This window comes from Theobroma cacao, chromosome 9 (assembly GCF_053813885.1).
Source record: "Theobroma cacao isolate CCN51 chromosome 9, ASM5381388v1, whole genome shotgun sequence".
Classification (NCBI taxonomy): Eukaryota; Viridiplantae; Streptophyta; class Magnoliopsida; order Malvales; family Malvaceae; genus Theobroma; species Theobroma cacao.
Window position 1 is genome coordinate 46,800,004 of NC_142647.1, and position 133,254 is coordinate 46,933,257.

Sequence of the window (133,254 nt, forward strand, 5' to 3'; positions counted from 1 at the left end):
AATGATTACTTAAAATATGTCCATATTTTCATTTCTAATATAAAGGTTCTGGTTGATTAATATTTTCACGTTTTTTTATTCATTATCTGTAAAAGAAAAAATAAAAAGAAAATAATAATAATATCTACCAAATAGAGCCATAATTGTTAAGATTTTGTGGTCATTATCCATTATCCAAATGCTCAGGTGCTCCCAACCTATAGTTTGTTTATGCTCCATATCTTTAATTCTTCGTGTATTGCAGTATATCAGAATATGCAATGAAAGGGTGTTTTCAACATTCTAATCAATATGATAATAACAACACAAATCTTTATACATCAATCCATTAAACTTTCACAATATTTGTCTTAATTATTCGCTTTCAATCCCCTTTCATGGAGAATTTTCTCTATTTTGTCTCAATCATTCATCCCCTTGTGAAGTTATATCTAAATATGAACACTAGAACAGAACGTCTACATCAATTCATCGTTTTCCTATGGTTTATATTAAAAGGGTATGAAGCCATCATAATTAAAACTCGATAATACTCGTCATCATTTATAAGACTTGGGCAAAAAGTAAGAAAATAACGTTAATTGTTGCCCCGAAGTTATTGTAATGCAGTGATTTTCAAGATTGTCATTGTCAATATGTGTTGTCACATTCATGCATTAATTTTATTCATTAAACTGACAACAACTCTTATTGGCCAAAAAAAAAAACTAACAATAACTCTTAAGAGGCTAATAAAATTCAAAATTTAAAGATAAGATTTGATGATAAAAAATCTGAATTACATACCTGCCATCTCCACCCTTGATCTGTTTCGGAATCACTGGTTGGTTGATTAAGATAGCAAGTTTGATTCCCATAATAAGCCACAACTCCATCAAAGATCTTGCTAAGAATATCTTGTTTTTTACTTCCATCAATGCCTCTACATACCTCGTTAACAGGATAGCTTGGTGGTCGATCATATTGAGCTGCCCCTGTGTACATCGTGTCCAAGTAGTTTTTGAACTCTGAAGAGCTGGTCAAAGGTCTAATAACCAATAAAGAGAATTAATTAGAGATAAGCCTAATTATTTGTTAAATTCAATGAATCACAATTATCTTAATCATTTAGAGCAAAAAACAAGTCTGCCGTCCTCCTCGATAACTTTTTTGTACTATCATTTTTCTTTCTTTCTTTACTTGGGAATAAAGATTCGTTGAACTTTGATCTACTCTTTTAAATTCAATTATTGAATCAATATATCTTTAATTATTATTTATAATCACGAATTCACAATTCATTCTAGGCTCATACTCGCAAGTTTTGAACTTCTTGCTAAGGGTTGAAAGACCATGGTGTTTGGAGGCAATTTTGTCAATTTCAGACCATGATTTTCGTATAGTTTGATAGCAGGTCTCGCTCGCTTCCTGTACATGAAATCCAATCATATATCATAAAGGTATAAATGGAGAGCAAATTAAATAAATGAAAGGGGAAGGGAAGAAAATTAAGATGAAAGTTCTTTTGATGGATTGATTGAATGTAATAAGTACCCTGAAATCCTTTGAGACGATTGAATAGTATGCACCGCTTGGTGTAATATTATTGAAGTAAAGGATTGGAGCCGATGAGGCCAAAGCTCCCAAAGCAACGTGAGGATATTTCAGCCGAAACCATGAAGCAAGCACTGATCTCATATTGGGGGGAAAAAGGCATCAATGAAAAGTTAAATATACATAGCAACAAGTAAAGATAAATTAAGGTGCAAAATTTTGATGATTGTAATCACTTACTTCCTCCATATGATCCTCCGACAACAATCACTGGAGAAGACATTGCATGAAGTTTCTTCTTTATATGCATGATGATATCTGCATAGTCTGCTATGGCTTGCGCAGAGTTAAAATACCCCAGAGTGCTTGCATTTTTGAAGGCTTCTTTCCTTGATCGAAATGGTATTGATTTTCCATAGTAACGATGCTGATAATGGAAACAGAATAGCACTCTCGTAAAAATTCAATTCTGCTTAGAATATATTCTTGATTAATTATCTGAATGTATTCAATTCAATATATACATACCTCTATGTATACAGAGAGTGCTTTGAACGGGGCGGCATTATCATGGAGAAAACCGATGCCAGAAAGATCACCGCCCAAAGGCGATTCAGCTCCAAGATAGACTAAGATTGGTGCAGTGGCATTTGCTCCGCCCCAATGCTTGAAATTCAGCACGTACCTTTGCTGGAAAGTGGCATAGCTTTCAGGCTTATAGTTGAAGTGATCAAGCGTTTGAGTGTAGTAAAAAGTTTGGAAACCCTTTGAAACTGGTGCAGACGACGGAGTCTTAGGGTCTTCCAAGATTGTTCCTCTAATTGGACTAAGCCTTGGAATGTCAAACCGGGCAGCACTACCCACAGAAACTGAGAGAACTATAACGATGAATTGAAACCATTGGGATGAAAATATAGGAGAACCCATGGCAGTCGATTTAGCTATGAAACAGTATATGGTTGGTTGCCTTTGCCAGTAACTATTGCTTACATTTATAGTAACACGGAATTTACTTAAGAAGAATTTTTTTCTCTTTAATTTGTTCTAAGGAGAAAATGAGTTACATATGAACTCAATTGCTTTGAAAGGATAACTATATCCTATACATATCGTATGAAACTAGATTGAGGATTAATTAATTCGCCCACATTTATCACCCTTATCATTAATTAAAGAAAGAAAATTACTCTAATTAGATGGAATGACATGTCGATCATATCAATATTTTACTCAGATTTGACTTAGCCCTTAATATATAATCTAAAGAAAATTGTTGATGACAGCTTGAAATTTTAAGGTATAAATCTTGATGAGTAAATTTTTTTTTACCTAGTAACCATTTCTTCTTCGATTTTCCTTAATTTGGATACCCTTTATATATGGTATATATATTGCCAATATATATATCAAGTATTTATTCCCAACTCTTTACAGCCATTTTCCCAGTTTTGTTTGCCTCTCCAATTTCCAAAATGGGGATTGATTCTCATTGTTTTGCTTTAAATATTAACAATTAAAATCTGATTTGACACTCATTGATGTGGTAACCGAAGTAATTATTATCAAATTGAACATCACGATGCTATCATTTTTGGTTGAAATTTGATCATGTTTTCTCATGCTTTTTGTTATTTCCTTGATATGGCAATATAAATTAACTTTATATATGTATCAAATCATTATGAAAGTTGAATGATCAAATTGTATAATTCTCTTGTGGACTATCACATATATGTTGGAAAGGAAATTTTTCAGCCTATGGCACCGAAAAGGAAAAAAAAATGCATTCACATGACACGAGATAAGAATGTTTTATGTGTGATCAAAATTCAAAATCACAAAATTTATTAATTTTATTATAAAAAATATAAATTAATATTGACCAAGAAGTTCTTTACATAAAAATAAATATTTAATCAGTCTCTCTTATTCAAACTACTATAAAACAACATTTTTCAGATTCTTTAATATTTTATAAAGAAATTCATTAGATTCATAATTAATTAAGCCGATATATACAAAATATATAGCTCATATATAGCTTATCTATGTACATTTCTTTTAACATAATTATATATTTAAAAACTCTTTCTCATGGTTTCAACAGTTTATAGATTGTGACCATGTTCATGCTTCCATTTAACTTTTACAAAAAGTTCGGAACACTATCGAGTTATGATTCGATATAGTTTAGTTATGGAAGACTTGTGATTCCTTTCAGATAACGTTAGCTACCGCAATAAGTGATTCCATTCATGCCCACGAAGCCATCAACTCCATCCGCATGCGCTTGTATCTATATGACTTATATTATTAATTTAATTTCAGTTTTTCTTTTTTCTTTTTCTTTGGAAACAAACAGAAAAGTTGAGTACATACTTGTAATGTTGAGTTTTAGGTTGATTAGAATTTTGAATCTTATTTGATTAGGATTCTTATTTGTGTACAACATTGAGTAGTTGTATGGTTTTAAATTTTTTATTTCACATCGAGTCCTAATCACATTCTACTTTGGACTTTTATATTATAAAAGTGAATTTTTAAGTTTTAGAATTATAAGTAGTGTTTTGAGAGCTCTAGAAAGGGGATACCTTGTAACTCTATCTTTTGCTTTATGTGGAGTTAGAGTGATTTGAATGAGTGTTTTTGAGAGGTTATTGAGAAAGAGTGTACAAGACCGAACCACGTAAATTTTTATATTTTTCTTTTTGTTTGATTTCTCTGAATTTTATCTTTGTTGTTTCTTGGCTAATTTTTATAACATGTAAGCTCTCATGAGAAAAGTTGAAAAGAATTTTGTGAAAGCACCTTTATTTTCGTGTCCACGATCTTTTAGTGAATGCATTCAAAAAGTGGGTTGTTTCCACATTTTATCTCGAGCAAGATAATGAAATGATGCCGGGTCTAAGTGAAAGTTGCTATTTCTCTATATTCCTCCATTATAATTTGAAAAATTATTCTATATATAATAATACCCTAAAATGTTCACCAAAAAATACCAAAAATATATATAATAGCAACACAAATAATTAATAGTCAATAGCTTAATCCATAAACCAAAAATCTAAATGACACTTTCATGGTTCATTAAAGGGGACAAATCAAAAATAAAAATAAAGATTAACTTCCGTCCAAAACCCCCAATATTTTTAGTTATTATTGGAGAATTTTCAAAAGAAAGAAAGAAAAAAAAATCTATAACACATAAGCTTTTTTGCTTTCCATTATGGTCCAATATTCTCCCACGAATTTTCCACACAGAATAATGTGGAAGACATCCCAACAAACGTAGTGTAACATTACGTGGTCTGGAGTAAAGATAATAAAATCAGCGAATGAAGTAGCCAAGTAGGGACTAGAGTCTACATTTGGGAGTAACCCTTCAGATAACTTTCAGTATGATTTTCTTGTTGGCTTTATTGATTTTGATAGAGAAACAATTCAGGTGGTCGTAAAATTCCTTTACTTTTGGCACAATTTTGATCCCTCAGAAGTGAATCTTCTTGCCAGCCTTGCTACCAAGTTTGACCTTGTAGTCTTCACTCCAGCTTCCAATGATGTTGATCTCCTTGTCTCGCTGTGCAACCAACCAGTCAGGGTCACTGCTACTTGGATTGCTTAAATCCAAGCAATGGGCACCTTGATACCATAACAGATCTCAATCAAAATTAAGTGACTAATTATTAAGTATAATCTCCTATGACACACAGAAAATACCTTCTTTTGTATATACTGCAACAACGCTGTCTGATATGTTCTGCAAAACCCTGTAGTAGAAAACTCAAGGATGAATTAGTAAAATGTAATGGAAAGTTTGTATTACATTTCTTTTCTATTGGAAACAAAAAGGAAAAGGGGTTCAAGAGTGTTAATTTCCTCACCCTCCAGCACTCCATGGGTTACGTAGTCCATTGGAGAAAATGATGTTGCTTGCAAAATTTCCCAGTACATATTTTATGTCCTGAAAATTTTTTATTGAAACATTGCTTTGGGTTTATTGTCAGAAAAGGAAGAAATTGTGATGGGCCAGTAAGTGCCTCTGAAGAAATGAAGTGGACCTTACATGGCCTCCAAATTCTGTTATGATCCAATGAGGCCTTGGAGACACTCCAAAAATCTCCAGGCAGGTTCTGGTGTAGTTTTCTAAATCAAAAGGTAATGCTTGGAACATTGTAACATTCTCACCATGTCCAATTGGCATTACAATCTCAGTGCAAGTCTGAAAGATGCAGAAAATGTTCCAATTATGAAAGTTTGAGTCTTGTTCCGAAATTATTCGCAGAAAATTTTATGCCTGAATTTGAGATAAGTTACCTTCACAAAAGCTAAGCCTTCTACTCCCATTAAATGCTCATAATGATAATGAGTACTATGAATAGCTAAATTACCTGCCAAAACCATCCACTGCCATTGTTTGGTTTGATTTCAATCACATTATTGCATGAGCCTCCTGATCCGAAGAAGCTAGCATTAAACCCTCTAACAACTTTGCCAAGAATATCGGTTCCTGCTGGTGCTCCATCAATCGCGTTACATGCATCACTGACTGAGTTATATGGAGGATTGTCGCTTTGAGCTGAAAATACGTACACAAATCCTAAATAGCTCTTGAGTTCTTCAGAGGAGTACAAAGGCCTTCAAATTTGAGCAGACATGGAGAAGGAGAAAATAACAGTAAGTTGTCAGTGTCAATTATATAACTTCAGATTCAAAAGCTCTCCTCAATTTACATGCAAGAATTGAAGATATTTCTGAGGTTCATTAGGCCATTTGGTTGCGCTGCAACTTTGTCAATTTCAAACCAAGACAGTCTTATAGTGTTGTAACAATTCTCACTTGTTTCCTGTACAACACAACAAGTGTATAGCATGAGTAGATAAAGCAAGTAATAAACCATTTAAACTTCTTGTTACAATTTCTTACTCTAAAATCCCTTGTAACAACCACATGATAGCCATTTTGAGGAGGAACTTCGTCAAAGTAGAGAATTGGAGCAGATGATGCCAAGGCACCAATGGCAAATGGGGATATTTAAGGCGAAACCACGATGCAAGCACTGAGTGATATGAAAATATAATTAGTTTTTTGAAATGTGTAAATATTTTTGAATGGGAACCATTTTTGAAATGCAACATACTTCCACCGTAAGATCCTCCAATGGCTATTACTGGGCATTTTTCTTCTGATAAATTTCTCTTGAGTTCTATTATCAACTCCGCATAGTCTGCTAAAGCTTGTGATGCGCTGAAGAACCCCAGTGTTGAGGCATTTTGGCGTGCTATCTGTTTATATCCAAATGCCATTGAATCTCCATAATACCGATGCTGTAATATTGAATCATTAACGTATCAGTAGCAGTGCAAATTGAACTCGGTCATCACTGTTTTCTTACTGTTATAACTGAAAGATGCTAACCCTTTGTTTTTTTTTTTTTGGTCTGACTCCAACCATAAAGAAACCAGAAATATCACATGATTCGTCCATTAAAGAAGTAATGACGTACCTCTATATATAGAAGCAGACCTCTAAAGCGAGAAGCAAGATCAATGATGAATCCAGCACTGATAGCAACTCCATCTATCCAGGCCTTATCACCAGTGTAGACAAAGATGGGCGAACTCGTATTTGCCCCACCCCGGGAATTGGAGTTCACGATGTATTTCTGTTGGCAGGTAAGATAGCTCGCATATTTGTAGTTGAAATGATCTAATTTTTGTTCATAGTAATATGTCACGAATTCTGGTGGGAGGACTGAGTCTGTCTGTCATCATGGATCTGTCCACTGCGCCATACCTGGATACGCAGCTGCCAAGCAAACTGTTGGGAGTAAAAGAAGCACTTGCGAAGACTGAAGTAACAGTCTTTGTACCTCCATCATCTATGGAACTCTAGCTACTTCGAGTTTTGAGAAATAGGGGGCTCTTAAACATTGTTATTGTGCCTTTATTGCTTTAAATTTTTTTTGTTATATGCTACGTAATTCACTAAGTCGGCATCAGCAGTTTCAGACAAATGCAGATTGGTATTTGGATGGAAGATTCTTCTGCGGCACTTTTCGATGGCCTTTCTTTGTCGCCGGCTGGCTTAGCAATTATCTATAAACTAAAATCTGAAACTTCTCCTTGTTTGAAAACAAAATTCTTTAGCAGACGATGTACAAATTATGCCTGATTTAATTTGTTTCCCGGCCAGAAATAAAAAAAGAAGATTCATTTTGACAGCAAACAGAATACAACTAACAGAACTCAACTCATAAAAAAAAAAAAAATACAAAGACCAACTCAATTTATTGAAAACCAATTCCTGATACCTCTGTAAATTGGCACAATTCCCTAGTTGCTCTCTTTAGCATTTACCAGCTTAAATTTATGAACAAAATACTCCTTTCCTAGAGTTGTAGAATTATAGTTTTCATATAATATTTTTCTGCTAAATTACTAGCTTCTTTGATTGCTTCTTCTTGTTTCGAATCCATTGAAAGAGCAGCCAAGTCCCAATTACTTTTATGAACCATCCTCTACATCTTGCTCAAACTACCACAATGTATGAAAACAGATTGTGATTCCGCTTCAGCTCTCGCTGCAAATCATAGCACTCATTTCATTGGAAACTTTTTTCTCTTTTTGAGTTCAAGATATTATACCACATAAACCAACCGCCAAAAAAAGGGTTAATTACACTTTCCAATAATTACATGGGACTATAATACAGAAGTTACCACTAACTGAAGCACGACACCATTCAAGAGAGAATGAGAACAAGGGGGGTAAAGGAAAGAAAGAATCATGAATTTCACCTGCACGAGCGAGCACAAAATATGCACCTAAAGGACAACCCCAAAAATTGTGCAAGCAAAAGCACGCACACCCACACACCACACATGCACACTTATAGGCATGCATCACAAACTTAACTTGCAGCTGTAGTACATAAGATACAGCGCATTCGAGGACCACCAGCCTGGCTATCGTCATCTTCATCATCATCATCCTCACCATCATTATCATACTCGTATAGACCCTGAGAGGTGGCTCCAGTCCCTTTTTTGCTGCTATTAGTGTAGGTGGAGTCCATCAAGCAAGTCGTGTGATAAGCATGACAGCAAAAGAACACGACAACTGATACATTTTGTATTGAGAAAGGATCAAAACACATGCAACATCTTCCGCCACCCCTAGTTTTAGACTTAACCTCCATGTTTCTCACACTCAGTGTTTTCTCTATTGCTTGAGAAGTTCTACTTGCATCCCTCTTGGCTCGAGCATCGTCTTCTTCAATGCTCAAGCAAACTGCACGTTTCGCTTCTTTGTAGTATTTAACCAACAGGTTAACACAGTCAGCCTGCATATTTCACATTTACACCAATGTCAAAGTCGATCAAATTGGAATTTCAAGTTTTACAACCCATGTTAAGAGTAAGAGTACCTTGAGAATATCATTGCACCCATGTCTAAGAGAAGTTTCAGTTCTGTAATCAGTTATAATTTTGACTAGACGATCCCTAAGCCTGAAAACAGCATTGAAGATTAAGTCAAATTAGATAAAGCGATTCAGCTTAGATCCCTGCAATTTAAAATTCTAGGTTTTATGCATCAATTGGATGCCCTTTGAGAAATACTTGACCACATGATTTAAGGCCCAACCCAAGCCTAGAAAGATAAGGGTAGACTTCGGTTTCTGTAATTCATTATCCCAATTTGCATAAAGAAATACTTTAGCAATACAAATTTGATGACAGACTAGTGTAAGCATGGTTCATAAAGAACAATCTTGGCACGTCAGTCATCTAATGGCATTAAAGGCCATTTTAATGAAATATTACTACATGACAGATAGTTGGCCTTGCATGCATAGAATATGGACAGATCAATACGGTCAGATGAATACTGAGGACCAACTCAAATAAAACCAGCCCACTTCAAGATCTGGCAAATGATTATAATTGCTGTATAGCAACACGAATAAGTTAACAGGAAGTAATGATATATAAAGACAGTAAACTAATCCAAAGGCTTTTCTTCTGAGAGAAGGCACGTAATGCTCAAATCAATAATAAAGTCGGTTTTTTAAATCAACAGCACCAACTTAATTTGAGATTGTTCCTAGTATGAGTTACAGCCTAGAGAGTTAACCATCAGATAGATGCTAGTTCATGATGGTGAACTTCCATTGACTGCAAACCCTCTAAAGTTTTCCTTTTTCCTTTTTCTTTTTAAAAAACCTTCATAATATTCATTGGCTTTAAATTATGCAGAAACAGAAGTTCAGAGAACCCCTCTAAAGTTTTCCTTTTTCCTAAGAAACCTCCATGATATTCAGTGGCTTTGAATTACTTGGAAATAGAAAATCCTGCTCAACTGCAATTTATAAATTTCCCTTGAGAAAGAGAGAATACTAACCGAGGTATCTCTAGGCCATTGGGCACCATATTTACAATATAGAGAGGGTCAAGATTGCCAACAGTGTGTTCCAATAAGACACCCACCTGCCAATTAGAGAGAAAATACCAAGGAAAAATTTGAAAACAAGAAAAAGACATATGTGACCTTCCAGTCTGCATTTTATAACTTACCATTTCAGGTTTGTGGAGGCATTGCTTAATCAATTCTTCCCAAAGATCATCATCATGCTGCATGGTCACAAATTCTACAGCCTGTGGACAATACCAACACCTTTTCTTGTTAGTGCCAATACCTAAAATTACCAGAAACACAAATAGAAATCCAGGAGAAACAGCTAAAACCAGAAAGGTCTCCAACTGAAAATGGCATAAAGTACCTCTTCTATATCTCCTAATTTATTTATGATTACAGCAAGAGCTTGTTTTGAATTTCCCATTCTTCCAAGGATGAATACTTGCTCCCTTAAAAGAGCTTCTTTGACACAGATCTCATATGCCTGAGGTTGAATTTTAGCAGTGTCATTTATGGAAAATTATGATGTCATCATTATAAACTAACATTTATAGACTGTGCAAACCTTCTCCAGTGTGTAATGTTGACTACTGCGAAGAAAAGGAAGTAGCATCTTTGGATCATATTCAGCATAAAGCTCTACCTATCACAGCAAGACAAAGGCCAATGCATTATTAGATAATGCACTCAACATACAAGCAAGCACCTTACATTCATGAACGTACACATTCAGTAAAGAGCCATGAGTATTGAATGCTAGACAAGAGAATCTTCACAGGCAATAATTAACATCTTAACAAGATATCAAAATGCAGGACAAAATGAACATGAAACATCAACTGATAGGATTTTTTTCTCTTCTCTTTTCTTTTTTCTAAATTTGCATTGTTTTCTAGTACATAGAAGCTATATTACATGGACAGACTAGAGATAGGGTGTCAGACACAGGTATATGTCTGAGACGGGGTACGTCATGTTTTGGACAACTTTTCACATTAATTTTGAGGATGCAAGTGCCATACCCATATCAATTGAAGCGTCCAAAAAAGTACCAGACACAGGTACATTAGGGTAAGGTGAAGAGTCCATGTAACATAGCACAGAAGAGGTTCCCCTGATGATCAGACCACCAAAACTATAACGTGCTTTGATTTGTGGTCCAGGTTACAGCCTTGAATTGAGCTCTTTTGATGACTGTTTATACCACTTTGGGTAGCAGCCAACTGAAACCCGGTTCAGTTGACCTGGCTGGTGTTATGTTGTCAAAACTATTAAAAACCTACTGCCATGTTGTTTCTTCACCTTTGACCACACATAGACAAGGTGAAATGCATTCGACCTCCCCAAAAACTAATGTACGGAATCTAGAAAGTTACAATAAATATCAGAAAGATTGAGAACTTTCAAAGTAAACGACACATACAGTATTCACAGAAAAGCTATTAAAACACCAATGTAAATGTCTAATCCATACCTGCATATCATGAAAATCTTTGCCAGCATGTGGGTTTACTTCGAATAATGAATGCAGATATAAATGCAAAAAATATCTCGAATCGCACTTGTTTCCAGCACTCAGAAGTTGTGAAACAACTTCAGATGGTGTAATTAAGTCCCTATTTAGGATCAACAAGGAAACTGCATGCTTACAATCTAGAATCATCAACTGGACAACCTGCAGTGCACAGGTAACAGAAAGGAGTCAAGAAATTACATTATAGGATAAGAAGAAAGTAACAACAACGTTTAGGATGTCAACTAAAAAGAAAATGGAAAACACACATCCTTATCATTAATGCAACACGGTGCAAAGAGCATATAATATTCAGTATGGACTTTAAAGATCTGGAATACATAGTCTAGTTAACTTTGGTTGATTAGCCAAATCTATTCATCGTAAAAAAAAAGGTGTCAACTAAAGTAGTAAAATATTGTAAAGCACCCATTCAGAATTTGAAAGGCCGGCCTCAAATACAACAGTTAATCCTTTATTCTATACAAAAATAATTATTCATGAGAAAGCCAAGTAGCTCAAATATTTCACCTGCTCTTCCATAACCATACCTTTTCACGAAGAGAATCATGTAAGTGGTGCTTTTCAATGAAGTCAAATATATCTGGCTTCATGAGCTGAAAAATTCAGACAAGTAAATTCATTAAGAAGCAAGCAAAGTAACATCCAACTAAAGAATGGATGAAAAACCTAGCTCCAGAAGCAATTTACATTTGACATAATTTTAAAAAACAAACACATTTGTTCGAGCACAAATTTACATAAAAACACTTACATCAGCATACAGTGAAAAAGCTTTCTCGTACTGCCCATCAATAACATACAACTCTGCAAGTGCCTATCAGGAAAAAGGATAAGACCATTCAACGTATGTAGCATCAACAGATTCAAATCACATAAGACATTTAGAAACTGCCTTACGAACCTCTTTAAGGGCATCAGTCATTGATGAAGTATTTAACTGGGGCTCTATGGCAGAAATAACAGGCAATGCAGAATAAATGACAGGTGGCCAAGATTTTACAGTGGACAAGAGATCTTTATAATAGGATGGATTTGTTGCCAGTGCCACAAGTGCAACCTGCAGCAGAGCAACCAGGTGGTTTTCATTCGGAGTTGACACATATGAAAAACTATAAAAGCAAACTACGTGAATATTTGCACACAGTTGCTTTCCTGACAAACCTCATAAGCAGTATCACGCATCCTTGGGTTCTCTGTTGGCATATATGGAACCAATACAGGAAGCTGACGAAGATGAGCAAAATGGAATACCCATCTGTCAAAAGCAACCAAATGTGAGTGATTAATAAGAAATGTATAAAAAGTGTTACACATAATGATTTTCAGTACCTCTCCCAAGCTGTAGCAGATCCTCGCAACAATTTGGGACACAAGGATGCAGCCTCAGCATATTTCCTTTCCACAATCAAGTGATCAAGGTATCTAGATCCAACCTACAAATAAAGCAAATCAAAGATGAAGAAATCAACAAACTAACTTTAGTAATTACATGGACAACAGAATGGAAATTTTTTAGGGCAACAATTCAATCAGCAAAAAAACATATTATATAACCACATATCAAAAATAAGATATAATCACATGCAGCCAGAATCTTTCATAATAATGCAAATATTAGATATTAATTAAGAATGCCTACAGCCAGAAGCTTCACACAGTAACTCCAATCAAGTCATTACCAATACTATATGCCAGAGTAAAAATAAACAAGCTTACCTCATCAAGGAGCTCACTCCGTCCCTGACCAGCCTCAACTGCTGCTAAAGCTTTTTCATGCCATCCATGTTGAAGAAGCCATGCAATGTGATCCTCAGCATCCCTACGAGTCAAAAATGTACAGGTTTAAAATCAAGTAGAATTTGCAAAAATCATTTCAAAAATACTATAGAAAATATTGGACATAATACAGTATGTACAAATCCAAACTATTATCATAAGAGGTCAAAGTCCATATTAGGGGAATCATGACAGCCAAATTTAAACAAAACTCATCATGTCCTGCAAGAATGCACCACATAATTGTCCATCTGAACATAAGTTACAGTAGGGACTATTATTAAACCTTTTGCATGTCCTACAAGAATTCACCACATAATTGTTCATCCAAAGATAAATTAAAGTAATTATTTGACTATTATAACCCTATTGTCAAGTTGGCAATCTATAATAGAACTAGAGATACTGTCACTGCCCAATGGAGGCTTATAAACTTTACCATCAGCTTAAAGGGTAAGAATAGATCAATAGATGTATTTACACACCCCAGACAGATTATTTAAGTAAATTTGAAATTGTATAAGTTAGAATGCAAAACAAATAAGCAACTCCGCGAGAGCAGATTATTCACAAAATCAGAATTCTTTTAGGACCTTTCTCAAAAATTGCTTTAGGATAATAAGCTACCAGGACCAAATTTGACACACTGCTATATTTCATGAAAAATGTAATTAGATATTAACGCATAATACCACAGCAACCATGATCCTTCTTTTTTTTTTCTTTCTAATGAAAGGCAATCATTATCTTTCAAAAGCAACAAAATGAGAAAAAATTGATAGTAACCTCGGTTTTGCTATGACAACATCCTTTGGTGATACAATATAGTATATAGGTTCATCACCAGCAGCCCACTGTCCACCAGCATAACTGCTGCCTACATTCATATGAGAAAAGCACCATAACTAATGGATTGTAAATTCTGTCAAATAACCCATAAGCTTCAAAAACAGAGATATTAACCTGAGAAGGGCGCATGAGCCAAGGAATAGTCCTTTGCTTTGTAGTGCTCAAATCCATATACAGGTAGGGCATCTGTCGCCAATTCATCATTGTTCCAAGTCACTATACGTACCTCTGGTCTCTGTGCATTCCCCTGCTTCAGTAGATTTATGCAAGGCAATGAGAATCATATCAATCACAGAAAGGAATTACCAGCACAGTATCCCACATTACTGAGAAACAATACTAGCTAATTCATTTGATACAACATTTCCCCTCACAATTATTAAACTCAGGGGCAGTGAAAAATAAGGAGAAGAAAGGCCCACATATTGGAAAAGATTTCTACAGTAATCCCTTCATACAAACACAGTCTTAAAGTTCAAATGAGGGCAGCAACTTAAAGTAGTTACAGCAACCACTGCCATAGCTGCTGTCGAACATAATATCACACCATCCAGAAACATTGGCATATTTGTAAAATTAGAAACAGGTAATGCATTAAAGGTAGTGCAATATAACCTCAAAATAGAAGGGTGTAGCCAATGATGAGGAACTTATTTTACTTCAAAGATGTGAAGGACACATACCTGCCGTGATGGTATTGCGCTACTAAATTCCTTCTCCCCATCTTCTTCACCAGGAATATAAGCTAGAACAACCAAAGCATCACCAAATGGAGCAATTCCTGATATATAATAGCTAGTCTGAAAAGATGCCACAATATCTACTAGATTCACATTAGACATTGTAACCTCCCTATACGTTCCATTGGCTCCCTTGTTCAGATTTGTTCTTATTGCTGCAATCTTCACAGAGGTTCCCCAGCCAATCACCAATAAAGTATCATCCTGAATGTGAAGTTGAGACAATAAGCAATGACAAAAATAATACTTAAGAAACAACACCATGCTTCATGATGACTTAGGGAAGTAAAAACTTTAAAAGAAAGAATAATAAAAGAAGCATTGCAGTTGTTTAGACAACATAAGATAGAATGAAACAACTCCCAACATTTCCAAGTATAATCTTTGACTAACCTGCCAAACTAAATGCGGGAGTAAAATTTCAGGACGAGGGCTCCCTCGTGGTCTTTCTATAAATGTAATCCGCTGATCATTTGCAGCATCATAAACTTTTACACCCGCATCATTAGCCCAAGCAATGAGACTCGTTCTCCATTTCACTGCATGGATTGGACCTTCACCCGAGTGCAAAACCTACAAACAGATTAAGTAATAAAAAACAATCAGAATTCAGAAAAACCTCCATTTTCAAATACATTAAGGTCGGTCAAGCAGCACAAACCTGATCCCTATAGCCAAGCCACCTTTTGGTATTAAAATATAAGTGACCAGCTAAGCCACCAGCTACAAATCTCCTGGACTTTTTTCTTGTATAATCAGGATCAAGGGCAATGGCTTTCATAGGACGATGATACTCGAATTTCAATTTCTCATCAGTAAAAAGACTATTTATAACAACAGAACCATCATCGGAGCAGCTGCCAATATATTCACCTTCTAAATCAAAACTAAGGTCATTCACTGCAGCTGAATGTGCAGCAAATTCCTTAACCTACAAACAACCAAACACAAATTTTAAACCATAAAAAGAATTAATTTCACCTTTTAGAAAACTAACCAATAACTGAATGCAACTAAAAACTTTAACTTAACTAACTAAAACTACTAACAGGCAACCGAGCATTTGGCTCATTGGCTGGTGCATGATTCAGTCTAAATAACAACAAGGTTCAAATACCCCTTCCCCAATTAAAAAAAAAAACTGAAACTACTAACATTTATTAAAATTTCGAATTCCAAGCAAATTTATTGAAAAATTTAAAATAACAAAATAAAAATGCGAAATTAAGATTTGAAAAGAAATAAAAGACCTAACGAGCTGAAAGAGATGAAAATTCACCTGATTTCCCAAAAAATCGAGGATATGAACGGTTCCATCGTGCGTTCCAAGTGCGATCATGCGTTCGGCGACAGCGATACACGATGCCGCATCGCTGGAAAGCAAGGAAGGGATGCTTCCTCCCATTCTTTGATACTTAAGCCTCGGCTCTTCTTCTTCTTCTTCCTCCTCTTCTTCTTCATCTTCTACTTCTTCTTCGTCTTCTTCTTCTTCTTCTTCTTCTCTCTCGTCGTCTCCATCGACGCCGTTTTCTGATGGAAACGGAGACATTTGCAGGATTCCTGGAATTGAGACAGACAGAGGAAAGGAAAGGGAATGGAAGGTCTGAGTCGGTTTTTGGTTTCGGGTTTTGGTATAATTTGGTTTGGTTTAGTTAATAAACGGTCGCTGTCGAATTATTTATTTGCTAGGCAACAAAGGGGCGGTGACCAATGATGGGTGCCACCTATACTCATGTTATTGCACTACTGTGTTTTTTTCTTTTTTTCACTTTTCTTTTTTCTGGCTTTTTTTTCTCATTCTCTTCCGTTTGGGATTTTCTTATTTAGAAGGAGCATGTCACGTCGATGTTGATGTTGATGTTGATTTAAAGGCATATATAGGGAGAAAATGATCAAAAATTTTATCAAGATGTAAAATCACTTATTTTTTATATAAACAATAATAATTTATATAATCTTGCAATGGGTGCAAATAGAAGCATCATAATAACAAAATATCTAACTTTTACATATGCTTTCTTACAGCATTATATTAACTTTTTAATTTAAAAAAAAAACCTAAATCATAGAGTTATGACACTAACTTGCCTTGACGTAATGTAACTACTAGACACTATTTAAACTGATCAAAAGGACGATCAGTCAAAGTTGAATGATGTCATGACCCATAATATGCCTTAGTAAACCATTATGTTATATAGTATGATCTTCAAATTGTTTATAAACATGATATAAGGTTTGTTTTTTAGATACTATTAATTTATAATACTCATATCTTATTATTTAATTATTAAATGTGACTTCATAGTTGTATAAACGTAAGTAAATATGCAAAAATCTTTCATAGTAAATATTTTTAAATTTATGAGTATTTATTTTTTATAATTTATAATTTTTCAATTTATTTATTAATAAAATAAAAATATTTTGTTAAAAAATAGCATATAGATGTTAGGAATGGCATATATCCATATCATAGGCAGCGGGATAGAAATAAAATTGAATAATCTAAACAACAATATACATGTCACTACCCATTGATCACTTTGGTAAGTTTTAATACAAATATAGCAATAAAAGGATAATCAAAAATATTACATAGCCAAGGCTCAACACACTTTGAGGAGGTGAAGAACCCGAGCCACCCAGTCGTATGGCTTCCAATGATTTTACACAAAATTGCACTTGAACATATATTAAGGTTGTAACTTTCAACTATTCTTTGTTCTCCGAAAGTGGATGGGGGGGGAGGGTGGGGGAGGCTAGAAAGTTTCTTGAGAATTTTCTATCTAGGTTTTTTTTCTCTTTTGTTTTTTTGACAATTAGGGTTATGTGAGGAGTAGTTAAAGGTGATATTTATACTTAAGTTAAATGGCTCTTTTAATTACAACTAAAGTCCTAATATTATAATTCTTTATAATATTGATCTACCATTTAATTAAATATTTTTAATTAAGTCATTATAAATTAAAATTAAATTATTTTACTTTATTTGATTGCAATTAAGGCTTTAATATTATAATTATTTATAATATTTGTCTAAAACTTAATTTAAACTATTTTAATTAAATCTTTTAGAAGTTAAAAGACTTAGTGTATAATTTAAGTCCAACTTAAATCATCACACTCCTAATTTAATTCATAATGTAACTTATCGTATATGATTCTTAACATATTTATAATGAAATTGAATTGAAATTATAATTAATTAATTTAAATAAATCATATTTGTTATAAATTAGTTAATTCAATTCTATAAATCAAGATTAGCATCTAACAATGCATCATGGTTATCCAATTGTTAAGAGAGTTATAGGGTTGTTTGATAATTTTTCAATATCAATCTATCAGTGTAAATCATTCATTTATTGTATATCGTAAAGATGATAAGGGTATGGTGTAGTGTTTACTTTTATTAAAATTCATATTAATTTTTAGTGTCGGATCAAGGGTAAAGCTACAAAAGCGGTGGCTTTATATCCTAAATTTTTATAAGCTTCTAATTTTATAATAATAATATAATTAATTATATTAAAAATATATAAAAAATAAAATAATTAATAAAATATGTATCTATTATCTTAGATTTAATAAATGTCTTACTTTTCAATTTATAAAATTGGTTGCTTACTTATCAAGTAAAGAATATAAAATATACTAATTTTAGGCATCATTAATGTCAAGTCCCAATAATATATCGAACATTTAAAAATTATACTTTGATGTATAGGAATCTCATAATTGTAACTCATTACAATTATCTTGCAAGGCATATTAATTTCATAAACTTCACTTAATAAACTTATAACTTTTATAATTGATGTATTTATTGATGAATGAAAACTTTTAATAATTCAATATGAATGAAATAATTGCATATCTGAAACTAAACTTTGATCAATCTCAATTGATTGCAGGACTCATTCCAACAATAAATACTAACAAACATCAAATACAAACCCATGTGATAAAACAAAAGCTTTACAAGTTAATATTGAAACTGTCAAGTTTAGCTAATATAACCATCAAATCAAGAAAAGTACATTAACTAAGTTTGGATCATTAAACGTAGCGATTTCAATTTTTCCATTACATTTTAAGAAGAAAGAAGAACCAATGCCCGACGTCCACAGCTTTTGCATTAGTGGTTGGATCATAAAAACTTTAGTTTGACAAAGAAAGGCCCCTTTATGCACCTTGTAATGAATTGGTCTTATCATCGTAGGTGTTGCTGCCCCTGACCCTTTATGAAAGCTTTGCTATTATTTAACTTTATTGTTGGCCCGTCACGTTTCAAACATTGTATAACTTGTAAGACTTTGAGGTATGAACAGCACCATTGTTTTGTTTTTTAACTTTTGATATTAATGAGAACTAACGTTCTCATAACATAATTTGACAGTTCATCCTTATATTTATCATTTAAATTTTTTACCATATGGTTTTTTTAATAAGATTTGATTCATTTTGTATTGTATTTGTTTTCACAATCATTTATCACATAAGTTTCCTTCTAGGATTCGCACATTGACATGATGGTTTCAGAGCATGTATAGGTTCTTAAGCATTTATAGGTTCTTAAGCATTTTGAAGTTAAGCTATTATTATAAGATTAGTAACTCGCAAAGGTTATTTACTAGACCAATTAAGCAAAGGAGAGTTATGTATAAATTTAAATAATGAAAAAAATTCAGAAATTTAAGAGATTAAAAAATACTATAATAATTTAACAGTGATAAAATATTTAATTTTAAAAATTTTATAAGATCAATCCTGAATTTTTAAATTAAGTGTGGTACTATGCAAATCTATTTTACTATATCGAGGTAACACTAATCACCAAGTTTGGTGATGTGGTGATTCTTAATTAGAATGTAATGGAAAATGGTTTTCATTTCCGAAAATATTATCATGATTTAAATTTGACATAAATATTTTAAAAAATCATTAAATTATTTAGAAAAATTAAAATAAATTTTTATTTTTTATTGTGTTCAATTAAATTTGTATATTTTTATTTTAAATCAAATAAATTATTATAATTAACTTTTATCAATTAAAAAGATATTATAATTTTATGTGATGTAATGTTAATATATTATAATGAATGATAACGTGATATGTCGATTTTGTATGATGATATAATTATATGATATATTTACTTTTTAAATTAATATTATATGATATAACAAAAAGATAATTGTCATTTTAATTAATGATAATTAATTTACCATTAATTATAAATATATATTTGATATAAAATAAAAATATAATGATTTGATTAAATGTAATAGAAACATAAGAGTTAAAATTTTCAAATAATTTAAAGATTTTTTAAAAACATTATACCTTTAAAATTCAATTAGATTTAACATGCACATCTCAATTGATTAATATTGTAATACAATCAATCTTAAAAATAAAAATCATTCATAGCTTACCTAAGGATTGAAAATTTTAGTCAAAGTAGTTTAATATAGTCTGTATATATATAATAGTATATTGAACTTGGTCATTGCTTTTGAATACGGATTAAGGACATGAAAGCTTGGAATGCAGACATGTAAAAGAGTTAGCAAACGAAATAATTTCATATAAAAATCAAAGTGACTCTCATTAATAATGTACTTTAATAACAGATCAGGCTTAATAGAAATTTGTAATTTCCCTTTCAAAATAAAAATTCGAGATTCGTAAAATCAAACATGCCTCAAGGCAAATGCGCATGCTGGCTTCTGGAAGTCATGCCTCTCCAACGCGTAATTGGCCCATTGCCTAAACTCCAATATCTCACTGTCCCGTCTTCTTAGTCGCCGAAGGGCTCCAAAAGTCTACGAAGAGGCCAAAAATCAACAGCTCACGAAAGAAATTTCAACCAAACAGTCCCTAACTTTAAAAAAAAAAAAAAAGGAGAAAAAGAATCAAATCTAATCGAACTTCACTCCCTGAAGACTCCTTCACTTCCTATCGTATCGCAGAAAAGGAAAAAATAGATCTCTAAAAGAAAGAAAGAGAAAAAGAAGAAATGCGTTTTTAAGGCGGGGATGTTTGTTTTTGATCTAAAGTTGAAATGAAATGCAGCAGCCGAATCTGTTCCCGTTCGGCAGCGTTTTCGGGAATCCGTTTCTGTTGAATGGCGACGCTGGCGGTGACGGTGGTGATTTAAACGACGGTGGATTTGAGAGCTCTAGGGTTTTCTTCTTGCTTCCGTTTTTGTTATTTCAAGGAGGTGGAATGGATTTGTCCAAGGTTGGGGAAAAAATCCTCAGCTCCGTACGGTCCGCCAGGTCGCTTGGTCTCTTGCCTTCTGTTTCTTCTTCTGATCGCCCCGAGGTAAATAATGTAGCTCGAGGTTAACTTAATCTTTGATCATTTTGATTATCGAGTCTTTATTGAGGTTTAATCCATTGCATTTGATCAGTTTTCAGAATTTTGATAGCAATAACTTAGTGTTACTTTAATGAAGTTTCATTAGATTTGATTAGAAGTAAAATTAGTTCAGTTACTAGAACTGCTGCCTTCTAAACGACTATGGCTTTGTTTGGTTGTTACTTTTGCTGCTTGTTTTTACTTCCTCAAACATATGCAATAAAGTAAAAGCAAACGCTAGAAAGAAAAACCAATTACTGATGAAAATGGAACATATGACTAAAATCCAACACCGAATTCTAATAAAAGTAAAATCATGCATGTTGTTCTTGAAGAAGACACTTTTTTAATTTTTAATTCTTCAAAAATATAGTTTGCTTTTTATATCTCACTGTGCGATTTGCTCTTTGTTTCGGGAGGCAAAGAGTAAGTAGCAAAGGTAATTACCAAATGGTCTCCAAGGAAAACAAAGCAGTGGATGGAACTGAGCAAAGATTTTTATGTTTATTGAGCTAAAAGTTTGCTGGTTATGTGGTTTATGCAGTAGTCATGGTCATAGGATGTTAGTGGATACTTCTTGTCTGGTACTACAGCTCAGTTCTTCTGTATACTATGCTCTGAATGGTTTCCTTTGAATACGTTAAACTCAAATGAGTCATGAATCTTGAAATTTGGATTCATATGTTCTTAATTATCTTATACAGGTTCCAGCTCGAGCTGCAGCAGCAGCTGCTGTTGCTCGTGCTCTTGCAGGATTGCCACCTCATCAGAGATATAGTCTTCCATCAAGTTCTGAAGAACTGAGGTCAATCTATGGAAGTAGACCTCAGAGTCAAGTAGTGGAGGAGCTAGAGGAAGCTTTCTATGAAGAGGTGCTTTGTGGATATTAGTGCATTAGTCGAATACACATATCAATTTTAATTTGGGAACTGTTGTTCGTAGTACAATGCAAAATCAGTGAAGTTATATTTATAATTGCAACTTCTTTAGTTATCTAAATGATAAAACTGAACATAAAGGAGTTATTATGATTGTATTTTTGTTGTTTTAATCTTTTTTCTTTTTGATATATCTTTATTGCTCTTTTTCTTCTTCATCACCCCCTTTCTTCAATCCATAGTAATCATATGCTAAAGTATATTTGGCGAATATATAAGCTGCAAGGACATGAGAAGGATGTTATGGCCTGCATGCTGTTTCTTGTTTGGTATAAGATTTTTAATGACAGAAGGAAAGAAAGAGGGGGGGGGGGGGGGGGGGGGGGGGGGAGAGAGAAGGAGCAGTGCAACTATAGTTCATTGGAATTTGGAAGGATACAAGAGTAGTGCCAAAAGAAAAAAAGTGAATGACTAGTTTCTATTTTGTATTATAATGAAGTATGATAATTTTGTATATGTTTCTTCAATCTGTTTCCCTTGATTTATTTGTTGATGCTAAATATGGTGTTATTGTATTAAAGAAGTCCACCTATGGCAGGATTTTGATCCAATAAAACACATTCTGGAGCATATTCCTTCTGAAGAAAATGAACTAGAATATTTTGAGAAACAGGTATTGTTTTGATTTAGTTTTTTTCTTTTTGAAGTAGACTATTTCTTACTCTACCAATGTTGTCTGGATTCACTGATTAGACTGTTAAAAAAGATGAAAAGAATGAGTCAGTTCTGTTGCATATCTTCTTCCATTTGAGCACCTCAATATTTATGTTGTGTGAGTTTTAGAATTTTAATCTTTATATTACCTTTCTTGGTGATTTTGATCCCATCAATATTGGCCAACTACTGTACACTACAATGTTTAGATCACCCATTTTTTTTGTTTTAATTCTGAGAAAAGGTTTCATCATTTTTTCTATTGATTCGTATTTGTTAAGTGTATATTATAAGTAGTGCATATGCTATTGGTTTGCTGACTCTATTCATGAATGGTTTAACTTGTTTGTTGTCCATGAACTGTTGTTTGCTCGTTATTATGGGTGACACACTAATAACTGATTTGTATTTGGGAATATGATCATGACGTGTTATAATAACATAAGGTGTTGCCTGAGTTATCACTGGGCTGATTTTTGGGGTTCTGTGAATTGCCCGATGTCAAGTAAGCAATTGTGGAGCTAAGATCCTAGGGTGTACGTTGTACCGGTGAGCTAAACATGTTCAAGGTTTCATCCTTGTCATGTGTGCATAACCGTTTCTTTCCTATCTTTGGTTTCGCTTTTCAAGCATTTAGAATCAAATATGTTGATTCTCTATAGGTTATAACAATGAGGAGGTATATTGTTGTTTATGGCTTTGATGACATTTATGCTTCTATTGGTTACTTTTATGCATGTCAGCCTTTTAATTGATGCGTTTTGATCAGAACATTTATAAAATCCTATGTCATATGTTAAATGTGGGTGATTAATTTTACCTTTTTTGGGTATGACCTAATTAGTTGTTAAATTGGGATTTGGCAGAAATGTTAGAGAGGGAGGTTATGTGTTGTGTTCCATTGTTTGTGAGGTGGTGCCTGTTTTCTGGGAATTCTTAATGAATTGGCATCAGACAGTTTTGTTCTTTTCTGGAATTTTCAGTTAGATGATATGTTTAGCAATGCATCTTCATCTCTTTTGTAGGCCACTCTTAGATTAGCGCAACTGGATAGAGTAGCAGAACGTTTATCCTGTCATGTCATGGAGCATCATGAAGTAATGGGTAAGTTTTCTAGTGAGATCTCTCATGTTTACTTTGCAATTCCAAGGATGTAACTTCTGTTTGCACATCATTTTATTATATTGTATTGATATACAAATTGTTGCTCATCTCTAAATGGTTGAAATGAAAAGTATTTTTTTTGCATCTCTGAAGGAGGTGTTGGTGTATGATATCTTGACTATCAATCATCAGAGTCTAGGGAATTCTTTACTCCTTAAGCTTTATGTTCCAGGATATATATATAATATGTAAGTATATGTTTGTGTGTGTATGTATGTTAAATTGGTCCCATGATATTAATTATTCATTGAAGATGGAAATATTAGCTCGATTATTACTAAGGCGATTAACTTCACATGGTGTGTTTAGTTTTGGTTTCATTGATGCCTGTATCATTTCTGTGGGGTTATGCAGAACGTGTTAAGATTTGGTTGTCTGTTGCTTTCTTTCTTTAATTAAGGTGACAACTTTTAATTTAATTATTTCCTTGGAGGATGGGCTGGCAGTGCTTAAGCTTTTTTATTCCAACTTTAATTTAGCTGTTGTGTGTACTATGGTCAATAAAAGTTCAGAATTCATTTTGTCTTCCTTTAAGTGAGGTTTTGATACTTGCTTTTGGCCAGTGAAGGGGATGAATTTGGTCAGAGAATTGGAGATAGACTTGAAGGTTGCAAATGTCATCTGCATGGTAAGCATTTACATTGTGACAAAGTTTTATGTGTAATTGTTAAGGAACCTCATCTGGAGAAAATGTCAGCTCATCGTTACTGTTCTTTGTTTTCCCAGTTCCTGGTGATTCTGTTAACTACAGTAGATAGTACCTGTACAGCTTTTGTGCTGCTACTGACTCTGTATCTCATTAGAGTTTGTTTATGGTGTTTGCAGAATGGAAGAAGGCATCTAACCTCATCAATAAACGAGGTTTCAAGGGACCTTGTTGTGAATACCGATTCTAAGAAGAAGCAAGCTCTTATGGTAAATCCTCTCTTATAGACACCTTAGCAATGCCTTTCTTTGACTTTGACTATATTTTTCTTCCTTTTGGCTTTTTGGGAGAAAAGTAGAATATTTTCATATTCTTCATGTTTCTCATATAGGACTTGCTTCCAGTACTGGCTGAGCTTCTTCATGCACAGGACATGCAAGCAGCACTTGAATCTCTTGTTGAGGAAGGTAATTACTGCAAGGTGAGTTTACAACTTTGTGCCAGTAACATATGATATATATTATGTATGATTTTTTGTTTCTTTCCTCCCCTCAATTTACTTTATGAGTATTATTTTCTAGCTCTCTGGAAGAGTTGACTTAATGTAAGTTATTGCGCAGGCATTTCAAGTACTATCTGAGTATTTACAACTACTTGATAGTGTCTCAGAGCTCTCAGCAATACAAGAGATGAGCCGTGGTGTGGAGGTAAGCATTAAGTTTCTATTATTTAATTCTTATATAATTTGTAAACAAAGGTGTTCTCTCTCTCTCTTGCTCTCTTAATTTCTTCTTCTTCTTTTTTTTTTTTTTCAATTCTATTAAGAGCTTATGAAAGCTATGTGTTAAATCATGGTGCTGCATCTTTTTGCTCTTGAACCAAATTTTTGTTCATTCTTACTACTTGCTCATAGTCAATTATTTTGGATTACAAACACTTGTGAAAGCTTTCTTTTCACTATTTTAAATATTAATGCAGGTTTGGCTAGGCAGAACTCTTCAAAAGCTGGATTCGCTCTTGTTAGGAGTGTGCCAAGAGTTTAAAGAAGAAGGCTATTTAACTGTCAGTGTTTTTATTCTCTTCCTTAATTGCGATCATATCCTCGTTGTTAAATGGTGCATGAATGAATTTGTTGATTTCAACTTTTGAGATGCTTTCTGCATCACTTTTGTTATAAAGTTAGTTTTTTCAAAAGATTTTATTTGTCTGAAGTGTATCAAAACATGTGGTGGGTGCCTCATGACGATTGACGAGTTCAATTTGTGGTTGATATGTTTGAGCAAATTGATGATGTATTATTGGTTGCACCTTTCATTGTACAACTATGTTTCAGTTGTATGCACAGAGTGCTAGGGAGGCAGATCAAGAGATCTGGTAGATTCATGCTTGATTACTTTGAGTATGAGTGCTCTTACGGCTTTCTTTGTTTGGATATTGTTGTGGACTAGAGTAGATACTGCTTCCTCCTGCTCCCCTTTTAGTTTTCAACTGGTCTGGTACTTTCTTGTTTTCTCTTTCTAGCAGCTTGCTTAGAATGGAGGCTAATCCAAGTTTTTGCCAGTTTGTAGGTGCATTAAAACTCCTTTGCTTGATAGTTATTGATGGAACTTGGATAAATTTTTGTCCATAAGGGAGGTCAACATTATTTAGTTTACATTGCTTGAGAATCACATTATTTGATTGAAAATTAATGTTGTATAATTCTCATTGTAGTTGCTGAGCTAGTAATTCCCTATGGCCCATGTTTAACTTTACTCCAATTTAGAAAAGTTAAATTCTTATCTAGTATTTTATTTTTTCTTTGCCATATTTTCCAACTCTCTCTCTCTTGTTTGGGTTGGCTTTATGGGCTGTCTAGCAATTAGCACAATTCTTCTCATTCCTGTGCACTTCATGATAGGGCTTATCAAGTTCTTTGACACTTTTCTCCTTTTATTAAGGGAAAATTGCAAGTTAGAAATTTATGAATATAATTGTTTATTATTTTAAGGTTAGTACATTTGCAATGCTTCAGGTGGTTGATGCTTATGCTTTAATAGGAGATGTCTCTGGTCTTGCTGAAAAGATACAAAGTTTCTTCATGCAAGAAGTTATCTCAGAAACTCACTCTGTATTGAAGAGTATTGTGCATGAGGTACGCTGTAATACTAATATTCTGTAATACAGACTGTAGATTCTGGGGAAAATACAGATTGCACCTCATAATTTTAATTTACAACTTAATTATAAGTAATATACTACTTACATGCTCTTAACAAATTATTGTAATGTACATGCTGATTGGTAGGTAGTGCCAATTCTAAATTTGAGGCCTTTTCCTATATAACATGAACTTATGCAGATGCATTGGCTGGGAAAGGCTAGTGAGTCAAAAGGGTGCCTCTTCTAGTTAATTATGTTGATACAAATCCAAATTCAGTGAATTGGATGATAACATTTAGGACTGTGGCTGATAAAAGAGTACATACGTATATTAGCAGTCTATCAAAGGGAGAGGGAAACTTGAATACACATGGTTGACTGTTATGGACAGAAAACTGTAGACAAGAAAGAGAACTAATTATAAGTTTCTTGTTTGAGTCCTACTCTGCTAGCTTCTGTTGAGGTTGTTTTCTTGTGATCTTGTCCTTGGCCTTCTTTTTGTCCTTTTTTACCTTTTGCAGCTCATGATGCTTATGTTTTTCACTGTTATATGATTGGACAACTTACTTAGATGATTGATTAACTTTTGCAGGATCAAGATGTACATATGCAAAGCAGTAGGTGTGCCTTTTAAACTTAATTGGTCTTTCTATCAACTATGAACCAGCACTTGATATTTTGCTATCATTTCTAACTTATGTTTTAATTTGACTCCAGACTTACCTACAGTGATCTATGCCTTCAGATACCTGAATCTAAGTTTAGGCAGTGTTTGTTAAGAACACTAGCTGTTCTGTTCAAATTGATGTGTTCATATCATGAAATCATGGGCTTTCAGCTGGAGAATAAGGTGGACTTGATTCCTTATTGTTTCTTATTTGTCTTGTGTACAATATATTACTTGTTTATGTAAAATATTTGTTGTTGTGTGCTAGTGATTATTGCTACTTAAAAATTCCAGTTGTCTCCAAGTTTTCTTTCCTGTGAAATATATGTGGAATTTTTTTCACTTCTCAAGCTTTGGGAAATGTGGAAAAGAATTTTAGTCAACCTTATCTGCTTAGAGTATCCAAGACCAAGAAATATATCTGCATATTATTAACCATATATGGGAGGGCTTAGTTAGTATCGGAGTTAGGCAAGTCCCTGCTTTAATGCACACGGCTCTTCCCTTTTTATATAAGTTTTCTTTTGAGGCATCAGTTTGAATCTATTGTGTGGTATATAAGTGTGTCAATGTATGTGCATTCATATGAAATCTTTGTGGGTTCTGTGTTAATGCTATGGCTTTTTGTTTGTTCCTGTTTTTTCCTGCTTATAGGGCTCTAGTTCATTTGTCTTGTATACAATATATAACTTGTTTATGTAAAATATTTATTGTTGTGTGCTAGTGATTATCACTACTTAAAAATTCCAGTTGTCTCCAAGTTTTCTTTCCTGTGAAATTTATGTGGAATTTTTTCACTTCTCAAGCTTTGGGAAATGTGGAAAAGAATTTTAGTCAACCTTATCTGCCTAGAGTATCCAAGACCAAGACCAAGAAATATATGTGCATTTTATTAACTTATATTATGGGAGGGCTTAGTTAGTATCGGAGTTAGGCAAGTTTTCTTTTGAGGCATCAGTTTGAATCTATTGTGTGGAATATAAGTGTGTCAATGTATGTGCATTCATATGAAATCTTTGTGGGTTCTGTGTTAATGCTATGGCTTTTTGTTTGTTCCTGTTTATGGGGGTTCTAGTTCCTTTGATTTCTTCCATTTTGAAACGTTTTTATCATTTTGCAGGTTTTAGAGTGTCCAACAACAAATGCCAAATCGATGGAAGGTAACATCTTTTGTAAATGCTGTAAAGGTTCAGGACATTGATTCAGTTTCTAAAGTTCCTTGCGATTCCTGATGGGTTAACTGCTCTTTCTCTCTCTGAATCTGTAGATGGAACACAAGATTCTTCTTCTGTAGAGGAGTCTAGAACAGCCACTTACTCAGCTGATGCATCTGAAAGGACAGAATCTGGAAATGTAGAATCTCATGATCCAGTTTCTGAGGGTAGAAATGACGGTGGTGCAACATCAAGCAGTGGATCTCCGTGGTATCAATTGAGGAAAGAAGCCATAGCTTTTGTTTCACAAACCCTTCAGAGGGGACGTAAGAATCTTTGGCAACTTACGACTAGCCGAGTATCAGTGTTGCTTTCTTCCTCTGCTGCTTCTTCTACGAGCATTCATCAATTTTTGAAAAATTATGAAGATCTTAACACATTTATCCTGGCTGGGGAAGCCTTCTGTGGAGTTGAGGCAGTTGAATTCAGGCAGAAATTAAAGGGTGTTTGTGAAAATTATTTTACAGTGTTTCATCGGCAAAACATATCTGTAAGTTGGATTTCACCCTTGTTCTTCTTCATGGTAATTCTTGTTGTTGTTATGGGTATTGGAGGAGTAGGGTTTTAAAGTTCAGACTTTCTTTGGAGGCTGGGGGTGGATACCAATAAGTTATAGCTAGTCATGGGCTTCATAGGTTGTTGTCTGCATGGTTTTAAGTGTTACACAGATTGCGTTCAATTCTTTCATAGATTGATTCCCTTAACAATCCTTTTATATCAGAAATTTCAAATTCATTTAATCTGTAAATTACTAATAATTCTTGCATTGTTATCCTGTGATTCAAAATTTCATGGTGGGTAATTTTTGAATGATCTGTAATCGGTATTATGGGCTCAACAGTTATGTGAATGTGATATATCTATATTGCCAGATTTTGGGCATCTCTTATATGCATTAATGTTTGTAGTTAACTGTTGATTTTGAATTCGTTTGTGCCAATTTCCATGAATCTTTGAATAAAAAGAGAAACATGGAGCACTGTTTTTGGGGGACAGATATCAATGCTTGCATGATTATCTTCTTGCATATTATAACACTGGATTTGTTTGTTGGCTTAAATTTTTTGTCGCAAATACTTTTCATGTTACGGCGCCAACAAATTTTGGCATTGTTACCATTTTAATTTCTGCGCTTTTATCATATTACCTTCTGTCCCATAATCCTAATGCAGTTGAAACAGAGCTGGGGCTTACTTTTTGTTTCATTTCCAGGCACTTAAAATGGTTTTGGAGAAGGAAACCTGGCTTAGATTGCCACCAGAGACGGTACAAATAATTAGTTTTGCTGGGCTGGTAGGTGATGGAGCACCGTTAATTGCTGCATCTGATGGTAAATCTTCTAATGCTAGGGTGCTTCACACTAGCAAATCAGCAAACGCAGTTGACACGGGTGCCACGAAGAGTGGATTTTCTCCTTGGCTTAGAAATGGAAACCCATTTTTGCTAAAAGTAAGCGGCAGTCCAAAAGAAGCTCATAATTCCTCCCCACTTAATGGAGCAACCTCTGGTGAATATGAGGGAAATGTTGATAATCTTCACGGTGATATTGGTTCTCCACATAATGGTGATGTAAATCATATAAATGGCTCCAATTCTATGGCAGAAGAAGAAAATGAGGATTTACTTGCTGATTTTATTGATGAGGATAGTCAACTCCCAAGTCGAATTTCAAAATCCAGCCTTTCAAAAACTTACTCCTCTCATTGCAGTAATGATGAGTTTACAGCACAAACTGGATCATCTCTTTGTCTTCTAAGGTTAGAAGCTCTTTAGATGCTATATAGTTTAAAAAAGAAAATTGATCTTTCTATTAAGCGATGTGGATGCATTGAGCTGTTTTTTTATTTTTACACATTAGGTCAATGGATAAGTATGCGAGGTTGATGCAGAAACTTGAAATAGTAAATGTTGAGTTTTTTAAGGTGTGTTTCTGGTTAAACCTTTCTTTTCCTAAGCTTTACATCTTTAGCTGCGTAATACAATCTGAACACTGTTTTTTCTTTTTCCCTCTAAATTATTTTTCCTGATTCAGTACATTGTTGCAGGGCATATGCCAGTTATTTGAGATGTTTTTCTATTATATATTTGAAGCATTTGGTCAGCAAAACATGAGTTCAAGTGGAAAAGGTTCTACTGACTCTCTTACTTGTAAGTTAATTTGCTGTGAATACATGATGGAAATTCATTTTTCTATTAATATCTCTTTCCTTTATGTCTTCACTTTTCAATTATATATTTTCATTTTATTTGTTTGTTATTTCTAGATCGGTTAAAGACAGCTTTATCAAGAATAACACAAGATTGTGATCAGTGGATAAAAACTTCATCAGGATCCCCTTTATCTCCACTCGCACACACAGATGTGACACCTACTGTTCCTCAAAGTCCAAATTTTGGTCCTCCAGTGGGCACCTCCTTTGGTCTAAAGGTATAAAGTAAATTTCTTTTTGAGTCATTTATTGAGTGAGGAAGATCATAATCTGTTTTTTCTCCATGTTATTTTTCTTCTCCTGGATTGGATGGGGAAAGTTGAACATTATAAGCAGATTCTCTTGTTCTCCTATCACACTCTCCAATTTTTTGGTAGTTGTATTTTTCAATGTGATCATACCTAAAAGAACAAAAAAGAATTTAGATTGTTTCTGTTGATGCAACAGTATTGATAAAAATGCTGTGCACCAACTCAACAACGGGAATCTACATTAAATGCATATTGGTTTCTTGATAACTTCAAAATAAGGTTGCTTTCTCTGGATTTTGTTTTCAAGACTGGAACGAAGCATTTGGTAACTTCTGTGCCAATCAATAACTGGATGCTTATGTTGCAGGAAAGATGTGCAGGTGCTGATACTGTAGCCCTTGTTGCTCGGATATTGCATAGATCTAGAACTCATCTCCAATCATTGCTGCTGAAGAGTAATACAGCTGTAGTGGAAGATTTCTTTGTGCACCTGGTATGTTTCTCATGTTCAATCATGTGGGTTTAGATAATGCAAAAACTGAAACTTAAGTGATTAATTTTGACTTAAATTTTGAGTGATATGTCTGAATAAGACCAGAAAAGTTATTAATTAACACTATAGGACAACTGCTAATCCATATTTACTGGAACTGAAAAATACTAGTAATAATAATGCTTAATCTCTTTTCTCCCACAAAGGATGTCTTGATTTCTGTTTCAAGATATTTCAAATATATGTGTATTATTAAATAAATGGTCAAAGCAGTAAGTTTTCAAGATTTTAGCTCCACCTTTCATTTTAAAAGCATGTTTATTAATACTTTGTGGATCTATACAAGGATAGGGGTAATTCCACTGAATCTTCTAAGTGAGTTTGTGAGGTCAGTATTAGAGTATTTGTAAGCTGGAAGGGTTATGAGCTGTTGTCAACAAATTTAAAATTTTTAATCATTTTTCCTTATTCTTGCACTATGTTCAGTCCAAACAAGTCAAAATGCTGGTCATGGTCAGTGAACCAGCCACAAAATGGAAATAAATATCATTTGATTATTAAAGAGCAAAGGCCTAATAAAAAAATTAAAATTGTCATACAAACAGGTATATGCTTACCAACATAACTGATCCAAATAGCAAACAGAAAAACTAAATGCCAATTAAGAGCTAAAGGATGCAAAGCTTGATAAATTGGGAAATTTGATTCCCATTTTATTGATTTATTAATTTGGTACATTGAACTTTTTTGTACATCTTGAACATATCATAATACATTCAAGTGTATAGTTTATACTTTATACTAAATTTGATTAACTCATTTTTTGGAACATATATGATGAAAATCCAGGAATAATAAATCTAACCGACTGAGCTTGGTTGCTTGAACAATTAGTTGTGGAATCAGTTATTTGTTAATATAAAGATTCTTTAAGTCCATTGACACTATATTGTGCTAGATTAGTATGATGGCTGTATTGAATTACTCTTTATGTAGTTTATGATTTAGTTTAAGATTTTTATTTTTTGATCTGTGTAACATGTGGACAACAGGCACCAAGGGGGGGCCAACCTATGTACAAAGCTAGGTTTTTTCTAACTTGCAGATCACACAAAATTTATAGCATCAGTTACTTTCATTAATTGTTGCCTATTAACCCTTACTTATGTGTATTAAATCAATTGTCCAAGAGCTTTGATGAGGGTAGCTCTTCCCCCTAAAAGGCCCTACTATTGCTTTCCCTACACCGAAGCCAAAATGTAGATGGACCGAATCTATCACCTTTCTACTATCTGTACAAGCATGTATACCTCTTTAAGTCATCACTCCTCCAAATCAACCCTGCCTACAGCTCAAGAGATTCCCAGCATAGCATAAGTTAAGCTGCTCTTGCATAAGGAAAACCACATGTTTAAGCTGTCTCTCTCTGGCACACAGATTTTGCTTTTACCTGCTTAATATAGAGCATATTTTTCCCCATTAAGTTTATCTTTGTCTGTTTAATATATAATTAATAAAATTCATTATTGGTTTCTCAAGTTAGTATGCTACTGTCTTATCCGTATATCTTATTATATGTAGTTAAATTTTACAATTTTTGATAAAACAATACGAAGTTTACTTGGTTATTGCCAGGTGGATTCTGTGCCAGATCTTACAGAGCACATACATAGGACAACCGCAAGAATTCTGCTCCACATTAATGGGTAAGATCATTAAAAATAATTGGATTTCTACTTAGTTATTATTGTTGCTTATGCTAATTGCTTTTTGCTCTTAGACACAAAAAACAAAGAGTGCATATGGATGCAAAAGCAAACAAAACTGTTTTTGAAGGATTACAAATTGAAAATTTGACTTTCATGAATGACAAAAACCATAATTTCACTTGTATATAAAATTATTATGATTGAATTAGCAATAATATTTTTGACATTTGTGTATTTTTATCTATGATTTTGCTTTTGCTTTATGGCAAAAATAAATGAAACAAAATGCAAGCGAAAGCAAGGTGCAAAAGAAATAATCCTTTGTTCCTTATGTTTCTAAAAGTTGATATTAATGTGTTCGTGAGTTTGTATAGCCTTGTAAATACTAGGACTGATTTTTTAGGATTGTTTTCTTCACTCAAGCTTGTAGTGAGCCAAACTGTTGCAACAGTTTTTGCAGCTGAAAAATCCCATCCAAATTTATTGAACTAATGAAGAAAAATAATCTGACGTAAAAAAGGCAAATATTAATGAAAGAGTTGGAAATAGTTCTTTAAGTGCCTGGAAATGGTGAGTTGTGGGAAATGGAAGGAGAGTAAGCACAAATGTCATGCCCGTCCATTATATTTTCAAAGTACGCTAAAGACATTTGGCCAACCATACTTGTTAATTTTGATGATTGGATACAGGGTGAGGTTATCTGTCAGAAAATTTATCAAGGTTATTATTCATGCTGAGATTTGCAGTCTCTGGTTGACTTGGGTTAAGGTGCTAGAATTCAGTTTTACATGCCAAGCCCAATGAAAGTTCTATTATGTGGCGAGATTTTGGTTTTTATAACTAGCCAAGCCACTCCCTGGGCTCTTTCCCTCTTTTCCCGTTTACTCTGCGGTTAAATCCATTGGCAATAGCAATGAAAACCCTGTAGAAAAGGTGTGATAATGATTAATTACTTTGCTCTACTATGGGCTGGCCAAATGCAAAAATATAGTTTCTATCATGCCAGAGATTTTCCTTAGCCATAAGCGAAATCTATGCTTTAGCTGCTTGGAAATCTTGATATTCTTAGATGAAATTTTTCAGTGAGACGAACGGTAATACTTACAGGCTGGTCTGGTAGATTGCTGCTAAGTTTAGGAAGTGCTGTTCTCTTAGCAGTTCTCCTAACAAAATCAGAATTTTTGGCAGGTATGTTGATCGGATTGCTAATGCGAAATGGGAACTGAAAGAGCTTGGGATGGAGCACAATGGGTTTGTTCTTTTGGGATCATCCTCTTTCTTTACAAGTCATTGCTTTCATTTTATGTTTCAGTTTGTGATCTCATATCGCCATAGATTCTTTCTATTATCTTTGCTTAAATAGATCCATGACCACCATTGGACAATTCTCTGACATGAGCTGTTTAATGAATAGGTATGTGGATTTATTGTTGGGAGAATTTAAGCACTACAAAACAAGGCTTGCTCATGGGGGAATTCACAAGGAGGTAACATGATCACCATCCTGTTAAATTTAGCAAAATAACAAAATTAATGAATATAAAATTGTTAACCCAGAGTTTGCTTTTCGTTGACACTCAATGAGCTGCTCATGGAGTAATCATTCATGTTAGAAGCAAGCTAGTTTCCTTAGTAGTTTAAAATATAACTGGGGTACCGGTAAGCAGATTGATTTGCTAATGAAGTTGAAAGACCATTACAAACATTAAGAGGGAAGAAAGAGAAGGAAACAATATAACCAGATCGGATTGTAGTAATTGTGACATGAAGTCTATAATAGAACGTTAATTTGCTTAGATATGGTCCTCATTTGTGGAACATAAAGATACTCAGATGTGAAGTCAGCATCTTATTTGTACAAAGAATACAAAGGATTGCTGGTTTAATGTTAGTGTTCATGTGTGCATGTGATTATGACGTCTTTGCTTTTTGTTGAAGAACAAATACAGAAAATATAAAAATGTGAAATGATTTACTTTAAGCTATGTTTTTGTGTTGATTTAGGTTCAAGACCTCCTCTTGGGCTATGGACTTGAAATTGTTGCAGAAACTCTTATCGAAGGTCTATCACGAGTGAAGAGATGTACTGATGAAGGACGAGCTCTCATGTCATTAGACCTTCAGGTGATTGTTTGGAGTTTGACAAGAGTTCTCTATTATGTATTTTCCTGGTTATCTTGCATGTTTATCTATTTTCGAACTTTAACTCTTTTTATTTTTCGTTTTAGGTTTTAATCAATGGCCTACAACACTTTGTCTCCATAAATGTGAAGCCAAAGTTACAGATTGTTGAAGCTTTCATCAAGGTAACTGCATTATTGACATGGTCATATCCAGAAACTGATGCAGAAACAGACTCTTCAGTGATATAGAAATGTCTATGGAGGATTAAGTTCAGTCATAACTAATTGCATTCTCTATGTTTGCCCTTGCAGGCATATTATCTGCCTGAAACTGAATACATACACTGGGCACGTGCTCATCCTGTAAGAAAGTGTTCTGTGTGCTACACCAAAAAGATGAATGCTTTCATTCATACTTTTTTGCTTATATTTGTCTTAGAAACCTGAAAATACTTTTGCATTGCAGGAATACAGCAAGAATCAAATTGTGGGGTTGATAAACCTTGTTGCTACAATGAAAGGTTGGAAAAGAAAAACCAGGTTGGAAGTGCTAGAAAAGATTGAGTGAGCGCAGGTACGTAGCCTCGGAATTACAATGTAAAGTTTCACGCTGATAATTTTTTTGTTCTTTGTAACGAATGGTGTATATCCAATAGTTTTCTTGATCCCCTTTCATTACATTTGAGTGCAATTGAGGTTGTATATCTTCAAATATCTCCGTTTATAATACATGTGCTTCCCTCAGAGGAAATATCTAATGTAATGTTAAAGTACACATGATGTTAAATAATCAGTTTATTTTAAATTAGTGAAGTTGGAGTTCTATGCTTTCTAGCGCATAGGCAGACTCATCACCCTGAAGTGATAAAGCAGATACATTAGATCTACTGCTCACCCTAAAAATGTCATGCTGATATAGTAAAATTTTCTTTGAACGTTAAGGACCAGCATAGTTGTGGGCTATTTTTCAATACACATCACTCACAGATGTAGAGATGTCAGACAAGCCAGCAAATCTGTTTTATAATGGGGTATGTTTAAAATTTTGAATTTGTTTTTTCTTCCAAAATGCAATGCCATGGGAATGGGATAAACTTTGGACTGGCCGACACTGTCTGACGTCTAGTCTTTCACCATCCATGACTTCATTTATATATCGACGTTCAACTGCTATTTACGCACGTGAAGTTGCATCTCAATCCATACACCATTACATCATTGCTGCGTGGGATAATGTTTTTTTAATTTTTCTGAAAAGGACAAAAAAACGGGGATAACCTCTTAATTACTTTAGTACTTTAATAGTTTAAGGACATTTTTAGATGCAGATACACTCTTAGACTAATAGGATCTTAAAAGAAGAGAAATGAGAAGCATCAGAGTGGTTTTGATTTGGATATAAGCGAGGGTGTGGGTCAGGCAAAATAATTGGTAACACAAATATATATGTATATATATATGTATGTATATATATATGTAGAATAAAGACAATATTCGATTCTTAAACATGATCATATACTAGCTGGTGCATCGGTGGTCGACCATGTGCAGTCCAATCCATCACCTTAATTAGGCTTAATTTCCTATAGAATTTATTAATTTCTCTAATCACTCACTCTCTTTTTTGCTTTTCTACAATCTGCGGATCGCAATCGCATATGTGAGATGTATAGACTGAGAAGATGCATGCCAAAATGTGAGCTAAGTCGAAGTAACTAACTTGGTTTTGTCCCATTACCCTGACAACTCTATAATGGAGTAGCATTTACTCCTTTAGCAAGTAGCTTACGAGTGCCAGGAAGAAATAGTACAACTCTGTAGTACTCTCTTGCACTATCCTTTTCCCTTCTCTTTAGTGAAGTAACGTACAGGGAGTTAATACAAGAAGGCATGGGCTACAGTAAATGAAGTATTGAGCTGTTGGGTTTGGATAGATTGCGTGCAGAATGTAGTGGTTTTTTGTTTGTTTGTTTTCTGCACTGAGGACAAAGGCACCTGAGAGTTTTCCCCTGCTGGGAGTCTTAGAAAACAGCTCCCTGCCCGGTTGTGACCTTTCTTTTTCTCTTGGGATTTGGGGAATATGTATATCTTAGGAACCAATTATCACTTCCCACTCCATGAATTTACTCATTCAAAATCCAAGAAAAAGAAATTTATGGACCCTGTATTAACACAATGGAACACATGTTCGAATTTCTTTGGGTCAACTACGAAATTTGGCAGGGGATTGTTGTTTTCACCTTAACGTACAGAGAAATTGCTTCAGGATTGTCTCATTTTGGTCTCGAAATCAAAGACTCCGAAACTACAATGCTAGAAACGCCTATTCTGTAAATCTTGGATATCAGCTTTTGTTCTGCGACTTTTATTTTTTGTTTCTTTTTTAATTTGCAATGGTCAAACAACTTAATCAATCACTTATTGTATTTTCTCCTTTTTTTTTTTCCACTGTGATCATAATAAATTACAAATTGGAGAAGCTTTCCAATTCACCAATCTTGAATCATCTACATTCTGTAGTAATTGCTTATCGTGTAGTCTCAGCTTCTGACAATTTCTGAAGACAAGCAATCCTCTGTTTCCTTGTTGTTTGTTTGTTGAAATGTCAACAAATAACGTCAAATCTTCTTTCTTTTCCTACTTAAGATGCTTCTGCAGCTGGAGACTGTGTGATTGCACCTGCCATGTTTAATGATACACAGGGCTGCTCCACAGGTACCTGCATATCATAATAATAGAAATTTTAAAAAATGTCAATAAAAATAGCCATATATTTACCTACATTATGTTCTAGAAAGAAAAACATGAAAGAAATGTATAAATTTTTCTTTTCTTTTTTTGCGTTTTTGTGTATAATAGAAGCCGACCAGCCAGAGTTCTTACACGTCAGAATTTTTAGTTAGGTATACTTTGAGTGATTGACAGTGTCCAGTATCTTTCACCATTAATTGCATTGGACTTTTTTCTTTCATATATTTATACATATTTGACTATTGTGATCATAATAAGTTCGATTATAAGGTGTTTATAAACATTGATTAAGTACAATTAAAATGTTACTTTAGGAAAGATTTTTTGCATTTAGGGCATATTTTTTACCAAATTCAGAAAGAAAAAAAATGCATTAATATTGATTAACATTAGCTTAACGAGTACCACAATTCCTTGATTAACATTTTCCTTTAACAGTGAAAGCACTATATAGAGCTGTCAGAACAGCTGTTACTATATTATTTAGTATGATGATTTTTCTATTTTTGAATAATGATGGTGGTTTTATCATAATTGATGGGGTGGCGGTGGTGATGATAATTATTGATGATGGAGACAAGACAATCATAGTGTTTCTTAAGAGTGGAAAGATGGCAAATAGTGTCTAACTTACAAAGTGTCCTGCCCCAAGAATCCAGTAAAACTGCAGATTTTTGTATGATTTGAGGAAGCCTTTTGTTCCTTGATCGCCCTTACAATACAGAGGAGTTCTTTCCTTGCTTAGAAAATCCTGGAGTCCTTCCCACCTGAAAATATATGAAATTGAATATAATTTGATAAAAAGAATGAAATGAGGTTTCTCGGTTAAGCACATAAAAATCGATAAGACAAAGAGAGAGGAAAGAGTCTGTACTTGAGCTTATCAACCCAGGCTTCAGTCCCCTTTGTTGCACAAATCACATCAAGCTGCAATAACCCAATCCAACTCAATTGCATCATTAATTGTAAGTTTAATTCAGGGAGAAAAAATGAAGTAAAATCTGCCCATAATTCAGTTATTGTTAGGAATAATTTTGGTGGCATTTGGCTCAATAGCTTAAGCATATGGCATTCAACTTAGGCCAGTATGGGTGCAGAAATTTGTTCACAGTAACTGGGAATTTGGGAGAACTGAGAAGTCTTACTTGCCCATTGTATACAGTGACATTGACTCCTTTAGCAAGAAGCTCATCAACCTGACAAAAGTAAACAAACAAATCTATGAAAATCTTTATTATTGAAATGAGTAGGGAAACCTGGTCTCCAGACAACAAGAGAGAAGAATACAAAGGTGGTGAAAAGTATATTGCATAACATCATGAATGAATTCAAAAATATTGACCCAAAATCGAAGAAAGTTCTTTAACTGTATACGCCTTTGGGAATGGGTACAAGTACAATGTTTTTTACCTCAGCAATCCTTGGATTCATAAAATCACCTGCCAAACGTGAGAAAACATAATCTGACTGCCCTCCCCATCTAAAAAAAAAATTGTACTTTTGATCAAAATTTCAAGAGGAATTTAGCAGAGTTATATTTCAGAAGCTGAGGTATTGAACATACGAGACATTAGCTGGGATGATCTTAAGCTTTTTCTTAATGACACCATTCATCAAACTATCAAGATCACCCCCATCATTGCCTGGAGAAACCCTCAAGGAACTCAGATATCTTGAGTATCTTTTAACTGCAAAAATCCCATTAGAGATCGCAGAAGAGGTTAAAGCTAGGGGGCCCGATCCTGAATCCAGAAGAAAATTGTAGAAATCCTGCAAATTCACTCAAAAACTCTCAGGCTAATGAGAAGAATATATGATAAATTTGAGGCTACCAAAAGAAGAAAATAGAAAAAGAGAGTTAAAAATACTATACCACTGAATTGCTGTTTTGGCTAATTACTGACTCAAGTTGACTCCAAGTATTTGTTGCTTCTTCATATTGACCATCTTTGAGTTGCTGCCTTATCTCCTCAGCTAGACTGATATTCCAAATGGGATTTTATCAGGTAACATGTATAGTTAATTATAACATAAATGCCTTGGAACTATTTTATCAACATTTGTTTCTTGCTAAAGAGGAAAACTAAATGTAGACCTCTTTGATTTCTCCATTCCATTGTTATCTAGCCGTGAAACATCCTTAAGAAGAGGCCCCCATGAAAACTGTAGCATCCAGATTGACAAAAGGGAAAATGAAAATCTTTACATAAAACCTATGCAGGCATTCTGTTATGCAAATTCCAAATCAAAATCCATTGCCAAGTCAAATTCACTGGGAAATTAACAATCGAATCCAGCCACTTACCACAAAATCCTCTGGTGAGATCCAACTATTTCCCAAGGCAACTCCTACATATCAGAATTCAGTTCAAAATCTTCAAAATTCACACCAAACACAAAACAGACTATGTCCTCTCAAGCTTATTGAAGATGAATGTTTGGATAAATTAATGTTATTGGAAGGTCGTTTACCTCCAAGTTTTAGCTTCAATTTTCCAGCTTCAATGGCTTTTAGAATTGATAATCCAGCAGTGACAGCAAATTTTCCTCCATAAGACTCTGCCACAATGTACAGGGGACTCTTTTGGAGGCTTTCATTTCTATTAAATAATTCAATCAGCAAAGTAGTTAAATCGGTTGCTGCATCATCATCAGTTTTCACAAACAACTTTGTGTCCTCCACAAAGCTGTATCCCGTTCCAACAGGGTTGTCCTGTATCACATCAAATACATTAATTTCCATTAAAACTCAAAAAGTTAAATCCCCATTTTTCTGGTACTGAGATTAAGCAGAGACTTGAATTATGGCTAACTAACCACAAACAAAAGATCAGCTTTTTTTAGCCAAGTAGAGTTCCTTGGCTTCAGGTTGGTGTCTAATGGCCCAATCTCCTCAAAGTTTCCAATTCCAACTCCTGAGGCACCCTATATTGTGAAGAAAACATATGCAAACAGTTTCAAAATTGAAGCAGAGCTGAAATCTAGTCAGATACAAATGAAACATGAAAAAGGAAATTCAAAAGTATAGTCTCCTTTGCTCATCAATTCACTTTATATTTAATGTTTTTGTTTTCACATGTCATGTTATAACAGATTCATATAGAAAACTTACAGGTCCACCCTGTAGCCATAGAATGATTGGCCATGGCTTGGAGGGCTGTTCAACTCTATAAGGACTCTTATAAAGCCACCAAAACATGTGTGCTTCTATAACACATATCAAAAAACACAAAATAGCCCAAGATCAGGATCATTTACATTAAACTTTTGGACTCAATAAAAACACAAAAATGAATGAGAATTGTACAAATTATGAAGCTATTGTTTGTTTCTTCTTACTTGGTCTGACTTCAACATAACCCCATTCTTCTGATCCACCTTGGGATTTGACAGGTCTGGCTATTCCTCCATGAAACAGAGAAAAAGAGAAGAAAACCAAGAGACAAAGAACATAGAATTTTTCCATTTGAAAAAAAAAAAAAGAAAACGAAAAAGTTTTTCCAGATACCCACTTCAGAGTCCACAGCTTTGAAGCAAACAAGCGCGGTAAATGAGGCAATATATATACTATGACTAGGTGATGGGATATGAACTTCTTGTTTCTGTCTGTAACAGAATAAAAACAATATAACTATGTGATATCTTCAAAGGCTGCTGTTTGTTTGTTATCCAATAAATTGACTAATTTGAATTCCAAAATTTAGTTTCATCTGCAGGCCATGACTTATCTCTAAATACTTAAATGATAACATAAAACAAATTTAAATTTTATAACTTTTTTTTAAAAAATTTGTGCAATAAACAAAGTGTATCTATGACTCCTATTTTGTTAGTAGAGTTATATATATATAGAAACTACTAGGATTAGAACCGGGTGAAGGTAAGCAATTCAAGAAATGAGTGAAAAGGACATAAAACAATGTAGCAATAAGCCAATAATCACATGGTGAGAAAGCCTGTTTCTTCAAAACATTTAGAGGGGATTTTTTTCCTTTTACTTAAAGAGAAAGTACATTATCTATGAAGGAGTACATTAAAGAAGGGATGGGTCTATAAATGGATGTATGTGGGGGTGGAGATATTGCGTGCAGGACGGTAGCTAGCTATGTTCCTGTTGTTCTGCTGTAAAGAAAAAGACGTCTGAGAGTTTTTTTCCTTCTGAAGAAAATGACTCTTTATTTATCCTTTTGTTCTTTTCATCTCTGCCTGTTTTGTAGGGATTTGGGATAACATTATTTGGAGCCAATCGAAGAAATGCCCTTCCTTCCAAGAGTTTTCACTTTTCATGCAAGAATCCAGATCCCATAAGAATTTTGGAATTTTCATAGTATTTTAATTATAGGCCAAAAGGTAGTAATGCATACGACATAGTCTAACCCTTTTTGGGGTCCACTTTTGGTCTTGACATTGCCTAATCTAGCTGTAAACTATGGGGTTTTGGCTGGAGATTTTGACTAGTTGCTCTCAAATTTTGTTGTCTTTTCTCTTCAGTTTGTTTGGCAGACCTAGATATTATAGAGGTAACCATGGAGGTAAAAACAAGGTTACTCGCTCCATTGATAGGAATTAAGTGATGAAAAACACTAATAAAAATGAAAATCAGGTTCTTGCTTAGTCAAACTTTGTTCAGTCCATCTCCAAAATGTAAATTTTGGGTGTAATACTTTACTGGCAATACTAGTTTTGACTCAAAAAAAAAAAAATCTAGTGTGTTTCTTTCTCAATCAACTTGAATAGAATAGGCTTTGGTTGGAGTATTATTTAATGACTGAATATCTTGATCTGGGGTAATTGAGGTTCCATGCATCTGTTGCAAGGAACAAAGCTCTCGGCCTTCGAGGAAATAATAGAGATTATTTGCTGAGCTTGACTGTATCAATCGCAAGGAAGAATCAATGGCCATCGGTATTAATTCCTTTCACAGCATGATTTCTGATTAGATCAAAAAAAGAAAAGAAAAAGAGAAGATCATGGCTTGCACAACGATTGTAGCCATAAGCTTACAAATCACTGCTCGAAAAGTAGGGGAGATTGACATGACATCAGGCCTAAAAATGGTTGCATATGCCCACTCCCACTTGCATTTTTGTATGACCAAATTAACACTCGAAAACCCATTTCCATAGATTAAAGGTATTAACCTTCTAGATCCTAAAGGTTGGGTCAAGGGCTACAAAGTAAATAATTAGCTTATCACATCAAATTAATTTGCATTTTTTACCTGATCATCATGCAGTAATAATTTGCTACTTGGTCTATTTTGTACTTAATTTCAGAGCCTTGAAATCACCAAAAGAATTGAAGTAACCAATGCTTAAATTCCTCTTTCTAATGACAATTTAAAGGACTCATTGTCCTTGACTTGTCAATAAGTTTCCTTTCGAGTGCATTTGTTGCTGAAAATGCCATCTTTGTGGGAACAAACCGGAGACTACAAAGACATCTGCTCTCTCTCTCTCTCTCTCTCTCTAGTCTTTATGCTTATGTTGCCCATTGATTCTTTTTTCTTTTCTTTTGTATTAAGTTAGAAATAGGGAGAAGACAAAAAGAAGAAGCAAAGGGTCTTTTTCTGTAACTTTAAGTCTTAGACGATGTAGGGACTTAAGTTTTATCAGTTTCTCACCAAGCATTTACAATGGAAAACGTTTAAAATAGATTATATTGTATAGCTGTTTAATTAATTAAGAAAATTGACATAGTTTTTGTCATATATATTTTACCATTTAAGTTATTGTAAATGGTCAGATAATTTACCATTTTCTGTCTCTATATGTACCAAAAAAGATAAATATTTCCAATTATACCTATCTCAATTTAGTAATTAGCATTAAATAGCTTCAATAGAGGGAGAAATTGACCTAAATGGACATACATATATATAGCATTGATTGCAAATGGAGACTAATTAACAGAAAATCGACTAATTATTTTAAGTAAAAATAGATATTATCGAGATTTGTTTCTATCTTATCTTTTATTTGATATACCGTGTTTATAAGGTTAACAAGTTTCACTTATAAGTGACTCTTAGATGATGGTGATGATGATCCCCTGACTTTGACAGTGCAAACAAAATTAAATGAATTCTTAACATTTTCCATTTTTATAAGCCAATTTTCCATTGTAAGGTCAAATATGAAGGTGTTTATTTTATTTTAATTAAAATTAAAATAATATAAGCAAGTCGATTGGCTTGAACAACCTGCCGGCATTTAAAGTTTTTTAACCTACTGTAGTATGACAATCTCCCATCACCAAACCCTTCCCATAATTGATATGTGATTGTAAAAACAGTGAACTTTGGTACTTGCAATCCTAATCCAAGTAGTTTTGATTTAAACTTTTATGATTAATATATCTAATTAAACTTCTAAGTATATATATCCAAAGAAAGAAAGAGTTTGATTCAAGAGTGATTTGGTTTATTATCTCGTCAGACCAAAAATACCAACACAGTAAAAATCCAACATATGACTGTCAAGTGTCTGAATAATTGTATGAATAAGCAATGATACACCTTTGTTTTCACCAAAATAGATAATGGAAATGATTTATTAAGGTAAATGAAAAAAATAATTTCTCCGATATTTAATTCAATCATAAGTATAAAAAAAATTCAAATAAAATTAGAAAAATAAGTTTAATCTAATGTTGGTCGTGAATAAGATACTGTTTGTTTGAATAGTGAGATTAATATAAAAAGTGAAATTGATAATTTAATAGTAAAATCGTGAGTGATGATAATAAAATTAAAATATTGGTGATGAGACGTGGTTGGAGAAGAAAATGATTATATTTTTTGAAATGTGCCAAATAAGACAGTCAAACAAAGCAAGATATGGGCTTGATATGATCCCGAATTGTAGAGAAAAATGTAGGATCAATGAATTAGGTGAAGAAGAGGCAAATAATGAAGAGTTTTAAAGCATCCACCATTCTCCCATACTGTCTAAACCTACCAAACCCCTTTCAGCCCCAAGTCTTTATTGTACATATATATTTTCAAAGCCGTGCGTGTCTGAATTCCACCTTTCAAACGTTTCAGGAATCTTTCCCTTGATTTTGAGGTGGCTGTCACTGCCACCGCCATCATATCTTGGTTAGTGTCACTTCCATAATTGTAAGGTAAATTTGGTAGGAAAGCAGGTCTACATAGAAACATCCTCGAAATAATTCATTATGGAAAATATGTTTAGGGATTGAAGATCCAAATTAAAAGATATAATCTTATTCTCAATGAGTTTCTATGTAAAAGTTTAAACAAAAAATGGTTTCAATTATTCATGAACAACCTATTAAAAAATAAAAAACAATTGCCACTAAATTTCAGTTGGGAAAACTAAAATTTTTCTTAGGCTTGTGGTAGTTACATAATGCTACCAAAAAGGGTTTTTGGGATTTATTATTGTAAATCCTTCCCTGCTCATAGAACGTATGGGTGTAACTGGATAGTCTTCTTTCACTTATTTCTGGTAAGTACTCTTTGAGTGAGATCTATGAGTGCCTGCCGTGACCTTATTACATTTGCATCATCACTTTCTGGTAGAGATTCAATCACTTGTGCAGCGAGGTTAGCATGCTTCATGGCTAGTTCCTTGGTCCTTTGTATTCCACTACTCTTCCCAAGGAATCCAAGGGCCTGTGTTTATCAGTAATAGATCAACTCAATATTTGGCAAGATAACAGTACAGGCATGATACAATTAATAATACAGTTCCTTAAAGCAAACAGTCAAAAGAGCAATTCTAATTGCTAACAAGCAACTAAAACAATGACAAATCTATAACAATTTTTTTTAAAAGCGTTCAGAGTCCTGAAGTAAGGTGAAAAAACTAGAATGAGCTTAAGCTAAATTTCAGATCTCAAAGCTTTCAGCAAAATTGAACAGTGACAGCTTTGCATTGACATACTGGGTTTTGTGATGAAAAACAAATGCCACCTAGTAGTAACAATTGAAATTTCACAAATTCTGTATATGAGCTTTAAAACAGAATACTATTAGAGATTGCATGCAAAAATGGATCAGGTAAAATAAACTTACTATGTCAACATTTGCAGGGTTTTTGAATCCCTGGTCAACAACTGCATGCAATTCAGGAAATTCTTCCATGGCAAACAAGATAGGAGCTGTTATGATTCCCTGCAAGACAGATATTAAGACAACCAGAAGTATTATCATTTTATATGCATTCAATATGTCCGCATTTCATGCAAAATACAATCTTGTTAATACTCTTAAAGAACCCTTCTTTTCTGCCGATTAACAAGGATGAGTATGTTTATACCAAAATAAAAAAAATTATTTCACAAGGACACCTGTTAGGGCTCACAGAATATTATGCAAGTCTCAGATTCATGAATGAGTTCAAAGAAGCTAAATTGATGAATACATTTCCAAAAACAAAAGTATTGCAGAATGCCACCTATCATGATTTAAATATGGCTTAAATATTCAAGACCCTGAATTGTGGGTAAAAGGCTTGTTCAGGCATCCTGTGGTTTTATCTTTCCATCAACAGTAACAAGTAAACCATTTCCATTTATGAACTTCACCATTTCTTGTTCTTTTTATGAAAAAAATGCAAGCACTGAGATAAGACATTTAGGTAGATTAATTACATGTCGGATATCAGATAAAGAACCCTTTCCAAGGGATGCTGAAGTGCCTGTGAAATCAAGAACATCATCTATCAATTGAAATGCTAATCCCTGGAAAAAAAAAGAAGAGAAAAGAACAGGCAGATGATGAGCTTAAAGACACATAATTCATAGAAATAGGACAATTTAAATACAGCCAGATGGCATGGCATAAAGAGCGCATCAATAGGTATTAAGTTGTTCTAGTGTTCTAGTCTAGAGTACTTGAAAGTCCCTGTCACTTATTACTGAATATCAACATGGCATACCATGATTTTTAAAGCATGCAAGTACCAAACTTCTGCACAAAGCCCCTTTGTGCCTCATGTACCATGTTGTAACTGCAACAGAAATGGTTGAGCCTCATCCATAACTTAAACACCATTCAAATTGTCTTGAGCAACAGAGTATTATCACTTGTACCTTTAAATTATATTTTTGCATCATTTTTCATTGACTACAGCCTGAAACAAGAACAAAAAGAAGATACCCAGGTTCCTTCTAATAATCTTCAATATCCAATATGTAGGGCAACTATATCTCATGTAAATGTTAATTAATTTAGAAAGGAAAGCCTTGGTCAATTGGTTTTGAAGAGTGAGCTGCTATTCCATCCACAAAGTTCTCCACCAGATCTCTGTTGTAACATGCACTATACTCTCAAAAACGACTCCCACTAAAAACTTGAATTTTTCTAGGCAGATACAAGAAACTCTAAGGATTTTTCTTTTTTGGCCAAGAAAAGTTTAAGGAATTTACAAACCAGATTTTTTCCATACTCAAAGGCCAACATCGCAACTTCTGCTGTATGCCCAGCAAGAATGGCAATTGACTTGCAGCTGTTTGATATTAAGGATGCAGTCTTATTGTATGTCTTCTGCATGTAATAATCCATACTGCATTTAAAAAAAATGATACATAGTTAATTAAATATAAAGATCCTAAAATATAAAAAGAAACTGCAATTTTTTCTCCCTTCAGAGAACACCTAGCTGCCTTAGCTGTAACCATTTCCTTTTGTCAACCCCTCTTTCCAAATATAACACTTATTGGACAGATTTATTAGCAGCTGATTGCAAAGTGTGTTTGGTAAAGGCAAAATGTGAGAAGTGTTAATTCACTCCCTTTTTTCTCATTCATTTTTTATCCTTTCCTTTTGTTAGCATCTAGCTTTAATCTTTCTTTTCATTATGTGCTCTGATTTCTTCATGTAAGGGTGGCATTTTTAGACAGGCAGACAACTAAGGATTACGGGCCTGACATGCATTGCTTATCTGGCTTCATATATTCATTCTAATCAGAACACAGAAAGCATTAACAAAGGTCAAAGGGTGAAGTGGAGTGATCAAATCATTCCACTTAATTACTACCTGAAGTAGAATGATCAAATTTCACATGTATTGTGTAGTATCAATGCTCAAGTGGCCATGCTAATCATGAAGCAAAAAGAGATGCAAAATAAAAACAATCATAATAAACAGCCAGTAGAAAAATGCCCAATAGAAACAAAATAAGGTCTAGAATCAAACAGACCTTTAATTTAAGAACAAAGGACAATGTTTTGTTATAGGATTTTACTTATCTACTTTTAAACAGAATGCAAGTTACAGATGAATTACAGAGAAGCAGCAGAGCAGTATACCTAAAACGTTGTTTAGAAGCAGTTGTAAGTTGCATGGTTTCACCTGTAACAAGATTCTCTACCACTGTTGCTATTAAGGTGACAACCTACATAAACCCAAAAAATCACAGCTAATTATTAAATACAACTAATGAATCAGTGTAACACTAGAAAACCAAGATAAGAAAAAGGAACAAGATATGAAGCATCCAGATACAGATTTAGAAAGCATAGGACACGGTTTCAGTCTATCTTTTGTCAATATATAATCACATGTCCTAACTCACCCACAACCATCCACAAGATCAAAAAAGGGGAAAACAAGTACCTCTGTATTTTTTAACGAGGCTAGGGACACACAAGCTCGAGAAAGCAGGAAATCTCCTGCTAATACAGCCAGCTGCATTTTAAACAAACAAAAATTCTTAGAAAGGAAAACTTGGCTACAATCCTCTAGACTTCACTTGCTCCTTGAGACAGATGAAAGATCCATAAACAAATTCATTAACATAAAGTACGAATTTAGTTTTCTAATATACAACCAGAAATAGCAAAGAGAGATATAAAAAAAAAAGGTCTCAAAACAACAATGAGCACTTGTATGCAAAAAATTGCATGAATTGAAGCCTTTTTTTTTTTTTAGGGGGGGGGGAGGGGGGTGGAGGTGGGGAAAGAGAGAGAGAGAGAGAGAGAGAGAGAGAGAGAGAGAGAGAGAGAGGGAGACTTCACAAAATTAAAATCCAATAGAAGAAATTTTTCTGTCAAAAAAAGAAAGAAATAAAAGGAAAGCAAGTAGTTTCATTTTAAGGAAACAAGAAACTAGAGTACCTTATTGCCCATTACAGCATTTAACGAACCAATACCCCGTCTTTTATCTGCATCATCCAAGACATCATCATGAAGGAGGCTTGCCACCTGATCAAAGGGCATGATCACATTAGTCTAGAAGCAACTCTGAAGAAGTTACTTGACATGAAAGCAACTGCAGGGATAAAATTGAGCACACAACACATAAAGTTGAAATAAATATTTAACTGACATGGATCATCTCCGTGATCTCAGCTATACGCTGCTGACTTGTACGTAAGTCAGTTGGCAAGGTATCTCCAACTCCAGCAGGAGGTAGTTCAGGTATACGCACATTCAAAGCTGTTGCCATCAAAAGTAAAACCTACATAGAACAACTACAACAACCATTTTAGAAAGTAACCATAAGCTGAAATAAAACCTGAATGGTTTCAAAATGACAAGCAATGATGTCTAAGTAATACAAGTTTAACATACCCGTAAACAAGCTTAAGAACTTAAAAGAGAAAAATCAAAGCAACAACCAAGTAAAGAAAGGTTTATGGTAAAGTCCCCAAAGCTAAATTACCCTACGTTATTCATATTGTGTAAGGCAAGTTCCAAAAAGAAAATGGGGGATGATTAGAGGCCCTAGGTTACCTAAGTCTCAACTTCAGGGCTGTGATTGAGTACCATATTTAGACAATAACTTTTATCTCAAAGGCCTTTTGGGACCATGCAACTGTTTAGCAAATAAATGTAGAGGCATATCATGTTTATGGCACCCACACAACAAACTTCAATCAAAGGAAAGACAGCAACTTTTAGAAATTAGCATCAAGTCATTACTGCATTACCGTGGGACGAAACCTCTTTCCTTCTGCGCCAATTTTGAAGAAGTACTCAGCAGCTGAAGCAAGATTAGGAACCTATAAGAAATGGATATCCAGCTATCGTCAGAAGATAGTAACATCTTTTCCTTTTGACAGCAGAAAAGGGGAAAACTAATAAAATTTAGTTAAAAGAGAGGAAAAAGAACATTTACATACTTCAGTAACTACCATCGACCGAAGCCTGTTAGCAATAAGTGATAGTTCATCAGCAACAAGTGAAAATGGGTCTAGTCGTTCCTGGAAAATGTCCCACTATCTCAATAGAGTGCTAAACAAAAGCAAGATATAAAAGGACGAATAGGAGAAGAAACAACGTAGTTCTTCCAGGACAGAATTGAAATATGTTAGTAAGAGATTATGCTCAACAACAATTAAAAATAAGAGGATTTTTCTAAATGATGTTAGGCATTTTCTCAACCGTTAGTCCTTTTGGGAATCAAAGTATGAACTTCCTTGGATATACACTCTAGAATGCTTTATAATTTATGATTTCAAAAATGTTTTGATTAGCTTTAAATAGAAAACCAGGATGTGATTAGCTTTGATGCATTTCTTATGTCTAAACAGCAAAGATTACCTGCCCATAGGAGAAAAATTAAATATGAAAATGAATGAAAGCATCTAGGCAGAAGCAGCAGTTAGAATTCCAACCATGATTGAATACCATGCCGGACTTCCATTATTGCTATTGAGCAATCTCCCAAAGACAAGAAATTCACGTTAACAAATGAGAGGACCTTGAGGACCACCACAGGAAAATTTTCCTCTATCTGCCATAACCCAATTCTGTAACATAGGAGCCATATAAGCCCGAAGATTTAACTATTTTAACAACATCAATTTCTCATCTTAGGAAAAACCTACCTCTCATTTAGCAAGAATGCCATTTATAAGAAACTATCCTCTTTGGGTTACACTCTCCCAAAATCAGTAAAAGAGTTCAACCCTGGGACATAACTGAAGTTGGGACACTTATAGTATAGATATGTAAATCTGAATTTCAAAAGACAGTCAACATATAAATGAGACATGCTGATGTGGCTGATCTTTACCCTAGTATCTTGTTCAAATATCATATGGAAAAATTTGAACAACTTCAAATGACCTCAAAAACCAACAATAATTTCCACATATCTTTCATTCATACCTTTTCTTCCATCACTGCAACACCCGAATCTGTATTTGCCATATCGATACCAATAAGATCATTTACAGCAGCTTTTGAACTGAGTAAACAAACACCATGCATGGTTAACAACAAATCAATTCAAACTTACTCCAACAACCCACCCAAAAAAAAAAAAAGAATCCAAATCCGTTGAACCTGAAAGCTCTGCAAATACTGGTCCACCTAATCCCTGATGGTGTCTTACTATTGCTAGACAGCTGCTTAAACAATTAAAGAACAATAAAACGGAAATACTTAATCAATCAAATGAATCATGAAATAACCAAAAGCAAAAAAAAAAAAAAAACAAGGCATTAGCAACATACGCATTTATAGGCAGAGAGAGGTGCGGTGGCGGTGGCAACAGAGCGGTGTCTTAACAAATGGAGAAGAGCTGCCCTTGCCATATCTATGAAACAGTGACTGGATCGGGTCTTCTTTAGGGTTTTTGTGAGCGAAGAAGCAGTTAAACAGGGACCTCAGAGTTTTTTTTTTTTTTTTGGTTCAGGTTCGGCGGTTTTTAACTTGCTGTGAAACCTGTTGACTTTCCTTATTTGTGGGGTCATCGTAGTCTGTCTTTCGTGCTAACCGGTATGCGCAAAGGGGAATAATATTACACACAACAATTTGTAATATTTTATTAATTTTTTAAATTTAATAATATATTCATTTCAGAGGGAACCAATTCCTTCACCTCGGGGAAATTACACAAAGATTCAGACCCTTATAAAGAAAGAGAAACAGATCAGAATCATCGCAACAAAAAACTGTAGCAACCCTCTGTACATTCATAACAGATATCCTGATCTCCCATAGAGGTTCCAGTGACCAGCATAAGCGTCACACTCCCCTTGCTTCATTAACATACACCTTGCAAAGCTTAACAACTCCCATACCCAAAATAAAAACATTCATCTGATCAACATGATTCATTCCCCCTACCTGTACATGCATTACATAACTAATTACAAAAATCATCATTACAAACACACAACCAATTCCTGCTTCATGTTCAAACCTGTTCGACATGGTTCTAACCCAGCAGTCACAATTTCTCAACATAAAAGCCCCACAATTATAGCTTCTCATACCTTCTCTCTTTATCCGCTTTTGAGTTCCAGACTTACCTTCCATCAGAACACCCAAGAAAAAGAACAAAACACGATTATTCCAGGACATTGATGAGCTCCTCTGTGCGTTGGAACCCTGCTTTACAAGTCTATCGGCAAGTTGGTTATTCTGTCTGTAAATGTGTTTGATTTCCCAGCTCTTGACATCCATTTTTAGCCTGTCTATATGTAAGATCCACTTTCTCAATCTCCATGGTCCATCGGACGGCAGGTTTACCCACTCCACAGCATTGCAAGAGTCACTCTCGATGACCAGTGAATGAGTTTGACCCAATTTTGAGGCAATGAAAAGGATGAAGGCCTCTAATAGCTCTTGTGTTTCTGCCAGGCTTACATCACCCATCCTATGGACTTTGAAAATATAATTTAAACGTGCCCATTATCATCCCTTGTGATTCCCCTATCTCTGCCTCTCCAGGACTCCCTTTGGTCCACAACCCTGTTCTTTTTTTTTCCTTCAAAGCCCCCCAAAGTGATGCATTTCGGTAAATGTCGAGGACTACCTCATAGCTGTTGGCTTCCCACACTTGATTCATATCCCATTTGACTCCTTTCTAGATAACCTCATTTCTTTGCGGGCATATCGACCATGAGACTGCATAAAAAGCCATTTTTGAGATCTGTCCTTCTCCTCCCCTAGTGACCACTGTATTCCACATGTTAAAGAACTCTTTAACCCTATTCGACACCGCCCAAACTACTCCTCACTCCTCAGCATTTTGTTCAAACTTCCCATACCTCTTCACAATGAAGGAACAAGTGATTAACCATTTCCCTGTCCTTTTTCCACAGTACACAACCAGCTGTCTCATAGCTTAGCAACCCTCTTCTCGTAAGTTCAAATTTGACAGCCACCTTTTCGTGTGGGAGTTGCCAACAAAACACCTCAATTCAATGGGAGGCAAGGTTGGACCATGTCATTTTCTACACGTTCTCCTTGCTGCTTCCTTGAAGAAGATCTTGTTTGCAAAAGGAGCCAACACTATATTGTCCTGTGGCTGACCCTTTCCATGCAAGCGTATCCTCCATCTCTTTATTCAAATGATATTCCTCGATTGTTTCTTTAAATTGATTCTATTGCTCCTCCCACCCAAACGGTTGTCGCCTCAAACTCACATCTTATACTTATCTCTCCCCCTCCCAGAGTCTTGAATGTGCCCATCCTTGTTGCTTGATAATGCATAAATCCTTGAGAATCTCTTCTTTAAAATCTGTCTTTCCGTCCATTTGACATTCCAAACCACCAACCGTACTTTTGAATTTTCCTACAAAGATTAGAAGCATCTAAAGGTTTTAAAATGATTTTTTCACACCTAGAGTACCTCCTATTGATATTAGCCTCGAATAGAATATTGGTGGGTTCCTTTTTATTTTCTCCACTATAACTTCTCTTACCGAACTCTCTCTCCCATATCTCTCAAGCTATTTATTTAAGAGAGCTCTATTTTTAAGCTTAAGATTCACAATGCTTAATCCCCCATTTTCTTTGTAGTTACACACTTTATCCCATCTTACATTATGAATCTTATATTGTCTTCACTTCCACACCATCAAAATTTTCTTTCAATTTTTTCAAGTTCCTTTGTGACTCCTTTGGATATTTGAAAAATAGTATGAAAAAGATAAGGAGACTACCAAGGATTGACCTTAAAAGTGTCACTCTATCACATATTGATAAGTGTTAGTTAAAATTCTACTACGCAAGTATACGTATTGAATAGATAGTATATAAGCAAGCAGAGTATCGATCCTATAAAGAATTGATCTAAAATTTTACTAAGTATTAAAATTAGAACAAATTAATCTTATCCAAACTAACAAGAAAAATCAAAATAATAATAACTTGAGCAAATATCAAATCAAACAAGCTTAAGATTAGAATATCCTCACACTTCATCTAAATCTTACCTCTCTTCCTTAACTTATTTTCATGGGTTGAATTGCTAACCTAAAGTCCTAAATTATTTATAAAGATCTTCCGACTCATCTTATAAAAATATCTATTTTAACCAAAACACTATATCTCTATGTGAATTGAAATTAAAACAGACTCATTAAGTTCAGGCTCTAATCTGGCTACATATGACCTATAGGTATATTCCTATCTTATACGTAAATTAATTAATATGATCATATGTTATCCAAATTTTAGTTTACACTAAACTCCCTTTCCCAAGTTTGTTTAGATTCCTAAATCAATTTAATTAGTGGCAAAACAATTAAAAGCATTAAGAACAAATTGGAATAAACAATTCAAATCCCATTAAAGATAAGCAAGAAATAGATTAAAAATTCAAATTACATATGAGTTCAATTGTAATCCTAAAAGAAGAAAATTAGCTACTTATGATCGCAAAGACAAATAACATTGTGTATAATTCAATCATTGAGAGTAACAAGAAAAATAAAAGTCAAGGAAAAAAAACAAAACAAATATTTCCCGCCTTGATTTCCAAGTTTCAGCCTCAACTTCTAGATTCTTGAATCTCTCAAAAGTTGTCTATCTTAGAGTTCTTAAAATATCCTATTTATACTAATAGACTTAACCTATAGTTCCTCAAGTTGACCTATGGTTTAATTGAGCTTAAAAGTGTAATGAGAGGCCCAAAAAATCAATTTTCAGTCTTTACAAATTTTCATTCCCGACACAATACGTCCAGCCATTTTTCGACACGATTTTCTCTATCTTCGAGGCAAAATTGGGTAAAGTGATCTCATGAGAGTTGTAGCTCTATCTTTTAGCTTTTCAATGGTCTAAGAATCACATCATTTGGGGTTCTGTAACGCGAGTTATAGCCAAAACACTGAAGTATATGCAAACAGACTTTTAGGTCTTTTAACACCTTACTTTCCAAAATTAAACCCAATTCCTTTAGTTCCTATGAAAAATATAAAAACTAAAAAATAATAACCAAATTAAAAGAAATAATATAAAATTAAAATAACCCAAAAATAAACTAATTATAAAACAACTAAAAATAAGTAAATTATAATTGAAAATTGAGAACTGAGTTAATATTTAATAACAAAATTGGACTAAAGTAATTCTATAAAATAGAATTATCAATAAGGTTTTTGCTTTCCACCCGACCAATCGAATTTTCAAATTTTTCAATGGTAAATCTCCACATTTACATCGAGCCTTAATCCCCCCCCCCCCAAACGGCATACCAAAATAGACCATGGAAAGTTATCCCATTCTACAAGCAATTCTCTCTGTTCCTTCCCTAACCATTTGGTAATGCACCCCCACACCTGTTAAATTGCTTTTGTGAAAGTTAATTTTCAATCTTGAAATGACTTGGAAACATCTTAAAATTTGTTTAACATTGCCAAGTCCTCAGATCTTCGATTTGTAGAAAATTATGGTGTCATTGGTGAACTGCAAGTAAGATATCTCAAGCCCATTAGTACCATGTGCTAGAAGTTTCGAGACAATTTTGTGGAGACTCCACACTAGACTTATCAATCTATACTCAAAAATACCCATTGGGTTTAAAACCTTTAGAATAAGGGTAATAAAGGAATTAGTTGCACCTTTCTCAAGCTTTCTTTCCTTGAAAATCATTTGCATGCATCTCATAACTTCTTCTTTAACCATACCCACTGATTTTTAAAGAAGCCAAGATTATACCCATCGGGCCCGAGAACCTTGTTGCCATCACAACTACATATTGTCTCCCAAACCTCCTCTTCCATTATTTTCTTCTCGAAAAAAGTAACTACCTCATCACTCAATTTTTTAAAAAGGCTACCTAAGCTTTGTACTTCCAAAACCTCCCCTTCTTATAAAAATCAGCATAATATCCTACAACAGCCTCCTTAATACCATCCAAATCCATAATGACTCTCTTCTATATGTTCAACTGATGGATGAAATCATTCCTCCTCCTAGCCAAAGCTATCGCATGGAAATGTTTGGTATTCAAATATTGTCAACAACCCATTTGGTCCTAGATTTCTACTGTCATTCTCTCTTTGTAACCTTATACATTTCCCATATATCAACTTTTTTACTAACCACTTCTTAACTAAGTCCCAAGCCTCCTTCCCCGTTTTGAGTTCTCTCATTTGGACTATGAATCTCTATTTCTAGCTTGCTTATCCTTTCCTGAACGTTACCAAAACCCTTTTCTGCCATCCTTTTAACACAAATTTTAGTCCTTTTAATTTTTCCCATAAGCCCTTATTTCTCATATTCCCAATTCCTTCCCCATCCCAATAATTTTTCACTATTAAATGAAAGCTTTTATCCTCCATCCAGTAATCCAAGAACTTAAATGGCTTAGGACCAATACACTTTCCCCCTCCTAATAGAATTGGGTTGTGATCTGAGATCGATTATGGCATATATTTTTGGATCATCTCATGGTCAACTTCCAAAAATTTCGACATCAACAAGGAACCTATCAAGGTGACTGAAAGCTAGTTCCTCCTTATTATTATACTAGGTGAAATTCCCACCAATCGTTGATAATTCCACCAACCCTCATTAATAAACTTATCAAATTTTACAGCAATTTTCCCTATGTTTCCCCTTTCAATTCTTTCTTCCTCTATTCTTACCACATTGAAGTCTCCCTCTAAAACCCATATAGCTTTAGATCTCCCAATAATATGCTTTATTTCTTCCCACACTATACTCCTCTCCTCTTCATCATTTAACGCATATATATTACTAAATCCATATCTAATGTTATCTCTTTTCAATATCGCTACTAACATGATGAAATTCCAATGAACTATACTCTCATCGTATTAAAAGAAACAATTCTGCCAAACACTTATTAAACCCCCCAACCTTCTTTCAAACCCCACTACTTTACCATGTACACACTTTCTTAGCCACAACCTTTCAGGCAGTCCATCATGCAATCATGCACATTTTTTAGCTTTGTTTTTTAATAAAGACCATATTTGGCTTAGCTCCATTGATCTGTCGTCTCAAAGTTCTGTTTCTCTCCCTTTGCCTCATCCCTTTTATATTCTAGGTTAATAAAATTATAAAAATAATTATGCTTATCTCATCATTTCATTACCTTCAACTTCCTCCATGTCTCTACCGTATGCCTCCTGCAGCTTCCAAATCCACAAACACCTTGAGAACTTCCTCTTTTTATACTCTTAATTCTAGCCCAAGGCTACTACTTATGTCCATTATGGTTATTTCCTCCCACCACATTGCTTTGTTCTTTAGTTTAGTCTCAGAGTAAATTCCATTAGTCCCTTTTTATCCCTTCTACTCAGAGTTACCTTCTTTGCTTTCCTTTAAAACTCTTCTATTTTTCTTTTTCGTCTTCAATTTTCTCCTCTATCGCCTATCTTCAACTGCTTTGACCACTTATTTAGTTTCCATATTGTTATTCCTCATCCTATTATCACTACTTTGCTTAGTTCATCTTTGGTTCCCTTCTTGAACTTCTTCTACTATTTCTTATTCTTTCTTAATTTTTTTGACCTTTACTCTACCTCAACTTTCATTTTTCTCGCCTTGATCAGTCTTCCTCCTTGTTATGGAGTTCTTGATTTATATTTTTTTACTTTCCTTTCTTTTTTTGTTTTTCCCTCTTGATCAAGTTCTTTAATACCAAATCTCTTAATATTGTCAACCCCAGATCTTTTAGTCTACTTTTCAAGGCAATCCCACCTTTATTTCTCATTTCTTCCATGTACCACTTTCCCTCATATTCAATCAATAATAAAGTCTCCTTGTTATTTAGCCATGATTCTCCTGCCTTCTTTCCTTATCTCTTCCCGTTACTCTAATAATATCCTCACTTTTTATCTCATGTGTCCTCACTCAGCCTCCTCCAACCCAATGCCCTTTATACTTTTTTTTTGTTGTTGTTGTTTTCTCTTATCTCATCACTAAACCATTCACCTAAGCTTCCTCTTTTCTTATTTTCATTTAGAACTAGACCCATTTGTCTTGGCTCACTTTCACAACTAGCCCATTCCGTGCCTAGTTTCTCTTGACTAACTTCAGAATCAATATTTTCTTGGCTCATTACCCCACATTTCCTTCTGATGGCCTTTGTTCCTTCATTTGGCCCTTTCTCCTAGACTTAGAACACCTGAAGTAGGTTTCACTCTCCTTTGGGCTATGAGAACTCCTTTTGTACAAGTCCCAACATTTTGATCCATACTTGTCTTTTTCAGTAATTTTGAATTTCCCTCTTTAGGTTCCATCTCTCCTTTCCATTGCCTTTCCTTGGGATCTCCCCCACTCCCTTAGGATACGGGCCTAATATCTCCCTTCCACCACTCTATCCCTCTCTACTTTTTCTACCTTTCTCATTTTTAGTTTTATCTTAACCATTTGTGTTCTGACATGATCCATATCAGTTTCATCGACAGTTCCCCATTCTTCTTTCTCACCCTCTTTTGAGCTCCCTTGACTCATCGAGCATGAGGATTCTAGAGTAACTTTTCACCATTTAACTTCCCTTTGCGATATCACCCTATCCAGATCAGACGACACTGTCCCTAAGACTATAATCTTCAACATTATTTTCTTCCCATTGATAATTATCTGTGGGCAAGCCACCACTCTCCTCCTACTCGACACCTCTACTCTAATAAACGCATGATCAAACCTACTCATATTCTTTATAATGTTATCAACACCCAAAATTCTCCCTCAACTCTCACTTAAAGCTTTGAAGATTTTCCTATTCCACAAATGAGTTGGTAGTTCTTCAATCTTGTTCCACACTTTATACTTTCTCTCATCATAATCTAGGCTATATGGTTTGATGATAACAAATCAGGTTTCAAAGATTTCCATGTATTGCTTAAGTAAAACCTCCATATCTTCCCTGGTCTCAAAAGTGACGATAACATTGAGCATTCCCTCTAATTTTATGTGGGTTGTGACACCCTTGCTGAACGGAAAGCTTTGAATGACTTTGCAACTTAGTGGTTCCCTCAACTCACTAGTTGTATTCCTTTTTAGCCATTCAATATCATGTTCCTTTATACCCGCACTTATCCCTTCCACCCCCTTTGCTTCCTACTTAATTTCTAGTTTAGATTCTCTGTTCTCTGTTTTCCCGTTCTCTTTTATCACCATATTTTCCCCCCCTACTCTTGACCACTTCTTCGTATGACCTCTGCCATGCTCCTAACTTTTCACCCATCTCTAAGCCCTTAGATCTCATATTCCTTTCACCATTAAGTTCCCTGACTTATCAACTTCCTTGATATACAGAAACCTTTCGCCCACCATCATATTTTATCCTAGTTAAATTGCTTTGTTGAGATCTTCTTGATACCAATATCTTATGAAGGCAAACCATGTAGTTTGGTCTTTGTTATGCTTCGGGATGAAAAGATCAACAACTCCAAACTAGTCAAAAAAAACTTTTAAGCTCCCTCTATAGCACTCTTGTGTTGATGTTGTCAACAAGGTCGAAAAGACATTTTTTCTTCATCTATCCAGATCCTTGTTCACTCTCCCATTGCCTTTGTTCTCTTGTAACCTTAGTTCCCTTGCCCTTTTCCCTAGCCCTACCCCTTTACGATCCTTTCGCCAATCTTTTTGTTGGATTCACACCCTAATTCTCTCTCTATCTCTCTCACTCTCTCTCTCATTTTTTTTAGAGAAAATTGTAAGAAATAACCCTCTTCATAAGCCTAATTCAAAAATATCCTTCATTCTAATTTTAACTATTTTTAGCCAATTTTTAATATGACTTGACAATAATGCTCTTTAAACAATTTCAAACAAATTAAAATGATTTCAGTTTTTTTTATCCCATCATTTAGACAAAAATTTCAAAATTAAATATCAATTTCTCTCGTTTGCCAAATACTGTCTATCTTACCATCTAGCTCTTTCTCATCATCTCAAAGAACAGAGATAACATCAAGGTATGTGTTTTAGGTTTTGGGGTTTATTGGTTTATATTCATAGAACCCTAAAGTTGAGTGGTTGAAATTGATTAGACTTATCTGTTAATAAGAACACTATATGACTTTGACAATTTAAACCTAGCTACGAACAGGCAAATCAATTAGTTATTAGGTATTGCATTACTAGTTTTAAGGCATTAGTTCACTGGTTTTTAAGTTTTGTGAGACAGATTTTTAGGTATTACGTTACTTAATCATTGCATCTATGGTTTTTAGGCATTGTGTGATTAATTTTAGGCATTACGTGATTGATTTTAGATATTAAGTGACTAGGTTATAGGCATTGCGTGACTGATTTTTAGGCAATGCCTAAAAACTAATCACGCAATGCCTATCAACTAGTCACGTAATATCATATCAACCAGTCATGTAATGTCATATCAACCAATCATACAATACCTAAAAATCAGCCACGCAATACCTAAAAATCGGTCAAGTAATACCCAAAAATCAGTTACGCAATGCCTTAAAACCAACTAAACTACTGAATTTCATTTAATAAAATCAACAACTTCAAACAACACACCATATTTTATTTAACAACATAATCAACAAATATACCTACTTAACGAAGAATGCTCAAAATTTAAAATTATTAAATTTTAAACTATACAATTAACTATAATTCTTCTTCATTCCCACCCATACTAAGATTCAATATTTGCTTTATTTGCCAAGTAACTATTCGTCCCTAATGTCCTCCTATTGTTGCCAACTTCACGCTTCTTTTGTACAAAAAGGGATTCATCCATCTAACATTAGCAATTCAAGCAAAAGCAAAAGCTAGTTGACCTCAGCATAACTCAAAATCAAGCCTCCCAATAAGTTTTCTCATGGCTACATTTTCCTCTTTTCTTTTCGTTTCCCATATTTTTTGCTTTATAACTCACTCTTGAATTGCAAATGTTAAGAATTTGACATTATTTTTTTAAAATTTTTAAAAAAAGTCAAGTAAACTTTTATTTTTTTATTATATTCAATCAAATTCTTATACTTTTATTTCAAATTAAAAAGTTTTTATAACTAATTATTAATTAATTAAAATATCACTTGTCATTTTATATTCACATGATACTAATATGATGCTGATATGAAAGGTGAAAAATATCACATGATCATGTTATGATGCCACATCAACATGCCATGTTAATATCACATGGTATAAAATGATAAGTAACATTTTGACTAAGCCAACCATTAATCATAAAAGTTTATTTGGCTTAAAATAAAAGTATAATGACTTATTTGATTCAAATTAAAAATATAAAGATTTAATTGAACGCGATAAAAAATAAAAATTTATTTAACTTTTTTTGAATAGTTTAAGAATTTTTTTAGATATTTTGTCTAAGAATTTTGTATACCGTTCTAATCAATAATATATTCAAATTCAAAGAATAACATAGGATTTGTTAGAATATTTCTTTCTTTCTTAGTCTTGATTCAAAATAAATTAAAGTATATGCTTGTTCTTAGTTTCTTACCCACCAAACAAAGCTTTCCAGCCTATCCCTCCCCTCTTCCAATGAAACAATAAACAATTTAATCCAAGGAGTGAAAGACATTACTGTCCTCATCAATTGTAGCATCGTTGGTACCACAGCTGTTATTCCTTCGGAGGAATTTATGTTGTTAAGAACAATGTTTATGATTGTCATTAGTGAAACTACTAGTACTATAATATTAAAAAACAAAAGTAAATCACACCATTAATAAAAATTTTTGAAGCATTTTGAATTTGCAAAACTAAATTAAAATTTATCACTCTAACTAAAAAAAAGGGTAATTATACTTAATTATGCCAAAAGATTTTAGATTCAAATGAATACCATAATTGGTAAATATTTAAACTTTTAATTGCCATGTCTAGCCCATTAACACACATGCACTGCACATGGGAATTTCTTTTTTTTTTTTGGGTTTTTGATGAATCATAATATTATTTATTGTTTTTTGTTCTTTTTGGGAAGAAATAGGCTGTCTATTTTAACTTTTTCTAAAAGGGGCTTGACCCGCCCAAATGCAATACACCGATTTTGTTGTCACTTACCAAGAGACGCAAAGAAGAACCAAAGCATTGCGTAAGCTCATAAAAAGAAACCTTCATTAAATTTTTCTTTCTTTTTTTTTCCTTTCCATTATATCCAACGGTCCAAAACCCACTTTAACCTACCATCTCTTAATCCAAACCGTTACGATACTAAGTTTTTCAACACATTTTTTATGTGTCCCCCTCCATCTTTGTCCTTTAATTAATCCCCATTGTTTTGTTGATGAATCTTGTGTTGCATTTTCAGGTTCTTTTAAACTCTTCTCTTCTCTTCTCTCTCTCTTTTCTTAAGAGAGACACCTCCATTTCTGCATTTAATCATCTTTGTTAATGGTAATGCCATCATAATTAGATTCCTTTTTCACAAAAGAAACTGCCCATTCCTTTTTTTTTTCTTTTTGATCGACTGATCAGTAGTTTTGGTTTTTCTTTGGACTCCAAACCAGGAAGAAATGAAGGTACCGCCATGGCTTGAATCATTGTTATCGTCTGCATTCTTCACCATCTGCCCAAGACATAGAGACACACCGCGAAACGAATGTAATATGTATTGCCTGGATTGCATGAATGATGCATTTTGCTTCTATTGCCGATCCTCAAGACACAAAGATCATCTCGTAATTCAGGTGCATATATATAATTCTATTTTCATAAAAATTTTGTCATTATTGTATATTTTCCAAAGTGAAATTTGTCTAAAACGGGATTAATGCAGATCAGGCGGTCATCATACCATGATGTTGTCAGAGTGGCTGAAATCCAAAAGGTTTTGGATATAAGTGGAGTGCAAACTTATGTGATAAACAGTGCAAGAGTTCTTTTCCTAAATGAGAGACCCCTGCCCAAGAGTAGTAGCAGTAGCAGCAAAGGGGTCTCTCATTTGTGTGAAATATGTAGCAGAAGTCTTTTGGATCCCTTTCGTTTCTGTTCTTTGGGATGTAAGGTTAGTTGTCAGTTTTTTCTCTTCATTTTCCCTTCAAATATCTGCTAAAACTTTTTCCATCTGCATCACACTGTTACCCTATTGTATATTGGATAAAAGAACATCATTCCATTGCTATGATACTTGATTTATGATTGACAGAGCCAAAACTCACACCTAACTTGTTAGTAATTTTGATTGTTCAATGGATTATTTTTTCATTATCATTTCTAAATTATTTCAATGATAATGAAATCATCGTCTAAAGATTCGATTTCAAATTTCAAAATAGTTAAAAGTTTAACAGTCATTTGATTAATATGTTATTAGTCAAAATTATCCATTTAATCATCTTGGGTCTTTCGTTTTTTATTATGTCAAGTTATGGCTTTTCTAGGTAAAGGATTGTTTGAAAACGAAGTTGAATTCTGTTTATACCACTATTAAAAGCTTGTAGGAACAAGGAATAACGGGGACACGAGCTTTCTTTTAAGCAACAAGGATGAGGAAGAAGTAACGATACGAAGAAGAGAAGGAATTGCGCCGAATAGGTTGCCATCAAAAGAAGAAGAAGAATTGCGTGAAGGAAGCCCACAAGAAATGTACAGAGGCACGCCTAATCCAGCTCATTCTAATTCAAGGAGAAGAAAAGGCATCCCTCATAGGGCACCTTTGGGGTCCTAATAAACTTCGGCTTTAAGGCCTTTTAATCCTTTGCAATACGATTTATCCAGCTCATTCCTCACATGGGCGGTCAATGCCCTAAAACAAGAGGGCATTTAAAAGCGTTTTATATGTATATTTAATCGATTATTATAAAGATCCTTCGAATAGTTATAGAATTAATTAGTTAGGATATGTCACAGGCATTAAAATTTATCATACCAACGTATATAAATTAATCCACAAGTTTAATAATAATCATTTTATTATAACATTGACAAATGTGCCGTAAATTTTAATTACATGTTGTATTTTAATTTGTTGACTTGATAACGGAAATGATAAAGACATCTCTGTAATAATTTCTCCTACTGTACAATACAAGAGCTTTAAACAAAGATTAGGTATAAGTTACACTTAGGGGTTGGGGAAGGAGGGGGGCTGACTTAGGGCTCAATAATGGTGCATTAATGCTTGGATACATGCTAGGTGTAAATGTTACGTATACACGCATGAACGGTTTTTATATAAAGCAAAAACAGCTCAGCTTTTGCTTAATGGTTTGGTGTAATGAAGCGTTGCACAACATAGGAGGCTAAAGGACAAATTTTTTCACGAAAATTATTTATAACATGGCTTTTGGGGAAAATTATTCCTATTACCTACCTTGGTATGCTCTCCATAAATTTGCTTGTGTCCAAGCTTTTGGACAGAGAATTGTAAATTGTATAATAAAAGATGCATATTACTTAAACTTAATTTTCGATCGTGAATAATATAGTGGTTTGATAATTAGAGATGAGTACGATCAGTTACGAATTATTTTGTACAAATAGGTTTAGATCGATATTAGGGTGACTATGACTTAATGGGTGATTCATAATTTAATTTTTTTTTTTAAGAGTGACACTTTTAAAATGGTCCATGATCTTAAATAATTACTCATCCATTCCTAATTGAAAGACTAGATCATAACATTAATTGGATATTATTTAAGCACATTCTAAAAAGATGTACATAAATCATCCAACTAACTTTTTTGTTAATTTATTTTTGCGTATTGTAAGTCAATGAATATGTACCCTACAATTTTTGAATGGAAAACTTTTTTCAATTTCACATTACAGTTGAATAAATTTATCAGTTGTTTGTACTTTGCAATGTGGATGTTTGACTTTTTTAAAACAATTTATAATCACAAAGTGCCACGTCATTAATAAATAATAAAATAGAACTATTTAAAGTCTTGAAAATAAATACGAAAATTTTGTTTTTTGTACAATTAAATGAAAAAAAATAATTCTCATGTTCTTTCTAAACTCTCTTAAAAATTCCCCTCAAATCCCTCACTTGTTCCCCTTAAACAAAGGCATTAAAATCAAAATAAAGCCTCTTTACCTTTGACCTATTTGTAAGAACATATGCAAAAATTTTATTTTTTCTTTATGGGTAAAAAAAATTTTAAATTATAAACTAACAAAAAAAATCTTAACACTAAACTTCCTAATATTAACTTTCTTGAAATCAACCTTCCAAAATCTTCTTTGTTCGATATATTATCAACCCAAACTTAACAGGAAAAAAAGGTGTTGTTAGCAATAACCAGGTCTGTGAGCACGAAATGAAGAAGAAAGAAATTGCAAAGTTAGATATCCATCACTCTTACTTTATACCATTCCCACGCAGTACCGCCGGCCTTGCTTTCCTCTCTCTTTCTCTTTCAACACTCTAGAAAAAATTTTCAGAAATAAAAAAAAAAAAAAAAAAGCTGTCTCCAACATTGGATAGACATGTTTCATTTTTTATTATATTTATGAAATTTTAATTAAATATTATATCTTATCTCTCCCTTTGTCTCTTTCTGAGGGAGATCTCTAACCCCCCACTTCTGTCCTCTCCTCCAAATTCTCATTGTTTTCTGTTCAATTTATCCTCCTTAGTTTCTTCTGTTCTTCTCTTTCCAAATCCTCCTTTTGTTTTTTTTAAAGGAAAAAGGAAAAGAAAGGAAAGGTGCAGGTCCAATTGTTTCTTTGTTCTTCCCCAATTGGAAAAACGAATAATTGAGGTGTTTTCTTTATTTTTGTTTTTCTTTATAACAATAAAAAGAGAATGATTGATCAGAGAAAATGTGATAATCAAGCGCAACCTCCAATTCCAAATGCCAAGTCTCAAGAACAAAAAGGAAGTTTGAGAGAAGATTTTAAAAGAGTTTAAAGAAAACAGTGAAAAATAGAAAAAAAATTATATTTATTTTCAAAGTTCTTTTTTTATTCATTAAAGATATGACACTTTGTGCTGATTGATCATGTATAGAAATTATACACTATCAATGTATTAAATATAAATTTATTTTTTAATTATATTCACAAATTTAGTATATTGTTTAATTGTAATTTACATTTAAGATATTAATTTTTTTTTAATGATATATTAAAATTTTATAAAATTTATGACCGACTCTAAATTGCAATATTGAAGTGTACAAGATTGGTCCTAAAGTGGATTTTAAAGGGTCATGGATTGATCCAAGATCCAAAATTTTTAAGATCGACTCTATATGAATGGTTTGCAATCCCAACTTCAAAACCGTCTATCTAGATCATGCTTAATCCTATTGACTTATATGCATAAATTAATTAGGCATACATTTACACTAGATTAAGTTGTTAAAAAGTTCAAATTATGGTGGGCTAGGAATAATATTCTAATAATAATTACTAATTTTATTCAAAATTTATTACTAACCCTTTCTCCAAATAATTAATTATAAAGAAAGTTAGATCAATCAAAGGAAAATGAGAGACACCTTATATAATAGTACAGTATATTAAAACCCATTAATGTATCTCCATTTATTTAAACTTACTCTATTTATGGACAATAATTAGAACAATATCTTTAAAAACATTTTAAACAATATATCCTTTAATAATGCTTAAAAAACAAAAAAAATATTGCACAGATGAATTTACATCAATTTTAAGATTATCTTATGATTTGATAGATGATTCGTAATTCAATATTTTTAAAAACAACACTTTTAAAATGACCCATGATCCTCAATAATTATTCACCCATTCTTAACTAAAGGACTGGATCATAAGCCTGATTTTTGAACTGATTCTAAATTATTTATGCATTTTTTTAAAAAAATATACATAGACTATCTTTTTACCATTTTTATTAATGTGTTTTTACTTATTCGTAAGTCAATGAATATGTGCACTACAATGTTTGAATTGGAATACTTGTTACAATTTCACATCATTGTTAAATAAACTTATTGGATGTTTGTACTTTGTGATGGGAATGTTTGATTTTTTTTTTATTTATGAATTTAGTATTCTATTCTATTGTAATTTACATTTATGATGTCAGAATTTTCTTAATATATTAAAAAATTATAAATTTTAAGATCAATCTTAGATCACAACGAACCATAAGATTAATCCTAAAGTGGATCCTAAACGATCATGAATTGATATAAGATTTAAAATTTTAAGACCAACTCTATACGGATGGTTTGCAATTATCAAAATCGTCCATCTAGATCATGCTTAATTTTATTGACAATAATAACAGGCTAATACAAATTAATTAATTAGGCATACATATGCGCTAGATTAAGTTGATAAAAAGATCAGAATATGGTGGGTCAGGAATAATATTCTAATAATAATTACTAATATTGTCCAAAATAAACTAAAAATTTAATTCTAACCCTTTCACCAAACAATTTAACTATTATAAAGAAAGTTAGATCATGAAGGAAAATGAGAGACACCTTATACAATGGTATAGTATATTAAAAAATATTAATCTATATATATCCATTTATTGAAACGTAATATGTTTATTGACAATTAATAATTTAAACAATATCTTTAAAACCACTTAATCAATGTATCCTTCAATAATGCTTAAAAGACAAAACTCAAACCAAACGTTAGTGTAATTAATTAAGTGCTACTTCAAGTTCCAAATTGCTAGATGAACAAGGTGAAAACAATATCAACAAATGAAGGCTTCCTACTATATGAATTACTCATAATCTTATATGAACTATATTTATATGAAAGGTGAGCATGGTCCGGGTAATCTTAAAGTTTGGGATCCGAATCATTCATGTAAGATCGGTTCTAAAATTTTTTTATCGTGATCACTCTAACTAAGGTCGAATCTAAATCTTATAATTTTTTTAAAATTATAATTAAATAAATAATATTTCATCATCATAAATATAAATCACAATTAATAGTATATCAAATTCATGAACACTACAAAAAAAGCTATACATCTTCATTAGAATTCATTTATTGTTAAGTTGTATTCCTTATAAAATTTTAAGTTTTATTTTGTATTGTTGGCAAATATTTTTATTCATTCATTTATTGTTTTATTTGATACAAATCTTCTAAATAACTCTTTAATTTAATTATCAAGTTTTTCAAAGCAAAACATCTTTTATGGTTTAACTCTTACAGTTTATAAATATTTAACATATTTTATAGAAGTGAGTAAAATTAGATTAGACCAAATACTCAACTAAATCAAATGCGATTTAAGTAAAATAGTTTGATCTAATTAATTCATTGGATCTATTGGTCTAAAAAGTTTGGTCTAATTGATTTATTTGGTAAATTTTTAATTTTAAAATATTTAGATTGAACCTACCAAAAGATCAAATTAATTATTTATATGAATATATATTATTTTTAAATTTATATAAAATATATATTTTTGTTATTAATTTTTATTTTATATTTTATAATTACAGATAAAATTTATAAATTTGAATATTATAATTTATAAAAAATATTTGATTCTTTTGATTCAAAACTTAATCAACCGAACTAATTTGATATTTAGTTAATTTTGTCTTACTTTATGTTTGATTGTTATGGTCGATTTTTTAAAAATATTTGATCTATTGATATTTAAGTATGATGGATCAAACTGATCAAAAATTCTATCAGATGTGGTGTAGAACCCATCATTTACACCATCCAATAATCTTCTGCCACATCAGTTATTTTCATATGTAAATACTAAATTATAACATACCAGATTACACCCTCTTCAAGTGTAATTTCTGTTATGATGTGAAAATGGAGATAAGCAGATTCAAGGTGGCCGTTGAAGTTAGGATGCGTAGAAAGTTGTGCAGAGAGAGTGAATGATCGGATTGACGCAGATGTGGCTGCAGTAGTTGTCAGGGGTGATTCCATTGAAGATATCGGTGCCGGTGAAGTTTGGCTGTTATGGTCAAGCAAAAGTAAAAAAATCAAGTGTTACCCAGCTTACAACTGAAAAAACAAAATTTTAAGATTATCTAACGTGTCAAAATATAAATGGATGGTGTAGGTTATAACTTCTCGAATAAAATTTATAGTAATAATTAGTTCAAAATAAAATTACGGATCACTTTAAAAATACCTATTTTAAAAACATTGAAATTATTTATCACTCATTAAATCACAAGATCACCTTAAAATCACTATAAATTCATTAATTAAAAAACAATTTATAAATAATCCTAAAACGTAACTCATCCTAATTTATGTTATTATATTTTTTTTAGAATTATCTAGTTTAACAAGATGAATAAATACAAATTTATTATTATTATTATTATTACATTCACGGGATCCATGGCCACTTCCTCATAATATTGAATCGTCTTTTAAGTTTTTTTTTTGTTTTTTAATTATGTAGTAATTTTTTTATTGTTTTTCTTTATGTATATAATGTATATTTTAAATAGAGACCAAAATTGGATAGAGAAGATTTAGACACCCTAAAATTATGTATTCCAACCGCACCCCAATCCAAGGTACTTAATTATTTTTAATTCTCATCCCCTCTCATACGCCAAGTATATATATATATATATTCTATTTTCAATATGAAATTACACATCAAATTTATTTAATTATTTAAATCATTGTTTTTTAAATAAATAATATACACGCATGTACACATGCAACAAAATTTAAATCTTCCTCGTGATATTTTGAATTTATTGGGATAAAAACAAACCCCAGGAGATGCAAAAGTCTAACCTAAAGGACTATAATTGGGATTATTTTTCCATCCTAAATTGTATGGAGTGCTCTCCTTTCAATTACATTTATTTTATATATATAGAAAAGTTGGTCTATTATTCAAACCTTGCATGTGCTATATTAATGTCACAACGAAACATTGCAATCAACTTGTAACAGAAAATTCAGAGGAAAAAAAAACCCTTATGAATTGTATAATTTATTGGTAACAAAAGGCATGTATGATGTTTGTATTTACACCCAATAATACTTTTTAAATGGGGTAATTAAATGTTTTAACCTTCTATGAGGTAAAAAATGGAAATAGTAAAAGCCAAACAGAAAAAAAAAAAAAAAGAAGAAGAAAATAGAGGCTTTAGAATTTAGCGAGTGATCTCCATTTGGACCAATTGCCCTAAACTTCCAGGCAAGCAAGTAAACTCAACAGAGTATATGTATTTATGGTACTGTTCGAAATTGGGTACAAAATTAAAGGTAAAGAAAGAGAAAGGAAAATGTTAAAGAAAGCAGGGAAAAGGAAACTGCTTGTTGAAGTGTACCCTTTGGCCCTTGCACTTATCTGTTTGTTCACAGCCTACGTTCCACTCCACCCCCCCCTCTCATATTTTCTAGTTTTAGTCATCTTAAACTATTTATTTTCTTTAGTTTTTTTTTTTTTACATCCACCAATCATAAACTCTTTGTTTCACTAATAAAACCAAGGGATTTCCCATTAAAAAGATATGAATGGGGACTGGAAGATATGGAGGAAAAATTATATTATTCACTAATTTACGCTGTAATGTGCCAGGGAATTCTATGTCTTTGTCAAGACTCGAATTATTTTCCAAGTCTCAAACGGTATCCTATGCCCGTAGTGTATATGAAGACAAGCGCAAGAGAGATACATTGACATGACAGGTGAAGAGGGAGAAAGATAAGGTTTTCCTCCCTCTGAATCCAATGCTTTTGCTCATGGAAATGCCTCTTATTATTGTAATTATTTGTTAATTTGACCTTCAAATTTGAGATTTTATATATTTTTAAGAATCATTTTCACGTAAAAATATCAAAATTAAAAAAGGATACGCATAACTTTAATCTAAAATTAATTGATAATGAATTAAAAAGGCAACTAATCTTAACGAATAAGAATAATAATGAAATAGAACAAAGTATTTGTACATTTACATTATCGGACTAATTGGGGTAAAACGAAAAACCCATTGTGGTGCAACTGAAATCTTCTTGGATCAAGTGTTGTGGTGACTCTCAACTGTCAACATATTACCCATCCGAAGAGGAAAACTAGAGTGAAATTAGACCCACAGGAAAATGTCATAGGCTGATTTGAATGTCAATTTATAACCATTCATTTTGGGATTGGACCGTCTATATAAGAAGTATGAATATAATATTGTAAAGTTTCCTTTCTTTGCAGTAACATATTTTCGGTGGGCAGTCATTTGTAACAGGATCACTGCCTTGTCGTGTCTAGGGACTGTCTAAATGAAGGAAGGGGAGAATTCCAAAGGCAGAAATGACGTGGAAGAGAGGGTACGTATAAAGACGGGAAAAATACAAAAGAAGTGAAGGTGCGGAAGTTTTGAGTAGACATTAGACAATAAGTTGTTTCAAAAGATAAGAAAGAAAATCAAGTTACAAGGCTGCAAATTTCAAAAAAAAATTCTCTCTCTTTCTCTCTTTCCAAACATACTATTTCGATTTTCCTAGAATTCATACCTAACTATTGCTATATAGCTAATATTCACCTTTGACCTCCATGTCCAAGGATCACCATGATAATAATCTTCAAGAAAGTCTACAAAAACGTGAACAACAGCAAGAAGAAGAAGAAGGAAAAGAAGAACAAGGGCCTGAAAAAGATGGAGGAGGAGGAGGAGAAGAAGAAGCGGTGGCATCGAGGAAAGATGTTGAAGAAGTGTGCAAAACGCCAACTTCGAGTGATCACAAGATACCAACCATTCAAAGCTGCCCACCAACACCCAAGAAGAAAGTGGGACCGAATTCCCACAAGAGAAAATTGTCGGAGTCGCAGTTCTTCGAAACCACGAGAAGTGAGGAGGTAGAGTCGTTTTTTCGATCCAATTCTGAGCCAGTTACTGTTAACTCTCGTAGCATCAAGAGGAGATGTAGGAGTGCTTGAAATCGATCTCTCATCACCATGTAAATTTTCGATGTCGAATTTTCTTGGGGGAGTTGCCTACTTACCTATATATATCCTTCATTTCCTACATCAAATTTTCCTGCTGTTACTCTTATTATTCATATTTATCTATTGCAAATATTGTGAGAAATTACAATAATAATAATAATAATTCAAGGTGGCTTTGTTTCAATAATTCCTGTGATTTTCCTATCAAAATTCTGATTCTTTCTTCATTTCTTGATGGCATATTGTTGCATGTAAATTCCAGAAATGGTACTGGTAGATAGAAGAAAACTTCTTACACCTAAAGGGAATAGAGTATACGGAGATGGATGTAAACTTAATTAGACAAATGGAAAGAGGCATAGCATTTCAAAATGATGCATACTTTGAAAGTTGAATTTCGTATAAAGAAAGGAACATATAGGCTTCCTGATATGAAGGTCTTGCTCACACACTGATCATGGCAAGGTACCGGCCGGCGCACCAAGGTCAAGGCCTATAATTACTTTGGCGGAAGAAAGAAAGGGAGGAACTTATTTGTCTCTTTCTGAAGATTTATTAGTTTGTATAGCAAAAGGTGAGCAACCTAGAGGAACTCTAGTTAACTTCTGTCTTTTTATATAATTAGCTAGGTTAATCTTTCCCTCCTTCTCACATTCTTTATTTCTAACTGACTTTTACAGAGTTTAAAAAAAGTTTTTGATTTTATTATATTTATAAATTTAAAATGTAAAAATATCTTATGTGGTAAAATAACATAATATTAAGACATTTTTAAAATAAAAATTGAAGAAAGAAATATATGTTAGCCGTACCACACATATATATATATATATATTAAGAAAATAGCTAGCGTAGCACAAAACCTAATAAGGACAAGCTATTTTGCCATACCTATGCCCAATATTCCTTCATGTTTATTGATAAGATTTGCCGTTTGGCTTGTTATCAATGTTTAGATCACCAAATATAATTACTAAATATATATATGTGTGTGTATTTTTTAATATTCTTTCAAAATACTTGAAAACAATCCCATATGTCTGAGCATATGACATTATTTAAACCCCAAAATTTGAGTTAAATTTTGTTTTTGCAAGCAATGAGCATGTGGTGTGGCCTCCCTGTACGTGTCCAAGTATTTCTTCCCCTCACAAATTTGTTCAAAAGAGTACGAAGACACAGGGTAAACCATCCAATGTCTGTCTCCATGCTCTCTCTTGGCCACACCCAGAAGAACATAATATTATTCGAAGAATCGAGGAAGTTGCTTGCTTGATATCTGGCATTCATCAGAGATTCAATACTCATAATTCTATCATCCATCATCAATGGTAAAAATTGCACTGTAAGACTTAGTTGGAGGATTCAATATATAGCAATGTCGACACCTAAAAATTTTGGATAAATGAAATGAGAAATTTTTTATCCAAAACACAACACGCACGTGGTCGAATTGTACCTATTTGCAAAGGGATTGGGTCGAAGTGCTCCAAAAGAATTGACAAGGACAAGACTGTACCTGGCACACCAGAATATAGAAATCTGGCACTGACTTTGGGTTTGATTTATGGGGCCAATGGCATAGTTTGGCAGGAATATGCGTCGTTTCTGGCACTCAGCTCCATTCGAAGGGAGGGCCAACCACGTCAAACTGCTCTCAAAAATGAGAACTCATTTTCCTCTAAAAGCTTCCAATCTTCCCTTTGTTCCCTCTCTATTTGTTATGATATGTGCGTAGTAACGTAGATTCTCAACGCATAGGATTCTGGTTACTAAGGGATATTTTCCAGTTGTACTGATCGAGGGGGGAGTCCGAGTTGTGACTGTTTTAGATTTTGCAATCTTTCATGAAGCCAAGTAATGTACCTTCCCCCTTCTTTGTTTCTGTTTTGTTTCTTATTAGTAGTATTTTCCCCCACTCTAGCTTACGTTTGACATGAACATGACACATGGCTTTTTACAATGAGAATTAATAATGCCAAATTTAAGACTATTATAGAGCAACTTCCTCAAATTATTTTCATTCTTTTTACAATGTTTCACTTGGGCACATGGCTTTCAAATTGTTGACGTTTGTATTTAATCTTATCTCTCTTTTAGAATCAGGATTGTGTGATCGAAACAAAAGAGTGAAATGGGAGAGTAGTTTCTTTGCCTTGTCTGAAACCATGATTATGATCAGAGCAATTGATTAATCCTGATAGCAGTAAGCTTGGAAAGATTGGGGACATTGAAGGGTGACATATTGGGGTGACGTATTGGGGAGATCACCTTTGAATGATTAAAAACAGAAGATTTAAGTCCCTCTCGAAGTCATAGGAACAGTAAGTTTAGCAAAGCTTCAGCTCCTGCAGCGATAGGTTCATTGCTCAAAATCCTTGCTGCACATCTAGAGGAGAATGGTGCTATGCCCTTTTATCGTTTTTGTAATTAATGTATTTCCATTAAGCAAATAGTATGCAACAAATGGTCTTTTAAGACTTAATGACAGTGAGTGTCACAGAGCCGGGTATACAAATTATAGCAGAAATGGATTTTACAATATATCAATCACTTTACAGAGGTGTATATATGTAAAATTCATGTTACAGATAATAGAAGGGCAGCAATTATCGATTCCTATATCAGTGCAGTTAGCACAAAGTCTTCCTAAAGTTCAGCTGATATTTTCCTTGATCTTAGCGTGTGATTGGTTCTCTGATTAAAACTTGACATTGGAGCAGAATCTGCTCATTGAAGAGTTTGATTTATCTTTGGCAAAATCTGTTAATGGAGTCACTTTAATACCCGAAACCCAAGCTGCAGGACACCAGAAGCCTCTACAGGGGAAATTTTTAGTGCTCATCAAGGTACACTGGTGTATGGAAGCAAAATAGTTTGAAAGGCTAGCTAGTTAAACTTCTAAAGAGAAGAATAAAAATTTAACTTGAATTGAATAAGAAGTTGGAAGACAAGTTCCTTTGTCTTCTCATTTTTAAGTTCATGTTTGCCCTTTCTGCAACACAATATTCCTTTTGCTCAAAAGATAGATTGAAAAATTATAGTACATCACTAGAAATCTGGAACACTCCAATTATGTCCAGTCTTGGAATATCCGTCCAGAAATATCTTACCATTTCATCTTCACTTTGCAGAAAATGCTTTTTACTTTTACCCGCACGTAGCTATTGAAAACTGCAACAGCTTGACAGGGTGACATCTGCCCTCCCACATGTCACTCTCTAGCCATGTCCAAGACTGGTATGAGTTACTTCCATGCAATCAATCATCCACTTTTGAGTTTGATTTGCAGAAGAGTGAGGAGAAACGAATATTACAGGAAAAAGAAAAGGAAAGGAAAGTAACATTAGATAAGAGAATGGCTCCCAAGCGTCGAGCAAATGTTGTAGTGAGATCTACTAAGAAAATTGTTCAAGAAACTGTTCAAGTAGCTGTAGTTCAACAACCAGAGGGAGACCGTGGTGAACAAGAACCAATGAAGACGGTTCCTGTTGAAGACATAGCGTACGACGAAGAAAGGATAATAACTGAAATTTCTGTTGGAAGGGTTAAGCAAAGACAAAGCGCAAAAAGAACCGCACACAGTTCAAATTCCAGTGGAAGCGCCAGGCAAAAACAAAGTGCAAAAAGGACAGGAGCCAGAGCAAGTTCCTACTGAAGAACCAAGCAAAGACAAAGCGCAAAAAGAACCTGCGAAAGAACCAGGCAATGAGCCCTCCATAGCCTCAGAAGAAGCAAGCGAAGAAGCAAGCAAAGCTTTGGAAGTAGAAGAGCCTCCACTAAAGAAAGAAGCTGAAAGGAAGGAAAAGACAGGGGCCCAAGAAGGAGAAGAGAAAAAAGACGAAAAGAACGGGGAGACTCGAGAAGGGGAAGAGAGCAATGAAAACCGCAAGAGAAAGAGAGGGAAGAGAAAAGAATTCGATGGCAATGAAGCGTACAAGACATACGTGTTCAGGATACTAAAGCAGGTTCATCCAGGGATGGCGATTTCCTCCAAGGCAATGTCAGTGATTAACAGCCTGATCAATGACATGTTCGAGAGGATTGCAGATGAGGCGACCAAGCTCTCCAAGTACAACGAAAGAAGGACACTGTCTCCAAGGGAGATTCAAGGGGCGGTGAGATTAGTTTTGCCTGGAGAGCTCGGAAAACATGCTGTGGCAGAAGGCAGTAAAGCTGTCACTAACTACGCATCCTACAATGGGAAACGGCCCAAGTTGAATTAACTATTGCTGGTTTTTTTACTTTGTTGTAATGTAATTAACAGCATAACCACTCTTCTAGGATGCTGCTAGATTTTAGGTTTGATGTTCCTTGCTGGCCCCTTTGCATTTTGTTTTTGTACCATAATCGAAAGGGGGTTGTAATTGTCAGTTTGTGGCCAGTTTGGTTGGGTTTCTACGAAGCCTTCAGTTTGTTGTTTTGCTGTCTGGTACATGTCCCTTGTGAGTGGACATGCTTTCTACTGCTGCTTCTACGCTACTTTTTATTCTTGTCCTCTTGTTCCTGTGCTGGTTTGCTTGGTGAGATTACTTGATCAGGTGCCTTAGTAAGCATCCTAGAAAAGAATAATAATGGCTTACAAACTCTCTCATCACCCTTTTTCCTATCCTCAAGTTTGGGATCATTAACTTTTAATTAGTTTAAGTAAAACATATTTGTAAACCCACCATGCAATTAATTAGGCAGCATCCATGAAAAGCATAAGTCTTTGTTGTACTTTGACCTTTTTCTTTCCTTCTTTATACTGTTTCTTGAGTTCACCCTCTTTTTCTTTCTGCAGAAGTTAAATAATACTAGTACTATTGTTGAACATGCAAATAGTCGAATTAAAGGTAAAATGATTGACGGTTGTGGCAGCAAGCTTTGAGACTAAATATTCAAATGGACACGTAGCATATCTAAAATAATATAGTAGAAGAATTATGTATTAAGAATAATATTTGTGAAGAATGAGGTAAGCAATCTATTACACTCTAGATGACAGCGTCGGCAAGATCAAGTTTGTCTTAAAAAATAATTTCAATATTATCTGTTTTTATTTTTATATGATTTATTATAAATTTTATATTATATAAAATTATTTTTATATTTTTAAATTTTTATTTTAAATAAATTAAAAAACAAAATTAACTTTTTTTCATTATAAATAAAAAATTTATTATTAACAGAAAGTTATTCATTAAATATTTTTATAATAATTTTAATTAAAATTAAAGTTTATATAAGTTGTTTTGTTAAACAACTTATCTATAAAATAGAACTCATAAAAGTAAATTTTTTAAATAGATTTAACTTAATTTTAAAATATATTATTTTTCATAAAAATTTCATAATAACTTTTAAACTAAAAAAAATCAAGCTAAACAAGTTCTTAAAATTCAATAGTGAACAAAAGAATAGAGAATATTTTAAAAAAATAGATATAATATATTAGAAAATTTTCTAAGCTATTTTAAAAAATTTAAATAAGTTATTATCTTTTTATTACATTCAAGCAAATAATTAGAACTTTGAGTCATATAAGTCCATATAACTAAGGTTTAATTTACTACCAATAATCAAAACATAATTGCTTTTTCTTTATTCAAATCTTAATCATTTGGTTTTTTTTTTTTTTTTTGAGATGTACATTATTCGTGATTGAAATTTGAAACCAAAATCCAAAGACCAAAAGGGAAAAACATATACCTAACACATTCTTATTAAGTTATCCGACACTTTAATTTTGACTTTCATGCATAAATAACTGAAATTAAGATAATTAAATGCATGAAATAATTTGCTGCAACCTTATGTTAGTAATAAAAAATCTTACAAGAAAGAAAAAATAATAAAAAATGTGGGACCTTTATCCCAATCGATAGCCTAGTTCCATCAGTGTTACATCACCTTCGCTCTTGATGACTCGGACCGCCCACCTTTCCCCCCTTATCCTTGAAATTTATCTTCGTTTATATATGAGGATACCCCTTCATTCAAAACAATAATAATAACAGTACTAACGAAGCAAAGTTTACAGTTCAACGCTCTCTTTTCTCAACTTCAATGAAATTCTACTCCCGGAAACTCTTCCTCTACGATGACCTTCCCTACTCCGCCACCTCATTACCATCTCCACCACTTCACCACCACCGCCCCACCACCACCAACTCCACCTCATCACCGCTGTCCTCCTCTAAAAAGCTGTCCCAACAAAACGATCCTTTTGACTCCTCCATGGCTCTCACCATAGTCGTTCTCCTCACAGCTCTCTTCTTCATGGGCTTTTTCTCTATCTATATTCGTCGTTTCTCTGAAGAACCAACAGCCCATCTCTCTCGTAGAAGACGTTACCGTGGTGGCTCACTTGACACGTTATCATTGCCGTCCGATCGTCATCATGTCTCAACTCCACGTAAAGGACTTGACCCAACAACCGTTGGATCCTTGCCGGTGTATTCTTACCATGGGGACGCGAAGTACCAGATAGACTGCGCCATTTGTCTGAGCGAGTTCGAAGAGAAGGAATGCGTTAAAACGATACCGTGTTGCGAACATGTTTTCCACGTGGAATGTATCGACACCTGGCTTACCTCCCACGTGTCGTGCCCCGTTTGTAGAGGAACCAGGTTGTTAGAGATCAAGGGCGGTGCTGGAGAGGGTGTAATGCAGGAGAGAATCGATCAGGGTGTGAGTGAGTTTTCTGCGGTTGATATCAATGACACGTGTATGGTGATGGGAACAACATCAAGGGTGATGAGAACGAGTAGTTGCCCCAGGTTAGGACAACGAGCAATGTTGCAAAGGACATTCAGTTTTTGATACGTTCAAGGTGGCACGTGTAGGTGTTAACAGCTAAATTCTTTCAATGGTCATCTAGGGGTTTCGTGATTCGTTTTTGATTAATTTTGTTTGTAAGTTCCTGTCTTTAGCCATACAACGACATGGAGAAAGTGATTGCAAATTGTTTGAGAGAATCATCAAGTATTAAAGAAAGAAAATTGTTTGGCCTTATCTACTTTTCTTAATATTTGCTCCTTTCTACTTGGTTTTCAACTCTTTCATTATATACTTGGTGAAAAAGGAAATTAACCAGCTCGGTGAAACCATGAGCGGTGGCGTGCTGTTAGTTGACACCGATGACTGGTGCAAAGACTTGATGTATGTCGGTATCTAATCAATAATCATCGTATCGAGACAAAAATCAGACCAAAAGCATAAATGACTAATCCTTCACGTTTCTGCCCTCCAATAAAAGTGAAATCTTATGGACAATTGTGATCACAAAAACAAAAACAAACCACTACACCATACAAAAACAAGTCTCAACAAGAAAAGGACGGTAATATGTTGTTATCTATGTTGGGAAAAAATAATAGCAAATCACATGATCCAATGACAATTTACAATTTGCATGAAATAGGGTTTCTTGCAATTGTTCTTAGGATCTTTTTAAACAGTTCTTCAGCAGGAGCTTTCGACGGTAATTGCCAGAAGAAAATGTCTATCAACAAAAGCAAAAGCACTTTCACCGAAGGAAATAATCTAATCACAAAAGGTGTGGAACCAGGGTAAAAAAAGAGGTGAGAATGGATTAACTAGAATTATGCTACAAACTATGACCCTAGCAGGTATGCTTCCCTGTTCAGCTAAGAATCAATTATTGAAATTTACAGTGCAAGATAAAGTCATCTCAATCTCATTGCCAGGATTCATCATAAAATGTATTGATATAATTGACAATCTCACACTCGAGTTTATTCGGATTAGTAATATAATGAATTAAAGATGACATTTTCTGTTTCAATCATACACTCAATTTATGTACTGTATATTATCAAATCACGGCAAGGGGCCCAAGAAGGGGAAAAAAGGGGGAAAATAAAGAAGAAAAGAAGAGAAAATGGAAGATACCTGGAGTGAACCAGGAGCAAAAACTGATGAAAGATTCTATGATTGTTAATCCAGATTTTTCTATTTTCTTTTGTTTTTTTTATTATATAAATATACTCTTCATATTAAAGGATTGAGTAAGCACGGATGACCTCAACTACTGGTGCCCGACACATTGGACACTTTCCTCCACCTTGGACCAACTCATTGGCACACTTTGAGCATGTGCACATGTGCCCACATCTGTAACAATATGAAACAGAAATGAAAAGAAATAAGATCACATTGCAAAGTGACTTGGCATTTTTTGGGCTCTATAGGCCTCAATTCTATATGAAACTGGAGGGTAAACTTGATAAGCTTTACCTGTACAATAATGAATCAATATTGCCTTCACAGCATATACAACAGATTCCCTTCCTCACATTATCCCAGTTAGCTGCATCCTTGGGCAAGCTGTCATCAATCACCCCTGCAGCAGATCAACGCAATGATTAACAAACAGAAAGAACAAGAAAGCAAAATGAACAAATGCTGGCATGAGAAAAGTTTCAGATTCATTATAGAACGAAGAAAACCATTTTGTTACAACATGAAAAATCAGCAGTTTAATCCAATGTCAGAGTTTCTTGAGGATAAATAAGAGTAATCAGGACAAGTAGAGCCTCCTGAGGATAGATGACAGTAATCAAGAGAAATAGAGCTTCTTGAGATAGAGAAAGAAGAGGGGGTGATTCACTTCCCTGCAATACTCCTTAAGGAACTATTACACAAGCTAGCAGATATGCAAGGAAAGAAGAAAGACACCTTGTGAACCAGCTGAACGGTTCAGTGCAGCAGAAACTTCCTGTCTTATTGACCGCTGTAACTCAAGTTGCATATCCATGCAGGCCTCTAGCATTCTCTGCATGTTATTCATCCTTTGCTGCAGCCTAGCCATGTCAATCCTCAAATCATTAACAATCTCCCACTCCTGAACCAATTAGCAGCAAAAACTCAATTAAAATGGAGACCAAAAGAACAGTAGTTGAACAGATTTAAGCAACTAAAGAGTAGTCCCCTTCAAAATTAGTCATATACTAAATACTGGTATCCAGTGAACTGCAAATGAAGCATGACGAACCGGAAGTGTTTCACTCTCCAAAGATAGCAGGAAGTATTTTGCAGTTTGGCTGTTCAAAAGTGAGAGAAAGCATTTTGCAGTTTGCTGTCCTAAAACATATATTATTTAGATCAGCCTAGCTAAATTTTCACCAAGAAGGCACAATTATTCTGTGATAATAATGTTAGCAATATCAAACAACATTTGAGATAACATAACAAATAAAGAAACAAGATGCTTTGAGGGAAATATCAGCTTTTTATCAGAAGTATCTATTAAAAAACGGGGATAGTAGATTAATCAACTTTTCAAAAGATAATTGAGAAAAGAATCAAGTTGCAAGCAAGACGAAGAAATGGTCGTACAATGCCAAAGCGCTGATGCATATCATGCGGTGCCCAATTATAATGGTGTGAATCCTGGTCCCAGAGTGGCTGCGTAGGTGGCATCCTGGGTGAAGGAAGGGCAAGTGGAGGACCCTCAACTGCATCCCCCTGACCCTCATTCTGATCCCTGCTTTGCTGTTCTAGATCTTGTTCAAGTGATGCAGGAGTAGGTGATGTTTCATGTAGCTCCCAGTCAATAGAAGCATGATTTTGCCTTTCCACATATGATTGTATCAACTGGTCAAGACTCTCACGGAAACCACTACGAAGAAGAGTAGACACACTTCTCCTAAAAAATTAAAAATAATATAGTTCAGAAAACAATGAATTAAAAAATCAAATTTCATACACCCAACAGTTATAGAATGCACACCTGCTTAAGAGTTCCCTCAGTTCCATACTGTATACATTATCATCATCAGGAAAATAAAATGCGTCTGTCCTTCCCATTGTAACAGGTTCTTGATTAGAAGACCCTTCCAACCAATTCCGTGTAGTCTCATGCAAGCCACCATCCTCATGTTGTGCATCCAGAGCTTCTTGTAGATGATCATAACCTCCATCTTCATTCCCACCATCCTCACGAGGCATGTCAGAGGCTTCTTCATTACCATCCATCAACTCGTTATACTCAACACTAGATCCCTGCCAGTGCACTTCCTCATTTTCCTGATCCTCTTCCTGCCATTGTTCAACTTGAGAAGCAGATTCTTGCCCATCAATATTTTCGACTGGATTGCTTTCCAAATTTTCTATGTCATTCATTAACCCAGATGCCCCACTTCTCTCAAGATCTTGGGGAGAATGTTCATAAGATGCTTCAATATCTTCTCGTAGATGAATAAGTTCTCCAGATTCATTCTGCAAAGCTTCAAGGGGCGACTCATTAGCAAGATTTTGTTGCCAGTCCCTATCCAAGACTTGTCCAATAACATCTCTGCTTTCATTAGACTCAACACTGGCCGACCACTGCCAGTCTCTAACCACACTCTCAGAAACTTGTTCCCGCCACTCTTCTACACGAGCAGAAGTTTCTTGCCAACTTAAATCTTCAACAACATCACCCTCTAAATCAGTTCTACCATCCAAAAACCTTTGGTTATCAGTTTCCTCATTCTCATTTTCAGATTGGCCATTTAATCCATCTATGACTTCATGTGAGTTATTTACTTGGTTCTGTTCATTTCTATTACCATTAGTGTCAGCATTAGATGATGTCTCAGAGTGGTTACCGCTTGCAGGACCACAACCAGAATTATCCAGTCTGGAGAAAAACCCTTCCCTGCTACAAGACACAGTTTCCATAATGTTACTGCCAGACGGTGAAAAAATGACATCATATAAATAAAATGGATAAGGGATTGAAAACTTATTATCTAATTCAACCTTAACCATCCTTGCGAACTTCCACTAAGTATCCAAAAAGTCCTCCAAGCAGGTTTAGTCAAGCTACTTCCAAAAAAAAGATGAGCAAAAAATTCTATTTTTTGTAATCTAGCCTCTCATTGGCATAACATTCTCATACTAGTAGCAAGCCATTGATAACTAATTACAAACGCAATCATAAATCCAACAATCAATAAAATGATTGGCCAAAAAACACCTATAAAGTTGAATCTACAATTAGACCCTGTCATTTTATCATTTATGAGGGACCTCCCCCATCCCAGGTAAATAATGCAACATTCACTAAACTACACAAAAAAATAGTTAAATCAAATGAAGAATGTCTATACACTCTAAAGGTTTGTCAAGTACCCAGTTCCCCGAAGTTTGGAAGCTATTCCAATGGACTCTGAAGTCTAGATTACTTGCACAAGCTCACTTGCAAATGAGAGTGTAAAAGGTCCTACGTCCAGACCAACCAACCGCCCCCTATAAGGTAAAAAAAGGGGTTGGAAAAAAAACAGATATCACACCTAGAAACATAGGGCCACATCCTGGTACAACAAATTTAGATATTATAGATGAAACACATATTCACCACTAATCATTCAAAATCAAGCAGCCATACCAATGATTCATATCTTAACAGACTAAAATCATCAGGTGTGCAAGTTCTCCAACTTGAATAATAGACTGAAAACGTGTGCAAAGTACTAGCATTTACAATCTTAACCTCTTTATCACATTGCTAAAAACATTCACCAATAGCTTTACAAATTTCAACATCCTTAATATTTCCAAGAAGTTTCTTTCTTGCAGGCCAGAATCTTGGTGAGTTATTAGAGTTAAATCATTGGAAGGGACATAATTTTAAACTTCAGTGAAAGGTCCAAACTAAATTGAGATCTAAATCCCTTCTTTTAGATTCAAGAATCTAAATGCAGCTTTGGGTTTTCATAAAAAGTGAGGTAAATATGGAAGTAATAAGACAGAAACTACATTGCTCTGCTGGACAAATTGACAGCACATACTAAACAGTTCAAGTTCCTATTGCTTAAAATTTTGCTCAAATCAAGTTCCAGATAGTAAAAGACGTGTACAAAAAACTACAGAAAGCAAAAAGAGTGGAACTGTCTCAGAATGTAGCATAAGATGAACTTTGTTGAATAAAGAACTTTTTTATTTAAATGAAATAAGGAATGAAGTACCTTAGACCAGATACAGTCTGTTTTTGTCTTAATAAGCCTAATTCACTGGCTGCAATGGAGGTAGATCTGTCACCTTCAGCCATTCTGTCATTTCTCAAAAATCTACCTCTCAATAATGACTGCAAAAAGAAAACAAGGAAGTGATTAGGAAACAAATAAATGCCAGTAAAAGCAGTCCATGTTTAATCAAGATGGTAAGACACCCAAAAGGTTAGCAATTAACACTAGGAAGTATAAAGACACTTGATTTAAAGCTACCAATGCCAAGCTAAGCCAAACTACAGTTGCCTTCAAACAACAAGAAGGACATGTATAGAAGATCCAAAAACATTTTTAAAATTTCTGACAGCCTTTTAGCAGCAATGGAAATAGTCAATAGGTTGAAAAATTGCTCTTCAGTGTTATAATATATAAACCATTTAATTTCCTGAAAAAGCTAAAAGAAAACATCAACAACTATAGGAAAATGACAAGGCAAGTAGTTGAGACAGCCATGCTAGCATTCCTAGTTTGACCGAAAATAAGAATTCTACTCTTGATTCAAAATTATATTCTTTATGTCATTCAACTTCTACCCTGGTTAGTATGATATTTAGACTTAATCTTGTTATTTTCAAAAATTTTAACAGGAAAGTATAAATCAATAATCACACATCTAACACTTCCGTTTGTTGTTAGAGCATGTATTACACTTAAAAAATGACTTTTAAGCCATCAGAGCAATCAAAGCAACTAACAGTCCCATTGCACGTAAAGGTGTACCTTGTGCTTTAGACCAGTCCAACAGCTTTCAAAACTACGCAAAAAGCATTTCAATTACCTATGAGAATCTATAAGACCAAAACTACCAAATTATCATCTACCTTATATCTAGTGTTTTTTTTTTTTTTTTGTCTTTCTTTTTGTTTGAAATTTTGGATAGACATGGACGTCATGTGAACAGATAAAGACAATAGCCACCAAACAAAAATGGCAAGACTTTTTATGCATCTACCTGAATACGGTTGCGATGTGCAAAATTTGATACAGCTCGATGCTCCAATAACCCCTGAAGCTCTGTTTGCCTTTCTCTCTCAGCCTTTTTAAGCATATCAAGCAGGGCCTGTCGGCCACATAATTTACGAATGCCCCTACGCACATGCTCAGTTCGGCCTTCATTCTGGTTAACCACCAATCCATCAAGAACTCGTTCAATTTGACCACCAACATCAGCAGCTTGCTCTTCTCTATTGTCAACGCAAGCACCTCTCTGCTGGCTATTCATTTGCACCCACTCCCTTATGATTCTGACCCTCTCCTGCTCAGTTTCACCAAGCCACTGGGCCCTCGAACTGTTGTTCCTACGGGAAACATTAGATGTACGTTCCCTGCCACCACTGTTCATCCACTCCCGAAAAATTTGCCTTACCCTTTCCCTTTCAACTTCCCCCAAATCAGATGAATGTTCAAAATTAAAATTACTAGAATCCTCATTCCCATTTTGTGACCCAAATCGATCTGGAGACCATTGTCCAAACTCATTCTCACTCACGCTCACATCCTCAGAAACACCACTATGTTCACTATTTCGGCTATCTAAAAGATCAGTCAATGAGAGGTCATCACTCCTTTGCTGGAGCATTCTTTCACTAGCTCTCTCTTGAGCATGACTAACCACATGCTCATCCTCAAGCTCCCGCCACATCTGCAGGAGTGAGGATGCCCGGGTGCTGCCATTTTCCTGCCTTCTTGATGCTTGAGACTGAGACTCCCTTAGGAAAGTATTATCAAGCACAGAAACATTGTGTAGACCAGCAATAGCCATATTACTCAAAAATCTAAACTATCAAACCCTTTCAACCCATCTGCTTCAAACACATGAAAAACCACATTTATTTACAAAAAAAAAAAATCATGTAGAAGACGATCCCCTTCAAAAAAATCAATCCACACCTAAACTAGTAAATCTCTTCTTCATCATCATTTATCGCCAATAGCATGGCCATCACGGTCATCACTATCAATCTTCAAGCAAACACACATGAGGACAGTAATAAACCACGTATTAACTCCTCCAATCTTCGGAAAACTCTGCAACAACTAAGAATCTCAGTTTTTTTCTAATTTACTTTCTTCATAAAATTAAAACATTCTTGAGATTAAATTTCCTCCATGTTAAGTTTCACCGTTGACAAAATGAGGAAGAAGAATAGAAATCACAGTAATTCTGGAAACTATTTACAACAACCTCCACCAAACACAGGCTAATAACAGTAATCTGAGTTAATTAAATGGATTAATCCCTTGTTTCGCCGCCGAGAAAATGTAAAAAGATAACAAAAAATTCCAAATCTCAAATTTTCCATCTCCCGCGAACCAAAGTATCCAAAAAAACTGTTAAAAAAACGAATTAACCTTATACAATGTCATAGAAATTCAAAATTAATTTTCCGTTCTTTTCCTAACATTTCTCGGCAACCAAATAAGAGAAACGAACAGCACTACCAAATCAGCATTCGGAAAAAACAAAAAATACAAAAACTGAAGATCGAAACAACAAGAAACAGCACCGTTTAAGGAGCAAAGAACCGAAAAAGAAAGGAGAAGGAAAAAAAACGTACCGAAGAAGCTTGAGCTCTTTGATTTCGAAGTAAAGGAAACGAAACCTAAAGAGAAAGAGAAAGAGAAGGAAAGAGAAAATGTGAAGAGAAAGAACTCAAGAGGGAAATAGGAAGAGAGAGGGAAGACGAGGTTTTATGAATAATTAATGGAAAAAAAGGAGACACGTCATTTTTCTTTTTTTTGATTTACTTTTTTTTTTTTGCTTGTTTTTAACTTTTTACGGTCTGATGGATGCCTATAAAATGTTGCCGTAACACTAACGTCTTAAAATCAGGAAGGCGAAGACGAATAGGAAGTCGACGCGTGGATAATGTCCTTTTCTCCTGGGGTTAATTATGAAAGTTTCCAAATCTTGGATTTAACGGGATGTGTAGAAAACGACGCGGCGTTTTTTCGTGATCTTGGAATTTTGCCTCCCTCTCTCTTTCTTTCCCCGATGGGTTGGAAATTTCAAAATAAAGTAGGGGGAGGGCAAATATGGAATTTCGACTTACGAGGGAGAATGACGTTAACCGGTAAATGTTGTGGCGTTAACGGCAATTCAAAAAAAAAGGTACCACAAGCCTACAGCCCTCTTTTTTAGTATTACAAAGTTTATTTTAAGATTAAATATTTATCTCAATTTTATTTAATTAAGTATTGTCTTAATCAACATCATGAGGTTGGATCAACTTTCTTGCTTATGTTTCCATTTTCGTAGTAACATCTTTTTCTTTCCTCTTATTATTCATACACAAGTTATCCTACAAATTGGTTTGTCATGATAATCTATACTACTTGTTTGATTGATAGAAGATTTCATCTATGACCAAATTAAGGAATGGCAACCATATTTTTCCAATTTCTTCAATGTCTCTTCATTTTCAATTACTAGAATGCAAATTTTTAATTTTTTTAAATTATCTTTGAATAAAAGAGTTTTTTTTTTTTTAACAAAATTCAATGATAAATAAATTATTCAATTGCTTAATCAATATAAAATGTATCATTTTTATTAAAATCGTGTACTCGAATTATTGGTACGATTTGAACTCGTAACCATCTCCTATCCAAGCCATTAAATGCAACCCTTCATTGGGTTTTTTTGTTTTTTTGCAAGACTTTGCCAAAAATGACCCAAAACAACCCTTCTTTTGCTGCAAGATGTTACCAAGAAAAAGTACATGAAAATGGTATACATGGGTAGGTTGGAATATGGGGAGAAAAGGTGTTAGCATTAATGTATAAATCTTCTAGAAGCAAGGTTGGCAAGAATTGGTTAGTAAAATGAAATGATTGACTTTTTAAAGACAAATGGCAAATGTTAGAATGTTGATTCAAAATTGGGAATATGGGTTAGCCTAAAGCAAAGTGATTTATTACTAAATTTACTATGATTATAACTGTCCAACTGTTGCTATTAAAGCCATCTTCCTTTTTTTATTTTAATGCAAGGTGGGTTTAACTTATGAAGTTTATGATTGGATGTGTTAATTAAAAGTTAGTTGCAAGAAAAAGCCATCATGTTAATTAGTGTAAAGCAATGTTTAGCTTATTAAAGCATCGCTCGTTGGCACTATATATAACATAATGTATAAACTTTACTACTTTATATATTATAAAATCGAGCCTGTTGAAAAGCTCATTGACTAATCAATTGTCTCGAAAATTTAGGCTAAACTAGAAATAACTCATCTAACTTTTATGTTGATACACTCTTCTCACCACAAATCAAAGTCCTGGGAAAATTAATTAATATCACATGTAAAACATGAACAATAATTAATGAACTTGAACCAAGAAGGAATGGCACAAAGAAATGTTTTAAGATTCGAACACAACCTTTATGACACTCCCTATCTATCTTAACCTTTATGACACTCCCTATCTATCTTAACTTGTTATGAATAATTTTTTTAATATACGAAATTATTTAAAAAAAAATTAATTTGATAAGGTATGTAACGCGCACATTTATAAACTTTTCAAGATTCATTTACATATCAAATGTGATATAAAAGTATTTTACTTAATTTTAAAATGTTTGACATGATATTCTCTCTCGCTCAATTTGATAATATTTTTGTTGTGATTGATCACCCTTACCTTCTTTTTAGAAATCCCTAACATGTTTTAAATATAAATTAAGTCTACTTTGATATCACTTAATTTCTCACACAATCGTTACTTTTTTTTTCAAAAAATTAATCTATTAAATGAAAAGTATGACCCCGTGACTTACATACACATTGATATATATTAAAAAACACCCATTATAATCATATATGTTTGAGTCCACCCAACATAATTGGGAAAATGATGCTTATCTGTTTTATCTTAGCTATATATATATATATATATATATATATTGTAAACAAATTCCTTATTATTTTTTTAAATTGTGAAATGCATTAGTCTTACAAAGCAATAATTGCATTTAAGAAAGGGAGTGAACACCTTGAAAGGAACACTATACGTTTCTACTCGACAATTTCCGTCGGCTTGTCAATTTTAACATGTATCAATCTTGAAACTATTTTCAATAAAATATTTTTTTATCTAAATGAAATGGTTCAGAGTAATTAATATGTATTAATCATTGCTTCCCATCTTATCAATCTAACTCAACTATTCTTTTACAAATTTTAACTGTGAATCATAATGGCAATGTAAATAAACTTAAGACCCATATTTATATAAATACATACCGTACATGCATGGAACTTGGAAGGATTGTTCATATCATTATACAATAAAAAATTTGAAGAAAATGGGTTGACTCAAAATCTAATGCCAAATGCCAGAAGGCGTCAGTAGTGCTCAATCATATAGTAGTCTATATATATATATTTATATATATCTCTTTATGATGGTGATTGTGACTAATTATTAAGATTATTTTAAGGTCAAAATGTTAGTTCAATACCCGACCAATTGCTAGCTTAAACTGATTAAGGTCTTGATGACTACTTTATGGCCAGCATCCATCCACCTTCGTGGAGGTTGCTTGTCACTCCCCAATCCACATAATCATCGAACCAACCTCCAACTGAATTTAATGAATTGGATCATAATGTTAATTATATTGCTTTATCACTGATTATCAATACTAATCATGAATCTTATATATTGCTATGGCTCCTTAATTTCGACAATGCTAACCTTACACACACATAATCATTCACAGTTTTATCAAATATTCACTTGAATTTAAAAGATAGAGTAAGATTTGAATAAAAATCCCAAGTTTTGAATATTTAAAAATAATACATCTTTATATTTTTTAATATATTTATATATGTTATATACTTTTTATTTTAAGTTATGATTATTAATAAATCCCATTGTTATCTTTCTAAAAAATATATATAAAAATAATAATGGATAAAATAATATTTTCAATAAATCAAATAAATATAATGAACCCACTTCAAAATTAATATGCATGCCTTAGTAATTGTCCATTATGTATCTCAAGGATAATTAGCAAATGTTGTGAAATAGTGTTTATAATGAGTTCATAAAAATGATTATTATTATTATTATTATTATTATTATTATTATTATTAATGGATGGAATCCTCTATATATATATATATATTAGTCATAATCTGAATAATGACCCCTCCATTAGTAGATAATAAGAGAACATATATGCAAAATGATTGTGAGGCATTGGCCCCCCAAATGTAAGGGCCATTTAGGTAAACCCAACAGATTGTCTCTTCTTAATGGCACATGTACTTGCAAAATGCGGTCATGGGTCCTCAGATTGCCCAAAAGATCATGTTCCTGCCCATCTTACAACCAAAGGTGTCCTTGGTGGAACCTGAATCTTCCCCAACGGTCACGTGGAAAGCTCCCTCAAAATAAAATCTATGATATTTTCATCATGCACTACACCATTACTTCTTCCCACGTCTACCTTCTTTATTATTATTAATTATTATTATACCTTGTTAAATCAACACAAATTAGCATACACTAAAATACTAATTAATCATGTTACCAAGAAAAAATATCTCGATTAGTACCAGAGATTTCAATTTTAAGATCTTAAATTCGAGTCATATAAACCGAGCAGTACAAGTGTACCATATCGAAAAGAGTTGCTTAAAAAAGAAAATAGTAAACGGATAGAAACAAGAGACAAAGAGCTAAATGAATTGCTGTAAAATGCAGTTGCATAATTGGTTATTATTGATGGGCCTTAACTAAGAAGGGGACTGGCTTCATTTATTCATGTTTTGCAAATAGTGAACAGCACAGGGACAAACAAAGGCACAGAGATGAAAGGATGAGTTAAAGAGTGTTAGGTTATCTGTCCTTCACTGCTCCACTTTCCATGAGCTTGTGCCCTGTCTCCTTCACAGTATATCCTCCAGGGGCGGGGGGCTGTTGCCCTTTAAGAAAGATGCCATGCAGAAAATGGTCATTTTTGGGGGTCAAGCTAGGCACTCAAGTTGATTATCAGAACTGGCAGCTTTAAGGGCACATGCTCTTACTAAATATCACATCTTGCAAGTTTATAATGGTAGGACACTATTATACATATATATATGCCACCTAGGGCCCCCAAGACATGGGGGTTTGGTTATTTTTTCTCATGTTAAATTAAACTTGTGCCTAAAGGAATTTGCTGCATCTCTTTTTAAAGGCCAACTCCACACAAAAATGAAGCATACCCCCTTTCTTAGGGCAGGGCATCTGTCAAAAGAGGGGGGCACATCTTATCTTGCGCTGTTGCTTTTGATAGCTTATCCTTATGCCTCCTCATTATAACCAAATAGTCATTCTCCAGCAAAAAATCACTGGATTGTAGCTGATGCTGAAGCCATCGAAGTCTTAACAGTGACAGATATTGATGAGTATTCTAGATATCATAGACTGAACAATTATTCCACTTTTTTTTCTAATTACAGATTGATGATCATCAAATTACTATGTGTTAGAAATAACTACAAACAATGATCAATTACTGATGAAAATGATCGAAACAGTTCTACTGATTCCATATATACTCCCTGATCTAACTCTCTATCAATTTCCTTCATTCTGATCAGCTTGGAATTGACAGATTTGACATTTGTTTTTGTAAACAAAAATGTGGGATTGAGATAATCAAAGGAATTAATGAAGGAAGCCAGACATCATTGTTCAAATATATGAATATGGGGTCGGGGGCCAGTGCCAATGGCATCCTTTTCTTTGCAAAAATGGCTGGATCAGGACTGTGTTACCTACTCCATGTTAGACAAGTCAAGAGACTTTTCATCCCAAGAAAAATTGTCTTATGGCAATGTAGCCCTTAATAAAGAGTTTCATTTATTGAAGGATTCGTGATCATTTGGTGTAACAACACATCAAACTGAAGGAGACTTTTTCAGTACTATAAATCTGTGGGGTCTGTAGGTGCAAGCTATTGGAGAGTTTAATTAGTTTCACCTGCAAATTTGCAAGTAACTACCTCACTTGGCGTCAAGGTTAATGTTCTTAGAACAGATGAAATGATGTTTACTAAGTACTAACCAATTAGCAAAGTGGGCAGTTTCACCTCAATCCAACAATGAATTCTTTCTAATATATATCCTTAATGAAAATAATGCAGACTCTTCTCGCTTTTTGGGTTAATCTGTAGTTTTTCCTTTTGATTTTTGTTAATTTTTTAAACTATAATAAAATAAAAAAGTCGCATCTAAGTATTTGATTCATTGGTTGGTATATAATCTTTCGACTTAAAAAACACAATTCAAATTCTCTTCTCAAATCTAAAAAAAGAAAAACCCAAAGACACATAGTCCATGTATTTTATAGGCCAAACCAACAGACTATCTCAGGCTGACAGCATTACAGTAGGCTCAAGGCCCATTTCTTCAGGCAATTTGAGCAGATGGAAATTCTTACACTTGAAAATTGGAAATGTTTCTAATATAATTTTTCCTTCTAATGACATAAATTCTGAGATTTGTATTAGAAAGATTTTTTTGTTCTAGCTATGATTGTAATATTATCTTCTTATCTTACAATAAAAAAAAACTTAAAAAGGAAAAGTATAAATGACAAAGATAAGTAGTGAACACTGATTAATACATTGATTTTGATACATACTCAAAAGTTTTATGATAAAGGGTAAAAAGAGCAACAACAATTTTCATACCATATATTAATCAAAAGAGAAAACAATAAGAGTATCATGGAAGAGAAAATGGCAACAACAAGACACCAATTCAGCCATGTAGCAGAGGGGGAAAAGGGAAAGAGAAACAAATTCCGAAGGAGAAGAACAAAATCACTCTAAACTAACTAAAGTTCTACTTCACATGGTACCTTGTCGAAATGCTTGTACCAAGAAAAGTGCACTGTCACTGAGGAACACACAATCCTTAGAATACGATGCCTAGACTTCCATACACCTACCTTAAACCGAATCTTTGACTTAAAATGAACATCAACTTGGATCTCCCCCGACGCTTTTTCAACCTTGATGTCCTTAAATATTGATGGTGACAATGCCAAATTTTGAGCCGTGAGCTTCGATTCCACTCGGGTCGCATTCCTATGAGGTTGAAAGAAGGGCTCAACTGTGTTGAACGCCAGAGTTTGATCTTCGTATGTCACTGCAGACTCCATGTAATCGTAGTAGAGGGAGATTCTGCTATTAGGATTATATGCCTTGAGGACAAAATCGAATGTGGCATTGAGATGGTTATTGGTTAGGTTGAAATTTTGGATTGAACCATTTTCCATGGTGTAAACAAACCTTTTTGGCCTAATGATTAGCCATGTGATCAGCACGGCTAGACCAACAAGAACAATAAGGGCTAGCAAGCAAGTAGCAAGAAATCTTACCAGGTTAATGTGTTTTGGTGGCTGTTGTGTAGCTTGTGCTGTACTGGCATTACCATTTGCCATTTCGGAGTGACAATCTTATGATCTGAACTCTGAACTCAGAATGTTGAATGTTGTTTTATACAGGATAAAAAGTTAGCGAATATTTTGCCTAATGGACTCTTATACATATATATAAATGCAACAGAATTGCTGAATGTTTTCTCTTGTCTTTGTCCTTTTATTTCTTTAATTTCTTTAATTTTCCCTTTTTCTTTGTCATTCCCTTTGAGGGACTTTAAGGTTTCTTGAATGAAACTCAAGACATCTGAAAGATTCATGTTCTGTTCTTTTCTTCTGGTTTAAATGTTGCAAGATTCATTGCTGCAACTAATGAACTCCCTGGCTCTAGGCCGAGCTGGCTGCAGCCTACAGACTAATCCCAATTTTCACTTTGCTTAGTTTGGCCCAGCTTTGGAGTGGAAGAATATGCTTTTCATATAGAGTATCAATTTGATACCATATGCCAGTCTTAACTGGCTTTGCTTGTATCAGATGTAGATGAATATAATTTCTTTCCACACCCAAAAAAAGGTTAAAAAGAAACCAAATTGCTGATGTTAGAAGCTTCGCCAACTAGGTTACTTGAGATGCTTTTCTGAGTAGATTGCCACTTTAATTAGCCAAGTCCATTAGCCACTTAAAAAGGGTGAAATTTTTCATGATTGACATAATCCCAGAAAGGTGGAGGTTTTAGGACTATCGACCTTAATTTTCTTGGTGTTGGGGGATAGGTAGGAGTTTCAGAGATATTCAGATAAGGGAATCTAATAACAACTGCTTATGCTCATTAGGACAAAATTCCTTCCAGGAAATTCAACTCTTAGATCATGAATCAACTCTATCAGATACTCCTAAAACAATATACAGTCCTAACTTGAGATTATTGTTAGCAATGGTGATTTTCAGATAAGTTCCTAGCAAGCTAGTTTCTCCAGTTTTGCTCAGTTGTTTTGGTTTCTCTTTGAATTAGGTCATCCTTGCTCTTCTGTTTCTGCTTTTCTGGCAGTTATCTCCTGGTTTTTAGGAATTTTTTTAAACAAATATGTATAAATAAAAAAGATTAAAGAACAAAAGTTTCCATTTCAAAAAGTCAAATAGCACTATTTTTAATTTTCCTATAATTCCAACCCTTCTTGTCTAAGCTGCCACCAACGTTGGCTTGGCTTAATCTCCCTTAGACTTTAGGATTAAGCTTTCATTCGCACTTTCTTTCTTGAGTCTTCAGTTGATATCATAGGTTCCACTTGATTTCAATTGGTACCTGACACTTGGCAGACATTGCTGAATCCTGGAGGGAGGCTAAAACATAGAAAGCTTGAAGGCATTGCATCAATCCAAAAGTTTAACCCATAAATCCCATACATAAATACATATATATGCTGCATTTGTTTTCTGATGTTTCTTTTAAGTGATAAGCCCAGCTGGATTTAGGTTTAATTTGATTAATTATGCTCAATATCCTACTTTCTGCTTCAATAATGACTAAAAAGAAGTCATCAGGCAAAATGGTTTGCCATTTTAGCTCAAATTGGAGCATTGAACAAAGGTTGCAGACAGCCTGACACTTGGCTTGGACATTACTTATCCAAATTAAGGATATGTGCTAAAGCTCAAAGGATATGCATAAAGATTTCGATTTCACTTGCTGATCCTTTGCTTTACAGCCAAGGTGTTCCAAGCCACATTTTTCAAACATCTCAATTTCCTGAAATTGAAACAGTAATACGTATATTCAACAACATTTACACTTAACAGATCTACATAATCAAACAGAGTCACACAAGGTATTTATTTCTCTACAGTCAGAGAGGGGGGGGGGGGGGGGGGGGGGGGGGGGTGACAGTTAAGTAGAAGTCCTTGTTTTGAGTCTTAGTTCACAGTAAAATTTAAAAGAGAAAGGATTCTTTGAAGTGTATCATTGTATATTCCACATGTATCAGAAGTAACACTGAAACTAATAAATTTAGAAGCTGATATTTTCAAGATTATGATACTTCGAGCAGAGTTTGATCCTCTTGGCTTACTGTCTTTCCTATCAGAAGTGATCTTTTAGGCAAACTTAAAGTTCTTAGTTTCCTTTATAGTTCTTGCTTCACCTCTAAGTAATTCCTAAGCCACCCTCACTGCAACTTTATGATGGATGGGAGGATAAATGCATCCCAGGAAGCATTGAAAAACTTAATGCACACTCCATGCAATAAATGATATGCCTTGACAGGTTGTTGAATTTGATTCCAGTCCTGTTTAGTGCTACCTTTTTGCTGTAAGTAGACAAGAGCATCCCCTGTTAAACAATTAAATTTCATCAAATGTCCAATTTTTTTATGAGATAGTCCACATTGAAATTAAACAAAGGAGATAGGTGGTCATGTATGAGTTAGGTATCACCTTCTCACTCTGATTCCAATTTTCTTGTTCATTCTCTTCTCTGGGTGATCATCACATGGCATATCAAAATCTGCTTAATTTGAATTCAGGATTAAGCATTACGCCATCAATTGGATGGAACTTCTACTTAGCATCTTCCCTTTCCCCCGTCCTTTTGCAATAACAATGAAAAACAACATATATGCTTTGGCTAAAGAACTAGCGGAGACAAAAGTAAAATCCACACCCAAGCAAAGTATTTTTGAGGCAAAGCACGTTAAGCAGCTGAAAACCACGCGCTGCACATGCATGACGCGTTCATCAGGCCTTATAACAGGCAAGATGAATCAGATCAAACAAGGCGTGTAGCGCGTGGGAGGTTTTAAAGTTGAAACATAGTACTATTTTATTGATAAGGCAGGCAAAAGATGCAAAAGAATAAGGGGAAAAAAGGGCTAAAGTTGTGGTCACCAAATGTGGAGCAATGAAGTTGGTCGCCGCATATCCCTTGGAAGATGCGGTCATTTCCATTTGGCATAAACCAAAGGGAGAAGAAACCCACAATTCAAATAACCACATTGTTTCTGTCTTTTATAAAGCTGTCTCACATATATCATCCTCAGCTAGCTAGAAGCCATACAGGATTACGACTGATGTGCGATTTCAAGATAGCTAGTCATTTCACTTAGTCATGGTGCCACCCCCACCATGCCAGAACCCAACAAAACTTGGCAACAGCAAGGGCTTAGTTGGTCTTTTCAGCATGGTGGGAGGTGGCGGAGTATAAATATTCAAGGTATGAATTTGATTTGATGGGAGGAATGGGGGGTTTGGTTGAATTGCAATAGCAAATATGTCAACCACATCCAGGGGACTGTTTCCCCCACAGGGCAATTATAATCCTTTGGCATGCACTTTAAGTTGAAGATGATCTCTTATCTCTTCACTTCATGTGATGGGAGAAACTGGGCTTTTTTAGATTGCAACCAGATTTCACTGTAAGGGCTGGTTTCTCCCATAGGGCAACTTCAATCCTTTGGCAGTTTCACTTCTCTTTGCGCCATGTGATTACATCGTTGGAAAAGGTTCTATGAAGAACCATATGCAGCATGCCCGAGAGTTAGTTTTCTCTTTTAGTAATCTTTGTTTTACGTTTTCCTTTGTTTTTTTTTTTTTTTTTCATATTTTCTTAAGTGTGTGTTGTATGAAATAAGCAGTGGTTCGTGGGTGCTTTGCATTTGTGATTTTTGTTCTGTAACTCCTGGATGTATCAGAATATAGCAAGTAAGCTGCAATCACCATATGTTTCAGAATCCAGATCGTTTTACTGATGCAGCTTAATGTTAAGTCATCCAAAAATAAATGAATGGCAGCTCATTTGATTTAGTTTATTGTTATTACCTGTAGCTCCATTGTGCTAATGGGATGTGTCAATAAGAACTCAAACCCCATGCTAACCACGAATCAAAAAAGATTGGAAACACTGCACATGCACATAATCAGTCCATTATTTGCTGTGATATTTTTTGAGACATCGATCATGATTTTACTGATACGAGGGCACATGCAGTTTTTGACCCACATATAAATACCTAATTATGAGTGATTAAACATGGACAAATACTTAATCAATACACCCAAGGTGGCAAACGGTATGTCTTTTATATATTACTCGATAAATGTAACTGACATTCAACCCCTTAGCATTTTGTGGACTCTGTTCGTCCATTCAAGGCCATCTCAAGCATCTTTTCAGAGTTCCATACACAATCTTTTTCATCGTACATTTAACTTTAAAGCAATTTTATCCCACCTACCACCAATCAAGTTAAATTTGCTCTTCTGCTGCTCAGATTTGGCCATTTATTTTCTCTTTACACAAGTAAATACTACGATACAGTTTTCCAACCGATTTGATATGGTCATACTTAAACAAGAACAAAAAGGGATTTCAATTCCTTAAGCAACTTCTGTATAACCCACTACTCTTGCCAAATTGAAAAGGAATGCTATATCTCACCAGCTTGAGCTGAAACCTGAGGAAACGATTCTGCCCATAGGGCCAGAACTACAGCATGACATCGCCAACATTCAACAAGCATTAACTCTTACAACTACAGCCTTGAAGGACTTGCATAAAATGGAGACATAATCTGGGTTCTTGTGGCCAGGATGATTCTGTTAAAATCCTGGAAAGCTCACAATTATTCTCAAACAGAACAGGAAGGTATAAACTCTAAACTCTAAAAGGGAACTGGTGATACAGCGCATGACACGGCCTTTGCCGTTCTCTGCCTCTCAAGACCATGAAAGCAAACTCAAGTCCAAGAAAAGGTAAGCAAATAAGCATCCATCATTTCTGCCCTTGCTAGCTCAAGCATGGGCAAAAGGAGCACAAAAGGCATGGTGCAGACAACATTAATGGCCTTTCTGTTAATTAGAAAATGAGCTCCTGTGAACTGTGATGGATCCAACTTTTTTCTTTAATTTCTTGATATGTTAGACAAAGTCACCTGACTATCTAAGATATTTGATTTTTTTTCTTAGGAGAAAGATAGTGTATCTGATCAATTCCCTCCAACAGTGCTACACGTTCCAAATTTCCATTAGCAGGCAGACAGCAGAAAGTGGAGGAGCAGACTTTAAGCCTGTGATCCTGCTCAAAATCAGGAATATTCCGAGTGTCTTACCAACAACACTTCAGAATCAACATGTTTCAACCCCTTTCTTGCTGCTCTGCTGAAAACTGATATGTTTGAGTACTCTACCTAGAAGTATGTTTTGAGCCAAGAGCCAGCTATTTTAGCTAGAGGCTTTAGATTCCCAAGGCAAATTCTTTGCTACAACCTGATGGATTTAGGTCTGTCCCAATAGAAGCCTCGTGACAACGACAGAAAACAAGAAATTGGTATAGTCATTACCCATGAGTGATGCCATATTGTTGGCACTATGGCTGTGGGGAGAATATTTTAAAGCATATATGATAGGTTTATTCCCTAAGTCTCATCAAAAGATACTTTCTATATAGTACAATGATTATTCTTTGAAACATTCCGTTGTTAAAGAATTTGAAATTTTAATTTGAAGATTTTTTGTTCAAATTCTAAAATTGAAAAAATAGGATTTATGAAAGAAGAAGAATTACTTTTCTTTATGTAACATTCAATATCATATGTACTAAAAAAAAATTATAATTTCATGCAACATAAGCAATCTCGAAGCTTTTACACCACTCCACATTATTTGCATCATGGAAGTCATCTAGCTGTGCCTAGATGTCATAATCTCAAAGGAGAATGTCATAGTTCCAAAGGAGGATGTAATGGTCCTAGCAAGAAGTAATGAATCTCATATTAGTTATGTATTAAAATGAGATTAGGTATTAAAGATTCACATTATTTTTAAGTTGTGAGATATTTTTTGTGGGATAAAACCATGAGATCAACAAAGTCAAAACAGGCAAAACCATGACAGAAGGTGTTATGGTCCTAACGGGGAGCCATTAATCCCTTATCGAGAAGATGCCATGGTCCTTGTAGAGAATCATGAAAGTCATATCAAGAGAGGATGTAATGGTCCCTGAAAGGAGTCATAAATTTTATATCGACTATGTATTAAAGTGAGATTGAGTATTTAAAGGTTCGTACCATTTTTAACATAACTTGCAATAACATACCTTGCATATTGATGTATGTTGTCACAATTAGTATCAAAGCAAGCTTTAAGAAACGAAGTGCCACCATGGGATTTATGGTTTCCTTTTGGGACCATGACATCTTCCTTGATGTAGGATTAATAGCTCTTCGCTAGGTTCATGACATCCTCCCCGATGTGAGATTAATAGCTCTCTACTAGGACCATAACATTCTCCCTAATGTGGAATTAATAACTCTCCGTTAGGATCATTACATTTTCTCCCACTCCAACAAGAGCCTATCTCTAAACCTTTACACAAATAAGTGAGGAGCCATTAATCCTATGTCGAGGCGGATGTCATGGTCCCAAATGAGAGTCATGAATCTCACATCAATCGTGTGTTAAAGTGAGACTGGGTTGGTTCTAAATTAGATTGAGATTGGGTTGGTCAAAAAATAATAATAAATACTACATTGATGGTGTAATAAAATGAGATTAAGCATTTAAGAGTCCAAAAAATTAAAATAAACAATATCTTACAAATTAGTGCGAACCATCACATTGAGACCTGAAGTAGTAACCAATACCAATATCCCTAGCTTATTAAATTTGTATATATCAAATCGTTGCTTTCAAAAATAATAGGAGGGGAAGTTTAGGGAGTTGATAACACTGTCAACTTCACCCAAATGAACCTAATAAAGTTGCTTTGCTTTCCAATCTTCGTTCTTCACCGCAAGTTTTTGGCCTTTTTGTAACCAATGGAGAATTAAAGAAATACAGATTAACACTCATCCAGCTAATTATAAATTCAAGAAGAAATTATGGTAGGGAATCATAATAATAAATTAAGTGCCTATAATCATATATTCAAAATTATTTATAAATATTAGTCTAAAAAGTGATATTTTCTTGTGTATATTCTTTCAAGTGAAATTTCTGACATTGATCAAATATCAATTGGATGTCTCTCACACGCATTTCTTTCACATTGCTGAAGATATTTGTGAATTGGCTTAGATCCCATTTGGTTTTGGTAAATTTGAAACTGAGAATTGTTTCCAAGTGTTTGTAAAACTGAGAATTTTTTTATTTAAATGTCTTTGTAAATTCCTTTTGTAGTAAGCAAACCCAAATTAGTAGTATTTTCCTTCACAATTTTATGTACTTCTGCTAGGATATACCACGCAAAACCAAAATTGGGTGCATAGCTTACTTAAAATTTGGTCTCACTTTGAGCATGAGATGCACAGATCTCCTCCCAACAGGAAAGGATTTGAGACGGACAGATAGCAACAACTTTGATACTACATCTTCAATTCTTGATCGTTTCTACAAGGAAAGGGGCACGAAGGTCGGTTTTTTTGGAATACATGCACATTGTCCTATTTATTTTCTTTGTTATCCAAAGTAAGAATTCGTACTAATCTTTTGTTATACTCTTATCCTATATAAAGTTAAATTTTTAATCTACTTGTTGAGAATACTCTTTACTTAATATTCCTTGAGTGTAAAATTTTTTCAATATAAACAACTTACATGTTTTCTAACTGTGCTATAGTTATGGGTTTACATTTATAATCAAAAGACATGTGTGAGAGACGGTGGAAACCCTATATTTATATGCTCAATATTTAATATATCTTTTACTAATATGAGATTTGTGACATTTTACCCTATTCAATTGTGTAATGTCCTCGTTACATTGACTCTTTACTCATTAAAAGAAAAAAACTCTTACATTGACTTGAGTTTACCTTAATTTTTATATCTTTTATGAAGACTTCAAATCAACGAAGATTTGAATCTGCTTTGATCCTATTAATCACGAGTTCACGTTTAAGAATAGAAAGGCAATTTTTACTAGCAAAATGATAATTTCTTGCTTGTTATTTAATGCAACCTTAATTAAAAAAACTTAAAAGTATCGCTTGCTAACAATGGTATGGAGATTAATCCATCATCAAACCCAAATCATCCTTTCAACCTCCTCCAATTTCATTTCTCCTATTTCTTCCATCAAATTCCATTAAAGTTTAGTCATGACAAAGCCCTTAATATTAAGCTAAATCCTGCCTAACTTTACCTAGAAAATACCAATATTCCCGAAAGATACTCAAATTTCCAGGAAATGAAGCCCAACCCAAATTCACTTTGTTTAAACCAAATTTAAAAATGTGCTTCACTATGGTTGGTCAAAATTCCAAAGTTTTAAATCCCACTAACGGCTATAAAATAATTGCCACGTGGCAATCCATTCTTTTTTCCCGCCACCATTGTAAAATCTTCTCATTTTCACTCCGAAATTTGTTTCCCCCAAAGTAAGCTTTGGCTTAATCCACTATTTTCCCTCACGCGCCACCTAAACGCGCGGGAAGGACGCTTTCCTTCCACGCAAATAAAGTAAAAGGAACACGTAATTCCAGCCGAGGGCAGCAAGAGACCAAGCTGTCGAAGGAAGAAGAGGGAGCCACGAGGGATGGTGTGGACTTCACGCTCTGTGAAGGCATGTGGGTCGAATTGTCTTACGTTTTGTGCTAATTTAGCTCAGCAGAATCTTAAAGCGCTCGTAAAATTATTTGGCGAAATCTGATTGGTCAAAATCTGAAAATCGTTAATTGGCTCAGCCTCGAAAATTCACGAGTTTCAACAACATTTTGGAGAAAATAAAACGAGGAAGCAGAGATTTATGATAGGGTTACCCTCCTAATTTCATCATTGGACGAGAATGCCCCTACAATGGTGGAGTTGCTGTCATTTAATTTTTTGGATTCAGCCTAGCTGGTCTTTTGGGATTTGCTAAGAAATCCTTGTATGTTTTGTTTATTGTTATTGCCACCCCAAAATTTTGCATTATAGACTTTATTTAACATTTTTCTAGGTTAAAAATTAAGATACAAAATGAGAAGTGACTTATCACTAATCTTGTCCTCATTTTGATTCTTTGAGTGTTAACCTTTACATGAAGTGCGTAAGAGCTAGATTAATGTTGTAATTTATAAATATGTTCAAAAGATTTAATTTGAAATCACCATCTAATAAGGTTTCTTTTATTTATTTTTTTGAAAAGTAAGATTTGCTTTATTATTAAGTTGCATTTTAACTCGAGTGATGTTCTTTCACGTGAAAATCATACTCACTCTTTCCTCTCATGATGTCATGTTACTATAACTTAAGATATGATATTAATTAAATAACTAATTATAGATTTGATATATCACTAAGTAATAGGGACAAGAATAGATCATTTTTTCCTTCTTTGGAGCTTGAATAAAAAATACACAATGTTCTCTTGATCTTAGATCAAGCTGATATATGATTTTACACTTTATTTTTAATATTAATTAAATGAATTAATATTGAAATTTTTAAAGATAGTCCATGGAAGACACAATTTGCAAGGATATATTCCTAAAGGGAATGTACTAAGTAAGGAGGATTAGAATTTGGAAGGGTTGACTAACGCAAAAACCTACAAGTAAGGGGGACGGAATGAAAATTATAAAAATACGTGAACCTTTAGAAACCGAAAACCATGTCGATTCGTAAGGGCTAGTTTCGTCATTAAATAAATACAAAGGCTGTCGTATCTCTCTTCTATCTTTCTCTCTCCTCCCCTGTTTCTTTTGGGCTCTTTGAAAGAAGAAAACCTATCATCTTCCTTCCACCAATCCGCAAAACAAAAAACCCCTAATTTCCCTTTTTTTTTTTTTTATCTTCTCTTTGCAAACAATCAAAAACTCCTCAAAAATTCCATCCGTTCATCCATCTCCATGCATGTTTTACGAAATCTCTCTTGATTTGTTATTGGAAACGGAGTCCCTCTAGGGTTTTTGATTTGATCTGGGGTTTTTGCCTTTTCGTTTTTTATATATTAAATGGCGAACGGTACGGACGCGGAGGATTTCGTGGTTTTATCTCGGGTAAGGACGGGTCTGAAGCGTGAATTCGAATTTGCTTTGAAGGTTCAAGCAGAGATCTGTGGGTCTTTGGGTCGGACTCGGTCCAGGAAGGCACAGAATGGACCGGTGTGGAGCCCGGGTAACCGGAGCAACAAGAAATCGAAGAGAGAAGTCAAGGTTGAGAAAGAGAAGAGTGATTTGGAGAAATCTGTGAGGGTTGTGGAGGAATCGGTGGATTTGATGAGTGAAGAAGAGGCGAAAAGCGATGTGGTTGATGTGGACGAGCCGAAGAGAGAGGTGGATGGTTGTGAAGAGGAGGAATCGAAAAGGGTCGAGGAAAAGGAAGAGGAAGTTAAAGATGGGGTTGTTGAACCAATGTGTGAAGATGAGGATGACAAGGGAGGGAAGGAAAAAAGTGAACCTGAAAAGGCGGTAATAGGTTCACAAGAAGAAAAACAGAAAGAGGAAGAAAAGGAAGAAGAAAAAGAGGAGGAAGAGAAGAAGGAAGTAAAGGAAGAAGTAAAAGAGGAAGAAGAAAAGGAATCGAAAATGGATGTCGACATTAGAGAGAAGGAAAGTGAAGTGGAAAATGCAACGAAGAATGTAGAAGAAGGAAAGAGAAAGGAGGATTTGGTAATACAAAGTGAGCCCTGCGAAGTGGATATGGGAATGCCAGTTTTGGTTAGTTGCGAGGGTGATAGTAAGTTAGAGGAGGTGGTGAACGAAGAGAAGCCTCTACGGAGGTTTACTCGATCCTTGTTGAAACCAAAGGTGGAGACGGTGAAGAAAACTGCTGTGAGAGATGCTGTTATTGTGAAAGTGAGTGATGGGAAAAGAGCTGGTGATGATAATAGAGCTAAAATTGTGGGTAGTCCAATGAAGCAGGAAATGAATGTGTCTACCAAGTTTGTGAGAAATTTCCCGACTAAGTTAAAGGATCTTTTCGATTCAGGTATGCTTGAGGGAATAAATGTGAGGTACGCACGAAGCTCAAAGGTATGGTTCTGGAAAAATTTTATAGTGAAATATTTGAATGTCTTGCGCTTTTGTTTTGAAATTTGGTGATGAATGTTTCTGTTATTGCAGGTTACAAGAGGTTCAGGGAGTAGTGGGCTTCGAGGAGTAATTAAGGGCTCCGGGATATTGTGTTTTTGTAGTGCTTGCAAGGGGGTTAATGTGAGGGCTTATTTATTTATTAATGTGTCTTGTCATAATGCCTTATTTTGCTAATTTGCAAATATCCTAATGTTGCTTTTGCGGATCTTTTATCATGAATGAAGACTATTGCCCCTACCTTATATGAGATTCATGCGGGTAGCTCAAACAAACGTCCAGCAGAGTATATTCACCTGGAGAATGGGAATACGCTGCGTGATGTAATGAATGCATGCAAACAGAATTCATTGACCACATTGGAGAATGCTCTGCGGATGGTGATTGGTTCTTCCATGAAGAAATCCAGCTTTTGTTTGAACTGCAGAGGTTGATTTTGAATTTCCTTTATATTACATATATATTTTTTAATCATTGGTGTTTGTCCAGACAGTTTAATGTTAGTTGCCTTATATTATTGTAGAGTCCATTACTGGAACTGGCTCTAGGAAAGCTGTAATTCTATGTAATTCATGCGTGGATGTAAAAGAGTCTCAAGACAGCTCTACTGGAGTGGCTGATGCTAATGATAGGTATGGTTTGATCGGTGTTTTTAGCCTGCGTCTCTTGGTTCGCCTTTATAATATTTTATTTTTTTCATTTGTTTGTGTTATCATGGCTGCAGAATTATGAACTTGCAGTAAACCCAAGAATTATATGATCCTGGCCTTGTTATTTGTGTTACATCAGTAATAAGAATAGGAATATATTTTCTCTTCTGAGTTTGGAAGATGGGGAAAATGAAATGTTCTCTTATGTTGGAAACTCCCTTGTCTAGTGCTGGCTTTGTGGCATACTACCGTTTTGTTCTAACCTTTGGTTGCATTCACATTTTTCCGTCAGCAGATGGAAAAGTTTGGTCTCAATTTTTGTCAAACTTATGAGTCTTGATGTGGTTTTCTAATACTAAAGAGCAGTAAATTTGTGTAAATGTTAATTAGAGTCTATGTTTGCTGCTTATATAATTTGTATGCTAGCAATTTATAGTTGCAAATGCACACAGAAAGTCACAAAATTGCTTGTACTCAGATGATAATACTTTTCTCTATTCTGCAGGATCAGAGATAGGATAATCCTTTATTTTAAAATTTTATTTTCTTTTTGTTTCAGATCACCAAAACCAACTGTGGTTGCAAAGTCACCCATCAGTGCTTCAAAGTGCAGCTCATCACAAACTAAGAGTCAGGGAAGAGTAACCAGAAAGTAAGTATTATTTTTGCATTTAGATATTCAGATTACCTGTTTGACATTTTTCTGTTGTATATAGTTGATGTAGATACTTTTGGCATAATTGTTGTTATTGAAATTATTTATTGTGTTAATCTCTTTGGTACTGCTTTCAAAGGGATCTGCGGATGCATAAATTGGTATTTGAGGAAAATGGGTTGCCAGATGGAACTGAGCTAGGGTATTTTGTTCGTGGACAGGTTAGTGTGAATATATTTTAGCATATATTTTGTCTATTCTTACTAGATATGTCTTTTCTAAGTGGTGATTTGATGTGTTGCAGAAAATGCTTGTTGGTTATAAAAGGGGATTTGGAATACTTTGCACCTGCTGCAATTCAGAGGTGCCTTTTTTGTTTTTCCCACCAATGAAATTGTTGTTTCCTAAGTTCTCTCTGATATTTGATTTTCTTTGTGTTAAATGAGCAGATCAGCCCCTCACAGTTTGAAGCTCATGCTGGTTGGGCAACTCGTCGCAAGCCGTAAGTCTCTGTTCAATCTTAGGTTGTCAAGCTTTGTTGTTTAGTCAATTTCGATCTTGTGATTGATATCTTGCAATAGTGAGCCACAGCTCATGTAGGTTCTGATGTGGTGAAACAATGGCAATTTTTGAATAAGCCAGGGCACCAAATTTTAGGCATGGAACATTGGCAATTAATAAAAGTGGCTTTGTGCATTTAGTGCATATATCTATATACATAAATGTGTTTTTGACATATCTTACTTTGTTTACAGTTTTCAACACATTTACACATCAAATGGAGTATCTCTTCATGAATTGTCAATATCCCTGTTGAAGACTCGGAAGTTCTCTACAAATGAGAATGATGACCTATGCAGCATCTGTTTGGATGGAGGGAATCTATTGTGTTGTGATACATGTCCAAGGGCTTTTCACAAAGGTCAGTTTTTAACTTTTCCTTGAATATTCTGTATTATTGGCAACTTTTCAGGCTACAGTTGATTGTATTAACCATTGATGTGCTGGATGCATAACAACAGCAGTAAAGAATGTAACTCGTACATGCAATAAATGATACCTTGAGGTTATCAACTTCGAAACTTCATGACGTCTTGGATTATTGGGGAATGTCAAACCATATTCTAAATTCTGAACTTATCTGATTATTACCCTCATCAACTTCCAACCTTCATGAACAATTTATCTCAGTGCCTGCAATTGTTCTTTTTTGTCTAATCTTTGTCTTCTTTCTTGTGTTCATGTTCTAATCTTTGTCTTCTTTTTTGTCAATAATAACTATTGTCTAATTTTTTTGTGTTGGAGTTGAGGACTATGACTTTTGCTCTTAGTTGGCTGTAATGCATTTCTTAACAGAATGGCCTTAGTGGAGGCAAAATTGTGTTCTGATGACATGTTACAATTACTCAAGCACCCATGTGGTCAATGATGTTTCAAAAGTGAAATTAACTATTTATGGATGTCAAGTGTTGTAGGGACTTGTAATTTCTGTAAGCAACTTGCTCTTGAAAACATGTGCAAACCTGCATGCGAGGACCGTGTTTTGTCCTCCTTTTCCCACCCACCTATCACTTTCACTTGTAACTCAACTTCGTAGTGAGATGTGAGAGTTTTTTACTATTTTGTTCCCATTCTAAAGACTTATGTTCTTACTCAGTTATGGTGTATTTTTGTGTTTCTCTTGGGGTTGCCTAGAGTGAACCTTATGCCTTGGGTTGTTTAGACTGAGGTTTGACCTTTTACAACACTGGTCAATACATATTTTGAATTTAAAATTATTGAGAATATCTGAGTCACTTATGTTCAAACAGAATGTGTAATATCTGAGTTACTTCAGTCAATACTTTTTTGTTATTAGTGTAGATTCCTGTTGGACTCATGATCTATTTCTGGCTGATTACAGATTGTGTTTCTCTGCCAAACATTCCAACTGGTACTTGGCACTGTAGATATTGCCAGAATAACTTCCAAAAGGAAAAGTTTGTGGAACGTAATGTCAATGCTCTAGCTGCAGGAAGAGTTGCTGGAATTGATCCAATAGAACAGATAACGAAGAGATGCATTCGAATTATCAAAACTCCAGAGACTGAAGTTCTCAGTGTGTGTGTGCTTTGCAGGTCAGATGCATTCACTATTTGGATTATTTCTTTGTTGTTGTGAATCATTTATTCTTCAAAACACCCCCTCCCCCACGCCCTTCAAAGATTATGTCTAACAAAATATTTGCAATACTTAGATAAAAATTGCAAACATTTGTTAAATCTAACATTACAATCTGGACTTGAAATCTTTTAGAATGTTAAATCTTGATTAATTTACAGTCTGCATTGCTGAGAAACCACTTACCAATCTGATCCCAAAACTTGTATTTATTTGCAAATTGACTAATTTTTTATCGCAACGTGATCTGGTGCAGCACTCATGTGGAGGCTTAATTTTTTGGTCCCATTCTGTTGGTGTTTTAATTTATGTCTCTCTTTCTGTGATCATTTGAACTTTATTTTCTTTTTTCTGTATTGACATGTTATTGATATTTGCAGAGGCCAATCTTTTAGCAAGTCAGGATTTGGTCCTCGCACTGTTATACTTTGTGATCAGGTATCCTCTTGGTTCTGTTTGTGCTTGCAGTTGTAAATTCAAGCTTCTAGGTACTTGATATGCTAACTTTGTGATTGACATGTAATGATCTTTGTTCTCCATTTTTTCCTTATCAGTGTGAGAGAGAGTATCATGTGGGCTGTCTTAGGGATCACGATATGGATGACCTTAAGGTACCAATTTTTTTTGGTTAAATAATGCATAGCTTTTCCCAATTTGTTCTATTAATAAATTAGTATTGATACCATGTTTTCAACAGGAGTTGCCAAAAGGAAAGTGGTTTTGTTGCACAGATTGCAATAAAATTCATTCTGCTTTACAGAAATTGATAGTTCGTGGGGAAGAAAAGCTTCCTGAATCATCTCTGCTTGTTGTAAAGAAGAAGCATAAAGAACTGAGTTTGGAGAGCAACGCCAATCTTGATATAAGATGGAGGGTTCTCAGTGGGAAAATGACATCTTTTAATGACACTAGAGTATTGCTTTCCAGGGCTGTTGCGATCTTCCATGTAAGTAATGCTCTGTTTGTACTTTAAGAAAATTATTGCTGATCATCCATTTGATCTAACAGCAAGGTTAGCTAGAAAGTAAACAGTCTTTTTGGGCCTCTAGGGCCTGGACATCTTGTTTAGCCTGTATGGCTTTTGTATAAGCTTTAAGTTTTGTAGCTACTGTAGTGCATCTAACACGAGCCATCTTCTCGTAGTCTGTGTTGATTCTGTCTTTGATGTCAATAGGAAGCTATCCAGTTAAGTACTAATTGAATTATGATGTTACTTTGGTGCATTAGGACTGCTTTGATCCTATAAGTGACTCTGGATCTACCAAAGGTGATCTAATTCCATCAATGGTTTATGGGTAAGCGATAATCGTCTGCTCTTTGTATTTTATTGCTTCTCAGTCTTGATGCTTTCCATTTTGTGGTGCTTTCTTGAAGTTTGCTTTGTGAATGATAGCATTCTTTGGTTTGCAGGAGAACTGTGAAGGGCCAAGATTTCGGTGGCATGTACTGTGCCATATTAACTGTCAAGTGAGACTCATTTTTTGTTTTGTTAAGCTTCCTCCCAGTTTTGTCTTCTAGAATAGGGGTATCTGAACACCATGATTTATTTTTCCTGGTGCAGTCAAGTGGTCGTGTCAGCTGGTATTTTTAGGATTTTCGGGCAGGAAGTGGCTGAAATTCCCTTAGTTGCAACAAGTACTGAATGCCAAGGACAGGTAACCATCACAGTTTGATGGCAATAACCCTTTCCCCCACCCAATCTCTTTTTTTTTTTTTTTTGATAAGCTGAGATGCATTCAAACTAAAAGAACATGGATTTTGCAGGGTTATTTCCAATGCCTGTTTTCTTGCATTGAGAAGCTGCTTGGCTTCCTAAAAGTGAAAAACCTTGTGCTTCCGGCAGCTGATGAAGCAGAATCTATTTGGACAAAGAAATTCGGATTCAGCAAGATACCCCAGGAGGAGGTATGACTATTTCCGGCCCGCTTTTTCTTGAGTTAAAACAGTCATCGATATATCAATGAATGTAACATTTCTTCTATACTGCAGCTGAACAAATATAAAAGAGACTACCAAATGATGATCTTCCAGGGTACATCAATACTGCAGAAGCCAGTCCCGGAAATTCGATTGATTCGTAAAGCAGAGGATGAATGACTGACGTTGGGGGGGTCGGCATGTGAAATTTTGAGCATGGAGAAGCTAGTTTTTGAAGAGACTTTTCCTCATAAATGTACAGGGTTGCTTTTCTCTTTTTCTTGTACAGGAAATAGAAGTCCTTTAGGTGCTACCTCATCTTTTCTTTTTCGGTTCGTAGCACAGAAAATGCAAAATATACCAAAAATTTTAGGGGAAAGCTAATTCGGAGCAAGTTGGAAAAATTTTGATCTAGGCTTTCGGGACTTGATGTGCAGTTTTGTTCTTTGCACATTAATTGATGAAATTTCATCGGAATTTGGAGTCTTTATTTGTTATTTTGTTGGAATTTGTTTATACCAAATTTATCTCTTCATTTATTTTTTCTTTTTCGATTTAAACCAAACGTCTATATATACAACTGCGATTATTTGAGTTTAATAGATTTTGCATAGCTTCAACATGGCATGATTTACATCGTCCGATCCAGTTGTGGAGGAAGGAACCGTTGGAGAAAGCAGGAAAAAGAGAGAGACATGATTTATTGTTTATTCCTTTTGACGAATGATTCGATCCAAAAGCGGGAGAAATTTAAATTTTGAAATTCAAATTTCTTAAGCAAATTTCTTTAGTATTTAAAAATAACCCATATTAGGAAATGTAGTTATCTTTTGCCCCCACCCACAGCAAGTATGTTTCCTTATTACGGCTTTTGCCCTCGTCTATAATTCCATTCCACTCATTCTCTGTCTCTCCCTCTTCTCATTTCACTCTCTCTCGCGCTCTTCAAGGTACGCTCCACTGCTTTCTCTTTCTTAGGAATCATCTTCAAATCTTTTTTTAATAAAGATTGTATAATCCATTAATCTTTGCTGATTTTCTTTTTGCTTCAATTGCTTCGGTTTTTCAGATCGAATCTTGAATCGAACTTCGGTGCTTAAATACAGAAAGAAAATTAAGTGAGGTTTTTTTTTTTTTAACAAAATCAAGAAATGGGTCAGATCCAGTACTCTGAGAAATATTTCGATGATACTTACGAGTACAGGTAAAAACTTAATTTCATTTGATATTCAATGGTTTTGATCTCTTCAATCTGTTTGATTCTTTTAAAACATTAGGTTTTGAAGGTTTTTTTTTTTTTTTTGGGTTTTATATTTATTCAAGTTTCGTTTGTGGTGGTGTCCGTACAGGCATGTTGTTCTTCCTCCTGAAGTGGCCAAACTTCTCCCCAAGAATCGCCTCCTCTCTGAGGTATGTTTGTTTCTTAGGGTTTTACAGAAATATCTCCTTTTTCTTTTTAATTGTATTTTTGTTCATTCTTTAAAATTGATTCTTGTGTTTGTTTATTTCCATAATGTTTTATTAGAATAGTTTGCTTAGTTGATAGTCTAGTGAGGAAACTAATTAATAACCATAATTTTGAGTTTTGAGTTTGATCGTGCATGAATGATGAGATTGAAATAACTGGCTTTTGATATTGCAACTTACTTGCTACGGCATTTGGGCCTTGCATTTAAAGTTTTGTGCCAATTTTCCATCTTATCGAGGTAGCTGATTAAGCTCACTCATTATGACAAGTGCCCTTGTGTTGTTTTCCAGGAAGCATGATTATTTGTTCCTATACTTGCTCATATGTAGAACTCAAATATCTTGGTTTATGATTCTTATAGTATGAGACATGGTACATTTGCATCACTTAGTTTTGAAATATGGATTGGGTGAAGGAACTATGATTTTCAGTGTCATATGTTCTGTTCTATTTTGCAAAATGTTAGATATATATCTTATGGCTCATGTCTTGTTACTTTGTGATGGGACTAACAATACTGATGATGTATATTTTTTTTGGCCACCAATACTGCTGATGTTATATCCATTAGTTTTCAGGATTTCTAGGGCTTTGATTAGTTTGTGAGTTGGTTCATGTTGATAATGTTTTTGTAGAATGAGTGGCGTGCAATTGGAGTACAACAGAGTCGCGGTTGGGTCCATTATGCCATTCATCGCCCTGAACCACACATCATGCTCTTCAGGAGGCCTCTCAACTATCAGCAGCAACAGGAGAATCAGGCCCAGCAAGCCATGCTTGCTAAGTAATTAATATTAGTGTTCATTAATCAGTATCCAGAAAATGGATGAAAAAGAAAAAAAAAAAAACTTATTAGTGTTTATGCATGGCATAAACAGTTTGGGTGTTTTGGAATTCTGGGTTTGTAGTCTAATTCTCTACTGTGGGAGAATTCCATGTTAGGCTTGTTTCTTGCTTTCGCTACTGTGGTGTGGATGACATAATGTCATTGCAACTGCATCTTAGATATAAAAAAGCTTTAGATTTGGTGTACTGCTTAGATGGTTTTCATTAAAATTCTTCTTGAATGGTCACATGGATTTCACTTTTATATGATTTTGCTCTCCAAGATCACAGGATTTAAATGATTCCTGTGTATGTTTGTCAATCTTGATTTTTCCTCCTCCCACTAATTTGCACACTCATTTGTTCCTTAATAGCCAGATCCAGCTGCCTGGAACAGGCTTAAGGGCTGTCAGTCATTTTTGGGCTACTGCAGTAGCCATATTAGGCCGCAGCACTTCCTCTTGTGTTGCATGCGACCTAACTGGCCTGTTGGTGCTCCGGCTGGTGCTATTAGCCTAATCTTGTCGCAGCGAGCTTGTTACGGGCCAACAAGGTTTTCTGACTTTTATTTGGAGGAGTATTATTTAAAGAATTAGTTTTGCTCAATAATCAATACTCAATAATATATCCAATTAAAGTTATCCCCTAATATAAACTCTTCTTTTGTAATTAAGGACATCAAGCTATTCTTATCTGAATTAGTTTGAAATACCATCCTCATTATGCTTCAAAGCTTTGCTAAACCCTTTTTGAATTATTTTAAATATATATACAATTTATTTAGTTTACTTACTTTCTTTATCTTATAAACATATCTACAAGTTTCAAAGTGTATTACTATTTTATTAATAATCATTATTGAATTAAAATTTTAAAGTTGACTAGGAAAAGTAAGCATCCATCTAGTAGTTGTAAGGCACGTCTTCTTTTTCAGACAATCAAAAAAAAAAAAAAAAACCTAACACTAGTATTATAATAATTGAATTATGGTCCATGCGTTGCACACGGACCTCTTTCAACCTCTCATTTTTTTTCTTCAATATGTTTTCTCTATAGCTTTTCCGTGACGAAAGGAGGAAGCCCCACTTATGTAATAAATAGTGGCTAGCCGCGCGTAACAAACTACCACAAAAACTTTGCGCGAGAATATAAAAACAAAAAAAATATAATCATGGTTTTCTCTTACTCGCGATTTTTTTAAGCACAAGTTCAAAAAATTGTGTAGTTTTAATTTCTTTCACATAAATAAAAAATAGGTAGAAACTAAATATTAGTCTAACCTCAATAAATGAACAGCATTTAGTTAGGAAATAGCAGCAATAGAATGCGTAAAAAAAATTGATGAAACTACATTTTGGTCTAATTGATTTTTTTTTTTGAGGATAGGCTAAACATTAAACAATAGCCAATAAGCTTGATTTGGGCTAAAAAGAAGTTTGAGTAATGAGTGCTTTAATATCATCATTCGAATCTATGATAAGCAGTGGTTTAATTATTAGAATTTAAGTATGAAATATCTTAATTTTATTTCATTGTGTAAGTAAAATGATTATAAGATGCTTATTGTGGTCGGTAGACTTTAAATATGAAAACAAGAAAAGTGACATTGGACTTTAAGCGGCTCGCGTACAATTATTGTTCCCCTCTCCCCGCGAAAGTCAACTTCTCCCCTTAGCTTTTGGAACCAGAAAAACTATTTCCTTGCTCTAATTTAAGTATAACGTACAAAAAAAATTTTAAATTATTTTAAAAAATTTTGAATAAGTCATTATATTTTTATTGTGTTTAATTAAATTTTTATACTTTTATTTTAAATTAAATAAATTTTTATATTTTTTTATTTTGAATCAAATAAGCTTTTATCACTAATAATTGACTGATTTAGTCAAAATGTTATTTATTATTTTATGTAGCGTGACGTTGACTAGCATGTTAAAATATCATAATTGATTATGATGTGGCATATTGATATCTTATAATTGATTATGATATGACATGATAATTTAGTATGATAACATTATTATGTAATATTTTTCACTCTCTATATCAATATCACATCAATGTCATGTGAATATAAAAATACAAGTAATATTTTTATTAATAGCAATTAATCAATTATTAGTAATAATGGCTTAATTAATCTAAAATAAAAAATATAAAAACTTGATTGAATGTAAAAAAATAATTAAAATTTATTTAAATATTTTTGAATAATTTAAGGATTTATTTTAACATTATAATTTTAATTTATCCCCTCATCTACGGGTTCCTCATGTTACCTATACATCATTTAAATGGGGTAAAAAAGTACACATTTTCCACCTTAAAGATTGTTCAACTTATTTTAACATTATCATGTTAAAGTAATGGGATCACAGAGCATCGGTTTTCAACGTTAATTCATTGCAGTGATATACAGTGATCAGTAATCAATTTCATAAATTTTTGATGTAAAAGATCTACTAGAATAGCAATCGTAAAGTACATGACTTACATTCATTTATGCACTTTTTAATATTTTTTACACCAAAATCTGAATGTAATACTTGATCAGGCCAAGCTTCATTTGTTCCCCAATTCACTGCAATCACAAAATTACATGCTAAATCGTTTTTTCAGTACTGATAAGTTCATGATTACATTAAGTACTTTATATATGACGGAAATCTATGAAGCCCATAACTAAAGATTTATTTTTTAGTTTAGGATATGTTACACAATCTGTACAAATATGAATGATTTCATAATACAATATATGTATCAGAGTATTTAGATTTTTTTACAGCAAAATATGCATTATGTATTACAAGTATAATTTTTTTTTTAAATCTACAGATACTGCTTTGGAGTAAAAAATCATTGAAATTATGTAAAGATTTTAACACACGTACATGCATTTTATATATATATATATAATATAAAAGTTCCTTTCCTTTCTTTTCTTTTTTTTTTTTTTTTGTCTTTTCTATCAAGGCTTACCAATTTTGTTTTCTTTTGTGTAACAATGAGAATATGCATAGTATTACTAATATTAAAAGTATTTGTACCTGAACAGGATCATAAATATAATATACATATCTCTCTCGTACCTAACTACAATATTTTAATAATATTCTATTAAAATGTTTATTTAGTTTAAAATAATATGGATATTTGTTAAAAAATAACCTAATTCAAATTTAATAATAATAATAATAAATATAATCATTTTTATGTATTTAATTAATCAAAATTAAATCAATAAATTTTGTGTATAGATGATACCATATTATAAAATTACAGACTTCTAAAAGTATTCCTCTTACCTTGTCCCAATTATAAACTGAGTTACTTTTATTTAAACAAATCAAACAATTTATGTATCATTCATTACAGTCGTCGGTGAATTAAAAAAAAAATTGTGAGAAATGACCTTTCTTGATAAACACATTTTAAAAATAACCATCAAAATAAATTTAACTGTTTTTAACCATATTTAGTCATGACTTGACGAAAATACCCTTTAAACTATTTCAAATAAATTAAACCATTCATCACAATTTCTTCCCATTTCTCTCAATTTGTGCTTTTGATTTCTCTCTCACCATCTCAGTCTCTCAAATTTTATCGATTTCTTTGTTCGGCATTCGTCTGCTATGCTTCTGATTTCTTTCTCTCGCATTTTCAGATTTCTCTTTCTTACGCTTTTAAGACACCAAGCAATGATTTTGACGTGCTTGAGTGAGTGGTTGTTTAGAAAATTTGAATTTTAGGTATTTTGGATAAAATTAAAACAGTAGAAATAATCACAAATGTATGAAATAGCTTGTAATTGAATTAATTCGGGACCTAAATATCAATAAACTTAAAATTTTGAAATTTATAAATTTAGGTTTTCAAAGATTTTTTTTTTATTTTTAGTCAAAGTAGGTGTTTTAGATAAAAAAATATTTGTATTTTAATTTATGAAAACATGTTAGAAACACTTTAATCTGTGCCAAATTGTCAAAAAAATAAAAAAAAGAAAAAAGTTAAGAGGATTTGAAGTTTTGGTTCGTAAGTAACAACAACATTTTAGGCATTAAAATGTAACAAGATGTTTTTGAATATACCGTGTAACAATAATATTTTTTCAACATGGCATGTAACAACAATATTTTTTTTTCAACATGGCGTGTAACAACCTTTTTAACAATGACATGTAATAACAGTATTTTTTTTAACATGACGTATAACAACCTAACCATGACTTTTCACAAGTTTTTGTACATGGGGTGTAACAAGCTAATCATAACTTGTCACAGGTTTTTGTATATGGCTTGTCACATATTTTTGTACATGGTGTGTAACAAGCTAATCATGGCTTATCACATATTTTTGTACATAGTGTGTGACACGCTAATCATGACTTGTCACAGATTTTTTACATGATGTGTAACACGCTAACCATGGTTGAAGCTGAACTTCCAGTGGCGAGTTTTTGTGATGAATACGAGAGATGGAACTTGGAATCAATCAAGCAATTGCTCCCTCAAAATTTAATTCTCATGATCTCTGCAGTGATGATAGACCCATCAGGTGAGGAAATGGATGACTCCTACTGGTTGCACTCTAGCAAAGGTATGTTCACAGTTAAGTCTGCATATGAGATGCAAATATCTGATCCTACACAACTAATGATATGTTAGAAGAAAGTTTGGGCTTTAAACTCATCCAACAAGGTAAGGATGTTTGTCTGGAGAGTATTACATGATTCCTTACCAACTGCTTTTTGGTTACAAAATCGGGGATTATTATCTTCTCCTGTATGTTTAAGCTGTGGGTACTTTGAGGAGTAGTTAATTCATGTACTACGTGATTGCAGCAGAGTTAAACGGACGTGGCTATCATTTTTTCCCGACTTGGTAACAGAGGTTTTTTTATGCAAGGTCTACAAGTCTGGATATTAAACAATATGCAGAGTACGGTGTTCTTGGAAGGTATTCCATGGGGGACCATATTCATTCATGGTACTTTTGGTATTAGCGTAATTTATCTATTTTTGATGGAAAATTTTCTTGGCCTTGCAACGCCAAACAACTTATCTGGACAAAAGCTAAGGAAGCCTGGGACAGTTTACAACGTGATCAGCAAACATCTTATCTTTTAGGATTATTTTTTAAACTGTCCCGTAAAAAAATTGCACCTTTAATTTGCTTAGTGTATTATTACTACCCGGTCCATACGCGGTTTTATTCTTTTCCTTCGTTATAAAGGCAGTGCAGAAGAACCCAGAAATACCAAGCCGTCCTCGCTCCCTCAGCTGCGATTTATATATACAAGTTATAACAGCTTTTTATCACTGATGATGATCTAAATTTCCAACACCTGAAGCTTCAATATATATCAGTTGCAGAGCCTGCTAGTTCCGAAAACTCCACGCTTCTCGGGTTGGTCCTAACGCAGTTTACTATCTAAACCTTTTAAACGGTGACGGAGGCCGATTCCATTACAACAGACGAAAACTTGAGTTGGGAAATCTCTTTGAAGTTTGAGCTGCCATGTCGTTGCCAAGTCATGAAAATCCGAACGAGTTGACCCGATAGTCGAATTCAAGCTCTGAGAACTTTAATGAAGGTTCGACTTGTAGTTGGAGACCAATTTTGCCAGCCATGTCGCCAAACGAATTGACCCAGCAGTTGAACTCTCAGCGTCAGACAGACGTTGAGGTGGAGGCCGGTTCTGTGGCACGAAATGAAGATTCGATCTGTAGTTGGAGACCATTTTCACCAGTCATGTCACCGAACGAGATGAACCACTCGTTGAATTCAATTTTTGAGAATTTAATTGCTGAACAGCAGTTGAAGTCTCCGGAAAACTTTGAAGTGGAGACCAGTTCCGTGGCACAGACTGAAGATTTCAGTCCCATATGGATATCATTTGTAACAGACATGCTGCCACCAGGAGAAGGTAAACCAAACGAGGTACCCCAGCAGATCAATTATCCTGATCAGCAGTTAAATTCACTTGCTGAGAATTTAACTGCCGATCTGCGGTCGAACTCTCAAATAGACGTTGAAGTGGGATTACGGTGTTTGCAACCAAACCGAAGCCACCTGGATCACGAAGAAAGACCATCTGATCAAGCTTCAAATGGACGAAAACAGAGGGGTCGTAAACCAAGGGTAACACCAGTGGACATAGCAAAGATCCAACTTGATCAAGCTGGAGCATCAGCTGAAGCTTGCAATGGACAGAAACGAATTCGCACCGAGGAGCAAGAAAATGAAAAAGGAAAAAAAATGAAAGTGATAGAAAGTATCGGGCAGACGTTAGGGTAAAAGAAATCCCTATATTCATTTCCCATTGCCAAATATGAATCAGGAATTTCACTAATTTTTTTGTTTTCTGTTTTGCAAATGAAGAATGAGTTAAAGGAGCTGAGGAAAATCAAGCCAGTGTACGACAGACTTATGACTATAGCGTCCAGTTTTGGTGGGATTGATGAATTGGAGTCACAGATTAATGGCATGAACTCTGACATACATAAACTCCAAGAGAAAGAGGTAGAATACGATATGTTCCAGCAAGGAATTGAAATTCCCGATCGAGTTCCATCGATGAGGGCAAATGAAGTCCAAGTATGCGGAATTGAGGAAATGAAGTCCTTGTCAGATAAATTCAAGGTATTTAAGGCGCTGTAATTTTCCCTAGTTACTATATATCACAGCAGTTTAATCAGTTGCTTTAAACTCGTTAGTTTAACTGATCTCAAGATGTACGATTTGTCTGACAAGGAAATGGAGGCCGAATGCCATAGACTGCAACTACTGAAATCCAAGTACGGAGAAATTGAGGACATCGAATCCATGTTGGATAAATTCAAGAACATCGAGGCCGAGTCACAGAGGTTGGAGCACATAAAGATGTTGTTCGGCGGAATTGATGAAATTGAGCTCGAAATAGGTAGGCTTCAGAATATGGAGTTGCAGCTTGAAAGACATAAGCAAATGGTGAACCAAAAGGAACTGGACTCCTATCAGGCATCTCCTGGTAGTCTCCAGGTGTATCTCTCTTGCCCTTTATCTTTCATTTTATTTTTTTCGGTTTGATCTGGTGAAAGATGGTGTATATATATATGTACATTCGAGCCTGGCACATAAAGATTTCTCAACAATTTAAGTCTTTTTGTCTCGGAACATGTGATTTACTTTTTTGCTGCTTTTGATATGTTGCAGCAACTGGAGTTGGACCATTGCTACAGACAACTGCAAAAGGAGGCTGATTTGGATGGATTCGAGCAACTGAAGTCTAAGTTTGGTGGAACTGAGGAATTGGAGTTCAAGTTGGATAAATTCCATTGGATGGAGGCCGAGTTACATAAATTGGGGCAAATAATGTCTGAGTTTGGAGGAGTTGACGAAATGGAAGCCGAAATATATAGGCTTAAGGAAATAGAATCGCAGCACGACAAACAAAAGGAACTGCAGTTTTTTCCGGAATCTCCTGGTAGTCTCCAGGTATGTCTATGTCTATCATTGTATAGGTGAACAGATAACATACTCCAATCCTTCCGTGATAGGTATAAAGACAACAGATGACATTGGTATGCTGTCTCAAATTTTAGAGACAATGGGCACAGTTAACTCTAATTCTATAATTTACTTTGCAGGAGGAGCTTGGAGCGCAGTCATTGGACTTGAATGGCCGCTCTGACGCGGTATGGTTATTGCGTTTAATCGCACCCCTTAATTCGTTTGTTGAGTGAGGTTCAGTTCAGTATGTTCAACTAATATATTTCTCCAACTTATATTGATTGTTTCAGGTGTCAGCTGATGGAATCAGCCTAATGTCCCCTGCCGCTGTGAGGGGGACAAATACAATGCATGACATGCAGTATTCTGATGTGCTTGTGACTAAATTCATGGCGAAGCTTGATGATGACAGCGTTGTGTGCAACGTGGACCGCTCCAGCTTTAAAGATTTAGATGGAGAGCCCAAAAAAGTTGGCCAGTATTGTCTCCCACCGTCTCTGGTCTCGACTGCTGAGGATATCATCAAGGCCTATGGTGATATTACGAAAAAATGCAAATTCAGCACTAGAATTATTGAAGATATTTATGTTTTGTTTTGTGCTGCAATCAAAGAGATGGGTGATCTGTCGCTTGAACAAGTTACAGAAGAAGTTATGTTGAAGTGGAGAGACGCAATCACGGATGCTGACCGCAGTGCATGTGATGTGGAATTTGCTATGAAACATTTGGAGAAGATTGCTTATGGTTACTTTGGTCTCAAAGCATACAATGACCGCAATAGCTTGAAACAGAGGATGACAATTCTAAAGGCCGAAGAGGAAGTCTTGAGAAAGGAGCTTGAAAAGAAAGCAAATGAGATGAAGGCCGTTAAAGCCAAAGAAGGAGACTTAACATCTAAGCGATGCAAGGTTTGTCAGGAATTCGCGGATCAATTTTTGGACAAAACCATCAGTGTCTTTTGATTAATTGGATCTATGTTTTTTTTTTTCTTTTGAGTAATCTTGGGTCAGAGATCAGTACTTTGTAGTGGAAGTTAAGTCACTCAGTCGTAGGTGGAAAGTAGAGTAGTTGATAGCACTAGAGACTAGAGACTAAGGCGTTTAGTCTTTTACAGAAATCTTCAGTTTTCTTTATTTTTTGTTTAGTTTTTAATTTATTACTGTTTTTGGTTTACTGAGGAAAAGAGAAAGAAATTGGGGCTCTGGTTTCTTAACTAATTTAGATGCTTGCTAAGTGAACATAGTGCTGTTATATCTGAAAAAATTGATGAAAACAAATAGAATTGGTGTTTATATATGTAAAGCATAACAGTTTGGTTTTTCAGATGTCCCGGGTTTCCTGTTTTTTGTTGATAGTTTGAACTATCCACTCATTGATGATTGCAGGTCCAGAGTAGCTGACAGAGCTGCAGCTGCTCTGACCACCTAAAGAGACAGCCTTTGGATATTCTCTTGCAACATTTTCTGCTGTTCCTAACTCTCTCTGCAAGACTCTTTTGCAGTTATTAATGGGATTTCATGTCCTCAATAGCTTACTTCATGAATTTAACATTTCTTTCTCACTTATAAATTTTCTACCTTGGAATTCGCCTAACTTTATACCACTAATTTTGACTGACAAAGTATTTTGAGACAGTAATATTATTGTCTGATAACTTATTTCATCACTTCATGCTAATCTCAACTCCAAAATTGAAGATTACAATAATAAATAAACTTATTTATCAAGTTAATATATTTCTCTGTGACATTGTCTCCCTCGCTCACAACATGACAAGCATAAATCAATAAGAAAACAAAAACCAGACAAGAAGACATGAAACCCTTGCGCTTGCCAACGAGGGATAGCCTTCATATTTTCTAGCTTTCTGTCCGGAGGCTACTGTTGCAGAGGTTAGAGGGATACCTTTCTCTTGTTGCTATATAATTTGTAAATACCACATTTCCTCACAAAAAGAATAGATTTCTACCATTGAATTTTGCTTTTGTTGTTTGTGCTTGATAAATTAGTACAATTTGTAAAATAGTTAAGTTTTGTTATTTGAATTATCGACCGTAATTTTATTAATAGACATCATGAATAAATTTTATTGAAAAGATATTTTGATATCGTAAAATTCGTTAAATTATTTCATCAATTCATTTCTATCTTAAACTCCAAACTGAAGATAACAACCATAAATTAGCGACCCACTGTGAATTGAACTGTTGAAAATAAATGAGGCAAAATTAGTACTGCCCATTTAAAATTAAAAATCACAACAATTTGAAGAACTCTGAAGTTTCGAATTTTGGACTACGAAGAAGCTTCAGATAACCCATTATGTGTGAGATCATTTCACCTTGGTCCAGCCCATTTAGTATCGCTCTTTGACACCCATACGAGCCCAATGTCTTTTGCATGGATGTCATCTCCAGGAACCCAATTCTACACCTGACTCGGTTCAGTTATGAAGGACGTTCAAAACTCAATTACTCCATTTTGACTGTGAATGGGAGTTCTAAAAATGGTCAGGATGTTGCAGGTGGTGGAGTAGCACGTGACCACACGTGTAACTCCTTTTGTCTTTTCGGAACACTTTGGTCCCCAGAACTCTCTCAAAGTTGAATTACTGCACATGGTATATGCAGTCTAAAAACAACCCAGGGTCTTACGAGAATTTTCAACATAAAAAAAAATCAGAATCCAGAAAATGGATGAAAAAGAAAAAAAAACTTTTCAGTGTTTATGCATGGCATAAACAGTTTGGATGTTTTGGAATTCTGGGTTTGTAGTCTAATTCTCTACTGTGGGAGAATTCCATGTTAGGCTTGTTTCTTGCTTTTTCTACTGTGGTGTGGATGACATAATGTCATTGCTACTGCATCTTAGATATAAAAATGGTATAGGTCTGGTGCACTGCATAGATGGTGTTGATTAAAATTCTTCATGAATGGTCAAATGGATTTCACTTTTATATGATTTTGCTCTCGAAGATCACAGGATTTAAATGATTCCTATATTTGTCAATCTTGATTTTTCCTCCTAACAATAATTTGTACACTCTTTGGTTTTATGAACGCGTTTACTCCCCTTTTAAGTGTCTTTCTAAAGGGGTGAATTTCCAGGTTTTAAATGTGAAAAAGTTCTACGTCTAAATAATTGCATTTTAAGGATTTTAATACTTAAAAAGATGTTTACTTAAAAAAGTATAATCAAAATCAAAATTATTATTTTAAAAAAACTGAAAAAAGGAAAAATAAAAAAAAAAGAGCAAGGGCAGCTTTTTTTAAAGAAAAGAAAAACGAGCAAACGGTGCAGGAGCCCGCACGCAAGGGATCCGTATCCTTGCACGTAGGATGCCCTGCTTTTGCATGCGACCTAATTGGCCGTCAGTTGCTCTGGCTGGTGCTATTCGTGCAATCAAATTTTGAAGCCTTTTATGTCGATGAATATTTGGACTGGTGCCGCGGGACGTTTACTAATCCAACAAGACAATAGCATGTTGTCTTATATAATTAATACAGCAGTGAGCAGACCACTTATAAGTATATATAATCACTTATTTTACTTATTTTTTTCTTATAAACAAAATTATGGATCTTAAAATAAAACTATAAAAGATTCGATTATTATTGTTGAAATATACTATTGTTAACGAAACAAATGCATAATTATATATTAATATAATTAGAGTTAAGATTTTAAGTTTGAGAAGATGAAAATAAAAAATTTAATATTTGAGAGAACAAATTATAAAATTTTTAAAAAATAAAAGTAAAATTATAAAATTTTAAAACAAAACAAAAAAAAAATATATGTAAATTTTTAAAATTTTGAAGGGAGTAGGGGTAGACTTGTGCAACAGTGATTGCAACCGAGCAGTCGATCTCAACCGTCGATTCTTGTAATTGACAGTTGTTGTTACAATAGTTGATGGACACGATCAGCCTCATTGGTCAATCAGCTCGATCATCGGGGGACTCTCTCCCCCACGAACTGACTGATCAACTAACCTCCCACTCCCTTTTTTATTTATATTTGGAGGTAAAGACTATCCTACCCTTCGTTAGCCTCCCTACTAACCATCAGCCTTCCCTTTCCCCCTAGATAAAATCCCCAAAATTTCGATCTCCTCTTCTCCTAAACCTTATTAACTCATGTATTCATAGTCTATCCTTTTGTTGTCGCCAGTATCACTTCAGGTTGCTGCTAGCCATTTATTCTTATCTTTCTAGGCAGCAATTAGCAAGGTAAATTATAGATTGTTTTTTTGCTACTAATTTTGTGAAAATAACAAGAGAGAAAGCTTGAAAGATTATGGATATTATTTTTTTTAGTTAAAATTTATGCTAAAGAGAAAATATATTAGGGATTTTGAGTATTATATGTTATTTCTTACTTATAAAAAATAATATTAATGAAAATAAAAGCATTTGCAAGGGATTATATAAAACAATCCAAATCAAACAACAAAAAAGCTATTTAAAAAAGGTTGAACAAAAAAAAAAAACTGAAATCAACCACAATCAACCCAAGTCAATCCAAAACAAGTCAAGTCAACCCACCTAAAAAATTAACTCAAGACCGATCGAATTGAGACCGGGTAAAATCGACCGAAACCGACCTCTCACACCGTTCAGTTCATGCAATTTCTATAATAAATTTTTTTAATCGATTTTAAATAAAATCAAATCGACAATCGATAAAATCATACCGTACTAAATCCTAGACGGGAGACTTGCGAGCCCCCTTCCTTGGGGCCTGAGAAAATGATTATTGAATTAAAATAATAAATCCACGAGACACGCGAGCACATGCATAGGAAAAAACAAATGTCTTTTCCAAAACGCGGAAGAAAAGGTAAAGTCAATATAGTCCTAGTACAGTTGCTAGACTCGCGTAACGAATCTACTCCTGCGCGAGTAAAGAAAGAAAAAGAGAACACAATCGTGGTTCTGTCTCATGGTGGAAAGATTTGAATTGATCTGAGTAACAACCGACCTTTCCCACCCTGGACCTTCTTATGGAAAAGTTCTTATCTGTCCTTTTTTTTTTTTTTTTAGTTTTCTCCAATTTTCTCTCTCTCTCTCTCTCTCTCTTTTTTTACTTTCTCCCTTACCTGCTCACCACTTGCCTTAGGCTCTGTTCGATTAGCTAACAGGATAATGAAGAGATTGACAGTTCAGCAGTGAAATTGAGAGCTGCAAACGAAAGAATTAAGATTGAACTTGAGAGTGGAAAAAATTATGTTGGTCAAAATAGTCGTGACGTGATGAAAAGAGATAATTACTATAAAGGATTATTAAGTTGAAACTATGTTAATAAATTATTTTAATCTATATTCTGTATTTTACTTGATAATTTTACTAACCTAAATTTTTAATAAAAAAATATTAACACACTATTTTATATTAACATAATTCTTCATATAATGATCAATAAAGTTTTTTTTAGAAACAAATTAACACTTTATTTTATATTAATATAATTCTTAATATAATCATTAGTCAAAAATATTTTATAATTACAAGCAATAAATAATCAATATTTAACATGTCAAATATATTTTTTAATAATACTTTATTGCATATTTATTTATGAGTTTATGTAAGTATTTACCTATTTTAAGTTACTAAATAATTAGTAAATATTAAATAAAATTTGGAAAAATATTAAATAAAAAAAAACCAAAATTGTTGAGAAATTTAAAATTTGTCCAAATTGTTAGATCGGGGCCGGAATCAACCAAATTGGGCTACCTTGGAGGCCGGGAAAGGTCAGGTGGAGTACGTTTGGATGCAGGCACGGCGGCGACGAGCAAAAGGTGAAAATGCGCTCGGAAAACACGAGGAACTTTTTGAAATTCCGGCCAGACGCAAAATGAAGAATTAGAAAACCATGGGCTTGAACCCACATGACCAACTGTACTCGAGTCGGCCAATTAACTAAGCGTCAACGCCACGGTCACAGACACAGTGAGACAAAATCAAAACAGCAAGTGGAGCGTCGCGTAATAATATTAATAATAATAATAAATACGACATTTTAACGACCAGAAGCTAACAATTCAAGTGTTGTGCCCCTCTCCTCGCGTATGTGAAATTCTTTCTTAGCTTCTTGAACCCAAAACTATTTCTTTTTGCTTAGATTTCTACATAATTTAAAGTGATATGAAGCTGTTTTTATATAAGCCGCAGTTCCGAAAACTGATGATGGCTAAATTTCCAACAATAGAGCTTCAATATATAGCAGTTTCTGAGCTTGTTAAGCTCCGAAAACTCCATGCTTCTCCGGTTGGTCTACGCAATTTACTATCTAAACCTTTCAAACGAAACCAAGAAATTTGAGTTTGGGAAATCACTTTGTGAAGTTTGAACTGCCATGTCGTTGCCAAGTCAAGATAATTCGAACGAGTTGACCCAGCAGTTGGATTCAATCGCTGATCAGATCCTCCTTGAAGATGGGAGAACTTTTTTTTCCAGATCAATTCCTTTAGCCATTTCACCGGACGAATCGACCCAGCAGATGAACTCACAGCTTGAGCCAGACATGGAAGTGAAGACCGGTTCTGTGGCACAGAATGAAGATGGGAGTACTTGTTGGAGATCATTTTCACCAGACATTTCACTGAACGAGTCGTGGGGTTCAATCATTGAGATGTTAAGTACTGGTGAACCGCCATACCCTTCTGCAGACTTTAACGTAGCGCCCAGTTTCGTGGCGCAGACTGAAGATTTGAGTCTGACAATATTGACATCTAAAACAGACTTGCTGCCACCAGGAGAACGTAATCCTAAGGAGTTACCCCAGCCGTTGAACTCTCACGGACACGTTGAAAAGGGAGTACAGTGTTTTGAACCAAACGCAAGCCACATGGATCATGAAGAAAGACCATCTGATCAAGCTTCAAGTGGACGAAAACGAAGGGGTCCTAAACCAAGGGTAACACCAGCAAAAAAAGCAAAGAACCAAATAGATCAAGCAGGAGCATCAGCTGAGGCTTGCGATCGACAGAAACGAAAGTCTCGTGAACCAATAATTCGCAGAAAAGATCAAGAAAATGAAAGAAAAAAGAAAAAAAATGAGAATGATAGAAAGTATCGGGAAAACATTAAGGTAAAAGAATTCCCTGTATTCATTTTCCGTTGCTATATATGAGTTAAGGCGATTTCACTAATATTTTGGCTTTCTGGGTTGTTTATGAAGATTGAGTTAACGGATTTGAGGAAAATCAAGCCAGAGTACGATAGACTTATGAAACTAGCGTCCAGTTTTGGTGGGATTGATCAATTGGAGTCACAGATTAATCATATAAAATCTGAGTTACATAAACGTCAACAAGAAGAGGTGGGAAACGATATGTTCCAGCAAGTAATAGGTGATTCCGCCAATCAAGTTCCATTGATTAGGGCAAATGAAGTCCAAGTATGCGGAAATGAGGAAATGGAGTCCTTGTTGGATAAATATAAGGTATTTAATGCGCTATAATTTCCCTAGTTACCATCGCAGCAGTTTAATTAGTTGCTTTTAGCTTGAACTTTTACTTGTGAGATCATGTTAGTTTAACTGATCTTAAAATGTATGATTTTTCTCAATTTTTTTTTTATGAATGACAAGGAAATGGAGGTCGAGTCTCATAGACTGGAACTAATGAAATCCAAGTATGGAGAAATTGAGGAAATGGAAGCAATGTTGGATAAATTCAAGAACGTGGAGGCCGAGGCCAATAGCCTGGAACTAATGAAATCCAAGTATGGAGAAATTGACGAAATCGAATCCATGTTGGATAAATTCAAGAATTTGGAGGCTGAGTCACATAGGTTCGAGCAAATAAAGCTCTCGTTTGGTGGAGTTGATGAAATTGAGCCCGAAATAAATAGGCTTAAGAAAATAGAGCTGCAGCTCGAAAAACATAAGCAAATGGTGAACCGAAAGGAGCTGGACTCCTTTCAAGCGTCCCCATCCCCTGGTAGTCTCCAGGTATATCTCTCTTGCTCTCTATCTTTCGTTTTGATCTGGTGAAAGGTTAAAATTTAGAAGCCTAATGATTGACTCATAGTCTCATTCTTCCCTCCTTTATGACCGGCTTATATTTTTCCTGTTTTTCCATCCCTCAGATTTGTGATCAATCTTCAAGTGGCCTCTTCATTGAACTTACACTCATATCACTAACTTTACTTTTTTGGACACAAATTACTGTGAGTTAATAATTATTTGCCGCCTCTGAATGTTCCAGCAACTGGAGATGGATCAATTATACAGACAACAGCGAAAGGAGGCCGATTTCAATCGATTCGAGCAAATGAAGTCTAAGTTTGGTGGAACTAAGGAAATGGAGTCCAAGTTGGATAAATTCCATCGGATGGAGGCCGAGTTACATAGATTCGAACAAATAAAGTCCGAGTTCGGAGGAATTGATGAAATCGAGGCTCGAATCTATAGGCTTAAGGAAATAGAATCGCAGCACGACAATCAAAAGGAACTGCATTTTTTTCCGGAATCTCCGGGTAGTCTACAGGTACGTGAGTAAAAAGATCAATAAGTTACGTTCTAAAGTGTGAGAGTATGTTCCTTAAATTTCAAGGATCATGGAAATAATTAACTCTGTTCTATAGCTTGCTTTGCAGGAGCAGCGTGGAATGCAGTCATTGGACTTGACGGGCGACTCTGACATGGTATGGTTATTGCGTTAATCGCACCACTTTCGTTTGTTGAGTGAGAGGTTCAGTATGTTCATTTTTTAATTTATTTCTGCTTTGCACTAGTTTGTTTATTGTATTGATCTTTTCTCTGACTTATGCTGATTGTTTAGGTGTCAGTTGATGGAATTAGTCTAATGTCCCCTGCCGCTGTGAGGGAGACAAATATAACGCACGACATGCAGTATTCTGATGTGCTTGTGACTAAATTTATGGCGAAGCTTGATGATGACAGCGTCGTGAGCAACGTGGACCTCTCCAGCTTTAAAGATTTAGATGGAGAGCGCAAAAAAATTGGTAAGTATAGTATCCCACCGTCTCTGGTCTTGACTGCGGAGGGCATCATTAAGGCCTATGGTGATATTACGGACAAGTGCAGATTTGGTTATAGTGTTGTTGAGACTGCTTATATTTTGCTTTGTGCTGCGATCAAAGAGATGAGTAATTTGTCGCTTGAGCAAGTTAGCGAAGAGGTTATGTTGAAGTGGAGAGACGCAATTAAGGATGCTAACGGTCTTAACTGTGATGCAAAATTTGCTATGGAAGATTTGAAAAAAATTGCATACGGTTATTTTGGTATCAAAGCAAAAAGTGACAGTGAAATCTTGGAACAGAGGATGACAAGTCTAAAGACTGAAGTATTAGCCTTGAAAACGGAACTTGACAACAAGACAAAAGAGATGAAGGACCTGAAAGCCAAAGAAGAAGACTTGACATCAGCGCAATGCAAGGTTTGTCAGGAATTCGCGGATCAACTTTTAAAAAAACCCATCAGTGTTTTTTGATTAATTGGTTCTATGCTCTTTTTCTGTTCTTTTAAGTGATGTTGGGTCATATAACGGTACTTTCTAATAGAAGAATCATTCAGTTGTACGTGAAAAGTAGAGAAGTTATTGTAAAATTTACATGCTTGCGAAGTGAACATAACAGGTTGTTTTTTCAGATATCCTGGGTTTCCTTTTTTTTGTTGATAGTTTGAACTTTGAAGGTGGAAAAGATTCTACCATAACCTATCCCTTCTCTCTGCCTTTGATATCGCTGTAGAGATGCTTACTGGTGGTGACCACCAGATAAAACTAAATTCGGGTGTCTCGTTGTCTAAATTGCATCAAACACAATTTCTTCGAATTGCTACACATGACAGGATACCACCTCACTCTCTTTGCTTGGAAGAAATATTGCTCGCTCTTGTAAGATGTCTCCTGATTCTGAGAATCCTAAAGTTCATTGTCCTTAGGGATTGTCCGGTAGCTTGCTCTTTATATGATATTCTTGGAATTCCAAGCAAGGAATCCTTTCTTTTCCTCTGGTGTAACGTCCTTGACTGGAAGAACTCAAATCTCTCTTGTTTCTCTTCTCCTTTGGCATCCACGGGCTACCTTGTTTGCCTGTGGTAGTTGAAATTTTGGAAATAGAGGAATACAAGAATGTTTGATGGGTTATCCGCCCGAACCATAATAAGATTCTTTCAAGTTTTTCCTCCTCAGTGGATTGAGCTTTTCCACTTTTGTACAAAGAAAGTTTGAATTACGCCCTTGATTGGAACTTGGGAACCACCGCACTGCGGCCAAGATGAGACTAATTTAGATACTAACTTGCACCCTTAGGCTCCACTCATTGATGATTGCAGGTCCAGAGTAGCAGACAGAGCTGCAGCTAAAGGGACAGCCTTTGGATATTCTCTTGCAACATTTTTGCTGTTCCTAACACTCTGTGCAAGACTCTTTTGCAGATATTAATGGGATTTCATACCGTCAATAGCTTACTTCATGAATTTAACATTTCTTTCTCACTTATAATTTTCTACCTTGAAAGTTGCCTAAGTTTATATCGGTAATTTTTACTGACAAAGTATTTTGGGACAGTAATATCATTATCTGATAACTTATTTCATCACTTCATGCTAATCTCAAATCCAAATTGAAGATTATAATAATAAATAAACTTATTTATCAAGTTAATATATTTCTCTGTGACATTGTCTTCCTTGCTCACAACATGACAAGCATTGTCAAGCAATACAACCCTTTTTTTGTGGGATAAGCTAAATTTCATATTATCCTAAGTAAGGAGGAGGCCTGCTACTATGAGTACCTAGTCTGCTCAGAGAAGCAGCAACTAGAATGTATAGCAAAACTCACTACAAAGAAGAGCAGTTCACAGTTACATACAGCCACAAATCAATAAGGAAACAAAAATCAAACAAGAAAACAGGAAACACTTGCGCTTGCCAACGAGGGATAACCTTTATATTTCCTAGCTTTCTGTCCGGAGGCTACTGTTGCAGAGGTTAGATGGATGCCATTCTCTTGTTGCTATATAATTTGTAAATACCACATTACCTCACGAAAAGAATGGATTTCTACCATTGAATTTTGCTTTTGTTGTTTGTGCTTGATGAATTAGTATACCCCGCGTGTTATTTTGAAAGTACATCATGTAAAATAGTTAAGTTTTTGTTATTTGAATTATCGACTATAATCTTGTTAACAGGCATCATGAATAAATTTTATTGACAAAATATTTTGAAATCGTAAGATTTATTAAATTATTTTATCGTTTCATTTTTATCTAAACTCCAAACCGAAGATAACAACCATAAATTAGCACCCACTGTGAATTGAACTGCGAAGCTTAAGACTTGAATTGAACTGTTGAATATAAATGATACCAATTAGTACTGCCCATTTAAAATTAAAAATCACAACAATTTGAAGAACTCTGAAGTTCCGAATTTTGGGCTAAGGTGAAGCTCAGGACAACCCATTATTAGTGAGATCCTTTCACCTTGGTCCAGCTCATTTAGAATGGCTCTTTGACACCCATACGAGCCCAATTTCTTACGGCTGCGTGTCGTGTCCGGGACCCCAATTCTACACCTGACTCGGTTCAGTCATCAAGGGCCTTCAAAACTCCATTACTCGTTTTTTTTGTTGTCCTCTTTAGTCCAATTGAGAGTGGCTTAAATTTCCAATTCACTTCCATTCAGGTAATTAACTTCAGATTTAACAACCCCCTTTTCCAAATGGGTTTCTTTTAAATGTTGTTTGAATTTTCTTTCTTTATAAATATTTTTATTTATCTCTATCCTTAAAAAGCAATATGTTTTCCTTGTTTTATGTTCATTTTATTGAATCTTGAAGTGGGTTTTTGTCTGATGCTTATATTCTTTGGTCATTTGAGAACATTAAGCTACAATAATTTCAGGCTTGGCTCTATGATTCTTGTGGTATAAGACATGGTACATTTGCATCACTTCCCTTAGTTCTGAATTATGAATTGTGTGAAGGAACTATGTTTTTCAATGTCATATCTTCTGTTTTATTGTGCAAAATGATATATATATTCCCTTTATTTTCTTTGTGATTGGACTAACAATACTGATGATGTACATTCCATTAGTTTTCAGGATTTCTAGGGCTTTGAGTAGTTTGTGATTTGGTTCATGTTGATATTGTTTTGTAGATCGAACGAGTGGCGTATTGGAGTGCAACAGAGTCGTGGTTGGGTTCATTATGCCATTCTTCGCCCTGAACCACACATTATGCTCTTCAGGTAGCCTCTCAACAGTCAGCAGCAACAGGAGAATCAGGCCTAGCAAACCATGCTTGCTAAGTAATTATATTGGTGTTCATTAATCATTATCCAGAAAATGGATGAAAAAGAAAAAAAATAATTATCAATGTTTATGCCATGCATAAACAGTTTGGATGTTTTGGAATTCCTGGTTTGTAGTCTACTTCTCTACTGTGGGAGAATTCCATGTTAGGGCTTGTTTCTTGCTCTCTCTACTGCGGTGTGGATGACATAATGTCATTGCTACTGCATCTTTAGATATAAAAATGCTTTAGATCTGGTGTACTGCTTAAATGGTGTTGATTAAAATTCTTGATGAATGGTCACATGGATTTCACTTGTATATGATTTTGCTCTCGAAGATCACAGGATCTAAATGATTCCTATATATGTTTTTCAATCTTGATTTTTCCTCCTAACACTAATTTGTATACTCATTTGTTTCGTGATCCAGTTTACTCCCCTTTTCAAGTGTCTTTCGTAATGGATGAATTTTCAGGTTTTAAAGGGTTATCTATGTTTGCAAAAAAAAGAAAAAGAAAAAAACAAACAAATCATCAATTGTATGGAAATTGGAAAGCTTGGCCGCTTGAGGCTATTTGGTTATTTCCTGGCGCTCGATTAGCTCCGTAACACAAGTGAAAAAATTTTATTCTCCTCGTTTTACTATTATTTTTTTCATTTCCACTCGAATTACGATTTTTCTTTTTCTTCCTTTCTTTAAGTCTCTTTTCCCTTCTTCTGTTTTATTTTCCACCTCACCGGTTGCAAAATCCGATCGCTGTGGAAATGTCTTTTTCATGAATAAAGAAAAAAGCAATACTATTTTATTACTGTAACAGTGGTCGCCTCGCGTGCTATATATATTACTACAAAAACACAACACCTCTACCTAAACTTTGCGCGAGCAAAGAACAAAAAAAAAAAAATAGAGAGAATATAATGCTGGTTCTCTCTTACGCGTGATGTTTTTATTTTTTTTTCTTTTTTGCACAAGTTAAAAAATTATGTAGTTTTAGTTTCTTTGGCACAATTAAACAATAGGTAGAAAATTTAAATTAAATTAAATATTAGTCTAACCATATAGGCATTTAACAATTAGCATCATCAAGAAATAAATCGAGTTTGGTTAAGAAGTAGCAATGTAATAATGCCTATAAAAGGATAAAACTTTAAGCCAATAAGCTTGAATTTGGGCGTACCATATTAGGCCGTTTAACGAGTCAAATACCCTATAATTTTGAGATATCTGAACTTTA

General features: G+C 34.3%; 13 protein-coding genes and 2 pseudogenes across 21 annotated transcripts in view; 8 read left to right on the plus strand and 7 right to left on the minus strand.

Moving 5' to 3' along the window:
- LOC18590437 (uncharacterized) overlaps positions 1–2,481 on the minus strand; it is a 3,540-nt gene extending 1,059 nt beyond the window's left edge. The window contains exons 1-5 of the mRNA XM_018126742.2: positions 2,062–2,481; positions 1,774–1,960; positions 1,534–1,667; positions 1,295–1,407; positions 787–1,027 (exon numbers count right to left, since the gene is read on the minus strand). Coding sequence (XP_017982231.2) covers positions 787–1,027; positions 1,295–1,407; positions 1,534–1,667; positions 1,774–1,960; positions 2,062–2,460 — 1,074 coding nt within the window. The 5' untranslated portion in view covers positions 2,461–2,481. The remainder of the gene's footprint in view (positions 1–786; positions 1,028–1,294; positions 1,408–1,533; positions 1,668–1,773; positions 1,961–2,061) is intronic.
- A 2,370-nt stretch (positions 2,482–4,851) lies between these two features.
- LOC18590438 (uncharacterized) lies at positions 4,852–7,408 on the minus strand (annotated as a pseudogene).
- Positions 7,409–8,111: 703 nt separating this feature from the next.
- On the minus strand, positions 8,112–16,522 carry VPS41 (vacuolar protein sorting 41). 2 transcript variants are annotated; one of them, XM_007015959.3, is made up of 19 exons: positions 16,129–16,522; positions 15,511–15,780; positions 15,243–15,422; positions 14,793–15,053; positions 14,224–14,356; positions 14,047–14,137; positions 13,201–13,303; positions 12,814–12,917; positions 12,646–12,739; positions 12,386–12,541; positions 12,236–12,298; positions 12,012–12,077; positions 11,422–11,622; positions 10,513–10,590; positions 10,312–10,431; positions 10,106–10,186; positions 9,933–10,018; positions 8,959–9,040; positions 8,112–8,874 (listed from the first exon to the last, which is right to left on the minus strand). In XM_007015959.3, the coding sequence occupies exons 1-19, from the start codon at positions 16,396–16,398 to the stop codon at positions 8,443–8,445; spliced, it is 2,871 nt and encodes a 956-aa protein (XP_007016021.3). In that variant the 5' UTR covers positions 16,399–16,522; the 3' UTR covers positions 8,112–8,442. The 2 variants fall into 2 exon arrangements, with proteins under 2 accessions (XP_007016021.3, XP_017983620.2); XM_018128131.2 differs by having other exon boundaries at positions 14,224–14,359.
- A 4,102-nt stretch (positions 16,523–20,624) lies between these two features.
- On the plus strand, positions 20,625–36,268 carry LOC18590440 (coiled-coil protein). Of its 2 annotated transcripts, XM_007015965.3 has the most exons (26): positions 20,625–21,182; positions 21,923–22,090; positions 22,695–22,769; positions 23,836–23,914; positions 24,538–24,602; positions 24,800–24,889; positions 25,012–25,101; positions 25,241–25,327; positions 25,599–25,682; positions 26,635–26,754; positions 27,355–27,383; positions 27,480–27,612; positions 28,550–28,589; positions 28,697–29,133; positions 29,856–30,400; positions 30,502–30,565; positions 30,689–30,791; positions 30,908–31,071; positions 31,472–31,597; positions 33,233–33,303; positions 34,495–34,557; positions 34,721–34,793; positions 35,311–35,430; positions 35,535–35,612; positions 35,742–35,792; positions 35,896–36,268. In XM_007015965.3, exons 1-26 carry the CDS (start codon positions 20,925–20,927, stop codon positions 35,995–35,997), a joined length of 3,315 nt encoding a protein of 1,104 aa, XP_007016027.3. In that variant the 5' UTR covers positions 20,625–20,924; the 3' UTR covers positions 35,998–36,268. The 2 variants fall into 2 exon arrangements, with proteins under 2 accessions (XP_007016027.3, XP_007016029.3); XM_007015967.3 differs by lacking the exons at positions 20,625–21,182; positions 21,923–22,090 and having other exon boundaries at positions 22,710–22,769; positions 24,543–24,602.
- A 1,567-nt stretch (positions 36,269–37,835) lies between these two features.
- Positions 37,836–41,968, minus strand: SCPL51 (serine carboxypeptidase-like 51). Its single transcript, XM_007015968.3, has 13 exons — positions 41,520–41,968; positions 41,293–41,387; positions 40,998–41,105; positions 40,653–40,893; positions 40,486–40,529; positions 40,276–40,343; positions 40,054–40,159; positions 39,745–39,950; positions 39,591–39,660; positions 39,326–39,376; positions 39,055–39,107; positions 38,815–38,947; positions 37,836–38,148 (listed from the first exon to the last, which is right to left on the minus strand). Exons 1-13 carry the CDS (start codon positions 41,644–41,646, stop codon positions 38,071–38,073), a joined length of 1,380 nt encoding a protein of 459 aa, XP_007016030.3. The 5' UTR covers positions 41,647–41,968; the 3' UTR covers positions 37,836–38,070.
- Positions 41,969–45,379: 3,411 nt separating this feature from the next.
- LOC18590442 (solanesyl diphosphate synthase 3, chloroplastic/mitochondrial-like) lies at positions 45,380–51,801 on the minus strand. Of its 3 annotated transcripts, XM_007015969.3 has the most exons (13): positions 51,612–51,801; positions 51,442–51,503; positions 51,265–51,343; positions 50,274–50,354; positions 50,082–50,153; positions 49,478–49,609; positions 49,267–49,353; positions 48,767–48,838; positions 48,460–48,545; positions 47,581–47,713; positions 46,800–46,889; positions 46,222–46,320; positions 45,380–45,819 (listed from the first exon to the last, which is right to left on the minus strand). In XM_007015969.3, the coding sequence occupies exons 1-13, from the start codon at positions 51,690–51,692 to the stop codon at positions 45,640–45,642; spliced, it is 1,254 nt and encodes a 417-aa protein (XP_007016031.3). In that variant the 5' UTR covers positions 51,693–51,801; the 3' UTR covers positions 45,380–45,639. The 3 variants fall into 3 exon arrangements, with proteins under 3 accessions (XP_007016031.3, XP_017983730.2, XP_088666254.1); XM_018128241.2 differs by lacking the exons at positions 51,265–51,343; positions 51,442–51,503; positions 51,612–51,801 and adding exons at positions 50,769–50,903; positions 50,982–51,058; XM_088810128.1 differs by lacking the exons at positions 51,265–51,343; positions 51,442–51,503; positions 51,612–51,801 and adding exons at positions 50,695–50,903; positions 50,982–51,058.
- A 10,812-nt stretch (positions 51,802–62,613) lies between these two features.
- LOC18590444 (PLATZ transcription factor family protein) lies at positions 62,614–64,134 on the plus strand. The gene is made up of 4 exons (XM_007015973.3): positions 62,614–62,712; positions 62,826–63,005; positions 63,095–63,322; positions 63,752–64,134. Exons 1-4 carry the CDS (start codon positions 62,710–62,712, stop codon positions 63,983–63,985), a joined length of 645 nt encoding a protein of 214 aa, XP_007016035.3. The 5' UTR covers positions 62,614–62,709; the 3' UTR covers positions 63,986–64,134.
- An 11,363-nt stretch (positions 64,135–75,497) lies between these two features.
- LOC18590447 (uncharacterized) lies at positions 75,498–76,687 on the plus strand. The gene is given in 2 exon segments (XM_007015977.3): positions 75,498–75,725; positions 75,727–76,687. Coding segments are annotated over 2 exon segments (867 nt in total). The 5' UTR covers positions 75,498–75,542; the 3' UTR covers positions 76,411–76,687.
- A 1,478-nt stretch (positions 76,688–78,165) lies between these two features.
- LOC18590449 (RING/U-box superfamily protein) lies at positions 78,166–79,180 on the plus strand. Its single transcript, XM_007015979.3, has one exon. The coding sequence runs from the start codon at positions 78,233–78,235 to the stop codon at positions 78,986–78,988; it is 756 nt and encodes a 251-aa protein (XP_007016041.3). The 5' UTR covers positions 78,166–78,232; the 3' UTR covers positions 78,989–79,180.
- A 674-nt stretch (positions 79,181–79,854) lies between these two features.
- On the minus strand, positions 79,855–86,863 carry LOC18590450 (Ring/U-Box superfamily protein). 3 transcript variants are annotated; one of them, XM_007015983.3, is made up of 8 exons: positions 86,742–86,863; positions 85,136–86,211; positions 84,142–84,260; positions 81,921–82,829; positions 81,527–81,836; positions 80,867–81,032; positions 80,426–80,531; positions 79,855–80,302 (listed from the first exon to the last, which is right to left on the minus strand). In XM_007015983.3, the coding sequence occupies exons 2-8, from the start codon at positions 85,943–85,945 to the stop codon at positions 80,185–80,187; spliced, it is 2,538 nt and encodes an 845-aa protein (XP_007016045.3). In that variant the 5' UTR covers positions 85,946–86,211; positions 86,742–86,863; the 3' UTR covers positions 79,855–80,184. The 3 variants fall into 3 exon arrangements, with proteins under 3 accessions (XP_007016045.3, XP_017983530.2, XP_088665930.1); XM_018128041.2 differs by having other exon boundaries at positions 81,921–82,832; XM_088809804.1 differs by having other exon boundaries at positions 81,921–82,859.
- Positions 86,864–92,791: 5,928 nt separating this feature from the next.
- Positions 92,792–93,719, minus strand: LOC18590451 (uncharacterized protein At1g08160-like). Its single transcript, XM_007015985.3, has one exon. It carries the CDS (start codon positions 93,631–93,633, stop codon positions 93,025–93,027), a length of 609 nt encoding a protein of 202 aa, XP_007016047.1. The 5' UTR covers positions 93,634–93,719; the 3' UTR covers positions 92,792–93,024.
- Positions 93,720–103,222: 9,503 nt separating this feature from the next.
- LOC18590452 (Acyl-CoA N-acyltransferase with RING/FYVE/PHD-type zinc finger domain-containing protein) lies at positions 103,223–111,066 on the plus strand. Its single transcript, XM_018127663.2, has 19 exons — positions 103,223–104,513; positions 104,604–104,693; positions 104,798–104,999; positions 105,094–105,202; positions 105,780–105,872; positions 106,015–106,096; positions 106,180–106,239; positions 106,325–106,377; positions 106,631–106,797; positions 107,779–107,992; positions 108,416–108,473; positions 108,590–108,646; positions 108,733–108,981; positions 109,263–109,330; positions 109,446–109,502; positions 109,597–109,690; positions 109,800–109,940; positions 110,025–110,902; positions 111,022–111,066. The coding sequence occupies exons 1-18, from the start codon at positions 103,494–103,496 to the stop codon at positions 110,130–110,132; spliced, it is 2,922 nt and encodes a 973-aa protein (XP_017983152.2). The 5' UTR covers positions 103,223–103,493; the 3' UTR covers positions 110,133–110,902; positions 111,022–111,066.
- On the plus strand, positions 111,022–112,452 carry LOC18590453 (cyclin-dependent kinases regulatory subunit 1). The gene is made up of 3 exons (XM_007015987.3): positions 111,022–111,156; positions 111,302–111,362; positions 112,056–112,452. The coding sequence occupies exons 1-3, from the start codon at positions 111,104–111,106 to the stop codon at positions 112,206–112,208; spliced, it is 267 nt and encodes an 88-aa protein (XP_007016049.1). The 5' UTR covers positions 111,022–111,103; the 3' UTR covers positions 112,209–112,452.
- Positions 112,453–117,212: 4,760 nt separating this feature from the next.
- LOC18590454 (uncharacterized) lies at positions 117,213–121,061 on the plus strand (annotated as a pseudogene). Its single transcript, XR_016028494.1, has 6 exons — positions 117,213–118,540; positions 118,629–118,889; positions 119,001–119,267; positions 119,442–119,723; positions 119,876–119,923; positions 120,029–121,061. The product of XR_016028494.1 is annotated as an uncharacterized LOC18590454 (transcript).
- Positions 121,062–125,787: 4,726 nt separating this feature from the next.
- Positions 125,788–129,363, plus strand: LOC18590455 (uncharacterized). 2 transcript variants are annotated; one of them, XM_018126591.2, is made up of 6 exons: positions 125,788–126,836; positions 126,927–127,190; positions 127,338–127,700; positions 127,957–128,238; positions 128,336–128,395; positions 128,533–129,363. In XM_018126591.2, exons 1-6 carry the CDS (start codon positions 126,102–126,104, stop codon positions 129,202–129,204), a joined length of 2,376 nt encoding a protein of 791 aa, XP_017982080.2. In that variant the 5' UTR covers positions 125,788–126,101; the 3' UTR covers positions 129,205–129,363. The 2 variants fall into 2 exon arrangements, with proteins under 2 accessions (XP_017982080.2, XP_017982081.2); XM_018126592.2 differs by having other exon boundaries at positions 128,348–128,395.
- The last annotated feature ends 3,891 nt before the right edge of the window (positions 129,364–133,254 follow it).

Excerpts from the sequence above, each read along its gene's own strand:
- VPS41 (XM_018128131.2), bottom strand. The coding sequence starts at position 16,398 with ATGTCTCCGTTTCCATCAGAAAACGGCGTCGATGGAGACGACGAGAGA. Across the intron at positions 12,740-12,813 it reads TCTGCTACAGCTTGGGAGAG|ATGGGTATTCCATTTTGCTC; the intron begins GTACTGAAAATC and ends TGCTTTTGACAG. Across the intron at positions 12,299-12,385 it reads TGACTGATGCCCTTAAAGAG|GCACTTGCAGAGTTGTATGT; the intron begins GTTCGTAAGGCA and ends TTTTCCTGATAG.
- LOC18590440 (XM_007015965.3), top strand. The coding sequence starts at position 20,925 with ATGCAGCAGCCGAATCTGTTCCCGTTCGGCAGCGTTTTCGGGAATCCG. Across the intron at positions 27,613-28,549 it reads GCTTTCAGCTGGAGAATAAG|GTTTTAGAGTGTCCAACAAC; the intron begins GTGGACTTGATT and ends ATCATTTTGCAG. Across the intron at positions 33,304-34,494 it reads ATTCTGCTCCACATTAATGG|GTATGTTGATCGGATTGCTA; the intron begins GTAAGATCATTA and ends AATTTTTGGCAG.
- SCPL51 (XM_007015968.3), bottom strand. The coding sequence starts at position 41,646 with ATGGAAAAATTCTATGTTCTTTGTCTCTTGGTTTTCTTCTCTTTTTCT. Across the intron at positions 40,894-40,997 it reads AAGCTGATCTTTTGTTTGTG|GACAACCCTGTTGGAACGGG; the intron begins GTTAGTTAGCCA and ends GATGTGATACAG. Across the intron at positions 39,661-39,744 it reads ATCATCCCAGCTAATGTCTC|ATGGGGAGGGCAGTCAGATT; the intron begins GTATGTTCAATA and ends TTTTTTTTTTAG.
- LOC18590442 (XM_007015969.3), bottom strand. The coding sequence starts at position 51,692 with ATGGCAAGGGCAGCTCTTCTCCATTTGTTAAGACACCGCTCTGTTGCC. Across the intron at positions 51,504-51,611 it reads CTCTCTCTGCCTATAAATGC|CTGTCTAGCAATAGTAAGAC; the intron begins GTATGTTGCTAA and ends TTGTTTAAGCAG. Across the intron at positions 50,355-51,264 it reads TTGCAGTGATGGAAGAAAAG|GAACGACTAGACCCATTTTC; the intron begins GTATGAATGAAA and ends GACATTTTCCAG.
- LOC18590444 (XM_007015973.3), top strand. Across the intron at positions 63,006-63,094 it reads AAGATCATCTCGTAATTCAG|ATCAGGCGGTCATCATACCA; the intron begins GTGCATATATAT and ends GGATTAATGCAG. Across the intron at positions 63,323-63,751 it reads TCTGTTCTTTGGGATGTAAG|CTTGTAGGAACAAGGAATAA; the intron begins GTTAGTTGTCAG and ends CACTATTAAAAG.
- LOC18590449 (XM_007015979.3), top strand. The coding sequence starts at position 78,233 with ATGAAATTCTACTCCCGGAAACTCTTCCTCTACGATGACCTTCCCTAC.
- LOC18590450 (XM_088809804.1), bottom strand. The coding sequence starts at position 85,945 with ATGGCTATTGCTGGTCTACACAATGTTTCTGTGCTTGATAATACTTTC. Across the intron at positions 81,837-81,920 it reads CTGAGGGAACTCTTAAGCAG|GAGAAGTGTGTCTACTCTTC; the intron begins GTGTGCATTCTA and ends TTAATTTTTTAG. Across the intron at positions 80,532-80,866 it reads CCGTTCAGCTGGTTCACAAG|GGGTGATTGATGACAGCTTG; the intron begins GTGTCTTTCTTC and ends GATCTGCTGCAG.
- LOC18590451 (XM_007015985.3), bottom strand. The coding sequence starts at position 93,633 with ATGGCAAATGGTAATGCCAGTACAGCACAAGCTACACAACAGCCACCA.
- LOC18590452 (XM_018127663.2), top strand. The coding sequence starts at position 103,494 with ATGGCGAACGGTACGGACGCGGAGGATTTCGTGGTTTTATCTCGGGTA. Across the intron at positions 104,514-104,603 it reads GGTACGCACGAAGCTCAAAG|GTTACAAGAGGTTCAGGGAG; the intron begins GTATGGTTCTGG and ends CTGTTATTGCAG. Across the intron at positions 107,993-108,415 it reads AGTGTGTGTGTGCTTTGCAG|AGGCCAATCTTTTAGCAAGT; the intron begins GTCAGATGCATT and ends TGATATTTGCAG.
- LOC18590453 (XM_007015987.3), top strand. The coding sequence starts at position 111,104 with ATGGGTCAGATCCAGTACTCTGAGAAATATTTCGATGATACTTACGAG. Across the intron at positions 111,157-111,301 it reads GATGATACTTACGAGTACAG|GCATGTTGTTCTTCCTCCTG; the intron begins GTAAAAACTTAA and ends GTGTCCGTACAG. Across the intron at positions 111,363-112,055 it reads AGAATCGCCTCCTCTCTGAG|AATGAGTGGCGTGCAATTGG; the intron begins GTATGTTTGTTT and ends ATGTTTTTGTAG.
- LOC18590455 (XM_018126591.2), top strand. The coding sequence starts at position 126,102 with ATGTCGTTGCCAAGTCAAGATAATTCGAACGAGTTGACCCAGCAGTTG. Across the intron at positions 126,837-126,926 it reads AGTATCGGGAAAACATTAAG|ATTGAGTTAACGGATTTGAG; the intron begins GTAAAAGAATTC and ends TTGTTTATGAAG. Across the intron at positions 128,239-128,335 it reads AATCTCCGGGTAGTCTACAG|CTTGCTTTGCAGGAGCAGCG; the intron begins GTACGTGAGTAA and ends TCTGTTCTATAG.